The sequence below is a fragment of the Cryptomeria japonica genome, chromosome 6 (assembly GCF_030272615.1).
Source record: "Cryptomeria japonica chromosome 6, Sugi_1.0, whole genome shotgun sequence".
Taxonomy (NCBI): Eukaryota; Viridiplantae; Streptophyta; class Pinopsida; order Cupressales; family Cupressaceae; genus Cryptomeria; species Cryptomeria japonica.
The window spans coordinates 377,784,820-377,928,998 of NC_081410.1; the positions used below are offsets into that span (position 1 = coordinate 377,784,820).

Below are 144,179 nucleotides of genomic sequence, written 5' to 3' on the forward strand. Positions count from 1 at the left end.
AACCCAACTCAAAATGTGGCTTAATTGATATATTTGGAATAAATCATTATGAATTAAGGTCATTGCACAAGTGAGTTGGATATCAATTAATATTTCCTTTCCCCTAGATGTACTTCATTAGAACTTACCATTATTACACAACATGCAAAAAAGAAAGAAACCATCTTGGCAAAGACTATCCTCCTGTTATGTATGCAACGTGACAAATAAACAAATGACAAAGAGACATTCAATCAAAGCAGACACCCATTAAATAACATTCTTATAATTCAAAACCATGGCCAACATAATAGGAATTAAAGGGGAGTATCATTATCAAAAAAATTTAGAAGTTTTTTTATGCAAATACTCTATTAGGATATTTTGAACTAGTACTTTTTGGAATCAATGAAAACTGAGATGGGGGGGGGAGGGGTGAATTAGTGTTCTGCAATTCACAAACTTATTAAGTTGATTCTTAAATTACCAGATGCATAAGAATGAAAGTAAAATGTAGAAACATAAAGCAATCAACCACACAACCATAACACCAATATTTTTACATGGAAATCCGGAAAGGGAAAAACCAGAGTGGGATTTGAACCCATAATATTATTATGCTATGGATAGAAGTATGATAATATTACATAAGGGGAATTCACTTACATTCAAGCACACTGCTTAGTTCTCGGTGCTCAAATACAAAAGGGATACAACTCGGAGGAAGGCTCACTGCCTTACAATCTATTACAATTGATTATAATAATGAATGAACTGAAGTATAGCATCTACATATGCCAAATATCAGTTCCTATTAGGCTCAGTTTGACTTCTACACCTGTTTTGTCTTTCTGCTTTGTTTTCCTACTCCGTCATACACAGGACCACCAAAACCTTCAATCATATTCATGAAAATTCGTATATTTGCTCATATAGACTTCTCACACTCATCTAATATATCAAAATATTCACCCAAATTGATCTTTTATATCTGCACCAACAAAATAGATCAATAACCATGTTGGCTTCCAAAAACCTCATAACACACAACATGAAACGTGTAACCTAAAGTCGGCTCATTTTGTCAACGAATCCATATGCAGACCTAAACAAAATGATAAAAAGCTTCATTTAAGTCTAGCCAATCACTCAAACATGAAACCAATCACTGAAATCAACCCAACAATTCTGCAACATATGTTATACAAATATATCTCTATTCTAACTGAATTACCGGATACCGGACCTTTAATCTTGCTCAGGAATCAACATCAAATACTAAGATTCAGAATAATCTGCCTCAAACCTCAAATCATCTGCCTTTATCACCGCAACCAAAATTGTACAATCAAAATTAAGATATGCATACTACACTCATATTCTACTGGCTACTGTGTTCCCCTTTCCAGACTTATGCCTCATGAACAATATGACTTCTAGTAAATCAAATCTATGTACACCAAATATGATTTCTGAACTGAGTTGCCATCAATGACAACCCCTAAGGATCACTCATGCATCAATCTTCACCGGAACATTATCTCTTGCCAACAATCTCCCCCTTTGGCATTGATGGCAACACTATGAAAAATGAACTTGTAGCATCATAAAATTGCGACCCTTATAATTTTTTACCACATTTGGGTCTTTGCATTAGCGGAGGAATCCCTAAGCCTGATTAGAGACCCGAAACATGCTCATGACATCAAAAACCTACATTTTTTATCATTCTGTGCTGCCTTCTTGCTGCTTCCTATCCTAAATTAGGGCAGAACAGGGGTGTGGAGCCCTTGTCCTAGCGGGCCCCCCTTTGGTCCCCCTTTGCATTGGCCTTATCAATTTGTGAGCAGGAAAATTTTCCTATGTCGGCCTAAGACGAGAAATTACCTAAACACCCCTAATTGGCAAGTATATAAGGAGCACTTCCCCTCCTATTTGCATAAGAGAAAATAAGTTGATCATAAGAGAAATCAAGTGCAAGCAAGAGGTCTCCATTATTGTCAGCAAACATTCAAGCATTGAGCATTTCAAGTCTCCTTTCAAGGCTAGGTGTTGCATTCAAGATAAGGATTCAACCATTCAAGAGGAGATTTCTATCAGCATTCAAGACATCCTATTTCACATACCCATTCAAGAAAATTCATCTACAAAGGTATCAACATTTCAATTACATCCCCTTCTTGAGGTGGATTCTACTTCAGACATTTCCTTTCATTTACCTATAGCATTTCACAACCACTTGGTTAATTCCAAAATGGGGTTTTACCTGAAGGTAAACCTCCAATCCCAACAACATTTCCCTCTCTTTTCTATGTGTAGGTTGCAGGTGCGCAGCTGTAATTGCAAGTTTAGGCTTAATTGTTCAGAGACAGAAAAACCTTTTTTGGCATGTGGATTTTTGGGAGGACCGTGCATAACTTATGCATGGTCCCTACAAATTTTACTCATATTTGCAGGGAAGATTCGTCTCGACATTCTACTGCTAATTCCAGGTGCACTGCTTCATCCCGCATCTCTATCTCAAGATATAATCATTTCTTTGTCATTTCTGCACTTAGTCTCAATTTGTTTAATTCAACTAGTCTATTACAAAAGAGGGTTAATTTACTTTCCTAATACTTTCTAAATTTATTGCAATTCACTTAGTATTCAATCTCTTACAATTGGGGATTGGATCTAGTGAATTCAACTCCTCTTTTGAATGTAATGTGTGAAAAATTGAATTTGAAGGGAATCCTTTGTGAAACTTTCATTTCTCTTTTGAGGGGAGTAAAGATTTCCACTTGATCCCCCCTCATCATTTTTCACCATATTACAAAACTACAAAACTTCAAAATTTCAAACTCTCCCAAAACTCTATGAGATTCTACAAACTCCCCCTGAAGAATTTGCACCACTTTTTTCTTTTCTCTCTCCCCCTTTGATAACAATTCCAAAGATAGGAATCTGCCAAAACTTATATACAAGGATATCTACAATTGCTTACAAAAAATTGAAAATATCTACAAAAATTGTCCTTATGAACATCAAGTGATTATCCCATCCCTTCTTCACACTCTCCAAAATACTGATCATCCCACTGAAAATATAGATGAGCATCTCTGCTCCTCTCTTATCAATCGGAACAGTCGAGTTTAGAGCATCCTTTGCATCTTGTATACTGGTGCAGGAGCACCTAGGACTTAGATTGTTTAGTTTTTTCAATTTTGGCTTGTACTAACCCTAGCCAAGTTAGTGGTGAATAAGGACTCCAGGAGGGTCCAAGAGTTATATTTTTGAGTCAATGTAGGCCTAGGTTGTTTTCATACTTCTTAGCTTTGCATTTTTATGTAAATAGTGAGTTTGAGTAGGTAATTGACCTTTTTGGTGGTCAAAAGTGTCAAAACTTGGTACAAGCATTAGGGAGGGTTAAATTAGTATTATGAAAGTTTTAAAATTAATTTGTGATGACTTGGAATAGGTATTATAGGTTCGAAAGACCAAAAGTGCAAAAATTGCAAAGTTGCAAAAAGTTGTCATGACAACTTTTGTCCTGAAATGGTTAGCGATGGAGTTAGGGATTGTTCAATGCCCTAGGATGACTCCAAACATTGGAAAGATATAAGAACCCTCTCTTTCATGGTTACCAAGGTTGGTGAATGTGTTTTGCAAGCTTAACAATCTGAAACTACTCATTTTCAGACTAGTTGGCAGCGTTTTGGCTTGATTTTACTCATTTTGTAATTAAAGATGAATTGAATCCATTGATCTAGCAATGGATTGAGTTTTTGTTGTGTGTTATTATGTTTTTGGTTCAATTTAGAGCTTTGTAGATACTGTTCATTAGTTTTTTCTTGCTTTAGTTTGCAAGCAGCCAGTTTTGGCTTGTATATAGCAATTTTCTTGTAAATATGGTTGCCCCATGAGGTCCACACATGCTGCCATCATGGCTTGTTGGTACATGGAGGGAAAAAATTTGTATAGTGTACATATGTAGGTGTAAGTGCTGGAGAAGAGCTTTGATATGACTGTCACCTTATTCTAGGCGAGTCCAGGATCAACCCGGCTAGAGGAAATAAGGTGAAAATGGAGTGCCAAGTGCAGGGGTCACTAATACATTTGGACTAGATTTTTGAATAAGGTTTCCGATGGAGAAGGTATATTGTGGCCAAATTTGATTTTTTTTTTTTAAATCCCCGCATTAGTCGTAATTCCGATGGAAATTTCCCATTTGGTTTCAATGAAGAAGGCATTAGCAATGAGAATTTTCTTTTTTTCAAAAAAGTGCTTGAGTTCGTCATAATTCCGATGACAGTGGCCATTACAAAATTAAAAAAAGAGGCAGGGAATTCATTTGTGAATTGCAATTCCCCGTAGGCATTTGTGGTGACTTCAAACCCCAAGAACATCAAACCCACGTCGAAGGCAATCCCGCGCAGGAGGTAGATTCAAATTGCCCTACTTTTTAATTTCATGTTGCAAAAAATATACATGTGGTGGTTAATTGTCCTAGTTTAATCTCGTCAAACCATAGAACTGTGATTGAGGAGTGAGCGTTCAATTTTGTAGAAGCAATCCCTTCCTCCCATATACGCGCGTGTTGATTGTTCACATGAGATCACATCTCTTTGCGGCATTGTATCAAACAATTCATGAGCCTTGTCCATGTTTCCACATTTTGCATTCATGTCAATTAGGGCATTTGCAAGTACAACACCTAACAAAATTCCTATATCCGTTATGCTTTGATGGATGTCCATACCCTATTCCAAAGCTCCCATTTTTGCACAGGCAGGGAGGATACTGGCAAAAGTTGTGGAATTTGCCTTTATGCCTTCCAATTTCATTTGCTTGAAAGTGTCTAAAGCCTTTTCGACAAATCCATTTTGTGCATATCCAGCAATCATTGCAGTCCATGAGACAACATTTCTTTCAGGCATTCTATCAAACAGTTCACGTGCCTTGTCTATGCTTCCACATTTTGCATACATGTCTACCAGGGCAGTTACAACTACAACATCTGACAAAATTTTTCTATCCTTTATGCTTCGATGAATGTCCATACCCTATTCCAAATCTCCCATTTTGGCACAGGCAGGGAGGATAGTAGCAATGGTCATAGAATTTGGCTTTACACCTGATGATTGCATTTGCTTGAAAGTTTCTAAAGCCTTCTCAACAAATCCATTTTGTGCAGTTGCAACTACATCTGATAAAATTCCTCTATCTTTTATGCTTTGATGGATGTCCATACCCTGTTCCAAAGCTCCCATTTTGGCACAGGCTGGGGGTACGTTGGCAAATGTAACTAAAGAAATGCAATGATCAGCTCCAAAGACATCAAACCACTACTAATAAAATCGAGAGTCTAAAATATGATAGGGAATAGTGTGAGTTGTCCTAAAATAAAATATTTTATTTTCAATTTCAACTAAAACATAATTACTCAGCCATTTAATGTTATTAATAAGTATTTAATTTATGAAAGAGAAAAATTTTGGCCACAAGTACATGAGTTAGTAAATGCACACAAATAAGTGAATTTGATATTCAAAACTATCTACAATGAATTCAATTCTTGTCCATTAGTCATTTATGTTTGCAATAAGCATCTTTCTTTGTTTTTCTTAATCTTTATTCATAGTTATGTGCATATTTCGCATTCTATAATTAGGATATCAATTGCTATGGCTGAACACTAGCATGATGTTTGTGTTGTGGTATAGATGCGTGGAAACATAATTATGGGATTGTTATATTATAGAGATCATAAATCTAGATATCGCATATTAGTTCTAGCTCTTCTTGGATTGAGTCTAAAGTTGACATACAGTCATAAAGCCATTATCAGCAGATCTATCCATTTCTAGTAAAGACAATTGAGAAAGTCATTTTGATATTGAGAGTTTCTTATCTGTTTACCTATTGATCATTATTATGTCATAATATGTAGGTCTATTTATCTCTCTTGCAAAACCTCTGTAAGTGTCCTAGATTGTCCCTACTACTCACTCTTCAATGAAATAGTGGAGTTCTAAAGATTTGTTGCACAAAATGGTGTTGAACGTATCAACAAGGCTAGCATGGAAGGCATGTTCAAGCTTCCACTTGTACAACTTACAACAAATGATTTGTTGATAGAAGAAATTCTTGAAATAGGAATACAATCGAAAGACGAGTAAGTACATACAAACCTCCTCAGTTGAAAGTAAAATCTATGTATAAAAAGAGTACATTGAATCTCAATCCATAAACACAATAGAGATACAAATAGAGACTTAATTGGATGTAGCATGTCGCACCAAAGTTGTTAGAGTATGCTAAGCTAGTACGTAATGTTTCCTAAAGCCACATTAGTATTTTACCTAGATCATTATCTACCAAAACTAACTATAGTAATCCTTTTGAGGATTCATTTCATGGTGCTAGATCTTCATTTAGTTCCACTTCTTGTTGGAGAAAAGAACAGTTATTTCTTGAGGTAGATGAATATCACATCAACAAAGGACAAGACCCTTTCTAGAATATAACAAATTCTACTCCAACAAAAGATCATGGGGGTTTCACTAGAGATATTGAATAAGAGATAGACTTCTACTGCTGCATTAAAAGCATTGGCATGTTCTTCATTTATTGATGTAAACTCTCTGTGACGCCACCACAACCAACAAAGGTGTAAAAAGTTGTTTGCAATGCAAGGATTTTTAGGATTGTCCTTTGAGAAAACAGAATTAAAGTATGGAAGCAGGATCTTCCAGCTCCTGAGGGAATCTTGATGAAAAATAACTATAAAATATTTGGGCAAGCTTATATGCAAAAACTCATGCTTCCTGATGGGTTTATGTATAGAAATAAGCACAAATTAAGTGGTAAAGGGGCTTCTGGAAACAAGAGGGACAGAGAGGCAGTGGAAGTGAAAACTTCTGGTGTTGTATCTGCTCCATCTCAGAATGGGAATGGTGAAGGTGTTGTAAGAGGAGCTGAGAAGGGTGTTGGAAGAAGTGGGGGTGTTTACATTCCCCCATTTAAGCTGGCTCAAATGATGAAAGATGTGGAAGACAAGAGCAGTGTGGAATACCAGCGCATGACATGGGATGCCCTTCGGAAGAGTATCAATGGGTCAGTAAACAAGGTAAATGCATCTAACATCAAGAACATCATTCCAAAGTAGAAAAAGTCTATTCCTGTGTCAGATGAATCTACCTCTAATGATGATTCTTCTAGCTCATCAGGTTCGTCCGATTCTGATACATCAGACTAAGATTTTGAGAGTGAAACTGACTGTGAGAGCAATAAGGAGTCACCAAGAAAGAAAAATAATTCAAAGCATGACTATGAGTATGAAAAAACAAGAAGAAAGAAAAGGTCGAGGGCATCTGACTCGGAGGATGGAAGTGACAGTGAAAAAATCAGAAGGAAAAAGAAAAGGAATTAAAAATCTTTCTAGTCAGTTATTCAAGGCTCCAGTAGACATTGTTTTCCTGGACTGTGACAAACAAAAGAATTACTCCCAAGTGCTTTGGTTTTATAACAGATGATTATAAGATGCTATAATGTTGTCTTATGTATTTTAATAGCCATGGGTTTTAGAGTTTTGTACTTGACAGGTAATGGATAAACAATGTTAGGAGGAGAAAATATTGAAGGCCAAGTGCAGATTGTGATAATACTAGATCAATGAATCCTGTTATTTATTGAGTATTTCTTGTTTTCCATGTTGTGTGATGTACCATAAGCAAACTAGAAATCTAAATTCAATAAGATTCTCTGTTCAATGATGATAATTTCTATTTTCTTGCCTCTAAAGAAAGACCATGTCAAACAATATCAACGAACAACAAAATAAGGAGACAGTTGCTAGATTGTGGTCTAACTTGAAAAGAAAAGGTGATGGAAAATGTTATTGTCCATGCAAAATTTGTAAGGGGTTAAAGACTAGAAGACTTCTAATCAAAACAACGAAGAAACATTGTAGGCTGCATGGTCACATTGAAGGTGGACATGATTATCATCCATTGGTAAGTTTCTCATTATATCGTTTTGACAATTTATATACATAATAAATCACGTGATGATGAGATCATGGTCACGGTTTATTTATGTTTATCAATTTTATATATCTCAAGCACCTCAGAGCACATGGTATGGATCAACACAACCCTAAGAATATGGTTTTTGAAGTGGATGAACATGGAGGTGTGAATATCGAAGCTGAAGATAATGATCCCATGGAAGATGACGATCATGAGCCAGAAAACACAATTGAAGATGATGGTACAAATACATTGATCCATGACTTATTTAGTACTCGCACAGCTGACCATGATGATGAAGATGACCTTGATGTTGTTCATGATGTCCCTCTACTTGAGAAGGCATCTGAGGCCCTTTACGAAGGCTCGCAGGCAACTCTTCTCTCTGTTGTATTGTTGTTGGTGAACTTGAAGGTTATGAATGGTTTATCCAACATAACAATGTCACGTATGTTAAGGTATGTCATATATGTCATAATAAACTGTGAATCATGTTGTACCATTAATATTCTTTATTATAGCAAATTATATTTTTTCGTTGTAGATTGATAGGTGAGTTTTTGTTACCACCATCAAATATTCTACCTTGCTCATACCGAGAATTATCTGTCGTTATGAAAGATATTGGAATGGAGTATCAAACAATAGATGCTTGTCCCAATGATCATATTATATATCACAAACTACATGAATTTTGAACTGAATGCCCTGAATGTCATATCAGTAGATATCGAACATATCAAATAACAAAAAGGGTTCCTCGCAAGGTTCTTCGCTATATTCCCATTATTCCACGTATGCAACGATTATTCAAGTGCACTAGCTTGACACAATTTATGGATTACCATGCACGCAATAGAAGACGAGATGACATTATTCTAATTCCTACAGATGGTTCAGCATTTATGGACATAGCGGAAAAGTGGCCACACTTTAAAGAAGAACCTCGTAATCTTGGGCTTTCATTGGCAGCGGACGGTGTCAATCCATTTGGAGAGATGAGATCTGTTTACTCAGTGTGGCCTGGTTTTGTTATCAACAATAACATTCCTCCATGGATGTCAATAAAGAGGGAGCACATAATGTTGGCAATGATTGTTCCAAGTATTTTATCATTTAAATATAGTCGTCTAAATTTAATTATAAATATTGCAGTAAAATGGTCATAATAATTATGTAATGTTTTTGTTCATTCGATTAGGTAAGTACCAAGTTAAAGATATGAATGTATATATCGAGCGTTTCTGGAGTTATGGAATGGTGTCACTATGTATGACGTCTCTAGACCAATAGGACAAAGACAATTTCAATTCCATGCAATGCTTCTATGGACAATATGCGATGCCCCGAGGCTAACACATTTTTGTGGTATGTTATAGTGTTTAAGTTGTGCATGAACATTATAATTCAAAAATTATCATATTTAATCCAATTATACATTATCTTGTAGGTCTTCAAACAAAGGGAAAATTTGCATGTCATGTTTGTGGTCCAAAGATGAAATCTCGTCATTCAAAAAGTTTAGGAAAGCAGGTGTTTGATGAGTATAGGCACTTTCTCCACAAAAATCATAAGTATCGAAATATTGAAAAACATCTTTTCAATGGGAAAGAAGAGAATACATCAAAGCCACGAAGAATGACACCTCACCTGTGGAAGTTGGAATATAATAGAATTAATTGTCAAGGTAATGCCATTCCATCTATTGGTTTGTCATAAAACATCTTTTCTATTTTGTTTTGTTTACTGATGATGTGATTGATGATCATGAAGGTCGTGAAGGCATAAATGACCACCTTCCTAAGGGAATAAAAATTTATCCCCGACAATTTAGTAGGTTGCCCTACTACGAGCAGTTACAAATTGTTCATTTGTTTGATAGTATGCATATTGGAAAGAATATAACAGAGACAGTATGGAAAATATTGGATGGAAGGCGTGACAAAGAAAAAATTGTCAAAATATGTAGTGACATTCAAGATTCCAATCATGCAATGATAAATGTCATTCAATCAAATAGCCATGGAGACCAGACTAATATAAGTGAGATTCCTTGGTTATTAACGGACCAGCAAAGCAATGCTATCAAAGAAGTCATATGAAAAATTCGATTTCCCACAGGATTTTCTGTGAACATAAACAATCTCATACAAAGAAAAGTGAATTTGGGCCAGGGATGAAAATGCATGATTGGCATACCTTCATTAAGTTAATTCATGTTCTTGTGTTTTTAGTATGTATTTAAGTACTATGCGTATGTGTACTTTTCATTATGTTACAAAAAAATGAAAAGATAATTTTAGAATTGTTGTAGTACGTTCTACCTCTATCTCTCCCAGATGACTTCAACAATAATGTCAAGCAAGTCATATAGGATCTTGGAAAATACATGAGGTAAGTAGTGATATTTGTTTAGTTCGTTGTATAGATATTATATTTGCGATTTGTTTTACTTCTTATGTAATATATTTTTTTTGCGTCTTGAATACCTTGTAGGTGGTTGTCATGTAAATAAATCCATAAAGACGATACAAAATATTGGAAGAGAAAATTTCCTCATTTAATGTGTGAAATGCAAAAGTGTCTACCTCTAGCTTTTTTCAATGCACAAGAACACTACCTCATACACCAAGTTGAGGAGATTGAATTGTGTGGACCTGTACACACTAGGTCAATGTGGATGGTTGAGAGGCACTTGAAATTTTTGAAGGCTTTGGTTCAATAAAGAGCACATCTTGAGGGTTCTATGGTGGAGGGATATATGGTATACAAGACTATGGTGTACATTTCTGAATATCTTCCTAAGTTTGCAGCAAAGATCCATGTGGATCGCATTTGGGATCCCAACACCATAAAAAAATTTGAAGGGGAGTACTTGACGGGGAAAGGTACATTGAGGAAAGTGAGAGGTAATTATAAGATGTTATTATAGTTAATTAATTCTTAATCTTCAAAATAAATCGATTGTAAGACATCTATTTATTTTTTGTACAGTTGGTCGAGAGTGGGATGCACTACATTTGTATATTGCAAACAATCTTGATTGGATGATGGTATGGATTGAACATTGTCAACATTCTGGATGCACGTTAACATGGGAAGGTGTGGCTTCATTGGTTAAAGAAGCACATCGTAATGGAGATTCTAATGTTACACAAAGGGAAATTGATTTAGCATATGGTTTAAGAGATAAACAGGTACGTATAAATTTATTAATCACCCATATGTTTATCAACTCACAATACAATGAATTTTACATGTTGGACATATCGCAGGTCAAACACCATAACGCTATGTGCTGCAATGGTCATAAATTTCGCATAAAAAAGTTGGATGACATGAAGAAAACTTGTGATTCTGGCATCACTGCAGTCTTTGAGGTGACAAATATTTCATCGAGAAATGACATTCATCCTCAACAGTCTCAAAATAGATACTGTGGCATTTTGGATGATATACTTGAGTGTGACTTTAATTCCTTCAAATTAGTTTTGTTCGTCGTCAAATGGTACAGGCTACGATTGAATAAAAATGATCCTGATAGAACTGTTATTGAACATGATAATGGTTTTATAATGCTAAATACAAGGTCATTTGAACTAGTTGGGGATTATTCGTATGTTCTTCCAAGCCAATGTGAGCAAGTATTTTACTCAGAGGTTCCACATAAATCAGGTTGGTCATTTGTTGTTAGACATGATCCAAGAGGAAGGCCGATAAAGTATAATGTGATGGAAGAAGAAGATACCGAAGAAGTAGAAGATGAAGTGGATGATGATCACGATCGACAGTTTCTCAATGACGATGAAGAAGAACAAGAAGAAGAAGAAGAAGATGATGATGATGATGATGATGATGATGATGATGATGATGATGATGATGATGATGATGATGATGATGATGATGATGATGACGGTGATGGTGGTGATGTTGATGGTGATGGTGATGGTGATGGTGATGGTGATGGTGATGGTGATGGTGATGGTGATGGTGATGGTGATGGTGATGGTGATGGTGATGGTGATGGTGATGGTGATGGTGATGGTGATGGTGATGGTGATGGTGATGGTGACGAGGATGATGATGATGATGATGATGATGGGATGATGATGATGATGATGATGCTAGTGGTGGTGGTGGTGGTGATGATGACCTTGATGTTCATGATGATGAAGAATGAAATGTATGAGGTATGCGATTAGTATATTATCTATTTAATATTGACTTCTTCATAGAATTTTTTTTACATAATTAATTCATTATGTTTTGAATTCTAATGCCATTACATAATTAATTCATGATGCACCTTTTAATATGGAGATGGAGATAGGGAGAGTGACTATTTATCTGACAATTTTTAAACTGTGTTTATTTATGGAAATTGGATTTTTATTAGCTATGTGATGGATGTTGATTTAAAATACATATGTGATGGATCACATGTTTATGATGATGCATGTGACATTTTTTGAACTTTGTGTTTATTTATAGAACGTGGATTGTTTATTACCTATGTGATGGATGGTGATTTATGATACATATGTGATGGATTACATGTTTATGATGATACATGATATGTGATGGTAATTGTGATGCTCAATTACATATATCACTAGTACATTTGGGTCAAAATTTTGACAGCAAATCGTCAGCATTCCGATGCAATTTCACTGCACTACCGACAAAAAAAGCCGTCACAAACTTTTTGTCAGAAGTTCCGACTATCCTTGTGGTCGTCACAATTCCGACATCAACTCCAACCATTTTGACGGCCGCCATGGATGCTCATACCCAGAAAGAATACAGTTGCGATCTCGGCCTACCATCAGAATTCTGACATCAAAGGGTAAAAATTCTGACAAAGGAGTGTCGTCGGATGCACAGCAACCTCGTTGGAACTCTCTTGGAGGTTGTTGTAATTTTAACCCTTTTGTGTCAGAATTATGACGACCTCCAGGAGAGTTCTGACGAGGATGTTGTGCATCCGACGACACTCCTCTGTCGGAATTTTTACCCTTTGATGTCGGAATTCTGACAATAGGCCGATTTTTCGAAAAAAAAAAAATTTATAGAAAAAGATTGACATTGGTATCTCTCTTCTATCTCTCTTCTCTATCCCTCCCTACTATCTCTCTTCTCTCTCCCCTCTCTAGGTCTCTTTCTCCATTCCTCTCTTCTTCTCTCCCTCTCTACTTCTCTTTCTCTACCCTCTCCAGGTCATTATCTCTTCCTCTCACCCTCTCTCTCTCTCACTCTATAGGTCTCACCTTTCATTCCTCCATCATTACCCATGTTGTCAAGTTGCAAGACATTTCCCAAAGTACTTGGTTGCTAGGGTTGATTTGCTTAAGTGTTGGAGTCGGAGTTAGATGAGACCTGCATGATTAAGCTATATTAAGTGATCAAGTCACCAAGATCTAAATTGTAAACATGACTAGGTTGTAGGGTTTTATGGTAGCATAGGTCAAGATTGAGGTATGGTGGTCAAGAATTACCTTCCAATGTACAAAAGACATCAAAATGATGAAGAATGAAGGTGATGAACTCATAGAAGTTTGGAGGAGATAATTTGACTAAGTTAAAATTTTGTTTTAAGTCATGGTCATGATACTAGCTTGCTCATCAAGAGCAATTTGTGCGAATGAACCCTAGAAATGTGCCCATGCTAGAGAAGCAAGAATTCCAATAAAACCTAAGGCAATGCTAGTAAGGGGTCAAAATTAAATAATTAGGGTACAAAAAACAAAATTTGGCTAAGTCAAGATGTTGCTCAAGGACGACCTAAATCATGGTGTGTAAATCAGTCATGAAACATGAGAATGGATAGGTCTTGACCCAAGCAACATAAGTCCCCCTTGTGATTCCAGAAAATATCACATCACAATCATTGAGTCTACCTGCAATATAAAGTCAAAACCTGACTATTGGAATCTTGGAATCATCCCATTTGATCACGTAGTTTAGCACTTGGGAGGATTTTGTTCAAGAGGATAGAATACTTAGTATTTTATTTTATGTTGCATAGTGCATGAAAAGCACATCAACAGAAACCATTGAAAGGTTTGGTTAAAGCCTTCGAATCACAATCTCTATGAGAAGCTATCAAGAGTGCCCAGAATTTGGAAACTTTAGTATCCAAGAACATAATTCATAAGGCACCACTTTTAGAGCAACCAAAGAAGCCTATCAATGTAATATTTTATTTACCTTGGATATGTTTTATCCTAAGTGTGATATTCCACTATTAAAAAGCTTAATTAGGTAATATTTTTACTTAGGTAGAATAAGATAATGAGTTGCACATTCTCCTTCTTTGATTGAGATTCTACTTTTTCCTTGTCACAAATTTGGAAACTTGGATAAGCAATTTCTTTTTTTGGTTTTCTACCTCTTCATGATCCTCGTGGATTTGGAATCTTGGAAGCTATATATTTTAGGTTTTTCCTCGATTAACATATCAAATGAAACTATTGTGAGCTTTCATATCTTAACATACCAAGGGCTTAAGTTTGGGGATGACAGGGGGATGACGAAGGGGGCGGGGTGGGATGCAAATATATATACAACTTTAAAAAATTAATTATAAAAGGATGTGTATAGAATAAGTATAACAACTGTAAATAAAACTTTGCCACAATATGTAAATTTTACAATAAACATTAAAAATATGTCAATGATTGCAGAAAGAAGGTTTTGTAGAAAAGTGGCTAATAATTAAAGCCTGATGAGAGCATAAATCCATTATTGTACATTATGAAATGTCATCATGCAAACAAATTGTTATTTGATCTGAGACAACGAGTTAATTTTTCATATAGTGTATATGATAGAAAGAAAGCTAATACAAGTGCAATGCTTATGTTGTACAAAAACCAATTGAAGAAATTTGATATCAGCTTTCTCTCTGTAGCATCCTAAAATTGTGACACTTGCAATTTCGATCGCATTTGGGTCTTCACGATGGCGACGCAACATGCAACCTGAATGGAGACCCCGAAACCTGATTATGACACTGAAAACTGCATTTTTCAAGCACCCTGGCCTGAACCTCCTTGCACCCTGCTGTCCCGGGAGGTGGGACCAGAGCGCCCAGCGCCCTGGTCCCCCAGGACCATGGCGCCCAGCGCCCTGGTCCCTGGGTCCTATTTTGGGCCCGGTCTCCTTTGGACTTCGGGTCTTTTTGTTTGCAAATCGGAAAATAAACTTTCCTGGTCGGCCTAAGGTCGGGAAAATCAGTCTATCAGCCCTAATTGACAAGTATATAAACTACATTTTCCTCTTTCATTCGATATGATGGAAAAGGCGAGGAAACTATACTCAAGCATTCAAGAATTCAAGCATTCCTTCAAGCAATTGAACATTTCAAGTCTCCATTCAAGGCTAAGTGTTGCATTCAAGACAAGGATTCAACCATTGAAGAGGAGATCACATACTACATGCTACATACAACATACAAACATACAACAAACAACAACATCTAAACCTTCGCACATAACGATACAAACATCCTTAGAACAAGGTTGCAGGTACGCGGCTGAAATTGAAGATCTGGAATCCTTGTGCAGAGACGAACAGATCCCCCTTTGTTTCGCAGATTTTTCGGAGGACCGTGGTGCTCGGGCGCCATCGTCCTAGTAACTTTCGCTCAAATTTGCAGGACAGCGCCGTATCGACATTTTACTGCTAATTCCAGGTCCGCAGCTTCATACTGTATTCCTATCTCAGTTTATAAGTGAATCTTTCTCACTTTCTATGCATTCCTAGCTTAATTCTTCTATGCACATTCTTTACAAAAGAGGGTAGCCTTGCTGTCATAACCCTTGAAACTCATTTAGCATCCAATCTTGCATTGTGTGGGATTGGATCTTGTGGGTTTCAACCCCTCTTTTGAATGTAAAGTCTCTCCCCTAAGTGAAAACCATCAACCCTAGTGAATCTCCCTTCTCTCTCCTTGGAGTTGGAAGAGGGGAGAGCAACTAGGGTTCGATCACGATTTTCCGCTTTACATTTTGGTGAACCCGACGTGAACATCCTTTCTGATTTTTCATGATTAGATCTGAAATTTGATTCTTTGATTACATTTCCATGTTTGATCTTTTGCAAAATTTTAGAGGTGATTGCATAAAAACCCTAAAATTTCTTTTTAGTAATTAAACTTGTGAAATATTTAATTGTTAATGCTTGTTTCAGATCTGCCCTTCTATTACAAATTATCAATTCATATTTGTGCTTTAATTTTGAAAATTAAGTGGTTAAGTGTCAAAACCCTAATTTTTGAAACCCTCTTGATTCAACCTTTGTCCGACAATTTCACTGATCAAAACATCTCCAAATCAGCTGTAACTTTGGATTCCGCAATAAAATCACAATATCTTTCATCCCTGAAAATTTGGAAAAAAGTTGCGAGGACCGTGTGCACTGCGAGCACCATCGTCCCCGACATTTTTTCCAAAATTTTGGGAGCAAGATCTTACTGTATTTTCCTGCTAAAATCCAGAATTTTGGCTGATTTTATCAATTTTAACACCTTCAAAATTAAAGTCAAAGTTGGTCTTGTGATTGCTTGGATTAAGGCTTTTAAACATTCAAAAATCATTGAAACTGAAATTTTGTGTCAAAATTGTGTTCTTACTGTCCTAAATCTGAAAAGTGTGTTTGCATTCATTCGAAATTTCAGTGCTTTATTCAAATTCTTACAATTTGTGACTTTTGAAATTAAGTGCTTAATTACAACAACTTTAATTTCCGCTTTCAAAATTGAATTTTGCGTGAAATTGAGTCAATTTTTAAATTTCAAAACTTGCATTGCTTTTGACATTCCCTCTAAAATCATAAAATTCAAAATTTCAGTTTCCCTCTCTTTTTCAAAATTCAAATTTTGCATTTTTCGACAATCTTGGTAGGGTTCAATTTTGAGATTGCAACTTTAATTTGGCCTACCTACAGATCGTAAAATCACTCAATTTTTTCAGATTAGCTTTAAAATCATCATACCTTCCATCCCTGCAAATTTCGAAAAAAGTTGCAAGGACCGTGTTGCACTCCGAGCGCCACAGTCCCGGACATTTTTTTCGAAATTTCGGGAGATTGTCGTGATTGCATTTAACAGCTTAAATCCAGAAGATTGGCTGATTTTACTGAAAATTGCTACCTCTAAAAATCAAAATTTTCTCTCCCTCTCTAGTGCATGAGTTTTACAACAATAAGCCCTACTTACACTATTCCCGTTAGACGAAGCCGTAGAATTAAGTCTTTCCGAAGTTTAATTACCGAGGAGATGGAACCTAATTTGAATGGTCTTTTTAACGAGGACATGGGTAATTCCTCTAATCCTTTTAATGATGAAGAAGCTCTCCATGAGGTTTCTGTAGAACAACTTTCGAAATTGGATAACCAATTTGACGATTTTCGACAATGGATGTCTCAAAAATACCCTGACAGTCAAGCTCTTCCTTTACTTGAGGGTCTAAAACGTATGCTTCAAAGTGATAAGAATGGAATTGATATTTTGCGTGGTATTGCACACATTGTGGATTCAAATGTGATGCCTATGAAAAGTTGTGCCGAAACCTTAGGTTATACACAACCTCCTACTCAAGTCAATCATTCTATTCCTTTGATGACTTCTATTGCTAGCATACCTACCTTTACATCAAACATAATGGCTACTTCTACACAAGACATTCCTCCTGTGATCACCAGTCATGGGGGCAATCCTTCTTCTTCAATTAACCCTCTTCCTTCATTCAATCCAACTTCTTCATTCACTCCTTCAATGAGTGTCCCTATTACATCTTCACAAATGAACATGACGCAAGGGGGCAATTCATTCAATCATTCCATTCCTCCTTGTAGTGTTCCTCCTGTCCAATCATCTCCTATGACTAATTATCATAGAGTCCCACCACCTTACTCTCTACCTTCTTTCAATAACATAACACCTCCATCTCAATCTAACACATCTAATATGAACTCTTCGATTGAAGCGACCATTAACAATCTTGCACAAACTGTCTCTTCTTTACAGCAACAAATTGCCTCTATGAATCAATCTAAGTTTAGTGTGCCCACATTTGATGTTGCGAGCCCACTTTCTCTTGACATTGTTCGAGCTATCCCTCCTAAACATGTTGAAATCCCGCATTTGGAACTTTATAATGGTAAAGGAGATCCTCTAACACATGTTAAGACTTTTCAAACAATTTGTACTGATTTTGCTTATGACCCAAGGTTGCTTGCAAAACTATTCACTAGAACATTAAGAGACAAAGCCCTACAATGGTATTGCTCGTTGCCTTCTTATTCTATTACTTCTTTCGAACAACTTGCAAATGCTTTCATTCAACAATTTCAAAACAATATAAGTCCTAAAGTTACTTTGATTGATTTAATGCATTGTAAACAAGGTGTTAAAGAAAAAGTGACTGATTTAATTGGTAGATATAAGCATTTGTATGCTCAAATTTCTTTTCCAGTGCCTGACAATGATATTCAAAGAATCTTTATTTCTAATTTACAAAAAGATATTCGAGACAAACTTCTGTTTTCTGAGTTTACTTCTTTCCAACAGTTGTGTGCAACTCTTCACAATTATCGACTGACTGTGAGTCAAATGGAACAATCACATCCTATGGCTCCGAGTGATAAGGGTGATAGCAGTCAAAAACCATTTGGGAAGTTTAAACCGAACAGAGATTCCATCAAATTCAATGAAAACATCATCAACAACAATGTGAATGCAGCATCAGGTGTGCCTCCTATTTCTAAATTTTTCAAGAAAGAAAGAAAGTATACTCCTTTGAATGAATCATTGCATAGTATTATGAATAAGTTATTGGAACAAAATGTGCTTACTCTTCCTCCTATAAGACAAATTGATCCTGCAAAGATTACTTCACCTTATTTTGATAACAAAGCCTTTTGTCAATTTCATCGTCAGCCTGGGCATGATACTGAAAAATGTTTTTCTTTAAAGGGTAAAATTCAAGATTTGATTGATAATAATACTATTTCTATTTCTCGAGTGAATGATAAAGGCAATACATCTGTAGCTCCTCCTAATCAAAATCTTCAGATTTTCACTGATCCATTACCTTCTCATACCTCTAATGCGATTGAGACTAATGATTCCTCTTTGTCATCTGATGGTCTTGTGTCTATGACTCCAAATGTGATTAACTTTGTACAGCAGCAAGAAAACCCTAAAGAACCTTCCATCACATTTGATTCCAGTGAAACCATCAGGGCACCTGATGGTCCTTTATACATAGTTGCAAAAGTCAAGAATACACCTTGCCGTGGAGTGCTTATTGATCCTTCGTGCATGGTTAATGTTATTACTGAAGAATTTGTTTTTACTTTGCAATTGAATCAAGTGATATATGACAAAACAGATGTGATTGTGAAACTATTTGATGCATTTTCTTCTCCTGCAATTGGTTCTATTACATTTCCTATTGAGGTCCATAACAAATCCCTTGATGTGAACTTTGCTATTATTCCATCTTCCGAACAATTTCGTGTGAAGCTTGGCTATCCTTGGCTATCTTCCATGAAAGCTATTGCTTCTCCTATTCATAAGTGTTTGAAATTTCCCCATAATGGTGAAGTTGTTACTGTCAATCATAGTCTCTTTAAACCAGCTGAAAGAACTTCTAGCGTTCCTATTGATTACTTTTGGCCTAAACAATTCCAATCTCTTCCTCCGCGAAGCGATCATCTTTTCAAATCTTATCAAAAATGGAAAACAGATATGATCCTATCTTTAAGTGAACCTAGAACACCTAAACTTGATATTCCTATCATTCTTGAGAAGGAAGTTCTTCCTTTGAAAGATAAAACTAATGTCTTTCCTCAAGAAGATTCCCAACCCATCCCTATGGATGTGACTATGTCTATATCTAATAAACTTCCTAAAAGTAGACCTATCCCTCCTCGTCATGATGGACTTGGTCTCCTTCCTAAACCAAATATTCCTCCTTTATATGGAGCAGTTCCTCCTCCTTCCTCTTATGGAGAGAAGAGACCTTCCTCTTCTCCTATTGTTCAGCCTAAGAGACCACAACCTAAATACCCAAGTGATAAAGATGAGAACATTCCTCCTCCTCAATCTTCTTCACTTCCTACTAAGACTAGACGAAATCGTTCTGCACGTGAACGCCGATGAAAGCATCGTCTTAGAGCTCAAGCAGCCGCTTCTCAAACTTCACAATCTCCAAAAACACCTTCAACAAGCATTATTCCATTTTCTCCAAAATCTCCTAAACATAAGATGCATGATGGTCTTGATCCTGTGCGAATTAAAGATCCTATTTTTATAAATCTTGATGATGCTATAGATGAAAATGTTATTCATGATGAAAATGTTATTCCTCTTGCTTCTGATAGTGAATATGAACTTGTTGATATTGATAACCATTTATCTAATGAATTTTCTAAAGCACTTATCCTAGCTCCTAGACAAGAACAATGTGGCTTGGAACATGAACATAGCCCTTGTTTGGATCTTGTGATAGCTCCATCTGCTGTGTTGAATGTTCCTCCTCTAGCATGTTCCCTGCCTTCCCGAAACATTGATCAGCAAGATCGGGGGGTAGATGACGTGCTAGACTAGTTTCATTAGCATAGCAGATTCTCTCCTCCTCTCTTGTGTTACTTCTTCTATATGTTATTCTCATTCTTCTATTTGTCGTCCTTAGTGTTGTCTACTTGAGGACGATGCAAAGCATTGAGATCTCTTTTGGTCTCTCTCATGTTGACTCAAAAGACACATGTGTTCCCTTCTTCTAGGTGACCTTCCTTGATTGGGGAATGAAGAACAATTATGCATACATACATATGATATATATACATGACTTATCATACAGCATACTGACCCCGAGGAAAGCGAAGTCACCTTGTGCTTTGTGTTTTGTGTCTATTATCCTTGGGTTTATCTCACACTTGGGGGCTAAATCTTTGCGATAACGTGCTCCTTTTCCTTTCTCATTTCTTATATGTATCACTACCTTAAAGAAATCACCCCCGGTGAGGCGTGTGCGATCGCTTTAACGTAGGGGGGCATACATCCCGTTCATATCTTTTCAAGATACTTGAAAATTTCTTGGCGAACTTAGCTTTGCCTTGAAAATTTTCGGTATTCCTTTTGCATGACTCATAGTGAGGGAACCTTACTACTGACAGTCATGGTTCTCCCTCGTGATCTTCCCTTTTACTTTGTCAATCGAAGTCGTAAGATCCTTAGTCCACTGGGGGCTTGGTGTGTCTTGCCTCCTTGACATGGTGAAAGTCTTTCAATATTGTTTCCTTGTACTTTACCGGAAGTATGAGCATACATACTCCCGCTAAAGTGGGGGCTAAATGTAGCGTCCTAAAATTGCGACACTTGCAATTTCAACCGCATTTGGGTCTTCATGATGGCGACGCAACACGCAACCTGAATGGAGACCCCGAAACCTGATTATGACACTAAAAACTGCATTTTTCAAGCACCCTGGCCTGAACCTCCTTGCACCCTGTTGTCCCAGGAGGTGGGACCAGAGCGCCCAGCACCCTGGTCCTTCAGGACCAGGGCGCCCAGCGCCCTGGTCCCTGGGTCCTATTTTGGGCCCGGTCTCCTTTGGACTTCGGGTCTTTTTGTTTGCAAATCGGAAAATAAACTTTCCTGGTCGGCCTAAGGTCGGGAAAATCAGTCTATCAGCCCTAATTGACAAGTATATAAACTACATTTTCCTCTTTCATTCAATATGATGGAAAAGGCGAGGAAACTATACTCAAGCATTCAAGCATTCAAGCATTCCTTCAAGCAATTGATCATTTCAAGTCTCCATTCAAGGCTAAGTGTTGCATTCAAGACAAGGATTCAACCATTGAAGAGGAGATCACATACTACATGCTACATACAACATACAAACATACAACAAACAACAACATCTAAACCTTCGCACATAAGGATACAAACATCCTTAGAACAAGGTTGCAGGTACGCGGCTGAAATTGAAGATTTGGAATCCTTGTGCAGAGACGAACAGATCCCCCTTCGTTTCGTGGATTTTTCGGAGGACCGTGGCGCTCAGGCGCCATCGTCCCGGCAACTTTCACTCAAATTTGCAGGACAGCGCCGTATCGACATTTTACTGCTAATTCCAGGTCCGCAGCTTCATACTGTATTCCTATCTCAGTTTATAAGCGAATCTTTCTCACTTTCTATGCATTCCTAGCTTAATTCTTCTATGCACATTCTTTACAAAAGAGGGTAGCCTTGCTGTCATAACCCTTGAAACTCATTTAGCATCCAATCTTGCATTGTGTGGGATTGGATCTTGTGGGTTTCAACCCCTCTTTTGAATGTAAAGTCTCTCCCCTAAGTGAAAACCATCAACCCTAGTGAATCTCCCTTCTCTCTCCTTGGAGTTGGAAGAGGGGAGAGCAACTAGGGTTCGATCGCGATTTTCCGCTTTACACTCTCTTTTCCATCATTCTCATTGAATTGTTCTACCCCATGAATAGGCAAAGAGCCCTTAATGCCTCCAACACCAAGAGCCATGACATACAGACCAGTGTAGAGTATTATAGTTTGTCCACCTTCCACCTGCTTGCAAATCCTAGCTTTTTATGCACTTCCCATGTCACATGTCAAAGGCTTTAGTGAAGGAAAATGTGCTTGTACTGTTAATAACACCCAACCCTGCATATTTCATGAACATCAGAATCTAAACAAGTCAGGAAGAATTTTTGTAAACTCTAGAAATAACGGTATGGCAAGTTGAATTCCACTGTCATTTCTGAGCATAAAACAATAGGTTCTATGTTATCACATTATTTTATTTGTTCAGGGCTGATTAATTAGAACAAAAACATAGGTTCTATATGATCCTAGTTTTCTATTGTACAGAACAAATTGCTTATAGTTATTTATTTTCCTGGTCCTTAGAGCTTAGTTTACATATTTGCATGCTAGCGGGAAAGGTTTAAACATGGGATGTCAGACGGTTGTTCACTCAAATTATTGAAATTATTCATCTTATAAGTGAAATCCAGTGTTTGCTTTTGGATAGTTCTATAATGACGTTAGTAAATTATTTGATTGCTTTGAAGGGTTCCTCTGGAGACAAGGAGTTCCGCTGGTTTGTTTGCCAACTTTGCCTATTCATAACAATGTGCAAAAGTTATGTTTGTGCTTAGCACTGATACTGTTCTAATATTATATAACCTCCTGCTGGTCACTCCCTTCTTTTGCATTCCTTTGATCACAAGGAGTGAGCGTTCTTCTATCTCTAGTCCCCTAATGCCAAAGTGGAGGGCTAAAGCTTAATAATGTGAAGGGCTTTACATTCACTATCCATAATGAGTCCTCCACTTCCTGCAATACCTGGTTTGTCCTTTGGAGCAATGTCAAAATTGAATTTGAATCTGCCTTTCTGTTGTGGAACACATTTTCTATAGGCTTCTACCATGGATCCATTTATTAGGGGAATTAATGATCTCAGGATTTGAATGTCTATCCTATGATTTGGACAGGATTTAAGACTTGTAAATATCGAATGCTTGGCAAGAGGTCAAGGCATTTTAGTTACAGTGTTTCTCAGGCTTCTCTGGAGAGAGTTTTACCTTACATGTTTGTGTGCTTTTGTTAAGCTATCAGTGGTAGTAAGTAGCGTAGTATAAGAATTTGTAGGTCAATGAGGTTTCTTGAGATAAGAAAGAATTGACCTCGTAAGAACACACTTACATAGAAGGACAAGCAAATGTCTACATCTAATCTTTGTTATTAAAAAGGCATAATAGAAACTATCATTAAACTTGACTAAAAGATTGAATCAAACTAAAATGAATTAAAATGGAAAAGGTGGGGTAAGATAATAATCTGAAGAGAACAGTATGCATAGTTAAGGCTTTGACCATGTCAATGTTAAAAAAAAAATTCATAAAATTCATAATAATGGTTTCAACTAAAAAAACAACCACGAACCATAATCGTCTTCAGTATGTCTTTGTATTTTGTTGACAATCAGACATAACAGACAAAGTCACAAAAGCAAAACCGAGCTTCTTCTATTTGCAAGGAACTTCATTGTCTGCAACCATTCTTGTTTTCAAGAACATTAAAAGATAATTATAATAACACACAGTACTAAAAATAAGTTTTTGAGTCTATTTTGAAGATGTCAACCAAATTGAGAAACATGTAAATTATAAATCACAAATTCAACATTTTTTCTGAATGCTTATAGAGAACAAAAATTGCAGCAAGGATTCCGCCATGTTTGGATTTATCCACAGGTTTGTTTCTTCAGTCCACATATTCCTCTAGCTGGTGTGCTTCACCTCGTTTGGATTTTTATCAATAAAACGTTTTCATCAAGATAAAACTTGTAATCATGTTAGACAAGTATTGAAAGTATAATTCATAGAGCAACCATTTCAACTAGGTTTAGATAGCATATATTCATAACTATTTCAATTTTATGTGAACTACACAATATCTATAATGCATAATTGGAGTTAAACCATAATAGGGCTTGGATGAGAAACATGATAGGGCACTCGAAGCTATCCACATGCTAAGCCCAAGAGCGGATATACCATCCCTCTTGGCCCCATGTGGCAATCCGCCATCCATGTGAGGTGGTGTGCTTAGTGGGTAAACTTGTACCTACCCTCCCTATCCATGTTACCTTATCCACCCTTCTATTATTGAGACCCCTTTAATCACAATGGTAGAGGTTGATGGGGAAACCACAATAGGGTGTCCTGAGCATCCCTCCCTTCTAAGCCCAAGGGCAGGATACACCTTTGCCCCCCTTGGCCCACATGTGGCAGACACATCAGTCATTCACCATGGGGTAGTGTACTTAGAAGAGGACCTCGTCACAGTTTCCCCTCCTTGTATTCCCCTACTAACCCCCTCATGATTGATTGCAGCAATTTAAGAATTAGATATTCAATATTATTTCTCATATCCAATGTAGGGGAGGTTATGTATCAAGTATAATATTGCATTGCATATTATTATCTATGTCTATATGAGAATAATTAATCATAAGAGTACTATTATGTTGCATACCACAAATGGAGTAAGATTACTATTGCCTGCAGTAAACAATAATTTCATATCTGATATGTTTGCCTGATTGCTGATATATATATTAGGAGTTGATCTGCTCTTATGAGTGTTGATGTTGATTGAACTACTTTCCTTGATGCAGATGTAATTTTCAGGTCTAAAGAACCTACCATTGTGTCAAAAAGGCCCATAAGACTCCATTTTCATCTAAAACTTGTCTCTTTTGGTCGTAGAAGCATTTAAGGAAAAAAAAAATCACACAACCAATGATATGCCTATACCATACATATTTGAGTTAAAAATAAAAATAAAAATTCACAAGGTTTGGAGACCATTGAACAATTTGGGAGATTGCTAATACATACACTCAATTTATAAAGTCTCAATTTGATGTACTTAATCTTCGAGAGGCCTATACAAAAGTATTTTGTAATTATGAACTAAGATAAATTTCCATTTTTGGCAGTTTTCATCATGGATTATGGTATTAAATTCCGACATTCTATTGTCAAGATAAATTCAGAGAACCATTTGTACTCGAAACAAGGGATAGTGAAAAATTACATTATGTAGGATTTCCTACCCTATCTCGTTGAATTCATTCCTACACCAAGTGACTATGAACAAAAGCGTAGGTATTTAACAACAATGACATGGTCCATGGACTAGTGATCCTCCTCTTGATACTCCATCTACAAATGAGAACATCTCTTGTACACGTTGCTACTTCAGAATTAAAAGTTGCTTCTTCTAGAACTTTCCATGATTCTTTGCAATAGGATTATATATCTTCTAGATTCACCCCACTAGGACACATTCATATCGAGCATCTTTACTTTTTTGAAAATTAGACCACATTTCAGATCTAGATGACACCATAATGACTTTGATTTCCTCTTGCAAGATATTCCTCCATCATGTATTGCTTCATCGAAGTTCAAATTTGCTTCTTCAAGGGCTCTCAATGATTCTCTATATAGGATTCTTCGTGTCTATGAGATCCACTTCATTGGGAGGCCTACTTAAACATTTCACATCTGTTTGTGGACTCTCACCTTTCAAACATTTCACATCTTATTGAGCTTCGCTTTGTTTCGAGAATAGTTTAATATTCTCTACTTAATAGGGACAACCACATGAAGGTGGAAGCTCATTTGGCCCCTCCCCCCACCCCCTAACATCACTCTAAATTCCTCGTTAACATCTAACATTCATTCATTCTTTCATCCATTATTAAAATATATCATTCATTCATTATCACATAACATTCATTAACACATAAAATTCATTAACTTTCATTAAAACGCAACATTCATCAATAATCATCAACACATATCATTCATGAACATTCATTAGCACATAATTACATTCATTAACACATAAAAATTAGTCATTATCAAATAAGGTAGATTACAATCATTTCTTTCTTTGTTTTTTCTTTGAAGCTATGAAAAGACTAAGTGGAACATCGGTTTCTTCATCATTTACCCCATCTTTGGATGTTCTGCCATCTTCTTGTGCTCTTGATGTATGCCTAGTCCTATAAAAAGGATGAGGATGCTGAACCAAAGGGGGGTCCTTTGCAATAACAAAGAATTGGGTTAAATTCAAAACATTTTTTTATTATTGTTACAAGTATTTCATTAATTTAAAGAACACAACCATTACACTCTTTACCTGATGGGGCCACATCATCTTCCACATCATTTTGTCTAGCCTCAACCTCGACATGCTGAGCACCCTCTAGATCCTCTGGAGTTGAAATACGAAACGTTACATTAATCAATACACCAATTGCAATTAAATTTGTTTAAAGGAATAATAGTGGTCCTCTTTACCTGATTGGGGAACATCACGTTCCTGATGTTGTCTACCCAGATCATGCTCCACTTGGTCACCACCGACTACATGCTCTAAAATATTAACAATAAAGGTTACATTAATTACTACACTAATTTTCAATTTAAGATGTTTAATTGTATTAATAATTACATAAAAAAATTTGAATAGCAAATGAATACCTCCACTACTAGGATGCACATCCGGACCTTCATGTACAGGTTTTGTTCCATGATTATCATGCTGCATTCCATTGTCACGCACAGTGTTATCATTGCTTGCTTATTTAAAAAAAATATAGTCACTTTATGTTGAAACTTAACATCAAATAGATTATTGGTTAAGTATTCAATTTGAAATAATTTTCATTTAGCTTAATTACCGTTGTGACAGATGCATTAGAATCTCGTGTTTGCCCACTCAATTCTCATAGCCATTCAGCCACGGCTATATAGCCTTGCTGGTAGCCAATTCTCTTGTCATCTTCCATGGGCGCTCTATTGAATTCAGAGCCCTGCATTTTTGCTTAGTAATGTGAATTTTGCTTGTATTGTTTGATTAAAAAAAAATTGTTTACAATTTACAAATATTTTGATGTGATACTTAATTTACTGATTCTTACAATTCGTGCGGCAAGTTTCATATAACCACCAGAGCCGAGTTTGTGTTGCCCATGCTTTTCTTGTCTTGCCTTGGTTGCCTTTGACATGTCACTCAATCTATGAAAATTTTGAAATATGTTAGATTATATAAATATAATGAATAATTAGTACATATTCACATTCTTAATAGTATCACATACCTTCTTCTGGCATCTGGTGGTGTATTTCCTTTTTTCCTTTCAATTCTCTCCTTTGCATCCAAAATCAGGTCCTTCCACTCCCTCTCTAGAATCATGGGGGGATGCTCATACTTTACGTTCTTCTCTAAATGTGTCCTATATTGGTCCCTCACATACTTTAGATATGTGCCAGCTTTTTCTAGGAGCTTAGTCTTGTCGAATGTGTCATTTCCAAACAACCCTACCATACGGTTTGTGAGTTCATCTTTTAACTTTTTTTCTTGGTCATTCCACCTTTAAAGCAAAAACAAACCTATTAGATTTAGAAAGAAACTAAAGCTACCTTTGATATAGTTCAAGAAATGGATAAAAGGAAAACTATTCTAACAATGATATGAAATCAAAATAGTGGATAAGGGTTAGTTCACGTATGATGTTCCACCTTTTACATATGGTGGGCCCAAATATCTGCAATGTAATGTCATTAAGATTTTTATAAAAAATATCATTTCCTGCAAAAAAAACATGGGATCATTAGTCCAAAATGAGTGATCAGTAAGTAAATTACAATTAGACTATATATAATAATATTTTTAAAGTACCTGGAACCTTCTGTATCTTCAAGGGAATCAATTCTTCGTCACTCACCACCAATGTGGCCTGCAACGTTCCCATACTAGCAATACGGGAAGATCCAGGAAACGATGGTATGTTATCAGCAGTACTCGCCTCTGGCGCATCCTCATGTGCATCTCCTGCCACAATAAATGAATCCACTATGAAATGCCTCCAAGAAAGAACACTTCAAGGGTAATAAACACATAATGAAAGAGAGAGAAAAAGAGGGATCTACCACCAGTGGGCAGGTCAACACGAGTCGGTGCAACAGATGATGTCTGCATGCTACGTGTTGCCGACATTGCAGTCGGCAATACAGTTGGGCTCGACCTCGGACCCATGTCAGCACCTGAAGAGTAATACATTAAATATGTAAAACATTAAAAAAGCAAGTTCACAAGTCCAAAGGAGTGGTTTTAATATATAGAACATGGTCATCACCTGAACTACTCGCAATACCCTGATCATCGCCACCAGGATGATGAGGCCCTATAAATTTCTGTAAAAACAACACATACATATTTTAGTTAATGACATAAAAGAGAAAAAAATATAAACCATTATTGAACTTTTGTTATGATTAAAGCTTTCATTACTACTTACTTGCAAGTTTTCCATTGTCGTCAACAATAGTTGCACCCTCTTTGTTATCTCATCAGTCTGAGGGCTTATGGTTGCCAAATCAACAATCTCTTGCCTAATTTTTCTAATATTCTTTTGTACAGATTGCATAGAGTTTGCGCTAAGTGCAATGTCATCAACGCATAACACTGTCGAGTGCCCCACATCCCTATGGAGGTGCTGAGGTACTGCAGGTTCCTTTCCCTTATCCCGAACATCCATCTGTGACAAGAATATAATTAACACTATCAAAATTACTTCAAAACACTCAAGAAAAGATCATAATGTAACAGTTTGCTTCTATCTAATTTGCACAATTACAATGAGGTTTACCTACTCCGTAGAAGTGTCGGGACCTACACCCCTATCTATGCTATGTGGTGGATCCATGTGGTCCCGTGACAAAGAAAAAATATAAAAACGTTAGCGAAATGAAACCAATAGACTTAGCAAAAAAACTTAATAATATAATGGTTTATTGGATTCATTAATTGGAAGTTGGCTTAAATGGTATATATATAGTACGTACCACCCCCATGATAGTAACTTTGTTTGTATCTATACGATTCAAATTGTAATCGATTAGCAGCTCTTCCCCTGCACTTATTGATTTTATTGCACATACAAACACACAATTTCCCTCACGTGCCTCAAATATGCAATTGGGTTGCTTATTAGTTGACCCAGGTCGTGTACTATTTATAAAACCTGCAATATTCCCTGTTGCTTTTGGCCTTCCATCAATGTATACAGCCACTCGTTTACTTTGATCATTATCTTTTTGTTGTATATAATTGGCTGACAATGCATACCTACGCATACTTTTTTTATATCGAACAATCTACATCCAATCATTATAATTGTAACAAGGTCCAACAAACTCCATCAATTCAGCAACTTTGTTGTAACAGACCTTTATGATGTCCATGGAAAATAGGCCCAAACCATGTAACGACAAAGGTGCTATGTGATATATCCTCTCATTAACACAAAAATCAATGTTTATTGGAAGAAGTTCCTTGGGTACACATTGTTTCAGTAGATGTTTGTACCTCAAGGGCACCTTAATGTCGCCTTTGGTCTCATCATCATAAGAACATGACCCCCCTTGAGCAAGAAAAAATTCCATGCGTTTATTGAATTTTCTTCTAATCTTTTGACCTCTAGTTGATCTCCCTATTTGAGATCTACTACATGTCTCACTTTCCTCTTCTATTCCTACATTTCCCTCGCTCGAGGAAGACACATCCGACAAATACCTATTTGGTGATACCTGTGCACCATCAAATGAGAGAGTTAGTTGGTAATGAGAGAGATATTTTACAAATGAGGGTAATATTGATGAAGAAGTCGGCCATAAAGTTGATGTTGAGATTAAAATTTGAGTAAGTCCAACTGGGGCCTCAAGTGTTGATAACTGTATTAGATTTGCTGCTAATGTTGAGGTTTGAAAAACTGAGGAATTTTGTTTTTCTTTTAACTTTTAAAAAATATATTATTTCTATAAGGTGTATTGACTTATACCTGTCGATCCATGAGACTGTGCAGGATCCTCGTCAAACGGGTTCAGGTTCCTGCACCAACAATTGAGCATCATAAGCATTACATTTGTAATTTGATAAACAATAAATACTGCAGTATCATAAGCATCACATATGTATCATCATATATGTAATTGAGCATCATAAGAATCACATATGTATCATCATAAACATGTAATCCATCACATACGTATCATAAATCACCATCCATCACATAGCTAATAAGTAGTTAGCATTCCATAAATAAACACAAAGTTCAAAAAATGTCACATGTATCATCATAAGCATGTAATCCATCACATATGTATTTTAAATCACCATCTATCACATAGCTAGAGGTGCATCATGAATTAATTAAGTAATGGCATTAGAATTCAAAACATATGAATTATTTATGTAACCATATAAGTCAAATCAATTTCTATCAAGATATCAATATTAAATAGATAATATAATAATCGCATCTCATACATTTCATTCATGTCATTGATCTTCTTCTTCATCCAACTCATCATCATCATCATCATCATCATCATCATCGTCGTCGTCGTCGTCATCGTCGTCGTCGTCGTCGTCGTCGTCGTCGTCATCGTCGTCGTCGTCGTCGTCGTCATCGTTGGCGTCATCGTCGGCGTCGTCGTCGTCGTCGTCATCATCATTGTGTTCGTCATCATCATCGTCATCACCATCATCGACACCATCACCATCACCATCACCATCATCATCAGCAGTAGCACCATCATCATCATCAGCTTCTTCTTCGTGTACATTTCCGTCAGGAACATCATCGAGTAACTGTCGATCGTGATCATCATCTATATCATCTTCTACTTCTTCGGTATCTTCTTCTTCCATCACATTATACATTATCGGCCTTCCTCTTGGATCATGTCTACCAACAAATGACCAACCCGGTTTATGTGGAACCTCCGAGTAAAATACCTGCTCACATTGACTTGGAAGAACATAGGGCTCATCCCCAACTCGTTCAAATGACCTTGTATTAACCATTGTAAATCCATTATCATGTTCGATAATAGTTCTATCAGGATCATTTTTATTCAGTCGTAGCCTATACCATTTGATGACGAACATAACTAATTTAAAGGAATTAAAGGCACACTCAAGTATATCATCCAAAATGCCATAGTATCGATTTTGAGACACTTGAGGATGTATGTTGTTTCTAGATGAAATATTGGTCACCTCAAAGACTGTAGTTATCCTAGAATCACAAGTTTTCTTCGTGTCATCCAACTGTTTGATGCGAAATTTATGACCATTGCAGCACATAGCCTTGTGGTGTTTGACCTGCAATATGTCTAACATATTAAAATTATTGCATCATGAGTTGATAAACATATGGGTGATTAATAAATTATACGTACTTGTTGATCTCTTAAACCATATGCTAAATCAATTTCCCTTTGTGTAACATTGGAATCTCCATTACGATGAGCTTCTTTAACCAATGAAGCGATACCATCCCATGTTAATGTGCGACTAGAATGTTGACATCGTTCAATCCACACCGTCATCCAATCAAGATTGTTTGCAATATACAAATTTAGCGCATCCCACTCCCGACCAACTGTACAAATAATTAATAGACCACTTACAACTGATTTATTTAGAAGATGAAGAATTAATTTACTACAATAACATCTTATAATTACCTCTCACTTTCTTCAATCTACCTTTCCCCATCAAGTGCTCCCCTTCAAATTTATTAATGGGGTTGGGATCCCAAATGCGATCTACGTGGATTTTTGCTGCAAACTTAGGAAGATATTTAGTAATGTACACCATAGTTTGGTATACCATATATCCCTCCACCATAGAACCCTCAGGATGTGCTCTTTGTTGAACCAAAGCCTTCAAAAATTTCAAGTGCCTCTCAACCATCCACATTGACCTAGTGTGTACAGGTCCACACAATTCGATCTCCTCAACTTGGTGTATGAGGTAGTGTTCTTGTGCATTGAAAAAAGTTGAAGGTAGACACTTTTGCATTTCACACATTAGATGAGGGATTTTTCTCTTCCAATATTTTATATCTTCCTTGTGGATTTCTTTAGATGACAACCACCTAAAAGAGATTGAAGATGCAAAAATATATAAACGAGACTTTACAAAATAATATACAATAGATTGCATAACAAGTAAAACAAATGGCAAATATAATATCTATACAACAAATTGAACAAACATCACTACTTACCTCATGTATTTTCCAAGATCATATATGACTTGCTTGATATTATTGTCGAAGTGGTCTAGGAGAGATAGAGGTAGAATGTACTGCAACAATTATAAAATGATTTTTTCATTGTTTTCTAACATAATACAATGAAAAGTACATGCGCAGTATACAAATATATATTAAATACACAAGAACGTGAATTACCTTAATGAAGGTATGCCAATCATGCGTTTTCATCCCTGGCCCAAATTCACTCTTCTTTGATATGAGATTGTTTATGTTCGCAGCAAATCCTATGGGAAATCGAATTTTTCGTATGACTTCTTTTATAGAATTGCTTTGCTGCTCCATTAATAACCAAGAAAGGGCACTTATATTAATCTGATCTCCATTGCTATTTGATTGAATGACATTTTTCATTGCATGATTGGATTCCACAATGTCACTACAAATTTTGACAATTTTTTCTTTGTCACACCTTCCATCCAATATTTTCCATAATGTCTCTGTTATATTCTTTCCAATATGCATTGTATCAAACAAATGCACAATTTATAGCTGCTCGTAGTAAGGCAACCTACTGAATTGTCTGGGATAACTTTTTAGTCCCTTTGGAAGGTGGCCATCCATGCCTCGATGACCTTCAGTATCATCAATTACATCATCAGTAAACAAAACACGATAGAAAAAATCAAATTCCAAACATAAACCATTCGATGGAATGACATTACCTTGACAATTAATTCTATTATATTCCAACTTCCATAAGTGAGGAGTCATTCCTCATGGCTTTGATGTAGTCTCTTCTTTCCCATTGAAAAGATGTTTTTCAGTATTCCGGTACTTATGATTTTTGTGAAGGAAGTGCCTATATTCATCAAACACCTGCTTTCCTAAACTTTTTGAATGACGAGATTTCATCTTTGGACCACAAACTGGACATGCAAATTTTCCCTTTGTTCAAAGACCTACAAGATAATGTATAATTCTATTAAATTTGTTAATTTTTATTATCATGTGCAACTTGAACACTATAACGTACCACAAAAATGGGTTAGCCCTGGGGCATCATGTATTGTCCATATAAGCATTGCATGGAATTGAAATTGTCTTTGTCCTATTGGTCTAGAGATGTCATGCATGGTCACAACATTCCATAACTCCAACAACTCGACGATAAGAGGCTCAATATATACATTCATATCTTTAACTTGGTACTTGCCTAGTGGAATGAACAAAAACATTACATAATTATTATGACCATTTTACTGCAATATTTATAATTAAATGTAGATGACTATTAAATGACAAAATACCTGGAACAATCATTGCCAACATTATGTGCTCCCTCTTTATTGACATCCATGGAGGAATATTATTGTTGATAACAAAAATAGGCCACACTGAGTAAACATATCTCAACTCTCCAAATGGATTGACACCGTCCACTGCCAATGAAAGCCTGAGATTATGAGGTTCTTCTTTAAAGTGTGGCCACTTTTCCTCTATCTCCATAAATGTTGAACCATCCGCAGGCATTCAAATAATATCATCTCGACTTCTATTGCATGCATGGTAATCCATAAATTGTGCCAAGCTAGTGCACCTGAATAATTGTTGCATACGTGGAATAATGGGAATATAACGAAGAACCTTGCGAGTCACCTTTTTTGTTATTTGATCTGTTTGATATCTACTGATATGACATTCAGGGCATTCTGTTCCAAATTCATGTTGTTTATGATATATAATATGATCATTGGGACAAGCAGCTATTGTTTGATACTCCATTCCAATATCTTTCATAATGGCAGATAATTCTCGGTATGAGCGAGGTAGAATATTTGATGGTGGTAAGAAAAACTCACCTATCAATCTACATCAAAAAAAAAAGTTTGAGGTGTTAATATAAAGAATATTAATGGTACATGATTCACCATTTATTAACTGTAATGACATGTATGATACACCTTAACATATGTGAGATTGTTATGTTGGATAAACCATTCATAACCTTCAAGTTCACCAACAACAATACATCAGAGAGAAGAGTTGTTTGGGAGCCTTTGTAAAGGGGCTCATATGCCTTCTCAAGAAGAGGTAAATCATGAACATCAAGGTCATCCTGATCATCATGATCAGTTGTGCCAGTACTAAATGTGTCATGGATCAATGTATTTGTACCATCATCTTCAATTGTGTTTTCTGGTGCATGATCGTCATCTTCCATGGGATCATTATCTTCAGCTTCGATATTCACACCTCCATGTTCCTCCACTTTGAAAACCATATTCTTAGGGTTTTGTTGATCCATACCATGTGCTCTAGGGTGCTCCACCTATATAAAATTGATATACATAAATAAACCATGATCATGATCTCATTATCAAGTGATTTCTTATGTATATAAATTGTTAAAACGATATAATGAACAACTTACCAGTGGATGATAATCATGTCCCCCTTCAATGTGACCATGCTGCCTACAATGTTTCTTAGTTGTTTTGATTAGAAGTCTTCTAGTCTTTAATCCCTTACAAATTTGGCAAGGACAATAACATTTCCCATCACCTTTTCTTTTCAAGTTAGACCATAATCTAGCAATTGTCTCCTTATTTTGTTCTTCGCTGATATTATTTGACATGGTCTTTCTTCACAAGCAAAAAAATCAGGCTATGGAAACTTCAGTGCAAAAGCTTCACAAAAATTGCAAATCAAACCAAAACCATTTAACTCTTCTTGTTCATCTTAAAACATTGAACTTAATAGAGAACGTATTTAATGTAGCTGATTGTGTGAATTTCTGAGCATTGTGTCTGCAAATTCTTACTAAAAGTTTGCCTGTTGCAGACTTTCTGAGAGACATTTTTGAGTATTCTAAGCAAAGCATTTATTTTAACATACACTTATTCATCCACATTGCAGGGATAACAATACAAGGCTCACATATTGGTCTAAGAGGATGCCATGGTCTCACAAAGTAACCAAGAACCATATGAAATGATGGTCTTGAATCCACACACAACTAGGGAGGATCCATACGATTATGTATGACTTCCCCCTTGTTTGTTTAATGGGATTAGCCAGCTCCAAGACATAGCCGTCAATAATCACTAAGAATGTAAAAGTGGATCGTAGCTACCCATACAACAAACACTTACCCCTATCCTCAAATTTTCCCAATGTTTAGTTCCTTATATACACTCATCCAAGGTTATCTACGTCGATCTTGGTGAGGAATCACATCACAACAAAGAAGGCAACATTTAAAAATAGCAAGAGTTTCACTAAACTACCAAAGATCATAAATATTGAAAGAAAGAAAAAATAGTACCAATAATAAGTCAAATAAATGTGTTCAATTCCAATAGCAAATCAAACATAGCCACAATAACTACACAATAGAGAAAACTCACAATAGTGATTAAACTAATTCAAACAAGATAAAATAAAATTGTTGGCCCATGCAACAAAGATGAGAGATCATCAATAATTGATGGAAACTTCACAATCCTTAAAAGTGCACATTACATAACTATACGACTAGAAATTGTGGCTAAATAGAGTGAAGATTCATCATGACTCCAATAATAGTCCCTCATATGTGCATTTGTGGCATGAACACAAAAACTCCCACATGGCATGGCCATGTACCTAATGGAGAAGACATGCCTAGGCTACATGCCCAAAAAACATGACTATAATAATAGTCCCTCATGCATGCATTTGTGGCTTGCACACTACAAATCCTAACATATCATGGCAAGACACCTCATAGAGAAGACACGCCTAAGGCCACATTGCACATAGCAATGTGCCTCACAAAGAAGACATGCATAGGGCACATGCCACATAGCAATGTGTATTATGGAAAAATGTGCATGCATGTCACACACCAAAGCTATATGTATACATCATGAGGCACATTCATATGTTATCAAACACAACCTATCGTATCTAACATGAGTTCCTCTCTACATGTGTGCAAATCTTCCAACCCTAATCGCCACTAAGAAGGAATAATATAAAATGCATCTTCAAATATTTGTGTGTGTGTGTGGAATTGTGTCTTTGAACCCAAATCGCTACCATCAGCAACATGTAACCATCACCTACACTATATCAAAACATAAGTATGGTGTGACATCATATCTATTTGCATAATGTCAAAACACATGCAAACATGAAAATCATCATAGCATGACAAAATCAATCTCCACATGTTGGAACAAAGATATAAATAAAATAATAGGGTAAGAGGAAACCCATACCAAGAACCACACACCAACTATCGGCAATGCCATCAAGATAAATGTAGGATAGGATACCACTATGAGCCATCCAATGGTCCATTCTATGAGGAGAACTAGGGGATACTATCTTTGAAAGGTGTAGTCAATAGAGATAATCCCTACTAATGCCACAATATGTCACCATAGCTTCTTGAGTTTTCCATTCTTCTACTTAACACCACATTTATTGAGTTCCTCAACAGTGAGGTTGGTTCTCAATAGGATGCACAAACATGTAAACACACGAGCATGGTTTCATCATACTTGTATTGTATCATACTTGTACAACAATACAAATTCATTTTTCTAGTTAATTACTTAGTGTAAAAATAACTCCATTACATAACATAGGGTAATAATCACCATAAGTTTTCAAATAAATTGCCCAAACATCAATTGGAGTTACCCTTTCTAAGGTACAAACATAATTTATTTATAACTTCAAAATTAAAATAATCACAATAGATCCAAATTAGTTCAATAGTGCATGGAAATAGACAACATGATCCATAATTAAACCCATAAATTACCCTAATTGGATATGCTAATAAAATGGTGTCTCAAATAATAGAGATTATGTTGGACCTATAATAGAGATCTGGACTTTGTTTCATCATACACAAGCATGGTTTCATCATACTTGTATCCAAATACACCATCCATAGATAGGTACTCAGTACCACAATCTCATGGGTACCCTTTTAGCTGAATTTACCCTATATTTAGGTGAATCTACCCTTGTATCATTCCTTGATCTAGTATGTCATTCCACCAATCAATAATTTTTCCATATTCTTGGGAGAATACACTATCCCTTAGGTGAATATGCCATATCCTTAAATGAATCCTCCTTGTCATCATCCTAAGTCCTCTTTTTGTTAAGTCTTATCCCTTCATCTTTAGGAAAATCCACCTATCCTTATGTGAATCCACTTTCTCTAAGTCCTCTTTTTGTTCAAGAAGACACACTCAAGCCTTCATCACATTCCATAAAAAGAAAATCATTATTCCATATAATTGGAAGGAAATGATATATTGCAAAGATTACTATGAAGGTCTAAAATAGTAAAAGAGATGAGACTAATCTTTTATTTCTACTTACAATAGTGAATTGGTTGAGATATACTCATAGACAAAGTGAATGACATGTATGAGAACAACCTCAATAAAGGTAAAAAGGACAATAAATAGCAGTGATAGATGACAATGCATTGAATGTGCCAAGAAAAAGACAGTGGAAGCCATGGAGAAATCACTATCAAAACAAAGCCATTAAATAAAACTATGTTGGTGCAGCTTGAGAAGCACAGTAGAACAATGAAAAAAGAACACTACGGGATTCACATTACAATGACATCAATGAACAATCATCTCTTAGCATGTATCTTCATTGACTTTGGTTGCTATAGAAAAATATAGTGATCATATGCAAATACAATTACATGGTTTGAAAAAGGATACATTACCATATGATATAGGCTGACAAAGATAAAATTTAATATGTACTTGGAAAAGGGTCTTATTAGTAAGACTCATCATTCATATGTTTACTCCAGTCTATGTTTATATTGCATAGAATATCAAATTTGGTGATACTATTTGAATATGTGAGCATATGTTATATGGTTTTGATCATTGGCGAAGAGAATTGTTGCCTAGTAGTTTTCTAACGGCATTGAATATAGTGTCTAAAAGACTTTGGGCTTGAAACACTTTCTAAAGGCATTAAAAGAATGGGTCACTTTATGTCACTAGAAAATGGGAATATATTATACTTAACTTTTTTGTATCATCCCATCGAAATTCATTTACAATATCTCGAGCTCTAGCTATGACACATGATAGTTAGGGTTCTTGCTTCTTGGATGAGGAAGAAATTTGGACATTCCATGATAGTTTGGTAAGGAAGTCAATGACTCGTTGAATAGTGAATGAAAGGCATTGGTTTTTGTTACAATGGATATTTATGTGTATCTTTTCATTATTCTCATTTTGTTTCAAGGTTTGAAAAGTAAAAGTTTGTTACCCTGTTTCCCATTGATTGTTATATTTTCAACTATGTAACTGGTAGCCCGTGTCTGATAAATATACAAACTGGTATGTATATTTATTGTATGATTAAGGGTTGTTTTTGTAAAAATCCTCATTACTATCGTGTCTAAATATTGTTAAGCATTTAGTTCAAAAACATTTTATTAACTCATTTCGAGCTTTGCATGTGTAGTGTCTATTGGGTCAAGGGTTTCATGATCCATAACTGTTGTATTTTGTTAAAAAAGTTTCTCTGCAACGTTTTCCAGCGTCCTCCTTGTGTGTGCCAAAATAGGAGCTTTGGAACAAGGTATGGACATCCATCAAAGCATAATCGAAGGGGGTTTTTTGTCAGAAATTAGTTGCAAATGCTCCAATAACAAAAATCGCAAAATGGGGTAGCATACACACGACATGTGATTAATTCGCAAAAAAAAACCAGTCTCAATATGATTGCAGAAAAAAATTAGTTGCCCTTACCTTGCTTGTGCAAAGATCGCTCCAGCGAGGGGGGGGGGGGAGCAGGGAGGCAAGACGGTCGCCGCTTGCTTCGAATTGCTTCGATCAAAATGAAAATGCATTGTGTTTTTTTTTTTTGTCGTTGGAATTCTGACGAACACGGGCATATTTAAAAAAAAAAAATCAAATTTTCACACAATGCTCCTTGTCCGTCGGAAACCTCCATCGGAATTTGACCCCAAATGTATTAGTGTATGATGACACATCATGTGATGCTTCTGATGCTTATGATACATATGTATTTATTGTTTATCAACTTACAAATGTAGTAATGCTTATGATGCTCAATTGATGGTGTTGATTTCAGGTATAGTCCCTGTGTGATGCTGTCACCCTTGGTGGGAACAGGTCATTGACTACAGACATCGTCAACCATTTAGTTGAGGACCTGCATAGTCTACATAAAGTAAAGGTAAGGAATTAAAAAAATTACAATGATTTTGATGACAACATCTTTTTATTATTTAATACTCGTTTTGTCTACAAAGTTCATGTTGTTCATGTTGTTCATGTTGTGTACTATGTAATTTCGCTAATGTTTTTTATATTTTTTCTTTGTCATAGGCCGACATGGATCCATCACATATTGTAGACAGAGATGTAGCTTGCGACACTTCTACCGAGCAGGTAAACCTCATTGTAATTGTACAAATTAGATAGAAGCAAATTGTTACATTATTATGCTCTTTTTTTAGTGATTTATACTAATTTTGTAATTGTTAATGATATTCTTGACACAGACGGATGTTCGGGGAAAGGGAAAGGGAGTTGCAATACCTGAGCACCTTTATATGGATGTGGAATCATTAGGGTTAAGCAATGATGACCCTGAAGATCCCACAGACCTTGCGAAATTATTTAAAATGCCTCTTATAAAAATTAGAAAAGAGATTGTTTCTTTGGCAGCCGTGCATCCTACCACTGATGAGATACGACAAAGGGTGGAATTATTGTATAAGACAACAGAAAACTTGCAAATAAGCAGTAATGAAAGCTTTAATTATAACAAAAGTTCAATAATGGTTTATATTTTATTCTCTTTTATGTCATTAACTAAAATATGTACGTATTGTTTTTACAACAATTTATCCGCCCTCATGAAAGTCGTTCCCACGATTAGGGTGTTGCAAGATCTTCAGGTGATGACGATTTTCTTGTATTATCACTTGCTTGGCTTATCACTCTGAGTACCCAAAACACATCATACTTGATACTGTCAATTTTCAAAATAAAGGTTCATCCTTGTTTACAATTCTTGCACTTTTCATATATTTAATGTATTATTCTTTGGGTGTTGTCAATGTTACTGTGCAAATGCCACCACCGCCTCATCAGAGGTCACCCTCACCTGTATTGCCGACTGCGATGTTAGCAACACGTAGCATGCACACATCCTCTAGTGCACGTCATATTGGCCTGCCCACTGTTGGTAGATCCCTCTTTTGCTCTATCTTATGTCATGTGTTTATTTCCCTTCACGCATTCTTTCTTGAATTCTAATGCCATTTCATAGTGGATTCATTTTTTGCAGGAGGAGATGCACATGAGGATGTGCCAGAGGCAACTACTGCTGATAACATACCATCATTTCCTGGATCTTCTCGTATTGCTAGTACGGGAATGTTGCAGGCCACATTGGTGGTGAGGGACGAAGAAATGCTTCCCTTAAAGATACAAAAGGTTCCAGGTACTTTAAAATTATTATTATATATACTCTAATTGTAATTTACTTTATGATCACTCATTTTGGACTAATGATCCCATGAATTTTTTGCAGGCAATGATATTTTCTATAAACATCTTAGTGACATTGCATTGTAGATATTTGGGCCCACCATATTTAAAAGGTGGTACATCATATGTGAACTAACCCTTATCTAATTTTGATTTCATATCATTGCTGAAATAGTTTACCTTTGATCCATTTCTTGAAGTGTAATAAATGTAGCTTCAGTTCATTTCTGAATCTAACAGGTTTGTTTTTGCTTTAAAAGGTGGAATGACCAAGAAAAAAGGTTAAAAGATGAATTGACAAACCAAATGGTTGAGTGGTTTGGAAATGACACCTTTGACAAAACCAAGCTCCTTGAAAAAGCTGGCACATATCTAAAGTATGTGAGGGACCAATACAGGACCCATTTGGAGAGGAACCTAAAGTACGAGCGTCCCCCCATGATTCCAGAGAGGGAGTGGAAGGACCTGATTTTGGATGCCAAGGAGAGAATTGAAAGGAAAAAAGGAAATACACCACTAGACGCTAGAAGAAGGTATGGGATACTATTTAGAATGTAATTATGTACTAATTAATTACTCTTTATATTTATATAATTTAACATATTTCAAACTTTTTATAGACTGAGTGACGCGTCAAAGGCAACCAAGGCAAGGCAAGAAAAGCACGGGCAACACAAACTCGGCTCTGGTGGTTACATGAAACTTGCTACATGAATTGTAAGTATCTCATGTAAACGAAATATTGCATCAAAATATTAATAAATTGCAAACGTTTTTTTTAAATCAAACAATGCAAGCAAAATTCACGGTACCAAGCAAAAATGCAGGGCTCTGAATTCAATAGAGCGCCCACAGAAGATGACAAGAGAATTGCTTGCCAGCAAGGGTATTCAGCCGTGGCTGATTGGCTACGAGAATTGAATGGGAATACACAACATTCGAGTGCATCCATCACATAGGTAAATATGGTAAATGGAAGTTGTTTGAAATTGAATACTTTACCAATAATCTAATTGATGCCGAGTTCCAACATAAAGGGACTATATTTGTTTTAAATAAGCAAGCAATGATAATAGTGTGCATGTCATTGGAATGTAGCCTGCTAATTGTGAAACACCACCTACACATGAAGGTCTAGATGTGCATCCCAGTAGTGGAGGTATTCATTTGCTATTCAAATTTATTTATTTAGCTATTAATACAATTAAACATCTTAATTTGTAATTGGAGTGGTAATTAATGTAACCTTTTTTGTTAATATTTTAGAGCATGTAGTCGGTGGTGAGCAAGTGGAGCATGATCTGGGTACACAACCTCAAGAACATGATGTTCCCCACTCAGGTAAAGAGGACCACTATTATTGCTTTAAACAAATATAATTGCAAATGGTGTTCAACATTAATGTAACCTTTAGTATTTCAACTCCAACAGATCTAGAGGGTGTTCAACATGTTGAGGTTGAGGCTACACAAAATGATGTGGCCCCATTAGGTAAAGAGCACAACAATTATGTTCTCTAAATTAATGAAATACTTGTAACGATAATTTTTTTTTTTTTGAATTTAACCCATTTCTTTGTTATTGCAGAGGACCCCCCTTTGCTTCAGTGTCCTTGTCCTCAGTATAGGACTAGGCATACATTGAGATCACAAGCAGTTGGCAGAACATCTGCAGAGGGGGGAAATGATGAAGAAACCGATATTCCACTTAATCTTTTCATAGCTTCAAAGAAAAAACAAAGAAAGAAATTATTGTAATCTAACTTATTTGATAATGACTAATTTTTATGTGTTAGTGAATGTAACTATGTGCTAATTAATGGTTATGGATGATATGTGTTAATTAATATTGATGAATGTTGCGTGTTAATTAATGTTAATCAATGTTATGTGTTAATGAACGTTATGTGATATTAATGAATGAATGCTGTATTTTATTGATGGTAGAAAGAATTAATGAATGAATGTTATAAGATGTTAATGGGGAATTTACCGTGATGTTAGGGGGGGGGGGGAGGGTCCAAATGAGCTTCCACCTTCACGTGGTTGGCCCTGTTAAGTAGAGAATATTAAACTATTCTCGAAATCAAGCGAAGATCAACAAGGTAACACACTTTTCAATATTTCATTATGTTGCATAGTTAATCTTATTGAATAATGTATATTGAATCTTAATTGTAGGGTCCAACAGAGCCAACACGAACAACAACACCACAAGTTGTTGGGTATAATGAAATCCCATATTGTCTTGTCTGTACACGAACAATATGAGTTGCTTCTAGTGTTGATATCCAAGGTAGGACTGCAAAATTTATAAATATGCCTCATCCTTGTAAGTTTTTTTATTACCAAGAGAATGGTAAAAAGTGTGTTTGAGATTGTATCATGGATGCTTTTAAGGATTGTATCATGGATGCAAAAAATCTCTTCATTAATCCTTGACTCATGATTGCTATAATACTTCTTTAGACTTCTCATGTCATTTGTTACACTTCTTCACTATTTTGGACTGAGTTTCAACTATGAATTTGCCTTGACTTATGACTGTACCTAGCTTTGTCCTATCTTTGTAAGCTTCCTCTTTGAATTGTGGTTGTAGCTTTGATAATACCTTTTTAATGTTGCACTTTTTGTAAGGAGGACAACTCCTAGTGCATGTTGCAAATTGTGTTCTAGTGACTGAGACTAACCTAATGCATCTCAGAATAGTACCTAGCTTCCTCTTTGAATTGTGGTTGTAGTGACTGAGACTAACCTAATGCATCTCAGAATAGTACCTAGCTTCCTCTTTGAATTGTTGCAAATTGTGTTCTTTGTAAGCTTCCTCTTTGAATTATGGTTGTAGCTTTGATAATACCTTTTTAATGTTGCACTATTTGTAAGGAGGACAACTCCTAATGCATGTTGCAAATTGTGTTCTAGTGACTGAGACTAACCTAATGCATCTCAGAATGGCATAAATTGCCAGGATGGAGATATAGCAGATGAGTTCAAGATTGTTGTTGTAGAAATCATTCGATTTCTGTGCTTGAAATTTATGTATATACACTATTTATAGTCTACTCTATATTTCCTACTCAGCTACTTCTATTGCTTTAAAATGAAATGTGAACTGATGAATTATATTCTATAGATGACCAGTGCCTTTCTTCGCTATTTGGGCTACAGAGTCTTTATATTTCTTTAGGACTTATTGTGTAAACTTATGAGACAATTTTTAAACCCACCACCTCTCGATGAGTCTGTCAGTTACATTATTACCAAGTGCTGTGGCTTTTCGGCATATAACCGGTAACCAACATTTTTTGTTTAACAAACTGGAAGATAAACAAATTGAATATTGCCATCTCCTCACCGATACCTATCTGGTATCCATCGGTCCCTTTTTATGTCGAAGAAACCTTGGGCTTCGGTGACTTCCTTTAGTTTTCCATCGAAATGCTTTTTCCATTGATATCACTATGCTCCTTCGATGAATGGGTCTGTCATCTCATCGAAGCCCCTTTTATCCTCTCTTTGTCGTCTTCCACCAATAAAGTTGTATTGATGAAACCATGTGTATCGGAGACATGCCTTTTAGTCTCCTCGAAACTCATCTTCTCATCAAAATCTTTTTGTTGTCTGTCGGGTTTTATGTCGAAGAGACTTTGGACTTCGGTGACTTCTTTTGTCCTCCCATCGAAACTCATATCCTTATCGATATCATTCATCGATGTAGTTTTCTTTTGTTTTATCGATATCACTTTTTTGATGAGAATGCTTGTTTCGGTGAATCTTCTTTATATTGCATCGATGATATTGTTTCTTCGAAAGCCTTTTCTCATCGGTGGGGGCCACCTCTGCTTTCTTTGATACCTTTTGTTGGTGGGACCATCTCTTTTGGTGAGTCTTTTTGCACCGATAGTGTTATATCCTCGAAGACCTTTTCTTGTCGATGAGAACCATATCCACTTTCCTCGATATCTTTTATCGATGGAGTTACTGTCTTGGATGACTTCCTTTAGTTTTCCATCGATATCACTATGCTCCTTCGATGAATGGGTCTGTTGTCTCACTGAAGCCCCTTTTATCCTCTCTTTGTCGTCTTCCACCAATAAAGTTGTATCGATGAAACCATGTGTATCAGAGACATGCCTTTTAGTCTCCTCGAAACTCATATTCTCATCGAAATCTTTTTGTTGTCCGCCAGGTTTCATGTCGAAGAGACTTTGGACTTCGGTGACTTCTTTTGTCCTCCCATCGAAACTCATATCCTTATCGATATCATTCATCGATGTAGTTTTCTTCTGTTTTATCGATATCACTTTTTCGATGAGAATGCTTCTTTCGATGAATCTTCTTTATATTGCATCGATGATATTGTTTCTTCGAAAGCCTTTTCTCATCGGTGGGGGCCACCTCTGCTTTCTTTGATACCTTTTGTTGGTGGGACCATCTCTTTCGGCGAGTCTTTTTGCACCGATAGTGTTATATCCTCGAAGACCTTTTCTTGTCGATGAGAACCATATCCACTTTCCTCGATATCTTTTATCGATGGAGTTACTGTCTTGGTTGACTTCCTTTAGTTTTCCATCGATATCACTATGCTCCTTCGATGAATGGGTTTGTTGTCTCACTGAAGCCCCTTTTATCCTCTCTTTGTCGTCTTCCACCAATAAAGTTGTATCGATGAAACCATGTGTATCAGAGACATGCCTTTTAGTCTCCTCGAAACTCATATTCTCATCAAAATCTTTTTGTTGTCGACCAGGTTTCATGTCGAAGAGACTTTGGACTTCGGTGACTTCTTTTGTCCTCCCATCGAAACTCATATCCTTATCGATATCATTCATCAATGTAGTTTTCTTTTGTTTTATCGATATCACTTTTTCGATGAGAATGCTTCTTTCGGTGAATCTTCTTTATATTGCATCTATGATATTGTTTCTTCGAAAGCCTTTTCTCATCGGTGGGGGCCACCTCTACTTTCTTCAATACCTTTTGTTGGTGGGACCATCTCTTTCGGTGAGTCTTTTTGCACCGATAGTGTTATATCCTCGAAGACCTTTTCTTGTCGATGAGAACCATCTCCACTTTCATCGATATCTTTTATTGATGGAGTTACTGTCTTTGATGAGTCCTTTATGAAGTTGATTGGTGTTTGCTTTCTTCGATGCCCCTTTTATATCGATGAGACATCGTTGGGTCTCATCGATACTGTTTGAATCTTAGATACTTCGATAGAATGCTTTTAGACTTGTTCGATAACTTATGGGTTATTACGGTATCAATGAAAATGATGATTTCTTCCAAAGAGAGATGGCTTCTATGATTTAATTTCTCAAATCAAGATATTTTACTTAATTCAGATTTGATGCTCAACAAAATGACTGCACTATCACCAATCTATCTTGAAGATTTGACTACTCTTTAGATTATGATTATGACTGTCATGATATTTCATGAGACTACTCTATCCCCATATGAAACCCTTTGTTCCCACAAATCAATGCTTTGAACTTGACTGCAACTTTATAGTGATCATTGTCTTTGTACAGTAAGCTTGCTACTTTCTCAACTTTTGATATATTGGAGGCTCCTAGGATGGTTTCTATCTTATAGTCACAATACCTTGCTATAATTTGTAGCTATTCTATGTTTATTTGTTTTCCACTCTTAACTCGTAGTTCAACCGAATATGGTTCATCTTAGAATCAATGCACATCGGTTATAATCAGATTATAACCAATCTCCATGGTTGCAAGACCTGAAGAAGGATTCTTATCATCAATTAGATGCATACTTTTGGGAAGATAGAAAGACAAAAAAATATATTAGAACCGTATTTTTTGTTGAGTCATAATATGATGTGTTAATTTAGCTAAATAAGGGAACCAATGTTGTATTAGGTTTAATTCCATGATGACAGTTGAAGCTTGTTAGAGATAGGGGATTTGTAGCAGTTGGCTTGTTAGGTTATGTCACAATCCCATGAAGGTCCTGTAGACACCTAAAAATGTCTCATTGATCATGTACTAATTATTCGTCTAATTGATTAAATAATTATTTAATTATTTAATTAAGTTAATTAATCTAATTTCATATTTCCTCATTATCTTACTAATTATTCTATTTCCTATTTTATCATCATTTTAATTGTTTTAATCATTTTCTAAATATTAATTAAATATTTATTATTTAATTAATTATGGTTAATTCCCCAAAATCTTTATTATTTAAATAAATTAATTCTCAATTTCTATCTCTAATCAACTAATCATTCAATTCTCTTCTAAATATTAATTAAATATTTATTATTTAATTAATTATAATTTAATCCTTTAAATTAAATAATCTTTATTATTTAATTAAATTCCATTTCTAAATAATTAAATAGTTTCTTTAAATTATTTAATTAGCTAATTAATTCTTCCATTTCCAAATCCCCAAATTCTAATTTCATTTAATTTCGTATTCTTCTAATTTCTTCCAAATTTAAATACATGTGCATGATTTAAAAAACCAAATTGAAAATCAAAGTCAAGTTCTAAACATATTCAAATACTAAATTGAATTAATAAATTCAATTATTTGAATAATATCTCATGCAAAGATTAAATTGATAATCTAAATCTAAATGCAAGCACATGCTAAATTAATTAATTAAATCATTTATCTCTTCAAACTTCTATTTCCATCTTTAAGTTAGCTTTTTCTAAATTAAGCTCTCTTTGTCATCCTCTTTATTTCCTCCAATCATTCTATTTCTTCCTTTAGTCAGCTTTTTCTCAATCAGTTGACTCAATTAATCTATTCAATCCATTGAGTTTCACTCCTACAATCAGCAGTTCAACTATCAACTTGCATTTGAGCTCACCTGAGTTCACACCTCTTGATCATTTTGTTCCACCTTTCAATCAATCTCATCCAAATTTCTATAAATTGAGCATCCAATCTCCATTTTCAATCCTCCTCGATCTTTACTCTGATTCACGAACTTTGAATCTTTGTGTCACTTGTAGGTTACCAACGCAATATCTGAGAGCCATCATACGATGAAGAGGAGAAGAGCAATGGAAGCAATATGCAGTCACGGAATAGGGAGTTTTTATAGATTGAAATCATAATTCCTATTTTGGCTTGATTGTATCTTTTCATTGTCTAGTTTGTTAGATTTATTGATTAGATAGGGATTCGTGATTTCCCTTGTGCTTCTTATTGATAGCTTTGTTTATTTGAAGAATGAATTCTAGCATGCGCTACATTTTGGTGAACCCGATGTGAACTAACAACAATTTAACCTTTTTCTGTGTCCTGTGTGATTTTTGCAGATTGTGCGGATTTTTTTATTTTTTTGCAGGTTGCACAAATTTTGAGAAAATATTTTCCGTCATGCAATCGCATAGATAGAATCATGCATTCGACCCTTCGGGGTCACGCATTCGTCCAGACAGGGTCACGCAATCTCTCTGTTCGAAACACGCAATCGCCCTTTCTAGGTCACGCATTCGTAGGGTTAATTGTTGTTTTATTTTTCTTTTGTCTATTATTAATTCTGTATAATTCTATCTTAAATTTGGTTAATCAGGGATCAAAATTACTTTTTTATTTCAGGATTTGATTAACAAAGTTTATGGCAAGAAAAGTTCAGTTCAAAATTTTAGGTGCGAGAAGGACGAAACAACAAAGGAGGGAAGCTAAACGATATAAAAAATTTCTCCAAGTAGAAAAATTGATACAGGATTCAGAAGAACAACTAGCCTTAGATAGATATAATAGCCTAGTTCTTTCCTATATAGTTAAATATGATCTAATCAACATTGAATGGATGATGAGGGATTTGGCTAGGGCTTCACAATTGGTTTCGTAGGTTCCTGATCGGGTTTAGTTTTCTTATTTTTTTCTAATTTTTGTTGTTGTCTATATTCTGTCACGCAATCGACCTGTTATTGTTATGCAATCGAGTAGATAAAGTCACACATTCATTGCGTCAGATTTACGCATTCGTTCTGTCAGATTCACGCATTCACTTAGTAAGTATCATGCAATCGCTCAGGTAGTATTACGCAATCGCCTTTGTCAAGTTATCAGTTTCTGTTTTCTGTTGGTTTATTTTGCTACTAATCTTCTATTTACAACCTATGGCGGATTCGCATAGAGGATTAGATTAGTAATTTTGCATGCACATCTTACAACAGTTAAAATTGACATGCATGGATAAATCTCACACTTCAATTTTTAGTGCTTAAAATCAACAACAGTTAAAAAGGACATACATGGATAATCTCACACTTCAATTTTCAGTGCTTAAAATCAACAACGGCTAAAATTGACATGCATGGATAATCTCACACTTCGTTGTTGGTGCTTAAAATGAACATGGGCTAAAATTGACATGCGTGTATCTCACACTTGGTTTTTAGTGCTTAAAAATCAAACAAATGGTTAAAATTGACATGCATGCCTTCATTCTTGGATTTGGTGTTTAAAATTGACATGCACATGCGGATCTAACACCTAAATTTGGGCTATAAAAAAAACGTGAATCGGGCTGCATTAGATTAAATCATTTTTCATTTTCTTAAGGGAAAAGAACTTTTCATTGTGTTTGGGGTGGACCTACTGTTGCACTAACTGACTTTCTACCCGCCATCGAGCCTATGGGAGAAAGAAGGAAGGTGACAACGACATCCAAATTTTCTTTTATTCTACGTAGTGAGGGGTATCTTTGACTGGGGATTTCATCACCCCATAGAGATACTTCGAATTGGGATGTGTTGGGGATATCATCTCTCCCAGCGTACTCTCGAGCAGGTTTTTCGAGCCGCTATATAAATATACTGGTCAAGCAGCTAGAGTGTTGAGTGAATTCAATGTATGTGGGGGCCTTCCCTACACCAATAAGCTTAACTAAAGCCTTAATTTGCTTGCTTTGAGAATCCATCGTTGGATCAGGACCCCTCGAAACCTAATACTAAGAACCAATTTAGTTGCCAAAAATCCTACATTCAATGGTTCCGGGAGTGCAGATCGTACCCCATAGATACCCTTCATGTACCTTACACTATGATACAAGAATCCCTCGGCTAAAAGATATTCGGATCTTCAAGGTAAGAGAGACTGGCATGCCTGAGAAGTGTGTGGCGTGGAGTGGAGTCAGTGTTGCCAGACACTCTATCTGTTCATTTTGTTTTGGTATTTTATTGTAAGGGCCTCATTGAATGGTGTCCACTATCCAGCCTAAGATTGTATTCCGTGCTTTTTTATGTATCGTTGTGATAGACCAGTATTGAGTCAGTCCCTTGGGCTATTTCAGGCCCTATCCCATGTATCTCCAAATTTTTTGAGATTGTATGAAATTTGAGTCAGTCAGCTATACATACTGTAAAGCGGAAAATCGCGATCGAACCCTAGTTGCTCTCCCCTCTTCCAACTCCGAGGAGAGAGAAGGGAGGTTCACTAGGGTTGATGGTTTTCACTTAGGGGAGAGACTTTACATTCAAAAGAGGGGTTGAAGCCCACAAGATCCAATCCCACACAATGCAAGATTGGATGCTAAATGAGTTTCAAGGGTTAAGACAGTAAGGCTACCCTCTTTTGTAAAGAATGTGCATAGAGGAATTGAGCTAGAAATGCATAGAAAGTGATAAAGATTCGCTTATAAACTGAGTTAGGGATATAGTATGAAGCTGCGGACCTGGAATTAGCAGTAAAATGTCGATACGGCGCTGTCCCGCAAATTTGAGCAAAAGTTGTCGGGACGATGGCGCCCGGCGCCACGGTCCTCCGAAAAATCCGCGAAACGAAGGGGGATCTGTTCGTCTCTGCACAAGGATTCCAGATCTTCAATTTCAGCCGCGTACCTGCAACCTACACACAGAAAAGCGAAGACGATTGGGGGGTTAGGGATTAGGGGTTTGCCTTTAGGTCAAACCCCGGTTTTGGAATTAACCAAGAAATGAGCAAGTGCTGTAAATGTAAATGACTATAAAACAAGTACTAATACCTTGTTCTAAGGATGTTTGTATCCTTATGTGTGAAGGTTTAGATGTTGTATGTTGTATGTTGTAGTAGTATGTGATCTCCTCTTCAATGGTTGAATCCTTGTCTTGAATGCAACACTTAGCCTTGAATGGAGACTTGAAATGATCAATTGCTTGAAGGAATGCTTGAATGCTTGAATGCTTGAGTATAGTTTTTACGCCTTTTCCATCATATCGAATGTAAGAGGAAAATGTAGTTTATATACTTGTCAATTAGGGTTGATAGACTGATTTTCCCGACCTTAGGCCGACCAAGAAAGATAATTTCCAAATTGCAAACAAAAAGACCCGAGACCCCTTAGGAGACCGGGCCCAAAATAGGACCCAGGGACCAAGGCGCTGGGCACCCTGGTCCTGAAGGACCAGGGCGCTGGGCGCTCTGGTCCCACCTCCCGGGACAGCAAAGTGCAAGGAGGTTCAGGCCAGGGTGCTTGAAAAATGCAGTTTTTAGTGTCATAATCAGGTTTCAGGGTCTCCATTCAGGTTGCATGTTGCGTCGCCATCGTGAAGACCGAAATGCAGTCAAAATTGCAAGTGTCACAATTTTAGGATGCTACACATACCTACCAACCATTGTTCTCAGATTTGGAAAACTGCAAAACATTATCCTACACACAAAGTTACCAAAAACAAAGTCTATTTTGAAACCGATTCTCTTACATAGTCTCTTGCATGGTCCCACTTACATCCTCATTATCGTCCTACATAGTCACATTTACGTCCTCATTATCCTCCTACATCTTTTGCATAGTCACACTTACGTCCTCATTATCGCCCTACGTCTTTTGCATGGTCCCACTTATGTGCTCATTATCGTTCCAAGTCTTTTTGCATTGTCATCTATATTAGTTATATAGTCCTCATTATCACCCTCATATACATTCTTGTCTAGACCTCATATACGTCTGTCTTAGTTCATCATCATTTGCATAATCATCCTAGAAAGTCATACCCCAAACGTCCAAAACACAATCAAAGGATCAGTCAAACTCAACCTCAACTCAAACAAGTTTGTCAAGTTCGACAAATCAAACATTATCGCATCCAGAGAAATGGAGAAAACATCTTACATGTTGTGATCCTAGGTCCAAACCAAACAAGCAAACATCATGGATTGGCATTATACATTTCGTAGGGAAGGTGGACGATTCATCCCTTCCGTTCCTATTCCATCGCCATCCATAGAAACCTTAGCTCAACAGATCAAGACTTTGCAACAACAAGTGACAGACATGGCTAGTCCTGACAACCATAGGGGCTGGTTAGAAAACATGATGAGAGAAGTGATAGCCACAAGGGGATTAGTATCAAACCAACCTTCTTCTTCTTGTGAGACCATTCAAACAATCCAACCTTCATTCTTCAACAAAATTGTTCCTACCCCAGTTCAACCAACATTAGAGTCGTGTAAACCTTCTTTTTCTTTAAACCCACTATATCAATCATACCAATCATATCAGCCCAACAATCAAACCCTTTTCAACCAAAATCAAACCCCATTCAACCAAATTCCAAATCAAAATTCATATCAACCCAACATTCAAACCTCGTTCAACCAAAATCAAACCCCATTCAACCAAATTCCAAATCAAAATTCATATCAACCCAAAAACATTCAAACCTCGTTCAACCAAAATCAAACCCCATTCAACCAAATTCCAAATCAAAATTCATATCAACCCAAAAACATTCAAACCTCGTTCAACCAAAATCAAATCCCTTTCAATCAATCTTCTCCAATTTTCTATAAATTGAGCATCCAATCTCCATTTTCAATCCTCCTCAATCTTTACTCTGAATCACGAACTTCGAATCTTTGTGTCACTTGCAGGTTACCAGCACAATATTTGAGAGCCATCATACCATGAAGAGGAGAAGAGAAATGGAAGCGATATGCCATCTTGGGATAGGGAGTTTTATTGAATGATTTTAATTCCTATTTCTTAATTGCATTATTTCATTAGTTTTATGTTTGAATTACTTAGATAGTTAAGGATTTTGTGATTGTCCTTGTTTCCTATTTAAACCAATCTAATCCAAGTCACGATTCAGAGAATCTCATTCGAAATCCTTCTTCATCAGGTCAAAAGGTTGAAACATTCCAAGAATCTCCCATGAATATCCAAACTCCTTCCCCGTGTCGAGATGATGATCCAAAATCAGAAGGAATGGACCCTGAAACAAATCAAGATCAAGAACAACCACTTCCATCTAACCCAAGTTTTGATCAAGATCCCACCGACCAATAATCTTATGATGATCCCCTTGCTCTTTTCTATTCCATTCATAATGATACCCTTTCATCTCAAGAACAAAGTGCCCTTTCAAGTCCCATCCAACATCCACCTCCTAAACAAGATCAAGACATCTCTTCCATCCTCCCTAATAATCCCTTTACAAACCAAGATCAAATCATACCTTTACCTTCATGTCCTAAACATGATCCTATTATTTCTCCAAATCTTGATCAAGGTCCCTCGATCCCTTCATCTCCATGTCATAATCCTCCATGTTCCTCACAAGATTCTCTCTCAAACGAATTTACCATTTCTCCTCGTGATCCCAATCCCTCTACAAAAGTTGTTCATGAACCCCTTATCAATGAAATCACCAATCCAGATCATACTACACAGAACAACTTATCAACAATTGTTTCATCATCTTCTTCATGCACAAGCATAACACCAGCTAATAAGATCAACACCTGGTTGGTTTCATCATCCTCTTCAAGTGCATCAATAAAAATAGGCATAACACCCGCTCATGTCATAACTTCAAAACCAATTTGTCTCATACACCCACACTTGATAGATTGGGGGCAAGAGAATCTACCACAGTTGGATTTCATTGAAAATCATAAGGCTATAGCTGAATTCATGGGTTCCAGAGCTAGATTTCCTTATGATGATCCACAAAATCAAAAAACTAATAAAATTGACATTGGAGATTTTGAACATATACACCCAGCCGAGTCCTTATATCCTATTGGAAAACACATCTTTATCCAACTTTTCAAACAAAGACCAATGAACTACCTACACAAATAGTATACCTAAAGGTTGGGTTAGTTTAGGTTTTACTTTCCGCATTGCATATCATCGTATTCATAGATTTCATGGCATATAGTTTACATATTTCAATATAGTCGCACCCATAAAACAAGGCAACTGTTCAAGTTTATCATCCGTTTACATTCAAGAAAAGCAAGGGTCATCGCCTTTCTTAGATATTTGGACATGAAGTCTTTGAGGTTCTAAAGTCATTCATTTTCAACATTACCCTGTGACGACACTTTACTTGTGGTTGGGTAGTGGTTTCACTATTTGAGACTTTTATTAACCTACAATCTATCAATTGCTATACCTCAAACACAATAAATCTCTAATTCATTCTAGACACCTAGTTGATCGTATGACTAGTGAAAAATCTAAAATTCTACTTCAACGTCGCTGTAATTGTCACACCCAAGTAGGTTTCATTACTTACAAAGTCAAGGCAAGAAGATAAAAAGAAAAAGAGCTATGTCAAATATCCATCTAAAGGAAAAAAGAGCAATGATATATAACTGAAATATCATGTATACAAATGTGATAAAAAGCTTGACTATGGGAACATGCGAGTAACTCTATCAGGCCTATGAACGCCTACCGGCAATGGAGCAATATTTGAGAAATTACAGTCTATAACCTCGTCGAAGCTCTCAAGGCTTGCTGGCAGCGAGGCTCTATTCAGGATGCTTTTGAAGTTAGAATAATCCATGTAGCTAGTCGTATAGGATGCTAAGGATCTTTAGTGAACACAAGAGCGGGAATTAACTCATCTGCACACACATGGGGAAAAGAAGATCAAAGTTTCAAGAACCAATGGGGAAGTTTTCCGCGTCTCCATTTGTAAATCCTAGTCACTAAGTGTGTTGAGATGAATGTTCTGAAGGGCCTTAGAGATCGATTGACCGCTTATCTATGAAATGTTTTGCACCTCCATTTCAATTGGTGTATTCAAATGCAAAAACAAACACAGTCAACCTTGTTCGAATAGGAAATGCATCTTCATCCTGCACGTTGCATTCACATAGGTCATGTCAAAAATTTATTTGTCTCCATATGCATTCTACAGATCATCATGTCATACAGGTCTGCACACTGGGGGCATAACTGAAAAAAATTAAAAAAATCCAAAAAATAATATAAAGTCCTGAAAAAATCCTAAAAATCGTATAAAGTCCTGAACAAATCCAAAAACATTGAAAAACTCAAAATCCAAAAAAACATTGAAAAACTCAAAATTCAAAAACAATTGAAAAACTTAAAATCCAAAAACATTGGAAAACTCAAAACCCAAAAACATTGAAAATCATGAAATACCAAAAACATCCAAATACGATCCTGAAAAAATGATCCAAAAATATTCAAATACGATCCTTAAAAAATCAATAAAAAACATTCAAATATCGATCTACATAATCCAAAAACATCGAAAAAGCTCTTGGAAAAGAACTAAAAATCGAAAAATCAATCAATCAGAAAAACTTGCAATAAAATGTCTTATGAGAAACAAATACCCTAGCAGATATCCAGCAAATGCTTCACACGAAGTTAACAAAGGATACAACTATCTAGTCAAACATTTGCAATCAACTGATCAAACTGTCTTATCAATCGTATCATATCCATATCAACGTGATCATTATCTTGTCTTAAACAGAAGAGGATACACTCGAAATTAGACAGGTCAGTCTTAAACGGGGTTCGCAACTTTCTGAGATCAGACATTATCAACCATCACATCAAACAACTGAGAATGAAGGCACAAGGTCAATATAACTGCTGAATTTTGTTCGGGTCAGTCTTTATCTTTTTATCATTTGGTGACAGATATTGTTTCTATGCTACTCAAGGATGTCCACAAGTGACTAGAGGAGTTGTGATGAGCATTATCTTTTTCTTTGTATGTTGTTTGTGGTGTGAACCGATGAAATTCTAGGGAAATTGCTCTAGTGGGTGTCTGTGATAAGAGCCTTCACATTAAGGTGAAATCACCACACATACCTCGACCCCTAACGCAATTCCCAGAATGGAGGGTTCACTCCGTGTTTGCTACGTGGTTGTTTCTTCAATGAGATATCTTTACGTCTTGGTTCCTTATACCCTGATGTGCTAAGCTTCATTGTACAATAATAAGGCTCGGTGATGAATATGTATTGATGCAATAAAATATGTGACATAGGTTCGTGATTCATTCAATTTCATTCTCATCTCATCCGTTTCTTGATAGTCTTTGATTTCCCATCTTCTCTCTAAATCGTATATTCTTTCTAAACATTATTTTCTCACCATCTCTTTCTAAATTATTTTATCTCATCTAACATCATTCTATTTCAATATCATCTTCACATCACCTAACTCTATCTCTATCTCTAATCAACTAACTATTCTTATATCTTTCATCTCACATTCTTCTTTTTTTCGAGAGATCATTCATGTCTTTAATGCACAAACAATCTCTTGAGGGGGCATTACACCCTAAGTATCACCGGGGCATACTGGGGCAGAAATTTTCGTTTTCTTTGAAACAACATCATCCTGACATTGTCTCAAAGAGGGGCAAATGTAGACACCTAAAAATGTCTCATTGATCATGTACTAATTATTCGTCTAATTGATTAAATAATTATTTAATTATTTAATTAAGTTAATTAATCTAAATTCTTCTAATTTCATATTTCCTCATTATCTTACTAATTATTCTATTTCCTATTCTATCATCATTTAAATCATTTAAATCATTTTCTAAATATTAATTAAATATTAATTATTTAATTAATTATGGTTAATTCCCCAATTTAAATAATCTTTATTATTTAAATAAATTAATTCTCAATTTCTATCTCTAATCAACTAATCATTCAATTCTCTTCTAAATATTAATTAAATATTTATTATTTAATTAATTATAATTTAATCCTTTAAATTAAATAATCTTTATTATTTAATTAAATTCTATTTCTAAATAATTAAATAGTTTCTTTAAATTATTTAATTAGCTAATTAATTCTTCCATTTCCAAATCCCCAAATTCTAATTTCATTTAATTTCGTATGCTTCTAATTTCTTCCAAATTTAAATACATGTGCATGATTTCAAAAACCAAATTGAAAATCAAAGTCAAGTTTTAAATATATTCAAATACTAAATTGAATTAATAAATTCAATTATTTGAATAATATCTCATGTAAAGATTAAATTGATAATCTAAATCTAAATGCAAGCACATGCTAAATTAATTAATTAAATCATTTATCTCTTCAAACTTCTATTTCCATCTTTAAGTTAGCTTTTTCTAAATTAAGCTCTCTTTGTCATCCTCTTTATTTCCTCCAATCATTCTTTTTCTTCCTTTAGTCAGCTTTTTCTCAATTAGCTGACTCAATTAATCTATTCAATCCATTGAGTTTTACTCCTACAATCAGCAGTTCAACTATCAACCTGCATTTGAGCTCACCTGAGTTCACACCTCTTGATCATTTTGTTCCACCTTTCAATCAATCTCATCCAATTTTCTATAAATTGAGCATCCAATCTCCATTTTCAATCCTCCTCAATCTTTACTCTGAATCATGAACTTTGAATCTTTGTGTCACTTGCAGGTTACCAGCACAATCTCTGAGAGCCATCATACCACAAAGAGGAGAAGAGCAATGGAAGCAATATGTAGTCATGAAATAGGGAGTTTTTATAGATTGAAATCATAATTCCTATTTTGGCTTGATTGTATCTTTTCATTGTCTAGTTTGTTAGATTTATTGATTAAATAGGGATTCGTGATTTCCCTTGTGCTTCTAATTGATAGCTTTGTTTATTTGAAGAATGAATTCTAGCATGCATTACAGGTCCTTGTAAACCGTTAATGTCAGTAGACATGAGACTGTTATGTAACGAATTGGATTAGCTAAACCGAGAAGTTCTGTAACCAATGAATCAACTGACTCAAGTGTATGTTAATTATCTTATGATGGTCATTTATGACCGTTATTCTTAGTAGACATTTGCTCATACAAACTTCTCACACTCATCTCATATATCAAAATATTCACCCAAATCAATCTTTTATATTCGCACCAACAAAATAGATCAATAACCATGTCAGCTTCCAAAAATTGCATAACACACAACATGAAACATGTGACCTAAATTTGGCTCAATCCATCCACAAATCCATATGCGAACCTAAAAAGAATGATAAAAAACTTCATACAAGTCGGCTTAATCACCTCGAACATGAAACCAATCACCAAAATCAACCCAACAATTCCTTAACACACGTTACACAAAAATATCTCTGTTCAAACTGAATTACCGGATACCAGACCTTTAATCTTGCTCAAGAATCAACACTGGATATCAAGATTTTGGAATAATCTGCCTTGAACCTCGAATCATCTGCCTTTATCACTGCAACCAAAATTACACAATCAAAATTAAGATATGCATACTGCACTCATATTCTACTGGTTACCGTGTTCCACTTTCCAAACTTATGCCTCATGAACAATATGACTTCCGATAAATCAAATCTATGTACATTAGATACGATTTCTAAACTGAGTTGCCATCAATGACAACTCCTAAGCATCTCTCATGCATCAATCTTCTCTGGAACAGTATCTCTTGCCAACAATATTGAGTGTTGAAAGAATAAACCCAAATACAATTTTATGCATTCTTGAAGACTTAAAATATTATGGTTTATGAGAAAGAAGTGCCCACATAAGAATATAATTGTTTCATATATCCACTATGTATTTGTTCTATTACTTTATCTAAATTCATCTATTAAACTAATTTAAGTAATTATAAAAATTTCATCCCTGCCATGTGTCAAGTGTTATTCTTTATTTCTAGTGCTTAAACAAGTTAAATTTATTTTTAGATATCATGTTCTTTTGTCAAACAAATTTCTTTGAAACATCCTCTTTTCTCCCAAACACTTTCTTTTTCTTAAAAAAGACATTTAAATGTTTGTTGAGTTGAAAAAATCCTCCACATGAACACATTTTTTAGTGCCAATACTTAATTTTATCACAAGTTTCGCCCTTTGATTGTTACATTTTTTTTTTCAATAGTTAAATTGAAAACTTAAAATCTTGATGTATATCAAAAATAAATACTCATATAAGAATATGGACATATCACATATCTGTTGGCATTCTACACTCTAGTGAGAAATGATGGTGTTGTCATTGATGACAACCTACCGACAACCTACTGGATACCTTCAAGCACCGGCACTGACAGGCATCGACACCGACATACACTTCACCCACAGCGTCAAGAATGTACACCGACACCCCAACCTACAGGAATAAACTTTTGTTTATTGTATTTAATTGTAAATATCTTTTGTAAAGCCGACATGGCATATTGTAATTAATTGTAAATATCTTTTGTAAAGCCGACATGGCATATTGTAATAGACTCATATGTATGAGATCTTGTAAATCATTTTACAATGATGGACATATGACGGATATGGTAGAAGTGATGAGCGAATATTAAGGCAGATTTTGTATAAAGTTTATGGTTATAGTATGAGCTTAAACCGGTACTGAACCTGACATAGTAGATGCTGAATTGTAGCAGTACATTATATTGGATTTTAATAATCCATTTGTAAGTCAGTGAGACTTCCATTTTATAGATTGAGCAGTGAGCTCTGGGCAGTTGGCCTTCCTGCATGTGCAAGCCCCTCATTGTAAGTAATATCCATTCATTGGCCAGTGAGTGAATATTGTGGGTCACAAATCCCACCAAGGTTTTTCCCACACCAGGTTTCCTCGTTAAACATCTTGTGTTACGGTGTGTTTTCTATGCTGTCTTTACTGTTCCTGTTTATTGCATTAATTCTTGTTTACCAGTACACTGTTTCGGAATGCGAAATACTTAATAAGGTCAAATATTCTGTTAACCCATCTTTAGGACTATCATTAATCCTAACAATATCCACTATGTGTTCTATTATTAGTTTGTGCTCTTTTCATCCATTACACTGATCTTAATGATTATATTAAGTTCATCCTTGCCACGTGTCAAGTGTTATTCTTTATTTCTTATTACACAAACAAGTGTAAGTATATTTTCAGATATTACATTCTTTTGTCAAACAAATTTCTTCAACACATTCTCTTTTCTCCCCAATACTCATTTTTCTATACACAATTTTCACTTACGCTCAATTTTATCACAAGTTTCACCCTTTTATTGTTATATATCCTTTGATTTTTATACATTTTTCTAAATAACCAAATGAATACATTTTTCTAAATAGCTAAATAAAAAAATATATTGGTCCACCTAGATTAAACAAGTAAACCTATAGAAAGATGTTATCAAATAGTTAAATATAAATAATTCCATTAACTAAACACTACACAAAATTACTTCAAAAGTAATACTTGATCAATAAAACTATTTATATATGCCTATACACAATTTAATAATATTTTAAAATACTTTACAAATAATATAATAAAATAATATTTTTATATTGTTAATTTAATGTCTACGAATGATTTAAAATACTTTACGAATAATATAATAAAATAATAATTTTTACATTGCTAATTTAATACCTAGGAATTAGCAAAAGAAAGCTATTACTACAAAATCCACTTTTAGCAATAATACAAAAAAAAAAAAATCGAAACGAGTAAACAAAGAAAAGAACAATTTAAAGAGAAACATCATCAATCATCTCCCCCTCAAACCCACTTTTAGCAATAATACAAAAAAATAAAATTCGAAACGAGTAAACAAAGAAAAGAATAATTTAAAGAGAAACATCATCAATCATCTCCCCCTCCTGCTTCTAGATCCTTCGCCTTCCATCGCGCACTTTCTATGCAGCCATAAATCTTTCTTTACTAATATTCTCACTATTCTTTGCTTACCACTCTTCCTTGTCTGTAGTTTTGATCTGTCTCCCGCACTATATTTATTTCACAGTCGCAGGTATTTTGAAGCAATCTCTCTCTTTATTGCTGTCAAAGGAATTCGGGCGTTATTTCGTCTGTAGCAAGATGAGGTTAGCTTTTTAGCGCTCTTTTTCTTCTTTTAATATTTCATTTAAATCATCAACAGAATTCAGATTCTCTTTTTCTTTACTGTCTACGCCACAATTTCAGTAATTACACAGAAGCCATCGTTGTGAGAGGGTTGATTCTTTTTAAATATGAACAAAGTCATTTTCAGTGTTTGGAGAGTTTATCAAACAGTTGGCATAATTTTTTTTTTTTTTTTTTGAGTGTTTCTAGGAAGGTTTCATTTTTAGCTTTTCATTACCATGCATAGTTTACAACTCTCTTTTCGAAAAGGAAGATCTTTGAGTTATCTGCATTGTTTAGAGCACGTTTGTTTGTAATTTTATCACGATGATCTTTGTGTTGTCTGTTGTTTGGGAATCACAAATCTTCCGGTGAAGAATTTTATACTCCAGGAGTTTCAATTTTGTTTCATTTTATAAAATAGCGGAATCAAGTACTGTGTGGGATTGCCTCGTTACCACCAACTGCTTATTGTTATGGAGGCCGTATTCATTAATTTTCAGTGGAGTACAATTTATAATTAATCATATTGGATCGGGTTAAAATTTAAATTTATGAGAGGAAATAGATTAGCCTTTCACTTTAATACTCGAATGGGGGTATTTAACTCCCGAAAGGTCTCCCGCTTCTCCCATTTCGTTTCTTGTTAATCCCGGCCATTCCATCTAGGATCATTGCAGCTTCTCTCCTGAACTAAACCTCCTTTCCGATCATTTTGTACCGTGCTCTGCAATTCTGGGAAGCAGAAATTGGATGTTGATGCCTGCGCACTGGTCTCTAGGACATTGTCTTCTTTCTCCTTTGATCTTCATCAGCTTGATTTTGGCCTAGGTTAGAATAAAGCTAGGATGTTCAATTGACTTGGAACAAATATGCTGGATTCGTCCTTTGGTGATGATGCGGCTCTTTCTCCTCATTTTATTTTGGTATCGCTTGTTGTTAGTTTGGGGTTTTATGGAGCATAAACCGATTCTACATGCGAATAACCTGTATCTTCCTCAAAAGTTTCAGTTAAATTCTATTAATCTTAATTTGGTTCAGTGTAAAGCGAGGCTTCACTTGTATGATTTTTTCGTCGTAGAATATGAGGATAAAGCCTTTTAGAGGTTGAAAAGGAATGTCTTGAACATATCCCAATCCATTGGCTCAACAATTTTTGGCCTAGACTGGTCCATGCGCAAAAGGATTTTTCATGGTTATCTGCGATGTATTTGAGGACTTAAATATGTCGGGGGAGAGGCCATGGTCCTGGAACAGAGCATACCTAAGCATTAAACCATGGTATCTTGAGTTTTTCTTACAACCATTCTTAACCATGCTAATCTGGACACGATTACATAATCTTTCTTTACAATTTTGGTGTTCATCCTGCTTGTCCACCCTTGGAAATTCCATTAGAAAACGTATTTCAATTCCAGAAAATCTCAGCCTCATTCCAATATCATGTATGCGTAATTACCAGTTGAAACGAACCTTGTCAAGCAAGTGTTGGGGGAAATTTGTTCTCAAGGTTGGCTACAGATTTTGGAACCAACAATTGGATCATGATCCCGATTCAACAGATGCTTCAGATCTTACTAACTCTTCCAGGATCTCAGTTTATTTCTCTTTGTCATTGGTCGAGGAGCTTCTCCCAGAAGTCTATTCAGATCTGGTCATTCTCTGTCTCCCACAAAGACAGCCGAATCTCTTCCTTTGAAGGTTCTCTGGAGAAAAGCAAGGATGATAATGAAGCTTCCATGGATGAAAAGTCACATAAATGGATAATATTCAAGAAGTCGCCCTTTTCCTTAAAGAAGGATAAGATACAGCACAATCTGACATGACATAAAAGGTCAATCTTTGGGGAGACATTTCTAGCAATTTAGAGGAAATGGTGGCGATTTTGGTGGGATTAAAAAGGCTTCATACTTTGCTTGTGTTTAGCTGGCCTTTTCTCCTTGGGTTTATCCAATGTCCTAGGATTTACCCTTTCTTGTGCATGAAGCCTAAAATTCAGAGAACTCCTATAAATATGAAAAAATTGTTATAATTTGACCTAGGTTTTGCACGGAAGAAGTTTCAAGCATTTATAATTAAAATGTATGATAAAATAATGCTTTTTGTCAGGGTTTTATATTTGTTTTATAAAATGATCACCTGCAACATGTTGTGAGCTTCATTATGTTGCTTGATTCATGATCGTTCAAAACTGTAACCAACATGTCATATCGTTTCAGTACAATTATAATTATAAACTAAGTCACCAGGTTCGGCCGAATTTCAACCTTGAAGTTCGAAATTCGCCGAACTTGAAATATTCTACAAAAACCTTAAAAAATTCGATTAAATTCAAATAAAAAATTAGGGTAACAGAAAACCATTTTTTTATCTTGCGTTTTAGGGTTTCGTCGAACGGGTTTCCATTGCTATTGTAGTCACGGGAGTTGCCAGTCGCGAGAATTGCCAATCGCAGGAGTTGGCAGTCGCGGCCCACGGGAGTCGCCATTGCTACCCGACATTGCCGACCACCATGGAAGTTGCAGTCACGACCCACGGTAGTCGCCCGACCTGCACGGGTAGGCTTTTGCTTATCCTCTTTTTAAAAAAAAATAATTTAGTTTTAATAATTAAATACTATTAAACAATAGTATAATTAATATTTTTTAGGTTTATTATTATATTATATAATATTATAAAATACACATAATTGATGATACACATTCATATATTTATAATGTTTGTATTGTTATTGAATATTATTATTATAAAATTTATAATTTTATATTATATATTTTTAGTTTTTTTAGGTTTAATAATATATTAATATTATTATTATTTTATACAATATGATTTTACAAAATACACATAATACACATTTATTTATTTATAATATTTATTTATAATGTTTTTTTATAAATTTATTACATATGGCGAATTTAATTCGAATTTTATACATTTCGAATTTTTTTCACATCGAACTTCATTCGAATTTCAAAGCTGTCGAACTTCGAATTCGAATTCGAACCTGGTGACTTAGATTATAAATATGTGACTCATAATGGTACCAATGCCAAATGTAGCTTGTGTCAACAAACCTTTTACTAGAAGCTTAATAATAGCGATGGACCAATTGGCATTTTAGGCGGGCACGAGGAGGTGTTATTGCATGTGAGAACATGACTCCAAAGTTTAGAGCTGCTATATAGAAAGACCAATCCTATTTGATTGTAGAAAGATGAAAATGACAAAAGAAATAGAAAATTGAAGAGAACATTTCCAAATTCATGGCATCTATTGTGTTTTCCTCTTCCAGTCTGCTCAAATTCATGTGAGGCAGATCAAAAGAGAGTGGAACATTGAATAGCTTTTGGACACCGACCAAAAAAAACAGAACAAGTTGGTGACGTGCTAGCTGATTTGTTTTATTCAAGTGCCACTTCATTCAATGTAGCTAGGAATCCACATCTTTGCAATACAATTCATAAAGTTGTAATGTTTGGCAAAGGGTACCCTCTCTCGTTAGAGGCTTTTAGAACAACTCTTTGGCAAAGGTCAAAAGATGGTTGCGTTATATTGAGTGATGGATGGTCAAATACAACACAATTCATAAAGTTGTATTGTTTGGCAAAGGGTACACCCTCTCTCGTTAGAGGCTTTTAGAACAACTCTTTGGCAAATGTCAAAAGATGGTTGCGTTATATTGAGTGATGGATGGTCAAATATATGTTAGAGGTCATTGATTAATTTTTATTACTTGTCATCAAGGTTTTCTGCTCTTGAAGGTGATTAACACCATGGATCGAAAGAAATTGGGTATATTTTTAAAATAGTAGAGGAAGTAATTCTTAAAATAGTGGTGGAAAATGTGGTTCAAGTGATAATTGATAGTGCAGCCAATTGTGTGGGAGCTAGGAAGTTGATATTAGAGAGGCACCCACAAACTTATTAAAGTTAATGTGCAACACACAATGATTTGCCTAAATTCCCATGGGTACATGAAGCGATTCATAAAGGGAGAGCAGTTGTAAATTTATAAGAAATTATTGTCTCAAATTGAATCTTTGTAGTAACATGCATCTAGGGAGTTGTTTAGGCTATGTGAAACAAGAGTTGTTTCATTTTATATTGTCTGAAAGAGGCGGTTGAAGAGAAAGTAGCTCTAAAGTTTGTTATTTGTTCTAGTGGGTGGCAAAATTTAAAGCTCTTTTAAAAGGTTTTAAGGGAAGATCATAAAGAAAATCATTTTAAGCAATAATTTTTTGAAAAGTGCAACAAAGGTTTCAAATCAATATGGTGCAATTATTGATCCGCTTCATATGGTTGATGGTGATAACCCTTGTCATAGCATTTTTTTATGAGAGCATTGGTTGTTTCAAGAAAGCTAGTCAAAAAGCACTCGATAATGTAGAAGCAGACATGTCAATACGAGAAATGATTGATTTCAAGTAGAAAATGATGTATTCACCTTTAGATGCAATAGTTTGTTATTTGGAGCCTAAGTTATTTCAAATTAATTGACAAAGTGATTGTAAAAGTTATGGAAAGGCTTCTTGAAGCCATTAAGAGGTTTGAACAGGATCCAACAGTTGCAAATCTAATTAAAGAGCAATGCTGGAAATACAAGTTAATAGTAGGCATTTGGAATGTCAACAACCAAATATGACATGGCAGACGTTTACATGCATGGGTATAGATGGTAGATGACCTATGGAGCACACGTTATTGAACTATAATGCTTTGCTATTTAAATATTGGGCTGGGCAGCAAGTTTGTGAGCTTGTGAGAGGAATTGGAGTTGTTTTTATCACATTCATTCCTAAAAGAGGAGCAAGTTGGTGTCTAGAAAGTAGGAAGATCTTGTCTACATTTGTAATTGTTTAAGAACACGTCAGCAAAAAAGTCCATGGCTTCTTCACAGCTACAACAAATTTCACAAGCTTTATATAAATTTCAGTATAACAACAAACTTTTACTTTTTCAACTTAATATCATAAGCATATAACTTAATCTCATAAGCATATCTATTGCATATTATCATTCATATAGAATCTAACTATCTTGCATCACAAATAGAACACAAGATATACCTAGAAAAACCTTATGGGAGAAAACCACAACAAATTAATGCTCTTATATAAATTCTTTCTTTACAAAGTTCATAGGCACCAACCTACTAGATGCACCAACCCCTCATTCAATTTGTGTGAACTTTCCCACTAGAGGAACCGACCCCTCATTCTATTCGTGAGCACCAACTCACTAGAGACACCAACCCCTCATTCTCTTAGAGGCACCAAACCCTCATTGAAATTGTCTTCACAAGAGCTATAATCTCTCCTTCAAATCTACTACTATGGTGACAATAAATCTTCCACAAAACTGATTACCATCTCCTTATAAATCTCCCATAAATACTTCTCACAATACCCTCTTCAAAATGCTTCATAAATCTGCTTCAAAGTCTTCTTTATCTTTGCATGAAATCTTTTTCACAACATATCTCTTATATTCTTGATCTGCTCTTATATCTATTCTTTAAATAATATATGCTGCCTTCTCACATATTTTCTTCTTTAGAAATCTGCTCATAAATTCTCTGCTCCAATATGGCTTATATGTCTGTTCTAATTGTGCTCTATTTTTTCTTTAGATCTGCTTGCGAACATCCCTTCATTCTTCTTTTCACAAATTAATACTCATCAACTCTTCCATAGCTCTGCTCATATATCTTTATCTTTCTTCAGATATGCTTGTGTATTTCATTTTATCTCTTCTACTCAGTGCTTGCACGCTTACACAAGTACACTTCACGTCAACCTTCACCACATTTTACAATCTCTATGTATGCCTTCATATTTCTTTCCATGGAATGTGACTTTCCTTGAAAGACAATGGTTCTCAAGAGGTATGCCTTCTCCAAGAGAGGTGACTTCTACAAAGACAAATCAACCTTTTAAATTATCTTCATTTGTTAACATTTACTCCTTCAATAAGAAGTGCACCACATCTTAAGGCCCACCATAAATATGTATGAGGCACTTTAAGAGATCACACCTTTTGAAGAATAGTCTTCTAATCAAAATCGTACCTCTTTATTCATCATGACTTTTCATTATATGAATTGCTGTCTTCCTTTCTTGAAAAAGACAAGGTGAATAAGACAAATTTCTCTTATGTGATTTTTCTGTTGTATGAGACTTTATCTTATAATGATTATTGGCTGCGTGGCTGTATCTTTCTACCATAATAAATTATCTTTGGTGGAGATTGACTTCATTAGATGCTTTGCCTATTATTTCTGAACCTGCTCATTGTTTATAATAAACAATATTAATTCTGAACCTGCTCATTGTGTATAATGAACAATTTTTATTTGCTGATTGCTGATTGTATGTTTAGCTTGCTGCTTCTATTCAAATGCTGATTGCTGTCATATATAAATCACTGCAATTACAATCAGTGTCTTTGTTTTCTTCAATAACATTACTACTTTTGCTGACGTTGGATCTTATAGATAAACTGCTAGCCATACTTAAATTGCTGCTCATTTTCTTCTTAGTTGAAAGCTCCTCATGTCTTGTGAACCAATTCACACATTCTATAATGGTTGAACCTGTTTAACATGCTTTTTTACTATTGCAAACCACAGTACCCTCAAAGATCATGTCGCATGGATTTACATATCATGGCACATTTTTTTTATCATAAACTTCACCATTCTATAGACTATTTCTTATAGTCATTTCATGTCACCTTTTTGTCATCACAACTTTGTCCTAAAACTCTGAATGTCTTCTTGACATCAATGACAAACTTTCCAACAACTGTTGACAAAAAAAGCATCTTTGCAATTGTGACTTCATATGCTTTTATGGTTAAACTTTTGATAAGTTTATCACAGTTTATAAATGTGGCTTTTTTTATAAAGCTTTCAAATCTTCTTAGCAATGTCAAACCTTTGACAATTTTATGCATTTTTGATGTATTTAAAAAAGACTCAATTTAATATTATGCATTAATTATTTTTTGGAATATTTTCCGTGCCAAACTTAATTCAGATTTTATTGTTGCTAAATACAAACATGAACACAAACCTTGTATCTGTTAATTTTTTTTCCCAAATAGTGCTTAGTAATTTTTTAACATAATCAGTGACACTCGCATGACACGTCCTCTAGCCCCACGTGAAACGCTTTTGACCTGAATCTATGGATTGATGAGGTCACAAACGTGGGATCTCATCCCCATTTATCAAAGTGGAGGCTCAAATCCGGTGAGCACATTGGAACAGCAAAGGCACAAGACTGTGATCACAATGGCCCAGTGGGGGTTGAACCTTGGTGGCCACTACAACAACATCACCACTTAATAAACACACTATGGGAAGAATTTCAAAAGTGCATAGAAGTGAAAAATTTCCTAAATTACAAGGAAATTGGAATCTTTGGTTTTTTGTTTTGTTGTTATTGGTCTAAAGGTATTAGTTTAATTTAAGCTTTATAATAGAAAGCATCAAATTAATCTACCAAAACAAAATGTGAATGGAAGTTCAATTTAAACCTTCTTCCCTAATAAAAAAATGACGTAGATACAATTTGTTATTTTTTTAAAAATATTAATTGCATTTGGCTATTGATAATAATCATGAGGAAATTCCACTGAGCTTGACATTGACAACAATTACTAAATTGCTAGTTAGTTGTGTCTCTAAATGATCTATTGCAAATACTTTATGTAGTATAAAACACATGCTAATATTCAAATGTTTAACGTAAAATTCTATTAACATAAAAGACGGTAAGAATGACAAAAAATAGTAAAAAATCCCACTTGAATGTTTAGGCCAAAGCTTGAATAAATACTTAGGCTAGTACATAGGCCCTCAATTCTAGGGGCATTGACATTCTAGGGCGGGTTGCTTTAGATCATTTGTTGGGATGTTCAATGACATTTTTTCTAGTCCTTTAATTGATACCTCTTTGAGGAACTAAGGTAAAAATGGCAATGTTCCTAGAGAGTGTGGCCTTGAATTTTAACCTGGACGTTCCCTAGTAGGGATGTACTTAAAAGGATAGGAATGATGGTTGGCCTAGTCAAGATGTATGCATGTATTATGGAGTGATAAATGATGGACACTCTTGAAACTTTGCCATAAGAGAGGGAATGTGAGTAAGAGACATGTAGTGGAAAATCTCAAGGGGCAACTGGTGGAGCAAAGGTGGTGGAGAGGCAAGAGGCTAATGGTAGGGGGGAAGGGGCATTTAAAGAGCTTGCTAAGATGGTGGAAATGGTCCTATATGCAGTGATGCAAATCAAGCTAGAATCCTTAGTGTAATAAATTTCAAGTTGTAAGTAAAACAAACTAAAATGATTGTGCAAATGGTTCTAAATGCAATAAAATGAAAACTGCTCCTTAGGTTGGTTCTTTGTAGACTAATGTTGTATTTGTGTGTCTTGAATGGCTATAAGGGAGTTGGTTAGTACTAATTTTGGAGTGTTAAGGTTTGAAGGATGGGTGGGAATCATAAATGCCCCCAAGTCTAGAGCTAGATAAGTTGTTTGGGTAAGGATTTGTCCTATATTCTCTAAGGGAGGATTATCATTACTAGTGTCAAAAGTGTGATTATCCTTTTCATGGGAGATTTGGACCATGTTTACTTTGCAGGAAATTTGTTGTTAACAATGGAGTACATTTAAGTTTTAGGCTCAAACATGGGAAATGAGTCTTCATAATTAAGGGTTGATTGGTACATGAATGGCTATGTAAGTGTTTGACATGTGGCAAATTCTTGTTAACAATGCCAATTTGGCTAAATGGTCGAGGAGAGAGTAAGAGTGACTTGTGGAAGAGATCAATAGTTCTATTTTCATTGCATTGAAGATGCCATTTCAAATAAGCTTCACTAGCATTGCATGGGGGATCATGCTTTAATGGAGGTAGGTATCTATCTCTTTCTCGTAGGGAAAGGAGGTGGCAAATCAGTTATGACATGTGGTATGAGAAGTGTAACATTTATTTTGGATGTTAGTAGGTCCATTATCATACATGTAGGCGATGTGTTGTCACAAAAGTTTGCACCCTTGTTGAGCTATCAACCCAACAATTTTGTGAAACATGGAAACAACCTTGAAGTGTGAGATCTTGCGCAAGGGGTTGAATCTCCAAAGAAGGCCGACTTCTTTCTCATCAAGGTGCAAGTGTTGAACCAACCCAACACTTTTAATTCTACTTGTAGACCTATTCTAACAGCTTGCAGAGGAAAAAGGGAAGAAGGAAATGCTAAAATGAAAGGAGTTGATGCACCAAGTTAAGAGATGTTCCTCTTGCCACCCCGAAATGACACAAAGAACCAATCAAAATACCTCAGAGATGCACAAACTTCGGTTGCATGAATGACCCCAAACGTATGTATGGAGGCTAGAATTTGGTAAATTTTAAAAAGGCAATCCCACAAGTCACGCAAAAAACACGTTAACACAACATGTGAGAGAAAGCTACAAAAACACACTTATCATGAAGGTAAGAAAACATACACCACATGCATAAGTTGAAGAGAGGCAAGAATGATGATTTCAATTGGTTCTTAGGCCAATGGCCAAACTTACAATAGCAAAAGTGCAAGAAATATGCAATCCTTCAAGAGAAGTGAAAGAGCAGAAGATAGCTCGAATCAGCAAAGAGAGGACCCTTTACAATGAGGCTTATCAGCCTATATATAGCAAACTAGTCTTAGAGAAGAGATCGACAGTCAAAGAGGGGAAACCTTGACCTTGGTGTATGTAGAGGAATGCCAATTTGAGTAGATAGGGAAGTGGTCGGACTTGACATAGTTGTGTGTGCAATCAACCTAACCATACCTAGACAAGGCAATCCTAAGAAGAAAAGTACTTCTAGAAGGTATAGATTGCGTTATATTCCTAAGTCAGAGCATGTAGAGCTGACACGAAGGCCATCAAGTAACCATAAATAGGCATGGCCTTGGACTCCACTGGATGGAAATCTTGCAAAATAACATTAAATGCACCCTTGTAGCGTTATGAATGAAACTGGACAAGTGGTAAGAGTTGGTGGAGGATTAAGAGCCTTGAGTGTTGACACGCCATCTAGCAGTGTTGTAGTCACTAGAGGTCGAGCCCTCAAAAAAATTTTGCAAAGGGAGAGGAGACGAGAGCCCTGGAGTCCAAAGGGATGAGAGGGAGGAGATAGGACTTCGGATTTCGGGGTTTGGGGAGACAAGATACCTCTTTTAAAAAAGGGAAGGGGTAGACTAGTTTCCTAAAATCGAAAATCTAGAAAGGAAGGGAAGTTCAGGTTTTGGGGTTTGGGGAGACATGATACCTCTTCCCAAAAAGGGAAGGGGTAGACTGGTTCCTTGAAATCTAAAATTGAGAAAGGAAGGGAAGTCCAGGTTTCAGGGTTTGGGGAGATAGGAGACCTCTTCCCAAAAAGGGTAGGGGTAGATTGGTTCCTCAAAATGTGAAATTCGGAAAGTAAGGGAAATCTAGGTTTCAGGGTTCGGGGAGACAGTATACCTCTTCCCAAAAAGGGTAGGGGTAGATTGGTTCCCCGAAATGTGAAATTCGGAAAGTAAGGGAAGTCTAGGTTTTGAGGGTTCGGGGAGACAGTATACCTCTTCCTAAAAAGGGAAAGGGTAGATTGGTTCTTCAAATCTCGAAATCGAAAATTCCTAAGAAGGAAGACAGAAGGAGATTGGACCAATGGACTCCAAGATGCGAAGGCGAGATGCAAGGGTGAAGGGAGAGGGCTTGAAGTATGCCTCATGACAAGAGAACACTTAAACATTACCTTGATTTCTTGACTTGGCACTTGACCAATTGGGGCAGCATTGGTCCATGGAACATATCTCTTGATGGACCAAGGTTGTCATAAAATGACAACATTTTAGCGACCTTTGCGGGATGCTTGCTTGCTAAGCATGATATCCGGAAGCTTTGAGCATCCATTGGGCATTGAGTTGCTAGAAGGACCCAAAACATTGTGTGCTAACACTTGGAGGGAAGTAGGAAACTAGAGAACACACCCTCCTAAGGAGAATGTAGCAGGTGCAAAAGCACTTGTGAAAGCAAAACAACCTCTGATCTAATATTAACATTGTCATCAAGATCCTCTTTAGAAGAAAGGCTCGTGATGAATCCCATTCACTGGGATTGGAAGAACTTCACCATCAAGTTTAGAGAGATGAAATGCATTGGCCTCCTTGCAACTGGTGATGACATATGGGCTACTCTAGATAGTATCAAATTTGGAGGGTCATCCGGCTTTGGCTCTGTCTGCATCCCACTTGAGAACTAGATCTCCATCTTTGAAGACTTTATTAGTAGCCTTTTTGTCAAAAACTTCTTTTGACCTGCTCTTGATGAACATTAAGTGTATGTATGACCCGTTTTCTAACTTCCTCTAGCTCCGTTAGCTCAGCTAACCTCACTGTCATGGCATCATTCTCTGTCAATTCCAATTGATGTGCTAATTCAAGAGAAGGTAACTCCAAGGAAGATGGGAGTATTGCTTCCTTCCCATATACCAGAATGAAAGGGGATTTACCAATTGTCCTCTTGGGTGTGATTCTGTTAGCCCATAAGGCTGTTCTCAACTTAGTATTCCAAGACCTTTGATTGTCTTCAATTGTTCTTTTGATTATCTTGATGAGGTTTTTGTTGGAAGATTCAGCTAAGCCATTACCTTGGGGGTAATAATTTGATGATGTCTTTAAGTATATAACATGCTTAACTACTTGTTGATGTGTTTTTCATGCACATGCGAACACAAAATAAAATACCAAGGTATCTTATCCTCTCTTGAACAAAGTTTCCCCGAATGCTGAAGATCTCGCCGAAGGATCAATCGAAGCAACTCCAAGGTTCTTGTATGTAGGGTCTCTACGTGTGGATATGCTCTTGCAGTATGATGTGATTTTGCCGGGATCACAAGGGTCACAAGGGGACTTACATTTGAATGCCCTGAGCGTCTGATTTACTTTGGATATCACTGGAGCGTGAGACTTTATTGGTCCTATTTTGAAAAAAGGAAAAAAGGATAAGGGTTGGAGAGGGATCTAATTCTAACACTAAGAATGTAGGAGCAATGGATAACCTTTGATGAAACTCTAACTAAGTCTTGCTTTGACATGCTATGATCATCTCCACAAGGTTAGTGCGATCTTCTAAGGATAGCTTTATGATGTTCAAATCACTGCTACAAGCATAGACACTGTCAAGTTGATGCATATCGATGAAGAAGCGATAATTGAAGTTAAGATTAAGTTGAATGATTCCAGTTGCCTACTGTTGTGACCATTTCACACATCGCCCCATCGCAAATGGGGACCCCCTCTTTTTGCTTGTTTTTCGCTCGTTTTCGCTTTCGTTTTTTAGGGTTTTGTTAGTCAGTTAGTTGTCTGGATTTAGGGCCAAGCCTTAGGGTTTTAATTTCCGTCTTTTCAGGCCAGAATCCAGTCTTTTTGAGAGCTTTTGAGCTTCTTTTCTAGAATGCAAATTTTGATTGCAATGATTTCGCCAAAATAGTCTAATTTTCAATTGGAATGTTCATGCAGAGCTTAAATTTGTCTAAAGTGTTGACCGTCAATGTGAATTTTTGTCCGATTGAATATTTTGACCAAATTTTGACTTTTTTGAATTTTGATCCTGGGCATTGGAATTGATTTGTTTTCACCTCGTGAAGTGTTAAAATGTGAAAAATCTTGTTATTTTGGCCTGTAGGAGCAAAATCGCTCCTGTCCCTCAGTGAAGGACGGGAGCTCATTTTCAAATACCTCATCATCCTTGCAGAGTCCAAACAAATTTTACGTTTGAAGTGATGGAGAACGACGAGATCTTTCTATTGAATATAAATTGAAGATTTTTGTGAGCACAGAAATGCCTCCAGGAGGAAAATCGCTCCTGTCCCTCAATGAAGGACCGGAGCTACAATTCAAATTTCGCCTTGTCCTTGCAAGATTTCGACAACTTAATGATTTGAGGACGTCCAAGGGAAGATGCTTTGCCAAATGAATATAATTTGAGATGCAAAAATGAAGGAGAATGACCTATATTGACCAAATCGCTCCTGTCCCTCTCCAAGGGACCAGGGCGAGGTACCTTGTAGCTCTCGTCCCTCTCCCAGGGACCAGAGCGATTTCCTTCATTTTGCAAAATCCAGACAAGGGTCAAAACAAGTTTACGTTCAAAAACAAGGGAGGACATGAGATGAACGCATTGAATATAAATTGAAGATTTTTGGGACGTCCATACCAGTGTTAAATGCCTAGTTCGCTCCTGTCCCTCAGGAAGGGACCAGAGCGATTTTTGATATAATTGCTTTTCTTGCAAAGTTACAAATGATGTCAAGGCATGGACGAATGGAGTAGAGCATGACAAATCCATTGAATATAAATTTGGAAGGTGACAAAGTGAAATGAAGGCCACAAGAGCAAGTTCGCTCCTGTCCCTCTCCAAGGGACCAGGGCGATACAATGGTTGTATTGCTTCTTGTTCATATTTAAACCAATCCAAGTCAAGACGAAGGGTGGCGAAGACATTTTAGGGCATTTCCATCAAGCGCAAGGTTGTAAAGGTCACATGGAAGGAATGTGCACTCTAAGACCCATATCGCTCCTGTCCCTCTCCAAGGGACCAGAGCGATATTTCCATTAAGGCATCGATTTCAAAGGACAAGCAAATATTAAGTTACCAAGAGGACTTAAAGGACGTCATTTCACGCAATGAAGATAATTGCAAGTTGGTAAAAACAAGAACAAGCTTGCAATGATGAACTTCGCTCCTGTCCCTCAGGAAGGGACCAGGGCGATGTTAGATGTATTGATCATTTTGAGCAAGATTTACATAAGGACAAGATTTCGCAAGGTCTTAGAGGGTCCACGGAAAGGTAGAAAGGTGATACATGATGATTTCAAACGTTAAATAATCACCAAAATGGACCTAGGGACCATATCGCTCCTGTCCCTCTCCAAGGGACCAGGGCGATTTGCTTTGGATTCCTTGTTTTGCTTTAAGATCAAGCTAAGTCAAGACGCCCTAAGATAGCATATGCTCCAAGACATCGTTTGAAGATAATTTGCGAGGGTTTGAACGTCCAAACATCGCCAAATAATGTAAAGGCATCACATCGCTCCTGTCCTTTGGACAAGGACCAAGGCGATATCATCAAAAGCACGCATAGGTCAAAGCCAGGCGAGGATAAGCAAGGTAAGGGACATCGTTTGGAAGGACATTGCAAAGGAGATCGAAGTTTAAAAGTCGCCAAGATCAAGGAGAAATGATGGATCGCTCCTGTCCCTCTCCAAGGGACAAGGGCGATGGTCCCTTTAATACGTCCAAACACATAATGAAGACAAATGGAATAAGCGCGAAAGGAATGAGCATAGATGTTGTTCGCCCTACAATGGAAGTTCGAAGGTCAAAGATACAAGATGAACGTGAAGACATGGAGATCGCTCCTGTCCCTCTCCAAGGGACAAGGGCGATGTTAGGCAAAACACATGATATTCTTTGAAAATCACGTTAAGACAAGGACGCACAAGGTTTTAAAAGGCATTTGGAAGATGATACAAGGAAAGGATCGTACCAAAATGGAGAATTTCGAGCAAAAACCTTAGGATCGCTCCTATCCCTCTCCAAGGGACCAGGGCGATAATGGTCATAAGATGCACTTGCTCGCACAAGAAAGAAATTCAAATTCGAAGGACCACCAGATGATCGATTTGGAACGTGGAAATGAAGAATCAAGACCAAGATCATGGATCGCTCCTGTCCCTCTCCAAGGGACCAGAGCGATGAGGTACGTCCCTTTATTTTCATATTTTTGGCGCCAAATTAAACAATTCAAATATCCTTAAATGCTAAATCGATTTAAAAATTGAAAATCCTATTTAAATTGGCATTTAATTGGCGTTAAACATTTATTAATTATTTTGCCTTTATTAAAATCGAAATTTGCAAATAAAAAACGCAAGGCATTAATAATTAATTATTTAATTAATGAAAAATCGATTTGAGCGCTCAATTAGGCAAGTCGGCCTTGTCATTTCATTGCAAATCATTTAAAAAATGGTTTTATTTTTATCAAGTCGGCCTAAGGGGGGAAGGATGAACGCGCTATATAGGGGGAGTGGAATTATCATTTTCTACATCATTATTTTACCTTCCTTCATGCGAATTGAGAAGAGGCGAATATAGTGCGAGTTTCATTCATCCAAGGGTGGCGCGCTTAGTTATCAAAAGGTGGTGCGATTTCAAACCAAAGGTGGCGCTAATATCATCAAGTATAGAGTGCGAATTACGTTGAAGACCAAGGGTGGTGCGAATTTGAAGACCACACCCAGGCGAATTTGAAGATCCATTTGAGACCACGTCCAAGGCGATAATTGAAGATCACATTCTCTCCAGAGGTGGCGAAGTCAATTTTGAGGAGATCATATTGAAGATTATCTTATACCTCAAATTTTGCCTAGGCGAATTTTGTTTTTGCATTCTAGAGTTAGCTCTCTATCGAGGTATGGCGATTTAATTGTTATTGCTTTATTCATTCATCGTCATATTTCAAATTTTGATATTTTGATTCTTGAATTTCTCTTGGCTCAATCGTTGTATTTTAGGAAATGATGGCTCTAGAGACTTATCATGAGGTTTCCTAAAATTTATCTCTCTTATTTACGTTATTTATTGCAAAATCTATTTCTTATAATGGAATGTTGTGTAGGTATGGCAACCCCAAAGGCGGGAGCATCCACCAGTCGCTCAGCTCTCATGAAAGAAGATCAGAAGACCGAAGAAGTGGAGACCAAGATCGTGTCGAAGTGGAGCAACATTGGAGATACCAACTTGGGGAACTTTAACACGAAGAAGTTCCGAGAGGTCCCTTACATCGGCAAGCCATCGCCTGTTGCCCGGAGAATAATAGAGAGTGGCATCATCAAGGCGGCCGGTTTTCCTCCAGCCATTCAGTGCCACGAGTTGATGATCGAGTGTGCCCGTCATTACAATCCACAGTCCAGGACAATTGTGTCCAACGAAGGAAACACTTTGGCGTACCTTTCAGAGGAAGCCATAAGTGAAGCCTTCCATCTTCCAGAGCACAGGGACATGATATACAAGAGCATTGAAGGAGCCAGATCAGTGTACGATGATGATCCAGATGCTTGCCTAAGCATAATCAACAAGAACTGGCTACTTAAGAGTCGTCCCCGTCTGAGCAAAGTACCGAACACACCACACAGGATTGATTTCCAGGAGGAGTACAGAGATTTGATTACCATGCTCAACAGAGTTACAGGAGCACCTCATGCCTTCTATTTTGAGAAATGGATGTTTTACTTCATCCAGGTGATTGTTCAAGGAAAGGGTACGATACATTGGGCTAGGATAATTAGCCATTGCTTAGACGTACAATTGAGAAGACTCAGGGCTACTAAGTCCTTCCACATGAGTTCATACGTCATCTATGCCTTAATCAGGAGCGTTGAGTACGCAGGACTACCTCACAGAGGAGTGATTGGTAGAGGACCCGGCGAGGTCAGAGTTTGTGAATCCTATACCTACTTGCATCATCCGCCAGGGAAGAACTACAAGTTAATCAATGATACTTTCACGATGAACATCACAAGGACGTTGCAAGGAGGGATTCACAACAGATTATCTCAGGATGCCCAGGAATTCATCAAGAGGTACGGTGCTTGGTTCATTCAGTTTCCCAAGTTCACTTACATTAGAGTGTATGGATGTCCTTTACCTCCATACATGTTGCCGAGGTACCCGACAGACAGAATTGTGTTACTTGAAGTAACAAGGCAGTTGGCAGCATATATGAAGGCATTCAGACACAGACATCAGAATGGAGTTCAGGTACCTATTATTTTGGGTAATTCAGTTGAGGTATGTCCTAATGTCTTAGCCATGGATGACGCAGAGAAGGAATTAGCCTTGTATCCTTTTTCATCTTTTGCTTGGAGGAATAGTTTTGATCCACATGGACACTTAGAGGAGACGGTCGGTAGAAGATTTAGACATGAGTACCAAATTGAAGATTTTATGATGAATCTCCTAGATGATCTTGAAGTGAAACGTAAGATACATTCTAGATTGCCTTTAGATTTCATCAAGAAATGTAAGATTTACAGAGTAGCCGACCAAGCTCAGGACAACGGCAGGCACATCCAATCTTCATATGATAGAGAAAGCAAAACAATAAGTTTGAATTGGAATGAGCCCGAGGCCGTGGATTTAGATGATTTGATGGCACCAGTCTTGTCTTGTACTCGCAGATGGGTAGACGTTCAGCATCAGAAGTTGAGAGAACAGGGCATAGCCATGTCTTTTACTTTGGAAGAGAAACCAGCCGAAGGTGGAGCCAGTGTTAGTGAAGGCAATCCTAATCCTAGGAATTCAGGTGAAGGTAACCTTCGATGTGCCAGTGAGGGCAATCTCCATTCGAGAGGTTCGAAGAGAAAGGAAAGATCAGAAAAGAAAGAGTCTTCCAAGAAAAAGCAAGGTGCCAACAAAGATCAAGCACCTAGTACTTCTTCCAGACCAGAAGATAGAACAGTTCGAGTGGAAGAGTCCATGGAATCGATGGTATAGAATGATAGACAGGAGGAAGGACAGGCACAACATGTTTTATCCGATGGATCTCTCCAAGACTATGATTTAGAAGATGATAATGAAGTAACATCTCCTCCCAGACAAGAAGAAATGGTACATAAAGAAATTCAAGTTCAAGAGACAAGATCAAATATCCCAGATTGGTTGAAGGAAAGATTGACTAAGGTGATCGTAATAGAGGACGAGGACAGTGCAATTGATTTAGAGAGCCTCGTGGGACGTTCACATATGACAACAGAGAAAAAGAAGGCTACAAAGATGTCCAAGATGATTCGAGATGAGACTGGATCTAGAAAACTGTAGATAGCTACACCGGCAGCAGACAAATATGAGGGTGAGATCCTAGCAGAAGACTATCATATACAGACTATTGAGTTAGGCCCATCTACAGCAGAGCAGACTTTAGATGATGCCACCGACACATTTGAGGCATTGAAGGACAAGCTTAGAGAAGAAGTAGAAAAGAATAGAAAGCTTGAGAGAGAGGTCGGTGCATGGAGGACATATTTCAGTCACATCAATGAACCTTTGGGACGTCAGGATCCAGTTAGATCACCATTGCAGGCATTGCCCCTTCAATCAATCAATGAAGCAGAAAGATTCAGGAACCTGGTCCAGCGTACATGTAGTTGGATGGATAGGTCTCACACGGTGGCCATAGAGTTTGTTACAAGGATGTCGAAGATCACCCACCAGGCTATCCAAGTTCTTGAGATTATTCACAGATTGATGGCAACAGTAGCTGCATTTGCCCATACCAAGGACGTTGTCATCCCTGTCTTGAAAGTTATAAGACACACATCCAGAAGAATTTTAGCACAAGAGAGGATCTTAGAAGGTGATTCTCACAGTTTGTTTCAGTGGTCAACCTTGCTCCATATAAAGAGTGTTCTCTTCGAGGACATCAGTGTTAGATGTGGTCAAGTTGAGGAGGTGATCAATCCGATCCAGGACAGAGTATTTGAGGTACTTCGTACCATTCTTGGCAGAAGGATCGAGGTCGAGACAGATGTGGATTTACAAGAATTTGAGGATAGAATCAAGATCATCTTTCGCAAGGACGCAGATGTTACAGATGAGCAGTATGATCGGATGTATGCCACCATGCTCTTGATTGATAAAACAAAGGAACTTGAACCTACTTGGGACACAGCTCTTCTAGATGCATTTGATCAGGTTATCCACTTAGAAGAGAGTATCAAGAATCTTCCCGAGATTCCAAGCACAGAAATCGAAGGAATCGTGACAAAATTCATTGCATATGCTAAGAAAGGGAATTGGAAAGGGAATAAGATTCTAGATGAAAGGTTGTTACAGATGACATGACATCTTGTTTCTCATTGGCTGATACCTCCTAGATTTTTGTGCCAAATTTAATATTTGGCTATGTATTTAATATTGTTCAGTAAAAAGGAGGTCATTTGTAACAAACCCTAATTAGGGTTTAGGTGTCATGATCTTGTCCATTGATTTACTTTCAATCTGGACCTTTCATTGTAACTGGGGATGCTATTTATACCCCCATTTTTCATTTCATTTGGTAATAGAAAAATAGTGAATAAGTGTGAGAGATAATAGTGGATGTAATAGAGAGATTAGAGTTAGAAGCAATTTTTATTTTGTAGCAAGATTGAGTCTTGAAGAGAGAAATTCAAGCAATTGTTGTACATGATGACTTGGAAATCAATAAAATATTGAAGTTATGGTGTTTTGTTGCAAATTTCATAAGTTATCTTCATGGTTGTTGGATGTACTTGAATCACGCTCAATCGAAGTAGTTGTTAATTTGAAAGACTAAGTGTGAGATTTGATATTTGGTAGGATTCGCTATCCAAACCACTAGCTTCTTGCTGATTGTAGGAACGCCTTGCGTGGTCGACTGGAAAACATTTTGAGTCCTTAACCTTCAAGCATTTTCGCATCTAGGATATGTACCTTCGTAGTAGTGTCCTTGGTCTTTGATGCATTGAACACCATTATTACCTTAGAAGATCGCACTAATTTCAATTGAGTTGTTATCTTATGGCAAAATTGAAGTTGGTTGAGTCTTGCTAAATCTCATTCATGCTAAGTCGTTCATAGGGTTAGGCTAGATTAGATTTACTTAAACCCTGTCCTTTTGCCTTTTTTTTTGAAAATTCCTTTTAGTTTAGTAAAATCTTCGAACCTTTGAATCCATAAGACGCCTTGGAGGAAACAGCAAATCACATCATACCACTAAAAAAGCTTGTCCACACATGGAGATCCCACTAAAAGAACCTTGGAGTCCATCTAACTGATCCTTTTTGCAGATCTTCAGCAGTTAGAGACTATTTTCTCAAGAGAGGATAAGATGCCTGTCGGTATTTTATTCTGTGTATGATTGTGTACAAAATACACGTCAACACCTACGCAAGGCAAGTTTGCAATCAACAAACCGCTAGTAGTATGGATATACAAATTTCACCATTGATCATACAAATTTCTTCCATTCATCTAATAACATGAAATTAAATTTGAGAAGTATAGAGACCATGCAAATTGTAGAATCGACACATATACTTCACCATTCCTTCAATGAAGTTTACATGTCTTTTGCAACAATGTCTTGACAACAATCTTTGCCTTCTCTTTCTACTCTACTCTAAAATGTTATCTACTATTGAGCTACTAATTATTGACTATCTCTCTTTCACTATCTCCTAACTATTAACCTTTACAAATGAAGGGCCAGGGCTTTATATATAGAGCCCTTTACAAATTGATGACTCTGATTGACTTCGAATCAATGGCTAGGATTACAGGATAGAAACCCTAATTAGGGTTTGTTATAACAAACTTCCTTAGCCAATGAGAAGATTACATTCAAGGAATGAGGACCAATAGGAAGCAGGGGTAGGTACACCGAAGTTTGTGCCGTTCTTGATAAATTAGGTACATTGAATCTGAACATGCTGAGGTGGACCAATCCGACTGGAGGAAAAATGACTGGGATGCCACCTTGTCTGACGTTTGTATCTTGGTTGATCCTCCTCTATCCTTGATGCGAAGAAAGATGCACTCCTTGATCTTCTATGTGCTTGATGAGGCTTCCTTACTGTCAAGTTTTCTTTCTCCAGTAGCATACCTTGCCCTGTAAGTTTATTCTTCTCTACCATCATGTGGTTTCTTTGTGTGGCCAAGTGAAGGTTTTGGAGATGGCTTGCAACTCCTTGAACACTTGGAGTCTTCCAATGCTTCAAAACACCTTGAGTCCTCTATGCATTTGGAATGTCCTTGATGATGATGGGACTGGAATACGTCATCCTTGTCCTGGCTTGATCCTCTTCCGTCTGCAAAAACAACCAAAAGATCATTAAGTCCACATGATAAATTTATCCAATATAGCATTCCTTACCTCCAATCATTAGCAAGAAGGCCTCAAAATGGAATTCGCTTTAGAATCCTCCCTAGGGACAGGCCCTATAAGAATTTCGCTTTGGACCCTTTGGAAGGGTCGGGAGCGAAATTCGCAAAGTTGCTCAATTAGACCTCATTTTCAACATTACCTTACCAAGATCAAGTCATTCACCTCCAAAATTGCCAAGGAATAGGTTTTGCTCAAGGACCTAGGCAAAATATTAGACCTCCTAGGAATTTCGCTCTGGACCCTTTGGAAGGGTCAGGAGCGATTTTTATGATTAAGTCCAAAGGGTCTAGAGCGATTTTTATGATTAAGTCCAAATTCCATCATTTCTCTACTACGAAATGCCTCCCAAGTCAAGCATACACTAGTCTTCTCTCCACCAAGGCCTAGGAATCCATCTCTTGATCTTAATCATGAGCAAACTAGGTGATTTTGAGAATTTCGCTCTGGACCCTTTGGAAGGGTCAAGAGCGAAATTCATGATTTGCTTGATTTCTCTCACTTAGCTCTATCCTTCTCACTTTCTTCTACCCGGACTCTCATCTTTGGATCCCTCTCTCATGAAGGCAACACTTGTTTGACCCCTAAGAAGACCTGAAAGTAGGAATTTGCCCAAAAACATGGCTAGGGATAGGACCTATTTAGGATTTCACTCTGGACGCTTTGGAAGGGTCAGGAGCGAAATTCATGATTTAGCTCAAAACCTTCACTTTTGGTGATCACAAGCCATTCAAAGGCATGCCTAGGGGTATCTCCAAGCTCATTTCACCTTGGTCAATGTTTATCTTGTCACAAAATTGGAAGAAAAAAGAGATTTGGGAATTTCGCTTTGGACCCTTTGGAAGGGTTAGGAGCGAAATTCACATTCTAGGCTTGACTCTTCATCTCTTGAACTCCAATCTCCATTGCAAAGTCAATATAAACCAATCCACCTTCAACCACGCCATAGAAACTAAGGATTTGACCTTATCAAAGGGAAAAGTAGGTGTTTTCAAGAATTTTGCTCTGGACCCTTTGGAAGGGTCAGGAGCGAAATTCATGATTTAGGACAAAATCCTTCACTCCTTCACTTCTAATCACTTCCTAAGGCAAAACATGTCAATCCACTTCCAAATATGCCCAAGGAACTAAGATGTTGGTCTAAACAAGGAAGAAAATGAGGTTTATGGAGAATTTCGCTTTGGACCCTTTGGAAGGGTTAGGAGCGAAATTTCCATTCTAGGTTGATTTCTCACTTCTTCCATTCAATTTACCTTCAAATTTGATCAAACTCACCTCTCCTCACCACAATCAAGTCCATTTGCCATCCACTTAGCTCAAAACAAGGTCTTTTCAACGTTTTAGGCAAAATAGAGGGTCAAATTGAGGATTTTGCTCTGGACCCTTTGGAAGGGTCAGGAGCGATATTCACATTCTAGGTTGATTTTCACCATTTCATCGGCTCAAACCTCCTTTCAAAGGCAAACATGCATCAAAGCCTTCCCAACACACCTTAGAAGTCAACAAATTTGGTCATAATAAGGAAGAAAATGAGGTTTATGGAGAATTTAGCTCTGGACCCTTTGGAAGGGTCAGGAGTGAAATTCCCAATCTTGGACAAAATCCTCACTTTTCAATGCTTTCATTCACTTCCTAAGGCAAGAACATGTCCATCTACCCCCACCATGTCCAAGGAACAAGGATGTTTGCCCAAACAAGGAAGAGCGAAAGTCTCTATAAACACTATTTTCTTCCTTGTTTGGGCCAACATCCTTGTTCCTTGGACATGGTGGGGGTAGATGGACATGTTCTTGCATTAGGAAGTGAAATTCACACTTTGGGTTGATTTCACACCTCTTCTCTCCTCTCCTTGGCTTGGATACAACTTGTTAGGCCTCCTTCCATCATCATCCAGTTCAAATTGGCATTCTCTTCAAGATTTTGTGAAAAAATAGGGTCTTATATGAATTTCGCTCTAGACCCTTTGGAAGGGTCAAGAGCGAAATTCACCCTTTGGCTCAAATCTTGACTTCATTTTCACATTTCTTCATCCAAACAAGTGAATTGCCTTCAATAATACCTGGGACATGGATTAGTTCATAGTTTTGGTCAATGTAGAGTGTCCTATAGAGGAATTCGCTCTGGACCCTTTGGAAGGGTCAGGAGCGAAATTCCTATTCTAGACTCAATTTACCTTGAATTTGACTTGATTTTGCCCTAGACTCAACCCTTTGATTCATTTCCTTTCATATCTTTGCAAATTTGCTCAACCACTCACTGACTTAGGTCAAATCTTAGGTCCCTTGTGAAATTTCGCTTTGGACCCTTTGGAAGGATCAGGAGCGAATTTCAAGATTAGCTCAAGTTTCTTGACCTTTTCCGCTTATCTCACCAAGTCTGGCCTTGCACAAGGCGTTCCCAGAGGATAAATAAGTCATCTTCACACCAAATCATGCCTTGGGCTTCATCTTTCACCTATTGGACCAATCTTGAACTCTCAAAGATGACACTCACAAAACAAAACTTCACTGACCTCTTCAAACTTAGGCTAGTCACACCTAGAAATAAGAGCAAAAACTTGACCTGGGGAAGGCTTTCAAAGAAACCTTGACCTGGACCATCTACGACTCACCCTAGCTCAAGCAGAGCCTACTATCTTAATGATCCCTCTCACAACTCTCATAGTGCAAAGGCTAATAGACAAGAACCTAAAAGACCTAAAAAAACAAACCCTAGAAAGCAAAAAGTAGGGGCCCCCATTTGCAATGGGGCGATGTGTGAATACGTCACAACACTACCCAAGAATTGATTTGAGTTCCAACAAATGCCTTGGCATTGCCTGATATGATGGTAGAAGGGATATCGACTCTGGTTACAATTCCATCAAGGAATTCCAACATTGAGGCCTCTGTGGCATCCTTCAATGCTAGTGCCTTTGTCCACCTGGTGAAGTAGTCTGTAGTGGACAAGATTTACTTGTGACCAACATTAGAAGGTGGATTTATTATGCCAGTGAAGTCTAAACCGCATTGTGCGAATGGTTGGTTTGCTTGAATAGGGTGGAGAGGAAGGGCAACTAGCCTTTGCTTTCCACAAAAGAAAGCACATCTCGTACACTTCTTCATCCATTTGTGTGAGTCACTAAATAAGGTTGGCCAGTAATAACCAGCCCTCATTATTTTGATAGCTGTAGTCCTTGCAAAGAAACAACCTCTTGAGGAGCCATCATGAAATTCTTCTAATAATTCGTTGGCCCAAATGTGCTCAACACATCTTAACAAGACTCCATTAGAGTTTCCCTTGAAAAGGGTGCCATCCACTAAGACATAGGGAATGGACTCCAACCTGAAATGTTTTATTTTTGGCCCTATCTAGACCCTGGGGATATCTACATTCCATTAAGAAGGTGGTCATGTCGCTCACTCAATTGATTTGTGTGTTGTTGTGTTGATGCGTATTTTGTACACGACCAAACACAGAATAAAATACCTAAAGGTACCTTATCCTCTCTTGAGCAAAGTTTCCCGACTGCTGAAGATCTCGCCGAAGGATCAGTCAGAGTAACTCCAAGGTTCCGTTATGTAGGATCTCTACGTGTGGATAAGCTCTTTGTGGTATGATGTGATTTTGTTGGAATCACAAGGGGACCTACACTTGATGACTAAACATCTGATTTGCTTTGAATATTGCTGGAACACAGGATTTCACTAGCCTAGATTTTTTGAAAAAAAGGAAAAAAGGATGAGGGCGAGGGAAGGATCTAATTCTGACACTAAGAATGTAGGAGCAATGATTGATCTTTGATGAAATTCTAACTAAGTCTTGTTTTGACATCCCAGGACCATCTCCACAAGATTAGTGTGATCTTCGGAGGAAAGCTTTATGATGTTCAGATCATCGCTACAGGCATAGACACCATCAGGTTGATGCATATCAGTGAAGAAGCGACAATTGAAGTTAAGCTTAAGTTGAATGATTCCAGTTGACTACACAAGGCAAGTCTGCAATCAACAAACTGCTAGTAGTATGGATATACAAATTTCACCATCAATCAAACACATTTCTTCCACTCATCTAATAACATGAAATCAAATTTGAGAAGTATAGAGACCATGCAAATTGTTGAATCGACCCATAGACTTCACCATTTCTTCAATGAAGTTTTACAAGCCTTTTACAACAACATCTTGGCAACAATCTTTGCCTTATCTTTCTATTCTACTCTAATTGCTATTCTATCAACTGACTATTCACTATTTCTAACTATTCACCTTCTAACTACTGACTCACTATTATTAGCCTTTACAAAATGAGGAGCCAGGGCTTATATAGCGCCCTTAATACAATTCGATGGCTCAGATCAACTTGAGATCAATGGCCGAGATTTTACAATGAAAACCCTAATTAGGGTTTGTTACAACAAACTCAATTCTGGCCAATGAAATAATTGCATTATTTGGACACATGTCTTCTCTGAAATATTCGACCAATGGATAACCGGGGTAGGTACATTGAAGTTTGTGTCATCTTTGATGAGTTAGGTACATTGAATCTGGACACGCTGAGGTGGACCAATCCGACTGGAGGAGTGATGACTGGGACGCCACCTTGTTTGACACTTGCAACTTGGTTGATGTTCAATTTGATGATGCTGAGAAGCTAACTTTAATTAACTCTTCTGAGACTATCTGCTTCTCCAATGGACCCTTGCTTTAACCTCCTTTGTCTTTGATGTGCAGGATGGATGGTGTACCTTTCCTTCAAATGTTGGATTGGAAGAGGTCATCCTTGATGATGCTGGACTGGAGGAGGTCGTCCTTGCTGATGTTGGACTGGAGGAGGCCGTCCTTGCCGTGGCCTGGTCTTCTTTCACCTGCAAGACAAACCATAAAATGATTAAGGACACATAATATATTTATTCTAACATAGCATTTTATACCTTAAATCATCAACAAAAGATATTAAAATGAAGCTCGCTCAAGATTCTCCCCAGGGATAGGCTCCATAAGAATTTCGCCTTGGATCCTCTGGAAGGGCCAAGAGCGAATTTTGCATTCTTGGCCAATTTAGACCTCTTTTCAACATTACCTCACAATTAGCTCCTTGCGTGACCACAAACAAGGTGAAAAATAGTAGTTTCGAAGGATTTCGCCCTGGACCCTCTGGAAGGGTTAGGAGCGAATTTTGCATCTTTGGACAAATTCCATCATGTCTCTACTCCAAAATGCCTTCCAAGGCAAGCATATGCTATCTTTCTCCTCACCAAAGGCTGGGAATCCACAACTTGACCTTCCTCATGGGCAAACTAGGTGATTTTGGGAATTTTGCTCTGGACCCTCTGGAAGGGTCAGGAGCGAAATTCCTTCTTGAGGCTTCATTTTACACTTCCTTCACTTCAATTCATCTTGCAATGCTTAAATAACCTCTCTCCAGCCTTTTCATGCCTTAGGAATCAAAATCTTGTCTTGACACGAAGAGGAAATAGTGACTTTGATGAATTTCACTCTGGACTCTTTGGAAGGGTCAGGAGCGAAATTCACCTCTTGCTTGCCTATTCACACTAAATTTCACTTTCTTCACTTCACTTCATCTGGACTCCCCCATATTGAATCCACTTCCCAACTTGGCAACATTGGTTTGATCTTCACAAGGCCTAAAAAGTCAAATTCGCTCAAAAACCTAGCCAGGGACAGGACCTATCCAGAATTTCGCTCTGGACCCTTTGGAAGGGTTAGGAGTGAAATTCCAATTTTAGCTCAAAATTCACACTTTTGATGGTCAAACATCTTTCCAAGGCATTCCAAATAGTTTTTCTCACCCTAGTCTAGGCCTAACTTAGCACAAAATTTGGAGAAAAGGATGGTTTTAGTGTTTTTCGCTCTGGACCGTTTGGAAGGGTCAGGAGCGAATTTCTTGTTTTGAGCTCATTTCTTCATATTTGGAGACCAAAATTCATTCAAGGGCAATCTCAAGGGCTTCTATCATCTTTGTCCAGGCCTGGCTTGGTCTAAATGTGAAAGGAATAGGTGGATTTTAGAATTTCGCTCTGGACCCTTTGGAAGGGTCAGGAGCGAAATTCTTGATTTGGCTCAATTCCTTCAATTTCAATGTTTCCTAGCAACTTGAAGTTACTCCTAAAGACTTCTTCCATCCCAATTCACTTTAGTTTGCAATTGTCTTGTCACAAATTTGGAAAAAAGGTGGTTTTGGTGAAATTTCGCCCTGGACCCTTTGGAAGGGTCATGAGCGAATTTCTTAATATAGGCTTATTCCTCCATCATTTCAAGTTGAATTCACCTCAAAAGGCTAGAAAACACTTCTCTCACATCCAACCCAAGTTTGACTTGATTTTGCAAGGGAAAATAGGTGCGATTTTCATCATTTGGCTCAATTCCTTCAATCTTGATAATCATTGGCAATTTGGAGTCATTCTTAAGGCCTTCTTTAATCATGATCCACACTAGATTTGGCATGAAACTAAGGGAAAAGATAGGTTTTGCACAATTTCGCCTTGGACCCTCTGGAAGGGTTAGGAGCGAATTTCCCTTTCTAGCCTAAAATCATAATTTTTTGAGACAACAATCAATTCAAGGACAATCTCAAGGGCATCCCTCACCTGGGTCTAGGCATGGCTTGGTACAAATTTTGGAGAAAATGATGGGTTTTAGGATTTTCGCTTTGGACCCTTTGGAAGGGTCAGGATCGAAAATCTTGTTTTAGGCTTATTCCTCCATCATTTCAACTTGAATCCACCTTAAAAGGCAAGAAAACACTTCTCCTCACCCATCCAAGCTACAAAAACCCAAGTTTGACTTGACTTTGCTAGGAAAATAAGGGATTTTAGGAATTTCGCTTTGGACCCTTTGGAAGGGTCAGGAGCGAATTTCCTATTTTGAGCTTGTTTCGACTACTCCATTACCTCAATCCAATATTCAAAGGCAAGAACACATCAAAGTCCTTCTAACCACGCCATAAAACTCAAGAACACATCAAAGTCCTTCTAACCACGCCATAAAACTCAAGAATTTGACCATCTCCGAGAAGAAAATATGAGTTTCCAAGAATTTTGCTCTAGACCCTTGGAAGGGTCAGGAGTGAAATTCACCCTCTTGGCTAAAATCCTTCATTTTTCAATGCTTTCAAACATTTCCAAAGGCCAAACATGTCCATTCTTCCTTTCAAGATACCTTGCAAATCAAAATTTGGTCAAACAAGGAAGGGAATGAGGTCTAAGAAGATTTTCGCTCTGGACCCTTTGGAAGGGTCAGGAGCGAAATTCTCTTTTAGGCTAAAATCTTGATCTTCCAAAGCATCCCACTCCCTCTCAGGGCCAAAACATACTAATTCCTTCTCCATCATGCCAAAGCTTAGCCAAAATAAGGAGGAAAATAAGAGCTACAAAGATTTTCGCTCTGGACCCTTTGGAAGGGTCAGGAGCGAAAATCATGTTTTGGGTTTGATCCTTGACTTTTCCAACTCCAATCCTCTTTGAGAGGCAAACATAGATCCTTTCTCTTGCATCTCCACCAAGATCCTGACTTTGGCTAGAGGGAAAATGAGTGCTTTCAAGAATTTTGCTCTGGACCCTTTGGAAGGGTCAGGGGCGAAATTCACTTTTTAGGCTAGAATCCTTCATTTCTCCACCTCCAATTCTCTCTAGAAGGTAGCTAAACATCATTCTCCACCCAAGGGACAAGGTTTGTGGTCTAAGCAAGGTAAAAAAAAAGGTGTAAGGAATTTCGCTTTGGACCCTTTGGAAGGGCCAGGAGCAAAATTCACCCTCCTGGACAAAATCCTCACTCTTCAACGCTTCAAACATTCTCAAAGGCAAAAATCATGTCCAATCTCCCTTTCATCATGTCTTGAATGTCAAAATTTGGTCAAACAAGGAAGGGAATGAGGTCTAGGAAGATTTTCGCTCTGGACCCTTTGGAAGGGTCAGGAGCGAAAATCTTAGTTTAGGCTTGATCACTCACTTTTCCAACTTCAAACTACCTCAAAAAGCAAACTTAGATCCTTTTCCACCTAAGGAACAAGGATTGGATACTAAACAAGGTAGCAAAAGAGGTTTATAGTGAATTTCGCTCTGGACCCTCTGGAAGGGTCGAAATTCGCTTTGGACCCTTTGGAAGGGTCAGGAGTGAAATTTGACATTTTGGTCTCTCCGTCAGGACCATTTTATGGAATATAACATTTAAGTATAAGACTTATACTTTAAGTTATATTCCATATATATTGTCAGGATGTTTGAGAGTGGTTTCAGACCTCTAGGAGCTATATTGCAAAATCTAGTTTTTGGAGGAATCTTTAGTTTTCCAGACAGTCAAATTTCAGGATCAGGACATTCCAGACAACCAAATTTCAGGATCGGGACATTCCAGACTTAGCCAAATTTCAAGGCATTTGAAGATCAGGATGACATTACAGACTTCATCACTCACCAACTTGACCTAGCTCGGACCTTCAAGAATGATACTTACTCACCAAGCAAGACACAATTAGCAACAAGAGCAAAACCAGGCCCTAAGGAAGACTTTCAAAGAAACCCTAACTTGGAGCATCTATTGACTCAACCTAGCTCAAGCAGAGCTTGCTATCCAGCGATCCCCCTGACAACACTCATCATGCAAAGGCTAATAGACAAAACCCTAAAAGACCTAGAAAACAAACCCTAGAAAGCAAAAAATAGGGGTCCCCATTTGCAATGGGGCAATGTGTGAATACATCACAACACGTTGCAAGCTGGTTGATCTTCTTGTTACACAAGGGCGACCTCTGAAGGGGTCTCAAAAGATGAGACAAGCTGTTCACATAGGCCCTTGCCTCTTTCAAGCTTGGTGATCTTGATTTGGATGTCATATTCCATGATCCTGGTTATCCACCCAACCCTCTTCTCACCGATATCCTTATTTAGAAGGAAATCCTTGACACTTGCATGTGGAACTAGGAGCTGGATCCTGTTGTTAGACAACATATGTCTAAATTTCTTCAATGCTCTAACAACAGTGAGGACTTGCTTCTCTACATAGCTATACCTAAGCTCATAATCCTTTAGTCCCTCACTGAAGAAAGCAATGGGCTGCTCCAAATCATCATTGTTCAGTTATGTTAGGACAATTGAGATGCTTGATTGTCCTTCAAAGGTATAGAGGATAAATTCTTTTCATAGTTAGGGTTGACAAGGGTGGGGGCATGAGCAATCACTTGCTTGATCTCTTTGAAGCTGGCCTTCCTTTCCTTGGTCCAACAGAAAGCTAAATTTTTTTTCAGTATGGAGCTGAGAGGTTTAACCATTGTGGCAAGGTTGGGAGTGAACCTCATAACGTTGATCCTACCAAGGAAACCCTTCAAACCTTTTTTATCACCAGGAAGTGGAAGAGAAAGAATGGCCTCCACTCGCTCTGGATCAATGGCCAAGCCTTCCTTAGATATAATGTGTCCTAACAATCTTCCTTGAATAGTAGCAAATACACATTTGCTTGGGTTCAAGGACACACCATATTCCTTGCATTTCATGAGTAGGTGCTCAAGATGATCAAAATGATCAGCTGTGTACTTTGAATAAATAGTTATATCGTCAAGGTATATAAGCACAAACTCTGCTAATACACCCTTGAAAGCCATGTCCATTGCTCTTTGAAAGGTGGCATTGCATTGGTTAGCCCAAAAGGCATCTTACAATAAGCATAGGTACCCCACTTAGTAGTAAATGCAGTCTTATATTGGTCTGAGTCTTGCATCAAAATCTGATTATAGCTTGAATACCCATCCAAGAATGAAAATCTTTTTGAGCCATTGACTTTCTATAGAATTTGTTCCATGGAGGGAAGGGGATAATGATCCTCAAGGGATGTTTTATTAAGGTCCCAAAAGTCTACACAGTTTGATTTCTCCATTCTTCTTTCTTACACGGATAAGGTTAGCCACCCAAGAGGAGTGTTTGATAGGGAAGATGATATTGGCTTCTATGAGTTTGGTTAACTCCTTCCTCGTTTGGCTCAATTTTGGGGTTTATTGGCCTTTGCCTTTATCTAACTGGTTTTGCATCCGGGTTTGGTTACATAATATGTTGGGCTAAGCTAGGATTAAAACCCTTCGAATCTTCATAGGCCCAAGCAACTATGTCATCATATCTTTGACAAAGCTTAACAAAGGCTTCTTGTTCTGTTGAGGAACATACCTTTCCCAAATTTAGTGACTTGCCCTTGGTAACAACAATTGGCTTATAATCACCTTTCTTTGCAGCCAGGTTCATCTTCTTCTTTAGTTGATCATCTAAGTTGAAAATGCCCTCCAAGGTAACTACACCTTTAGGCAACTTGTTGGAGTTGAGCTGCATGATCTAATATCCATATTGGTATTGTAGCATAAGACTGTTTTTTAGCAGAAAATTCTGTTTCATTTTGCAAGAAATTGACTATTTACTGATCACTTTCGAATACCTGCCAATTTGTTTGATTGTCTGGGCTGGTAGGCCTCACAACAAGCCTGATGTGTTCTTTCTTGTTTGCAACATGTGTTGGTATGTCAAACTAAGAACCAATTGCTGCAAGCCTATCAACATGTTTATTTTGGCTCCTAGGAACGCTTTGGATGTTGAAAGCATCAAATCCTTCAATCAAGTCCCAAACCATGTGTTTGTATGATTTGAGTGAGTTGTTCTTTGCTATGCTTTGAGCTTTGACATGATTAACAACCAACTCACTATCCCCAAATACATGCAAATATTTGATCTTTGTTTTTTGTGCAAGTTGGAGGCCTTGGATCAAGGCTTCATACTCAGCCACGTTGTTGGTGCAGCCAAAATGAAACCTAAAAGAGAAGAAATATTTCTCCTGCTTAGGAGAAACAAGCATCACACCAACACCCACACCATTCCTGTTTCTTGAACCATCAAAAAACATGCTCCATAACCCCTCTGAATCTTCTTATGTCTTGATGAGGTTAGGGATAGGGGTATCCTCATGAATGCAATAGGTGCCAAGCCCAATCTCTTCAGCTTCGCTTAATGGATCAAACTGAAAAGCATTGGCCCAAATTAGGAACCTCTTCTATAAGAGTAGCAAGTTCATGGACAATATACTCCTCCCCCTCTTCACGCAAAGTGCAATTTATGTTTATAGGACTAGGGGTGTAGGGCTCAATGTGGTTTTGTGCAATGGGTTCCGCTTTTATGGTAACCTTGGTACCATACCTTGTTCAAAATAGCATGTGGGACCAATCAGATGACAAGTTTCCACCTATCTTGGCTGTGAAGTCTCTAGACAAACAGATGGCAAAGAAGGCAAGGAGGTCAATGACTGATATGTCTTGTAAGACAGTGCAACTAGGGCATTCGTGCAAGGTTAACTTCAAATTTTAAACAACCCCTACTGTCTTAATAGAAGTGACATCCAGTTGGACAACCCCTTTAGTCATAGATTCATATTCTATACAAAGAAGATCATCTACCTTCTTAGGCATGACTGAGCTACTAGCTCTTGAATCTATCATGCAGTTGTGAACTAAGTTATCTCCTATGATTAAAGAGAGAAGGGGGGAGGCTTACTGATTTTGCTTGAATCTTCTTCCTCCTTGGGTTGTATCAAATTGGTTGGAACTGTCTTCTTGTTGAGCGCTGCCTCATCACTTGATTGGTTGATGTCCTTCAATGCCTCGATAAGCAAATACCTTTGAGATGGGATGGAAAGGGCTTCCCACATAGCGACATTGAGGTTAACCTTCTTCATTTGGTCAACTATGTTGAAAGGAACACTAGATGATTTTGAAGGCCCCTTTGTAACAATAGGGTCAGACCTTGTTATTGGGGTGACTTGAGGTTCCTCTTCCCTCTTGCTGCCCTGAACGATATTGACTTGTAATTTGGACTGTTGCTTTGGGCGTTGGAGCTTGGGCTTCCGTTGAAGGTGGGGCACCTTCCACCGCTCTCCTCTTTGTCCTTGTGTATTGTGCCATAACATCACCACTTGTTTGGTTTATACCACATAATTCTACCTCTGGCAATTGACAAAAGTAGAATCTCCTTGTATGTGAGCCTGATTACCAACACATGGCTGATTTGGATCATATTGCTTGTCGAAGGTGGTTGGCTCATTTTGCACTACTAGAGCTTGGGCAAACTCTCCATTTTGGCATGCACCTTGATTGTGTGGTTGATTGCATGGTTGACATCAATCCTTCTCTTGGGCGAGATTGTTTTGCATTGGAACTAGCGCCTTTAAGTTACCTACAGCTGTGGGGTTCACACTATTCAAGGGCCTTGCATAATTACTTTGGTTTTGCCCTTGAAAAGGTAGGCCTATTCAGTTGGTAATTTTGATTTTATGCTTGATAAGGCCTGCTATGCTGAGCCTGTTGCCTCTTTAGTGTCACCAACTCATTGCCAAAGTTTTGCAATAGAGTCTTACCTCATGGAGCTCGTTTGAGGATGAAGTGGATACAGATGGCTGACTTGTAGATGCGATGGGAATAGGAGCTAAAGTGGGCTGTTGGGTAGGAGCTTTTGGGAATAGAGGCATTGGCGGCCATGGAGCTATCTTCCCAACTTGTATTAAACAATTTTCTGCCCTTATGGCTATATCGTATGCATTTGGTAGAGTCATCTCCCCCATTGATTGTATCATGGCAACTATATCACTATTGAGAGCTCTTAGATTATACAAAAAGGCATGATTGGGAGATGGCTTTACTAGGGAGGGAATTTTTTCCCATACCTTTTGGAATATAAAAGTCTCCCATGAATTCATGAGGTGCCTTTTTGATTGTAGTTAGCTGCTCTACAAGTGATAGGTGATCACTTTTGTCTTCGAATTGTTCACACAACTTCTCCCCTAACTCGTACCAATTGTGAATGGAGTTAGGTTGCAACCCCATATACCACTACAAGGCTTTTCCTTTCAAGGACGCGGCCAAGAGTCTAACAGCAACATCATCCTCGGTTACATTATGGATGGAACATATGTTTGCAATATAGTTGTTTCACCAATGAAATACGGTATACTCTTTAATGCAACCACTGGTATATCATTTATTTGGATTTTTGAGAGGACTTCCCCCATTGAAGGTAACAAAAACTTGATTTTGGCCATGTGAAACAATGGTCTATTGATATGAGTGGTGGGAGCCCTAGATTGCAATGGTCTTGTTAATGGAGGCGTAGAACAATACCTGGATGATGGAGTGCTTACAACCTTAACACCCTGTCTGGTGACAATGAAGGTCTACCTCTCCATCTTCTAGAAGTTGAAAATGAGAGTTCTGAAAATTGGAAATTACCTCTAGAAGATGCCCTTGTATGCATTTTGGGCATGAAATCAGCAACAGGTCATGAACATGAACGAGATCCGTGAGCAGAGTCGCCAAGTGCTTGAATGATGAATGCCTCTTAAGGCTAAGATGCTAAGAGCAGCACCAAATCCTTAGCATGAATGTTTAAAGTCAATCCCACTGGGCCTGGTAGAAACTGTTGTCACAAAAGTTTGCAACCTTGCCGAGCTATCTGTTGTGACGTTTTCACACATCGCCCCATTGCAAATGGGGACCCCCACTTTTTCGCTTTAGGCTTAGGGTTTTAGTGTTGTTGTCTTGGCTTAGTGTCAGTCTCTTAGTTGTTAGCCTTTGCTTGTGAGTAGGTTGGTTCTGTCGGATTGAGACTTGCATGATTAAGTTGTATGAGGTGAACAAGTCATCGAGATCTCATTTGCAAACATGAATAGGTCTTAGGGTTTTTGGATGTCGAAGGCTAGTTTTGATGGATGGTCAAGAATTGCTTTCCATGATGAAAGAATATCCAAATGATGAAGTGTGAAAACATTAGGCTTATCAAAATTTCAGAGGTGAAAAATCATTTAAGGCAAAATTTTGCTCAAGGTATGGTCTTGGCATGGGCTTGCTCATAAGGAGGTCTTTGTGCAAAAGAGAGGTGAAATTGCGCCTAGGCTAGAGATGCTTTGAGGCAAAGATGCATCAAAAGGATCACCTTGATCAACAATCTGTCTAAGGCAAAGATGAAATGCAAGTCTTGTTTTGTGCAAATGAAGAGGAAAATGCAGCCCAAGTTTCTGCAAATGCAAGGACAAAAGCTGCCATGTTTGTGCGAATGAACCTCAATTTTCCACCCTACTTTGTGGAATTGGAGCAAGGAAATCCACCTAAGCAAAGGGCAATTTGACTAAGGCAAAGTATTCAAATTCAACATTTTGACATGAAGAGAGGAGAATGTCGCAAGCCTTGTGCAATTGAAGGGTGTGAAATGCCACCTTCTTTGTGCATATAGATATCAAATACTCTCCTTAGCTTGTGCAAACCAACCATGGGATGCTGACCAAGGGAATCCATCTTGTGCAAATGCAAGGGCAAAAGCCACCAAGGTTGTGCAAATGACACCTAAAAAGCTGCTCAGTTTTGTGCAAACAAACACCAAATTTCTGCCAAAGTTGTGCAATTGAAGGCCTAAAAGCCACCTAAGCAAGAATAAGCTATGCAAATGGAAGAGTAAAAGCTGCCTGATTTGTGAAATTGCATGGTAAAATGCCGCCAAACCCTGTGCAAATGAAAGCTTAAATGCCGCCCAAGCTAGAGATTGTAGATATGAAGGTAAAAAGTCTGCCCTAATTTGTGCAAACAAGCACACAAAATGCGCTCAGCCTCGGAAGTGATCATACCAGACCTTAATTTAAGACCTAGGTCAATTAATCAGAACTCAAAGACCTAAAATCAGACCTGAAAATCTAAACTCAGGCCTAAATTTGTAAGGCAGAGCAGAATAAGGCTTGTGATGAGTGAATTGTGTTTGAATGGAGATTTATTTGCGTTCAAAGGAGGTTGTATCCAGCCGACCTAGGATCAAGGCAATATAAAACTCTTCAAAACATGTGAAAAGGTTGCAAAACGTAAGAGAACAAGGGTTTGCCGACCTAAATAAATGCAAGGTGGGTAAAAATCCCCCCAAGACTTGTGCATGTCTATGTGTAAAATGTGCTCCCTTTGTGCATTAAAGCTTCATAAACCCACCAATGATAGCTTCAAGCCCCAGGTTGGCCTACGTTAAGAGGGAAATAAAATTAATTTTTTAGGCTGGCCAACCTGAAGGGGTAATTGTGATCTAAAGCATGGAGGAGCATATAAGATAGAGATCAAGTTCTTCATTCAACATCAAAATTGAAGGGAGATTTGGAGAAGCAGAAAGCAGATCAGAGCTGTGAATTAGGGGAGCAGAGGTTTAAATTAGACGTTGAGGCAGATCCTTTCCACAATAGGGCCCATTTGCAGGTCAGATTTAGGAGTGGGGTTGTTAAAGGGGACTTAGTACAAATTCAGGGCAAGTGTGATGAAAATTAGAGGTCCAATAAAGGAAATCAGATTTGAAATTCATTTCCAGATTTGAGAAAACATTGTTCTCTTTTTAGTATCTTGATCAAAATGTGTTTGTTTTTCAGGTTTAAGGGCAGCAGTGGTATGCATGGAGCATGGAACAAAGGAGACCAATCAAGGATTCAAGTTACATTCAATATAAGGAGAATGAAGAACTCAGCTATGACAATGATTTTTTTTTTTTCTTTTCTTTTCTTTCCATGGCGAGTCAGTATCATCACGACCAAGGGATCTATATTCAAGGCATTAAGGAGGAAGTCTACCAAGGAGGGTGTATTTGCAAGCAACCCTTGCAATCTCACCTAGAAAATTTCTATTAAGGGCGGGCGCAATCACAAGACCCTATTGCAATCCCGCCCAAGGCCATGTAACCCTTGCAATCCCACCTGCAGCATTTGCAATTAAGCATTCCAATAATGTAATAAAAAACTCACTCATAGCAGAGAGAGGAGAAGTGAAAATCAAAAGCAGAAATGCAAATTTTACCAAGGAGTGGTGGATATCCATGCAAATCAATCACAGATTCAACGCGGTTCAGATCTAAGTAAAGACGATGTGTGAATTCATATCATATAGGCTGAATCTATACAATGAGATCATTTTTCAAAGAAGAATAAGGATCAGATCAGAAGTGCGTAAAATAAATATCAGTAACCTATTCAGGGAAGAAGTCAAAAGCAAGGTGTGATGTGTCAAGATAACAGCATATAAGGAAGCATTAAGCAGATCAAAGAATAATTCATGCAATTAACAGACTAGTTTTCAATCCAAGTGTGATTATGGATCAAGGAAAAGATGTAATATTGAAAGGAATAGTGACAATGTTGGAATCTCCACACTCTGATTTGGGTGATTTCCTCACTTCACTGAGCTATTTCCAGAATTGAAAACATTATTCACAGAAGTGATTTCAAGGTGTTCAAAATGCACAAGCACAAGACAATGTTGCATCAAGAAGGAACTTTACGACATGGAAAGGTTCTGCAATGGCAACAGTGATCGAGACTAAGGTTCATGAAGGAAAGAGACATCATGACATCAAAGCATCCAAGGAGATAACAAAGATACTACAAGGAGGAGAGTCGACATAAGGAAAGGACCTTATTACAATCTTGAATTTCCTCTAGAAATCCAAGAATCGTTCCCAGTATAACAAGCAAGTAACCCAAGTCAAAAGTTTCAAGATGAAAAAACTCAAGATCAATACAAGTATGAAGGGTGAAATGCAATACATGAAGAAGGAATTCCCAAGTTAGAGAGCAAAATTGTGTAAGGAGACAGGATACGTCTTCCCAAAAAGGGAAAGGGTAGACTGGTTCCTGAATCCTGAAATCCGAAAAGCAAGGGACATCCGGGTTTTAGGGTTTGGGGAGTCAAGACACCTCTTCCCAAAAAGGGAAAGGATAGATTGGCTCCCCAAATCTCTAAATCTGGAATTCCTAAGAAGGGAGAGGGAAGGAGAATGGACCAATGGACTCCAAGGTGCGAAGGCAAGATGCACGGGTGAAGGGAGAAGGTCCGAAGCCTGCCTCATGCCAAGAGAACACTTAAACATTTCCTTGATTTTTTGAGTTGGTGCTTGATCAAGTGGGGCAGCATTGTTCCATGGAATATATCTTTGATTGGTTCCTACTAATGGACCAAGGGTGTCATAAAATGACAGCAGTAACTTAAAGGTTGAGGTGCGTATTGATGTATTTGGGCAAGTGGGCATTGATTATGTCTTTAGTTGTAGGAATTCATAATTCCATCATGTGGTAGCTGATGGGGATATCCCATTAGTTTGCATCATCTTCATGTTTATAACAATTGTTATCACGATTGAATCTTATATATTCGCTTCTAAGAGAAGTGATTGCTCACATGCAAAGTGTTGAAGATTTTCATAAGAGGAGATTTTGAGAAAGGGAGAGAAGAACCATGACTTAAATCCATATTAGCTTTTGAGTTCTACTTTGATAGGAAGCCAAAAACAAATGATTTTTTTTTATTGTATTTGTCAAATTCGTGACAATTAAGTCTTGTTTTCTTAGGTTATTTGTTGAATATTTAAGTATTTTCATCACCCATATGTTGGTGACATTGATTCTCGAGCTTTTATTGTTTAGGACTCTCCAAACTTAGTAATCCATGATCATGACAATAATGAAGAGGGGGGATCATCCTACCGTATAAAGGATCTTCTCATTGGTCATGTCATCCATGAGGAAGTCTATGGGGATTTCCCTTTTAGGTTGTGATTGGAATGCTGTTTCAATTGTGTGCATTTTTTGGTGGTTGGAACTTGGGATGTTTGACTACTTTGGTTGGATGTGGTATTTTGAGAGATTTTTCGATGTCTTGTAATTTTTGTACAAAGAATCTCCGATGATATGGCTAGCTACACGAGTCCCATCAAGGGAATTTTGCAAGGCATTTTGTTGAGCTTCTAGGAAGTTAATGTGGTAGCTTTTATGATAGTAGGAGGTTGTTCATTAGTTTTTTGTGGTGAATTTTCTATCTTGTTGAGTGATGGGGGTGAAGTGGTTTTCTTGATTGTTCCATCTTTGATTTGTTTTCTCTAAGGAGAGTTTGTTGTATCTCTCTTGTGTGATGGATTCATGACCAAAGTAGTGGGAACGTAACGATAAATCATAAGTGACTCTTAAGATCGTGACAATTGTTTGTGCTCAGATCTAGCATTTCATAATCACAATTTGTCAATATTATACCAGTGGGGTAGTGGTTTGGTAGGTTCAATGGTGGAAATGTGAAGCTTCAGCAAAGCATTCCTTGAGTTCTTTGAGATTTGAGGTGGGGTTTGTTTTGTATCATTTGGCAAATGGAGTTTCTCTTGGCATTGGTGTGTGGTAATGGCATTGGTTGTTGTCTTGAAAGGGGCTTTGCTAGCTTTTTATGGCTTTACAAACTGTTTCATGAAATGGATATCTTTTGGCTTGTTCAAATGTGTCCTCTAGGTTTTGGAGAAAAGGATGACACATAGTATTGTAGTTTTGGTTCTAGGGCTTTGACAAGAAGTTTTAAAAGGCTTTTCTAACTCATGTTGTAGTCAGTCTTGTGTGCAAAGGATTTCCTAAGTTTGAGAATATCAGGTGCAGATTTGGGAGGTAATTATCTTGTGTTAATGAAGGTGCCTAGATTGTTTTCAGGTAACTTATGATATTGACATTCTTTTGAGTAGAGCATTAACTATATCCTAGGTTGCCGGTTTGGGTTCGGGTACCGGTACGACAAAATTTTGAAAAGGGGTTAGGGTTCGTTTGTACAAAAACATGTAAATTATATATATATATATATATATATATATATATATATATATGCAGCCTATAAGCATGAATTAAGATTAGCATGTCACATAGCATCATATAAACAACAAAACCAACATAAACTTGTAATCATAGCATCATGATCATACCGTAACAGCATCATATACATCAAGTTTAATATCAAAATGATAAAATATTCAAGTATCATTGTTTCAACTTTTTAACAATTTAAAGTTTGATCATCAAATGGATTCTCTAATTCATCATCCTCATTCTCCTCCTCCTCATCATTGACATTGACATTAGATGAATCAATGCCAATGCTAATGCCACTTACACTTGCACTTGCACTTTAAGTTTGCTCGCTATCCAAGTCATGAAATGCAACAAGCTGAGAAGTGAAAGCATTCAAATCAGTATGCTTTGGCTGTATACCCCACATCTTCGTTTCCCCTTGCTTGTAGTCATGTTGCTTGTGTGAAATGAGCCAAGTTAATGTTTTAAAACTCACTTTTAGGGTTATATTTTAATTTTTTATGTGGTGGAGTTCAAAAAAAATTAAATTTTGCAAAAAAAAAAAACAAAACATTTTTGGGCTGTCAGACCCTTGGGTTCGACTTGGTCCGAACTAGGCCTGTGAATCACGGACCCTGTCCGGACCATAGGCGGACCAGACCAGAACCCCGGACCAGGACCGAACCGGATCAATACTAGGGGTCTAGGGGGTCGAACCCGGTAACCTAGACTATATCTTCTAGGTTAAATTGAATAGGTTTTAGTTGATTGTAGCACTCTAAAGAATCTCTAATTAGGCTTTTTTCAAAAAAGCTTGGTGATGGCATAGGTGTTTGTCTTAAGCCAATCATGTATGGATTGTTAGAGGCTTTGAGATGTAGAGTGGGGTTAGTGGATGGTTGCAGTGATTGTACTAATGTTCATTGGCTGAAATGTAGAGGTTCTAGAGGATTAGGGGCTTATTTTGTAAGGTGTGGAGCATAGAAGAAGCAAATATCATGAAAATTTTGCAATATCTTGAAAAATATTGGATCTTGGACTGCAGACCGATACTTTCATGGAAAGACTGCATTGATTGCAAAATAAATGTTGGCCACTATTTTTTCAGCCGATTTTTTATTTCTAATATTATCATATTTTGTACTCTCTAAAGTTTACCCCCCACCCCTCGATATAGGTGGGGGGCAACCTATGTTCCACGGAGTTTCATGGACGGTGGAGTGTGTTTTTGGTATGGGGGTACTTTTGGGCCAATTTTTAGGGGATGATTGTTGAAAATAGGGAAATTTTCAAAAATATAGAAAAAATTCAAATATTCATATCATAACATTGATAAAGCATTCATCACAAACATTATAGAACCTTTGTGAGCATGGGTAATTGAAAAGGAATCATGGGTATTACTATTTTACTATTTCTGCATTATGAAAATGCCATTTCTTGCCAACTATGACTTAAGTTGTATTCAACAGTATAATGAACATTGAATATAGCATGCTAACTTTTTCTATGGCAGTCCTGGTATACTAAACAAGTTGTCCATTGTATGAAAATAGATAATTCATGAATCATTATCCTTGATTGTGGCTTTGATTGTTAAGATGTAGAGATTTGCAATAGGGGATATGTATTTTGCAAATTTGTGATCATGATTCATCATTGGTCTAATAATTGGTTAGACTTATATTTTGATGGAGGTTTGGGGAAAATGCCCTTGATGGGGTCGAGGGACAACACCCCTCGCGGGGTCCGGGGGTAGCATGAACACCATTTTTTACATTTTTTTCTAATTCCCAATGGGAATGTCATGAACCAAACAAGCATTTAAAGGTTGTAAGTTTTTTTCTTAAAGAACATAAAATTGTGCCAATGTATGTTAGGGGACGGCTAGCCGTCCTCAGGACAGATGGGGGGCGTTTGGATGTCCCAGCGGTCCCCTACGTCCCCTGACAATTTTTTCAAGTATCGGGGATGTTTCTGATTTTTGCAGGCAAAAGGGATGGGGAGGGGACATTTCTTGGGCATCCCCGTGTCCCTATACCGCCCTTGGTACGGGACTAGGGGTACCAAGCCACAAGACACGTCCTTGTGGAGTATAGAGGGTAACCCATCCAATCTCAGAACTTGCTGGTTCGATATGGTTCATGAGGACAATTAAAATCCCTTCATGAATACCCAGAACAATAGTTTTGTTTCCCACCCACCTTGTGAGAAATCTCAGGGTGACCTTGCTGCATAATCACAAAGTGAAATGATTAGGGGAAATTTTTGTAGTATTATCATATTTTTTACTCTTTAAAGGCTGTAGCTCATTTTGACTTTATTCTGCTGTGATTTTGTCTGCAACCTTACAGACTGGTTTTTAAGGTTTCTCAAACACTGAATGATTTCTATATCTTAAGGATGTCTCAGGTATTAGAGGAAGAGCAGCTGAATTAAATTAGGCTCGAGCAGAATGCTGCTGCTTCAACATGAGAAATTGTATTGTATTCCTTTATGAGATTTATTCACTCTCTTCATAAATTTTGAATCTTGTGTTATGGTGATATTAAGGGCACCTCTGCTTGTTCAGTGCTTTATTAGAACTCATGATTGAGAGTAGGAAGATATTCTCGAAGCAGTGTTTGAACTATAACCTGTCATACTCAACATATCTTTGAAGCTTCTAACGAGATATACAGCTGGAGTTAACGGCAAGAATGATAAGCGAACATTCCTTGCAACTTCTAGGACATTCATGTCTAAGGCAGTATTCGGCCATGGCTCAGGGCTATTACACCAACCTTGCAGTTTGATGTGTGAAGAAAGGCTTGTTATGACGGGAATAGGGAAACTTTTCATTTGAAGTGCTGGTGAATATTGTTGTAACCCTTGTGAATGGGCAATACATCTTATGTTGCCTTGAGAGAGGACAGCAATTCAAATTACAAATGGAATGTTCTTTTAGGATTATAGTTAGACTATACATATATGATAAGTCATATAAAAACTTAAATGAAAATATTTGGACTGGTTAGTATCCCTATCTCTCTGCATAGTTCTGCTCTTATCGGTTCTGCTGTAATATGATGGATTTTAGTGAAGTTCATTACCATGACTTTCCTGACTAGCATGGTTACTTAACTAGAGCTATTATTTTTCTGATTTGCAGTCGGCATCCTGAAGTCAAGTGGGCACAGAGGTCTGATAAGATATATATTACTATTGAACTGCCTGATGCAAACAATCCAAAAGTGAAGGTTGAACCTGAGGGAAAGTTGTCTTTCTCTGCAAGAGTTGGGAAAGATCAAGTATTGTATGAGTTTGGTCTTGACTTGTTAGACAGGGTAAATGTGAAGGTAGGTGGAATATATGATGAATCTTGTTTGTCCCATTCTTTTTTTCTTTTATTTGCCAGGTAAAAGGTTCTTAACATGCGTGTTTAGCATATTTGAAATTGACAGGAGGGTTTGATTGTTTACTGTGATGGTTGTGGTGCAGGAAAGTAAAACTAATGTTGGCTTGAGGAACATAGTCTGTATTATTGAAAAGGAGGAAAAGAAATGGTGGAAGCAGTTGGTGAAGACTGAAGGAAAGCGATTATCATTCCTAAAAGTTGATTGGAACAAATGGGTTGACGAGGATGAAGATGGAGGTAAATATTAGAATAATATAGGAGATGATTCTGGTTTGTTTTTTTAATTGGAATCTTAGACTATATTTTGTGTATACTAAGTTTGTGCTTTGAATCTGTGGCTATATTGCACTCGGAAGGCAAGGACATGGATCTTAGTCAGATGGATTTCTCGGTGCGTTGAATTGTGTGCTTGCAAATGGTATGTTCTTTGGAAGTTTAAAATCCATTGCCTCTTACAGTTATTTTGTATGCATATGCAGAAACTAGGAATGGATGATGATGATCTTGATTATAATGAGCTTGAAGATGAGGAGGAGATTGGTAGTGAAAATCAGTCTGCTGATGAAAAAGAAGGTGTGAGTCATTTAGGTTACGTGTGGGAGTGGTGAGATTTTATTAGGCATCACAAATCTGACAGATTTTTCTTTGTGTTATTGTTAACCAGGTCAAGAACCTCATATAGAAGATTCAGGCAAGGGAAAGGCCATAGAGACTTGATCAATCTGTCAGGACATCTAAAAACAGGAAAAGATGTCAATGATGATGGGTGCAAAAATATAAATATGCAATAATTTGACATTTTTATTTTCCTTCTCATTATATGTTTATATATTCTATAATTTATTGCGTGCGCAAGGCAAGTCTTCGTGACCTTTTGTCTTAAGGCCAAGACAGCGTGTTACAGCCACATGCAATTCTCAGTAGGATTTTTAGATATAAAATATGACCAAATCTTTCCTCAGTCTCTTGTTAATTTGAAATTTTTTTGTTTCATCTTTTTTAATACAATCGATGGTGACTTGGATTTATAAGCTCAACAGATTATCATTCTTTCTTGATTTATTATTTTACGGCAAAAGTCTGCTTTGGCAGAATACTATGTGCTTGAGAGGAGATCAATTCAAGAATGCATTTTGTGGTATGGGACATGGCATGGATCTTGCTTATGTAGTTTTACGGTTTACCTTTGTTAATGTGTATGTTCGGTAGGAAATTGGTGAGTTAAAACAGATCTTGCTTAACTAATTTCCTCACTTTCATAGTGGAAGCTTTTGAAAGTGGAGGAATTATATGAACAAATTTTATATTATAAAATATGTTGCTTGAACCTCTGAGTTTGTGTTTGTGGACAGGCCTGCCCTGTTATGCATATTGCTTAGGTCATCACAGCCGGATAATCTATTGGAGTCTCTCAATTTTATGATGCTTCTGAAATGGAATGGACTGATTCAGAGCATTGTGGGGAGAATGGCAATGAACCTGTATATTCTATGTGTGTCTCAAATTTCATTAGTGTGGTTATTGGATTCAAGAAATGTTTGACAAGGGTTTTTTGCCCAAACAGTCTTTGGAGCAGTGTTGTTTCTGCAAGGGCACAATGGTTGGGTCTAGTTTTATTTCCTTGTTTAATTTGAATCCTCTGTTTTCATACGCTGTTTGGCAAGGACATGTCTCAGTTGAATGAATTAAGGGTTGTGTTATACTTTGCTCATGAGTGGATAGTAGAAAAGCGGTCTGCTGATTTGTTATGTGAGTTACATGTGTTGGTTATGTGGTTTAACCTTTGTTAATGTCTATGTAGGGTAGGAATGTGGTAGGACTTTGGCATGGATCTTGCTTATGTAGTTTTACCTTTGTTAATATGTATGTAGGTTAGGAATGTGGTGATTGTGGTATATGTAGTTTTACCTTTTTTAATGTCTATGTAGCCTTGTAGGGTAGGAACGTGGTGAGTTAAAACAGATCTTGCTTATCTGATTTGGCCTCTGTCGATGTGGCTGTGGTAGGAGTGCACTAGGTCTTATAATTAATTAGTAATGACAGCGAGTCACATTGTGTCAACTGGTCTGTGAGGGATAATGAGGTGCACTTGTTGATGTTATCCATCTTTACTTACATGGATATACTCTGGCAGACCTCATCTGTGTTATTTCCTCTCTGGTGAGGGTTCATTAGGTATGCATTTTACAAGGATGAGTTTTGAGTATATGGGAAGGAGGCAAAAGAATCTTCTTTTAAAGATCATGCTACGTGTGGGTAATGGCAATGCTGTGAAGTCAACAGACTAATTTTGTCGCTTTCATAGTGGAAGCTTTTGAAAGTGGAGGAATCATTAGAAGAAATTTTATATTAGAAAATATGTTGCTTGAACTTCTGAGTTTGTGTTTGTGGATAGGCCAGGCCTGTTACGCATATTGCTTAGATCATCACGGCAGGATAATCTATTGTACTCTCTCACTTAAATGGAATGGACTTGATTCAGATTTCAGAGCATTGTGGGTAGAACGACAATGAACCTGTATATTCTGTCTGTGTCTCAAATTTCATTAGTTTGGTTGTTGGATCCAAGAAATGTTTGACAAGGGGTTCTTGCCCAAACAGTCTTTGGAGCAGTGGTGTTTCTGCAAGGGCACAACAGTTGGGCCTATTTTTATTTCCTTGTTTGATTTGAATCTTCGGTCATCATATGCTGTTTGGCAGGGTCATGTCTCTCGGTTGAATGAATTAGGGGTCGTTATACTTTGCTCATAGTGGATAGTAAAAAATTGGTCCGCTGATTTGTTATGTTACATGTGTTGTCTTGGTGATTAGTTTTTATGATGACTTTTTGAGTACAGTTTCCTTAAAAACATCAGATTCTCACAGTCCATACAAATGATCACATGTCATTTCTGGATTCAACTGTGAAAGATTTGTTTTGCATCAACATTTGGATGGGAACACTGACTCGTTTCTGATAAGTTCAGATTCTCTACGTAACATGCCTACAACTATTGGACCATCCCGCCCTTCCTTTAGAGTTGCCCAACTTAGATTAGAAGCCGCCCAACAATTATATGCGCCCTACGGGGTTGGGGGGCCCCCGAACATTTCGAGATATCGCTTGGCCTGAGTTCCATCCTGAACTGCTGGAGCTAAGGTTAACCCACATCTGAATGTAAGTGAAGATGTGGGCGGAGCTAAGGAAAATGAAGAGGGTAGGCAAGGTTAACCCACATCTGAATGTAAGTGAAGATGTGGGCGGAGCTAAGGAAAATGAAGAGGGTAGGCAAACTCCATCTGTAAGGGATTATAGTTGAATCTGCCGTTCGTTAAATTTAATTTGAAGGACATCTAAAACCAAGAAGATTTTGCCCGTCATGATGATTTGAAACATATGCAATTGGCACTTTATTTTTGGTTTCGGATCGGGTTGGAGCTGTTAATACGAGATGAGTGATAAAAAATTGCTACCAGATTCGTAGAGTTAAACCAGCAACCTAAGAACAAGCCATATCAAATAGTTTGAACAAATTCCTAAGGAAATGTTTCTTCAGTAAACACAACAATTTGAACAGAATAGACATCGTAGAAATCATTGGTCGTATGCTCATAAGCCTTGAAGAAGTAACTAGACTTAATCAACTGCAATCCACTATCGCAATCGAGGAAAGAGTTTTATTATTCGGTCTATATGGGGGAGGACGACCATGGTCTTCATTGGCAATCTTAAAAAGCCTAGGCTCTTTATTTAATCTTCTTCGTTTCTGTCATTAGTGAGTATTAGCATTTGAACTTTCAGAAAATATATTAGTATAAATTTATTTTTCATGACGCCTCTCTTTGTTGAACAATCTCATCTGAAGTAGGACATTTGAAATTCTTGTTTCCTTCTTTAGGATCAAAATCATTAGGTTTGGAGTTCTTTGCCATAATTCCAAACTATCTCTTCAAATGAACCTCTCATACATACTTTACGCTGTTACAATACTTATGCACATCCCTTTTGTTCCCTTGATGCCTATTCGACAAAGACATGGAGATGGACAACAACGTGAACACAAAGTAAAATATCAAGATTGTACCATTTTTGACCACTCTCGTTGGGGCCAACATCAAGGAACAATTCTTTGGTCTTCATTTGATTACTAAAGGGCTCAACGAGTCTTGGTTTGGCATATGATCCAAAACCTATATCCTAGTATGATCCAAAGCCTAGATCCTAGTCTTGGTATGTTGTAGGGTAGGAATCGTTATTGTGACAGTAGATTGGTATGTTGTATATCTTCCATAAATTTAATGTTTATTAAATTTTATGGCCTATAAAATACTGTTTCATTAAATGTTATATATACTTATAACAATGATAATGTCAATAAGATTATATTTGTTAACACTAGGAGAATCAGATTTATGTGAAAATTATGCTTAATTTCATTTATTTACATATATATTCATAATGCATGAGAGATTAGCATATAAAGACCTAATCTTTAATAATTCTTATTTATCCCTCTTTGGGATAGGTTGGTTTTGTTAGGAGGGTAGTAATTCCATTCCAAAATAGGTGAGTCCAAGAGGTAGTATGGATTGGTGTTCCCGAAACCTTTGGGCCTATTTGTAGAGAATGGTTTACTGGTTCCCTAACAAGTAATTCCACATCCTCCATTAGGGTTGATAATTAGGAAAGGATTGGAAGCTTAAATAGGGTAATTATTGTTTGTACTATGAATACTAATTGTTCCCTAGTTTTAGTAATTTGATTTAAGGCATAATATTGCATAATAATGTATGATTAATTATTGGGAAACAAGCAAACCCTAACAAGAAACATCACAATTAGTATCGGAGTGTAATCTTGCTACCTTGCAGGACAAAACTATGTAACAACCATATAATTAAGATTAATTATAAATAAGCCAACATTGCTCTTCAATATGTGGGTACCCTTAAAATGAATACTTCATGCCTTACAAGTGTATGCTTCCTAGCTTGCGAATATTTGTGATTTCTAAATGTATGCTTCATGTATGTTCCCTACCTTGTGTGTATTCAGATCTTACATGTATTTATGCTTCAGTGGTTTCATGACATACCTTTATGTATATATTTAATGCCTTATGTGCATTTATAATTCATGCCTTGCATCTATTCAATGAGTATTCATTTCAGATTTGTAATTTCATATGCTTTGAATATATTTAAGTGTATGGTCATATATGATTCATGCCCTATGTGTATTCATATGTATAATTTATGCCATAAGCGTATGACTCATGTCGTACGTGTATTCATGCCTTACAAATTTCATGCCTTGCAATGTATATGTTTCATGTTCTACGTGTATTTATGCACATGCTTCCTACCTTAAAGTCTATGTGAATGCTTACTTATATGCTTAATGCCTTGTTTGTATTTATGTGCCTTACATGTATAATTCATACTTCATGTCTATTCATGTGAATGCTTCTTGCCTTGCATGTATATTCGTGTGTATGCTCTATGCCCTATGTGTATACTTCATGTTTTACATGTTTGCTACTTGCTTTAAGTGTATACTTCATGCTTTAAATGTATTCATGTGCCTTACATATATTTCTCTTAAATACATGTTTCATGTATGTGTTGGCAGCAACAATGCAAGAAAACTGAAAGTGGGTGGGCAGGGGGAGGGGGAGGGGGAGGGGGAAGGCGAGGGGGTGAATAAGTTTTCACCAAAATTAAACCAAATTAACCTCAACTTTAGATTTGATCAAGAACAACAATAGCAAAGATAAACACCACATCAACAACACACCACAAATTTTTGATGTGAAAAACCACGGTGGGAGGATACTCTGCAGTAGTATGTGAAAATATTACAATGGGGAATGCACATGCATTTAGGTACACTGCTTAGAGCTCATTGCTCAAAACAACAAAGGGCTACAACCTTGGGAAAGACTCACCCCCTTACAAAGTTCGGACAACAATCCGGATTACATGAACTGAAAGAATAACATCTCCAAATGCCTGATCACAATTTTGGTTAAGCACACTGTTTGCACAACAACACTTCTTTACTCTTCTCCACTATCGAAAGATAAATTCGCTTGTCCACGAATACAATACTCTCACAAATCGTACACACAACTGTAGACACAGATCTTACATGATTACAACACTTATTTATACAAATCATCAACCTTAACCTTAAGTTCAACTCCACATAAGACTTTAATTACAAAATTACATCACACGATATATAAATCCATATGCAGACCAATACAATGTCGGCAAGGACATAGCATGGACCCAAATCAAATCCTCGAACACGCAACATCACTTAAATATCTCGCCAAGATCATCTGCAACACTCAACAACTATCGGGTCAGCCAGAAAGTCGTATAACACGAGAAGCGAAAACAAAACCAATAAAATCTTCAATAACGTGCACCACAATTAATGCAGACCACCAAAATACATAGAACATGATCAGAGAACATCAACAAGCAACCTGAATTTCTCTGTAATAAATGCAATAACTTGGATAACAAGAATTATTATTATTTCATCATCTGGGCAAAAAAACACCAACAACAAACTAAAAGATACGCTTGTGAAGTTCCAATCATGAACCTATTAGAATCAAAGATCACTAAGAGGGGGGGGGGGGTGAATCGATGATCTGTCGAAAATCAAATCCACAAACTTATTCTTTATCCACTAGTTATCAATGCATAACAGAAAAGAACATGAACGAGCAACAAATAAACCACAGATCCACAACATCGAAATTTTTACGTGGAAACCCCAGAAAGGGAAAAACCACGGTGGGGATGGAACCCACAATATTCATATGCTATGGCCAGGAGTACATAAATATTACATAGATGGGAAATGCACTTGCATTCAGGCTCACTGCCTAGAACTCACTAGTCAATTACAATGACTCGAAAGGTTACAACCTTCGGGAAGTCTCACTGATTTACAATTTGATTACAATGAGAAAATACATTAAAATGAACTCTGAGATAGCATCTGACAATGCAAGAATGAGTTTCGGTTAACCACTAGATCTTTGACTATGATTCTCTGATTCTCCTCGCTATGCAAATACTCTGTTTCTGTCTTAGTCAGCTACCAGATTATCTGTAAACCAAATGCGCATGTGAAACTATACTCAATCACACCAAAACGGATCACACAATAGCATTACATCAAAAACCAATCGCCAAATCAATCTTATATATTCAGTCTTAACATAAAAATAATCTCCTTCAAGTCGACTTCAAGAAATGTAACGTGTAGTCACATGTCGGCTTCAATCTCGAACAAAACATAGCACTGGACCAAAATATTATAATCACACGCTTCCTAAGGATCTTCCCATTCACCAAAAACATGAGATCAACCACCAAAATCACCGCAATCATTGAAAGTCTTTCCGGACCAAAACATTACAGAGATGGCCCTGTTTTACCAGTTAACTGCCTACTGGTTAATTCCTGCTTTCGGATAGGATGAATCATGATCATCAGATCGAATCACCTAGAAGAGTTGCCATCAATGATAACCCTAGACCAATAAGAAACTACTGGAAGCCATCAGATGAGTGTCAATTGCCAACAATCTCCCCCTTTGACATTGATGGCAACACTCATGAAAAATGGCTAAGTGTTGAAACCTATGAAACCTATACACCAGATCAAGAATAAAGAATTCTAAGGCTCCCCCTTAGATCAACAATACAAAAATCTGCATCACCGAACTGTACACTCCATAGACAATCAACCTGTATATTTTTCACCTCATTTCTCCCCCTTTGACAACAATGCCAAAGATAGGGTGTGAAACAAAATATTTTGTCACACACACTAGATGATCAAATCTATACATGCTTAAGGACATCTGCATATGCCATCTTAAGGAACCCAAGATAGGTGTTCCGACCTGCCCACAACTTCTCCAAAATTGAAACAAAACCATTCAAAACATAAGCATAAAATTATATAGCTACAATCTTAGTTGGAGTCTCCTGAGACATGTTTTGAATGCAGTCCATCTTATGATACACTAAGGTGTCTAACCGGGGATCAGTTAGGTTTCGAAGTTCACCTGATCGCCTAACCATTCTCTCCATCTCCTTCTCAAAATTCCTAATCTACTCCATAATAATCAAAATTTGGCCTTCAATATTGTTGGTTAAGTTAGCCATAGGATCATAAGCCTAAGAAATCTGAGCTAACTGTCCTCTGCAATTATCTATTTGCTTGTCTATGTCAGTAGTAAAATTTGTCAAAGTTAGACAAGACTTATAAATTTTACCACCTTCCGCTAAGGACTCATCAATTAGTTTTAATTCTTTTTCAAGTTGGGCCTTATCATTGCTGATCATTTGCAAAAATGTTTGAACTTTGACATCTTTAAATTTTCCATAGCCTGCCTAGTTGATGCCTTGGTCAAAGAATCAAACTGAGTGGATATATAATCTATCAAGTTTTGAAGCTTATCGGATGAACTAGCATTAGCATCAAGTTGTAGTTCCGGTACCACATGTTCCAAAACTGAAACTGGTTTATGAATGAGTCTCTTCTCTTCTGATTTAGATTGCGCCAACCCCTGACTAGCTTGTGCTTGGAGATTAACAACAACAATCATCCTTTTTGTCGAAGACATCTGATTGAAAGATTTGTCAAAACTGATATTAAACTGTGGAAAGCTCCCTTGTCTTTGAATTTTTTATGTGTCAGTTGCCATAAGGATCAGAGTTTTCGTTACCTTACCCTTCCCTTTATCCGGTTCCTCCTATTTTTCTTCTTCCTTTTTCTCAGCCTCAACCTGTCTAGTTTTGTCTTCTTTGGGTGCCTCCTGTGCACCGGTGTCACCACTTGGTGCACCATCCTCTTCTTCGACTGATTTATCATTCTCCTTAACAGGCTTAACCTCTACAGAATCCAAAATTTGTTGCTCTGCAACATCCTGAGTGTCCTCCTCCTTATTTACATCATTTACCAAAGAATTCTTTGACTGAGTGGCTTCATCTCGTGAAACAGTTTCTACTAGCCGGTTCTTAGTGAGAAACTTATTCCAGATTGCACTGGTTTCTCTCCTTATTTCTTCGACTCTTCCAACCATCAGGCTGTTGACTCCGTGCGTGCTCCCGAATTCTTTTTTATTTGCTAACAAAATTAATCTATCAATTTCCTCAATAGTGATACTGGTGCACTGATTAACCAGTTGACTCTCCTTTATTTCTCTATGCATTTGACTAGCAGATTTTCTCCTAGCATCAATTAAACTGTACAAATATTTTGGAAGATACTTTTCTAATTCAATCAATGCTTTACTAAATACATCCATATATAAAATTACAACTTCTTCAATTTGCGTCTTATACTTATCATCCATATTTTTATAATATACAAAAATGTTCTTCAAATTTCCATCTTTAATAATTTCATCTATTAACTCTTGAGTAGACAAAGGAGGAATAATATGATACTCTGTTTGGGTGGTCTTCATCTTACCAGATTCTATTGCCTCATCCAAGTCATATTTTATCTTCTTTCCTCGCTTAGGCTTACTTGTTGATACAAGATCGGACTTTGCTTTCTTCTCCTTCTGCTCTTTCTTCTCAGCACTGCATTGAGGTTTCCGGATAACCCTAGCAAACTCTCCTTTCTTCGATGCATTTGGAATGTCTGCATCTGACTCAGTTTTAGATGCCACCAGAGAAACTGCCACATACTCCCTTTGGGGTTTCTGATTCTTCCTCAGAACACCTTTCCCTTTTGTAGATGAACTAGAGGGTTCTGATTCAGTAGGAGGTGTCTTCACTGGAGCGGGAGAAGACCCTGTCACCTTCACTTTGATTGGAGCAGGTGCAGTCTTTTGTTTCTTCGCCTTTTCAACTGCATCCCTTGCAGCTCTTGCATCTCTAACCTTTTCACGTGGGTGACCTTCCTCAACAAGGATGTCCTCTACTATCTTAGCAACTTTTCTTTTCCTTGCCGGTTCAGTGAACTTGGTGTGCAGCTCCATTGATTTTTATTTGCAAGTTTCGTATCTTTCTTCTTTAGTATCCACCAGAGCATTAAGCAAGTGTTGTGCGTAAGCATCCAAAGTCCCTGCATCAACCTCATAGCCCATAGGCATTATCCACACCGTCCGGGGCTGAATCGCTTCCATGAGACATTCATCTTGGTTTACCATGAAGCAGATTGTCCCCTCTTATTTCTTCACAATTTCCTTGGGGATTCAGACCCTCTGTTTCATCTTGTCCTGAAAAGTTTTTAATAATGCCCACAATGCAACATTTTGATTGTCTTTATTGCCAAGTTTGTCAAGACCCTGCTTTCTCTATTGGGCCATCGGTCTATCAAAAGCTCACTGCATTCTATTGGTTTCGGGGATCCGATTCATGAAATAAAGCGCCAGACAGATAACCAAGGAACCAAATTTGAAGACATGCTTTTTATCTTGCTTAATTTTCTTCAAATTTATCTTCAATTCCTCCAACAGAACACTACACAGATCATAATGAGCATCTTCCTTAACCATCTGGTAGGCTGCATGGATGGCAGTGCCAGATACAGAATTTAGTCGGTTAGATTGATACACTTTGTAACCTATGACCATCGCAACAAACTTAACATTATCTTCCTTGATTGTGCTGATCTTCATTGAGCGTCCATCAAACTCTGCATCGGTTAACTTGTTGACGGTAGGGTTTGTGACTTTGTGTAGCCTTGGCTTGTCACCGGTTTGATTTAAACAAGTTACCACCCTAATGGCCTCTGAAGTAATCTTGTAGTGTTTGTCTAGCCATATAAATTCTGCATGAATTCTGCTCAACACATACCTCACCCATTCATTTTTATTGAACGACGGAAAGTTCACAAACTGAGTGAAACCCTTTCTCTGCAACTGCACAAATTCTGGCTTGGGGTTGCCGATTTCATCCATGATGTTGTTGGTATAAAGATCTAAGATATCTTCATTGTCGGTTTCCTCGATCTCACAGTGAATATAGGCCCGTACATCATCTATATGCAAAACTCTATGTAGAATGGAAGAGAATGCTCCAATCGAGTCAATCTCCATGGATTTGTAAGGGTGCTTCTTAAACACGGGACGAGGTCTATCCTTGACCTCAACAACTAGTGGAGTAGCAATGGAAGACGAGGATGCCATTTCAAATTTTCAAAAAACCAAACTTAGAAATGCTTTTCGAAAAATACCTTGACTAACTGTCAAATGCCCTAGATCAAGATCACTCGTCGGATCACTTTTAGCTCTCTGATTTCCTGGAAGCCTCGCCTTGTTTTGTAGCTCGAAAACACTATTTGCAAAGTGAATAATAACTCCCGTATTCGCCCTTTTATCTTTCCAAACACTTATTTCACTTTGAAATAAATGCACCTCAGATATCCAACCAAATGCCCTGTTTAACTACCAGATGCCGAAATCAACCATCTAAATCTCGGATATCAACTAAAATTCAATTCCTACCATCTGCAATCCATCGACTATAGATCTCATCAAGGGGTACTGCAAGATTTGTATGAGTTTTCCTCCCCCTGAGGCTAAAAGCCCTAGTTACTAGATGAAGGTTTTGCACCAGATTCAGGTACAGATCCATTATCTACCTTAGATTCATCCTTCTTTACCCACATCTTCTTATGTTGATCTTTGATCTCATCTACCTTTTCCTTTCCCTTTTCATCTGATTTGTTCTTGTCTACTGGAGCACTGTTTTTTCTTCTGCAGTACTTTGTAATGTGACCGGTTTTGTTGCATGCTCTACAAACAACATTATTCTACATAGATCTGAAGTTCATCTGATTTGGTCTTGTCCAACATTGATTAAAGATATTTCCAAACATTCCACAAGCATAACATCTTTTGTTCTGAAAGTTATTCATTATTGCTCTACATATATTTCACTTGTGTCCAAAGTTATTGCATATGAAACACTGACCGGTAAAGGTAGGAAAATTATTCATATTATTGTTCATTATTCCATTATTCATCCTACTTCTGCATTGACTTGCCATATGACCAAACTTATTGCAAGTAAAACATCTACCATTGAATTTATGAGCATGAGGTTGTCTCACCGGAGGATTCTTGCTCTTCTTTTGATCAGGTTTTGCATTTCCTTTTCCAGATCCGAAGGATTCACCTTTCTCAAATCCTAGGCCTCACATATCCTTTCCATGCCTTTGACTTTGCAGTATCACATCAAGCCTTGCTAAACTAGTTTTGAATTTGTCTTTGTACTCATTAGCAGTAGCAAGTTCATCTCTCAAGTAGCAATCTGTCTTTCAAGCTCTTGACCATTATTCCTTAATTGTGTCAACTCAAGATTCAACTGATCATTCTCATAGGTAAACCTGAAACATTCATCAGCTCTTTCCTTTAATGATTGTGCCAAATTCTTTTCATTCTTCTTTCGGTCCTCAATCTCCTTACTTAGCATCATCACTATGGATTGCATCTCATTCTTCAAAGCAACATTTTCTCTCTCAAGCTTGTTAACTTCATCAGTTTCGTCTTGGTATTCCATGATCTGATATTCTTTCTCCTTTGACTTGTCCATCAATTTCTTCCTCTTCTCCCTACAAACACTTGCTTAATCCTTCAACTCACTAATGAATTCATCAGCAGCATTCAGGTTCTTCGTTAGGGTATAGATCTCATTTCTATCTGCATCAAGATCCTCAAGTGCCACATTGAGTTGTCTTTGAAAACCGGAATCCATAGAATCAATCTCCCAAATCTTCCTCAAGTGGTTAAGTTTCCTTAGAGGAACTAGGCTCTGATACCAATTGTTAAAAGCAGAGATCACTGAGAGGGGGGGGGGGGGGAGGTGAATCAGTGATCTGTCGGAAATCAAATCCACAAACTTATTCTTTATCCACCAGTTAGCAATGCATAACAGAAAAAACATAAACAAGCAACAAATAAACCACATATCCACAACACCAAAAATTTTACATGGAAACCCAGAAAAGGAAAAACCACAGTGGGGTTGGAACCCACAATATTCATATACTATGGCCAGGAATACATAAATATTACATAGATGGGGAATGCACTTGCATTCAGACTCACTGCCTAGAGCTTGCTGCTCAATTACAATGACTCGAAAGGCTAAAACCTTTGGAAAGTTTCATTGACTTACAATTTGATTACAGTGAGAAAATACATTAAAATGAACTCTGAGATAGCATCTGACAATGCAAGAATGAGTTTCGGTTAACCACTAGATCTTTGACTATCTTCGCTATGCAAATACTCTTTGTTTTTTTGTCTTAGTCAGCTACCAGATTATCTATAAACTAAATGCGTGCGTGAAACTGCACTCAATCGCACCAAAATGGATCACACAATAGCATTACATCGAAAACCAATCGCCATATCAATCTTATATATCCGGTCTTAACATAAAAATAATCTCCTTCAAGTCGGTTTCAAGAAATGTAACGTGTAGTCACATGTCGACTTCAATCTCGAACAAAACATAGTACCTGCCAAAAATTTATTAATCACACGCTTCCTAAGGATCTTCCCATTCACCAAAAATATGAGATCAACCACCAAAATCATCGCAATCATCAGAAGTCTTTCCGGATCAAAACATTACGGAGATAGCTTTGTTTTATTGATTAACTCCTGCTTCCGGATAGGATGAATCATGATCGCCAGATCAAATCACCAAGAAGGGTTGCCATCAATGACAACCCTAGACCAATAAGATACTATCGGAAGCCACCAGATGAGTGTGAATTGCTAACAAAACCACCCGAATTGAGGACACACATGAATGTCCCAAACACTCTCCAAAATCTACACAACATAAAGAATCAATTCCAGAGCAATACAATCCATAAATCACAACTCTACAATACCAAACCAACAGAAAACCATCACACTGAATCACACAACTCGATCAAATCACCTTCTGGAACACTAAAACTCATATTGAATCAACTAGATATAAGTATCTCAAAACCTATTAATCTGCATCAACACATCTGCAACCAAACCAACTCAACTCTTTGCAACAAACCAATTCTCTGCAATACAGGAATATGTTGACATCAATGACAACAACATATTCCAACAACTTTAATATCCAAAAATCTCCCCCTTTGGCATTGATGGCAACATATGAATGTGAAAAGCATTCAATGCAAAGAAAGAAAACAACTCCAACAATCTCCCCCTGAGATCATTCACACATAGCTCATCTGCAACAGATAGATAAGAGCTTTTCACATGCATCTCTTCCCCTTTGACAACAATGCCAAAGACACATATAAATCACAATTCTCTCATTCTGATAATCTCTTCCCCTTAGACACATACTCAAACAATTTTGAACAACCGAATCACACACTGACTACTCCCCCAGAGAAACAACACCCACTCATCAATCTGGATATCAAGAAGACTATGAAGTCCACCGGATCGATGCAACTCAATGCATTTAGTTCACACTAGAAGGGGCAATCACCCCTAATTTTTCTCTTAGATATACAAATATTTTTGCAGGCAAAGGCTTCATGAAAATATCTGCAATCTGTTCCTTTGCAGATACATACTCCAATCTGACTTTTTTTTCATTCACTTTCTACCCCAAGAAATGAAGTGATATATGTTTTGTCTTAGAATACAACACTAGATTCTTAGAAATATTGATAGCACTAGAATTGTCACAATATATAACAACAGGCTCATTATAAATAACTCTAATATCTGTCAGCATCTGCTTCATCCAAATTACCTAAGTACAGTTGCTAGCAGCAACAATATATCTAGCTTCTGCAATAGATAAATAAATAGAATCTTGCTTCTTACTTGCCCAAGAAATCAACTTCTTTCCCAAAAAGAATGCTCCACTTGTAGTGCTCTTCTGATCATCAACATCACCTACCCAATCAACATCAGTATAAGCACTCAAAATGAAATCATCATTTTTCGGATACCACAAACCATAATCAATTGTTCCCTTCAAATATCTAAATATCCTCTTCATAGCAGTAACATGACTTTCTTTATGATCAACCTGGAATCTTGCAACAAGACATACAACATTCATAATGTCAGGTCTAGTCTAAGTCAAATATAGCAGTCCACTAATCATAGATCTGTACAAGGTCAGATTAGCCTTCAGAGATTCATAATCTTTTGTCATCTTGCATCCAATCACCATAGGAGTTCCAATAGGTTTGGAATCATCTAACCCAAACTTCTTCACCAATTCCTTCACATACTTTGATTGAGATATGGAAATGCCTTTATCAATCTGTGTTATTTGCAATCTCAAAAAGAATTTCATCTCACCTATAATAGACATTTCAAATTATTTTTGCATATCATTAGCAAACCTATTACTCAAATCATCATCTCCTCTAAAAATAATGTCATCAACAAAGATTTCAACAATCAAAATATTATCATTACCAATCTTGAGGTATAAGTTACTATTAGTAGTACCTTTACAGAATCCCAACTTCATCAAATACTTGTCCAATTTGGCGTACCAAGCTCTAGGGGCTTGTTTAAGTCCATACAATGCTTTCTTCAATCTTCATACCATGTCTTCTTCATCTGTCAATGAAAATCCATCTAGTTTCTCAATGTAGACTTCCTCTTCCAATTCACCATTCAAAAAGGCCGACTTCACATCCATTTGATATACCTTGAATTTCTTATGAACAACATATGCAAGAAATAATCTAATAGCTTCAATTATAGCTACTAGAGCAAAAGTCTCCTCAAAATCAATACCTTTCATTTGTGAATATCCCTTAGATACCAATCTTGCTTTGTTTCTAACAACTTGTCCATCTTCATTCAACTTATTCTGGAACACCCATTTAGTACCAATCACATTCTTGTCCTTAGGTCTCAGAACAAGTTCTTATGTATTGTTCTTCTCAATTTAATCTAACTCTTTTTCCATAGTTTTACCCAGTTTTCATCTTTACAAGCTTCAACAACATCTTTAGGCTCAATCTTGGAAATCAAACATGTCTCTTCAACAACAATTCTTCTCCTAGTCATCACACCTTTATTTTTATCACCAATAATCTAATTCTCTGAATGATTTAATCTTACATACCTGGGGGTCTTCTGATTGTTTTGATTCTCAATCTATTGAACTTATTCACCGCCAACAACATCTTGATTTATTGTCTCTACCAGACCACTCCACTTCATGCTCGGAGTCTGCACTTGCTTTGCAGTAACATCTTGATCATCAGACTCATATCCACATGCTCTGATTTGTTTCTCATAATTCTCATCAACCTTCACATCCGTACTTTCCACTATTTTTTCTCAATCTTTTGTTGTAACACTGGTAGGCTTTTCTCTTAGTAGAATATCCCAAAAAGATTCCTTCATTACATCTTGCATCAAATTTTTCTATATCCTCATCTTTTTTGATATAACATTTTCTTCCAAAGATTATGAAATATCTAACTATAGGAACATGGCCAAACCATAACTCATAAGGAGTCTTATCAGAATCACCTTTTATATACACCCAGTTGAATGTGTATACAACAATACTAACAACTTTTCTCCAATAGATATGCAGAATATTCTCTTGAATCATCATAGTTTTAACAATATCCAAAACAATTTTGTTCTTCCTTTCAACAACTCCATTTTGTTGAGGGGTTCACGGAGCAGATAACTATCTCGAGATTCCATGCTCTTCACAAAAGGAATTAAACTCACTGGAAGTGAATTTTCCTCCTCTGTTAGATCTTAAACGCTTCAGCTTCAATCCTGTCTATGTCTCTACTCTAGCTTTGAATATTTTGAATTTCACTAGCGCTTCATATTTATCCCTTAGAAAAGTGACCCACATCATTTTGGAATAGTCATCAATCAGTAACATAAAGTATCTGTCACCTTACAAGCTTCTCACCCTAGACGGTCCACATAAATTAGTATGCACAAAGATCTAATAATTCATTAGATGAATACAATTTTCTCTTGAATGAAATTCTTGTTTGTTTTCCCAATTGACTTTTTTTACACATCAGATTAGTAGGCTTCACTATCTTAGGCAGATATCTAACAGCTTGAGTAGAACTTATCTCAATCATGGAGTCAATGCTAATATGACACATTCTCCTATGCCATAACCAACTCTCATAAATCTGAGCAATTAAACATCTTTTCTCACCAGCATTCAGATGAAAGATATTACCTTTAGTTTTAGTCCCTGATGCCATTTCTATACCAGAGCTATTCAAGATCTTACACTTCTCATTCTTGAATTGTAAATCATATCCCTTATCAACCATTTGTCCAACACTCAAAAGATTATGCTTCAAACCTTCAACATATAAAACATCATCAATATTATGCTTAGTATCAAGAGAAATAGAACCTCTACCATAGATTACACAAGCTTTGTTGTCTCCAAATCTCACTACACCATCATACTTCTCCATTTGGACAAATTTATCTTTATCACCTGTCATATGATGCAAACAACCACTGTCAATCACCCATTCATCTTTCTCTTCAATCTTAGCAGCCAAGACTCTCTCTTCAACAATGAAACTTGTAGAATCAATAGGTACCAGATCATCTTCCTTGATAGAAATGAAAACAAATTCATCATTTGAATTCCCTTTTCTAGACTCATCATCTATCACACATTCATCAACAACATAATAACACTTCTTCTGATATCTATACTTGAGATTAGGCTTGTAAGGCTTTTCATACTTTGACACTCTTTATGCTCTTTCAGGACATCTAGAAGCAAAATGACCAATCTTATTGCATGAAGAACATTTCAAAGGTAACTTCCCTTCATACTTATCTAATCCCTTAGTCAATCTTCTGGCAATAAGTGCTTCAAGATCTTCCAACTCTCTTTCATGTTCTTCCATCTCTCTCATTTCTCTTTCATCTCGGGAAACCCTAGTTGAACTTTCTCCCAGATCATACTTCTACTTCTCGGATATAGTAGCTTTAAATGTAGTCTCAATTTCGCGATGTGATTAACCAAGTTCACTCAACTCAAAAGCAACAAGCTTACCAACCAACATATCTCTTGTTACAATTGTTACAATCCGGATCTCATCAATAGCATTTGTTGAATTTATCAAGGATACTAAATTAGATAATGTAGACACCCAAATTTGTCCACTTAATTAAATGAATACTTAGTATTTATTTGATTATTTAACCATCAATCAACAATTAATTAATTTAATATTTAATTAATTCATCTTAAACCTCTTCTCCTGTTAATTAAATAAATTATTTAATTTATTTAAATTAATTCATTTAACCATGTTCTAACAATTAATTAAATAAATAAATAATATTTGTTTAATTAATCTCTCTCACATTTAAATAAATAAATATTTATTTAAATCTCTAAAACCATCCCACTTGTATTCTCCTACAAATATGCAAGTTGCACAATTTTAATTGAAATAAATGAATTTTATTTTAATTAAAATCCCCTTTTATTCTCACCCACTTGCTTATTAACTTCCTTCTAGACTCTTGTAACCCCCTTCTAGACTCTTTTAACCCCTTCTAATTAGCCTAATCTCTCTCTCTAATCATTTGCACATTCCCAAACAAAGGTCACTTCTCAAAAATGCCTCAAAGTCTTTGAAATGCATTAAAGGCTTTATTTTTCAATAAGTTAACCCCCAAAGTCTTTCAAAGCCTTTATGGCTCTTACATAACCATTAATGGTTAACTTAACCTCCCCACATGGTTAGAGACATTCTCTCTAACTCAACCCTCATTTAACTCATGGGTCTCTTCAAACATTCATTGCTTTGACCATGGTTATCTCCATTAACTCTTGCACAAGAGTTTATCCATTGGATAAAAGCATTATCCATTGGATAAAAGCTTTATCCACTAACTCAAGCCTAACCAAACCCTCCTTGGGTAACCCTCATGTCTCCTCAGGCATTAAATGCTCCTTCTGTCTCCTCTCAAGCCATCTCATGTTGACACTTGTCATCATGGGATTGGGTTGAAAGTCATCACATGGATTCCAAACCCATCAATCTTGACCCTTCACAAGCCCACTCAATCTTAGCCATTCAATCAACATTTTCACTATAAAAGAACCTCATTCCCCAAGAAAAAGAAAGAGAGCATTAGAGCATTGTTATTATAGTGAAATTCACATAGACATTAATTAGGAGCTTTCTCATAGCAAACCCTTTACACTTGCATAAGCATTTGTTTTTCATTTACAACCATCTTGAATCTTCATATGGCATCCATGGATAGTGCTAAAAGCCGAGAGCTACACTCATTTGGGACTTGGAGAGGAGATGAATAACAAAGAGCCAACATCATCAAGCATAGGGGGAGAGTATTAGAGTTGTCTAGTTCTTTATTTTCCTATTTGCTTTGTTACTAATCTTTCTTGATATACTTTTGAAATGGATTCATTTTCATGTTATGCTTATGGTTGAAAGTTTACTAACATGGTTTCTTTATTTGTCCACTAATCCCTCTTTCATTGCATCATTTGGTGAACCCGATGTGAATTGAACATGCAACCTTCTGATTTTTGTTTCTAAACTTTTTTAAATTGCAGAATTTTCACGCACAGGATAGCGTTTTAGTGCTTTCGTTGCGCACAGTAGCGCTTTCGTCCCGAATTGATGCCTCTGGTTTCTCTAAGTTGTTGTGTTTTTGTTTTATAGTAGCGCTTTCGATGTTTATTATAGCACTTTTGAGTATATTAGCGCTTATGTTCTTTGTTATAGCGCTTATGTTGCTAGTTATAGCGCTTTTAGTTTATTTTGGCGCTTATGTTGTTAGTTATAGCGCTTTTAAGTTCTATTAGCATTTTTGTCTTCTAGCATATTAGCGCTTTTGTATCAGGTAGAGAACTGATAATTGTAAGAAAAATGAAATTTTAGGCTTGTCAAGCCCACCATCTTGCCTAACCTTTTGAGTGATTTTTGTAGGTCTAACAATTTGTTGCACTTTTTGGAGGAGTTAAATTAGAAACACTTTTTAGTTTTTGAGTTCAAAGTTAATCTTTTGTGTTTTTTTTTCAAACAAAAGGATTAAAATGAACCTCACGGTCTTTTGGTGCAACTAAAATAAATTTCACTTTTACTTTGGTTCTTAAGACAAACTTAATCTTTCTTGTTTGTCAAACAAAAAGATTAAAATGAAATTCATGGTCTTTTGGTGCGACTAAAATAAATTTCACTTTCACTTTGGTGCTTAAAACAAACTTAATCTTTCTTGTTTTCAGGCAAATAGATGAAAATAAACTTCATTTTTTTTTTGGTGCACTTAAAATCCACTTCATTTTTCAGTTTGGTTCATAAAAAGAACCTCACATCTACGTTTTTTTTACAAAGGCTACACGATTTTATTTTTGTTGACCAGGTTTTTGCTTTCCAAAAGTTTGTCAAGTGTCAAAATAGTTTTTAGCTTGGCTAAAAAGAACACCATATCTGTTGGAGCAACATCTCCAAATAGCAAATAGATCACATTGTAATAAAAAGGTTAAAAAGAACAAGTGTCTTTTGTGTTTGGCACGCTTGTGCAAATTTGTAGAGTGGTCCCAGTTCTAACACACACTATCCTCTCCCTTGGCTCTTGTGGTCCTAGGTGCAAGAGAAAAGTGTTAGTAACGCTCTAAATTTTTTATTTTTAAGAGAGGCCTGCCAAGAGACACATCACTCTTGGGACGACCTTGCGCGGTAAATCCTTCAAGCCGCTATAGAAATCAGGTGAGAGCGAAAGTTGTAGCCTTGGGTGTAGTTGTTCTTACAGTGTAACTTGGCGAAAGGACATATGGGCCCCATCGTGAGTTACAAGGCTCTTAAGTGATTCACTGCAGAATGCACTTACATCCAAAGACATTGAACATTACTAGACACCTCTTATTTTAGAAGCCCACCTGTTTTATTGATTGAGGATATTTGTGAAAAGTTCAGTGCAAGAGCATAGATGGTTTTGCTCTCAAGATACTCACCATACATATTTCCTTGAGTAGAAACAGGGCTTTTTGAAAGGCTACTTGTAGCTTGATGAAAGTGGTGACTCCCCCATCATAGGGATCACCTATCTGTTATGCTCACACAAGGCTTAGTATATCACATCCTTACCTGCTACGGCGAGATACATAAGGTATGTAGTACCAAAGTCAAAGAAATATCAAGTTGTGGGCTGAAAATATCGCAAGTGACCATTACCTTAGGGATAAAAAGTGTTTGAGTTGTCTTCGTCTTGTTTCGTACCAGTGAAAATTTGGGTCGACTTTAGGCTTATGAACATACATATATCTATGAGGGTCAAAAAGTTCATGATTGGGTTGATTTAGACCCACACCTTTTGTGCCATTATTGAAAAGGGCAAGAATATGTGCTTGTGTGCTTGATGTATTTTCTTGTCAAAATATTCAAACCATTAAAACAAGTTACACCCCAACAACAATCTCAACAAAACAACTTCACACATTTTTGTAAAAAGCTACCCATGCTTCATGTTTGGAAATCTCTCTTAAACATCAAAAAGTCAATTTATAGAAAAACCAAAAAGAATCTAAGTGAAAAGAAAACCCAAAAAAGGATAAGTTTCTTATACAAAAATCGTAAGTTGTTGTTGAAACATCGCACTTTCATCTATCGATATCATGATTTTAGTCACGGTTTTACCGATGAATTTGAATTAGAACCACTTGCATCACAAGCTTTCTTTCAAAGAAGGGCTCTATCATATCATCACAATCACGGTCAATGCATTCCTCCATCATACATTCCGCAACCCACAATCACTTACTAGAGATTCCTAAATTCACATAATCCTCCTACATTTTCTTCCATCTTTCTCACTTCAAAATAATTTCCAAAAAAATTCATAGTCCCTTAGTAGAAAATTCCAAAGTTCACCTCATTCCAAAACACATCACAAATTCACTCCTCTTAACACAAAGAGGTCTTGTCCTTAGTCCTTTCATATATTGCTTATCATACCAACAAAATTACTTCCTAGTGTGTCTCTACATCTAGGATCAAACATCCTCAAAGGGCCATTACTAAACATCTAGATAGGTTAAAACTAGTCCATGAGTGCATCTTCTCATTACTAGGTAGCTTACATTTGTAACAACACAAATCTTTCTATACCTCATCTCACAAATATTAAGACATCAAAACAAGCAATTCTAAAGAGGACTTTGTTGATACCCAACATTTAGTGTATGAGATCAAACATCCACAAACACTTCAACTCATCATCATCATCATAAAAATCTTGGAACTATAAGAGGGGATCACACATCCTCTTTTCCATTCATCCCGTTCTCAACCACACACTTTTCACCCACAAAAGCGTGCTTCAAACATGGCTCAGACTAGGTCTCAGAGTCGTCAACAAAATCAAAATTAAATATGGGAATAAGAAGAGGTGACCGTTAACCCCTTTACTAGAAGAGGAGACCCAGAGACCCCTACACAAGCACAAATATAAGACGCACTTAGCAATCTCAGATTTAACAGGCTTTTTGAAGAAATTCTCAAAGGAAGTGTTGATGCCCATTTTCTGAAACTTGCTCAAGAAGAAGAAAAACTTCCCACTGACTTTGACGTATCACAACTTAAAGATATAATTGAACAAGATCAACATAGCCATCGACAAGATCCAAATCACGGTGAAAGGGAGGCAAGGAATACACGTAACTATGATGATAACTACCAACACGACAACATCCCCCCTCCTCTTACAGAAATGGATATGTTATGACAACAGATACAAGATCTCGCCCAACAAGTGCATTCAGGAAAGACACACAAGCAATATGCTCTCAAAGATATCTTCCCATATCCGTTTGATAGAAACATATGCATGCCTCCTTTCCCACGCACCTTCGAAACTCCAAAGTTTGATAAATACAAGGGAAAGGGAGACCCTAGAGATAATGTGCGAGAATTTTTCTCCACCTTCTTAGAGGTTGCATATGAGGACACATATTTAATGCGCCTCTTTCCCCAAAGTTTGGGAGGCTCAACCATGCAATGGTTCTCACGCCTACCCGGTGGGATCAGGACCTTTGAGGACCTCGTACAAAAATTTATCACCCATCATGCGCATAACATAGAACGAGATGTCTCCATGGCTGATCTATGTAATACGAAACAAAAGAATGGTGAGTTATTCTCAACATTCTTACAAAGATGGAAACACCTTTCTAGTAGACGTTCCTTTCCCATTCTTGAAAAATTATTTGAAATTTTTATTTCAAACTTAAATGAGGAAATGGAATTTTACTTAGACATAAAAGTTTCTGACAATTTCAAAGATGTCATACCTCAAGGACTTAAAATAGAGAGATCCCTTATCAAAAAGGGACTTGTCAAAATATACAATGACAACAAGGAGGGTCCAAGACCAACCTACAACAGTGACAAACCAAAGTTTTGGGCTAAAAACAAAAACATTGTTAACGATGGTTTTGTAGGCACACGAATTGTCAAAATCACTCAACCCATAGTCAAAATTACGGGGGTTGCAGATAATCACAACAACCCCACTACCAATCAAGGTAATCCTCAAACCAATCCAAGAAATCAACCTTCAAACACACAGCAAGAGGAACTTAAAAACAAATACCCAACTTACAAATCCAATCGCACCTACACACCCTTGGGGGAATCTCTGGAAAAGATTTTACGCCAGCTCATCTCTTATGATCTTATCACATTACCTAAACCATCACACTATGAACCAGAAGTCAAACATTCTTGGTGGAGAGAGAATGATTATTGTGAATTTCATAAAGGAAGAGGGCACAAAACAAACAATTGTCACCGATTAAAGGATACCGTTCAAGACCTCATTGATTGAGGTGACATAGAAGTGGATGATCACAATGCAAAAACTTCCAATACTGATCATACTATGTTACAAAATCCATTCCTATCATATGAGAAAGGAGATCCCTCCCATCAAGGTAAGAATCAAGATAAAACGACAGATTATACACACGCAACCTATACCTCTACCGTCAATAATCTTTATGATGCCAATGAACAAGTTGCTACCCTTACCATCCAAGGCAAGGATCCTGCATGCAATGTTGTTACCCGCTATATCAAGCTTGTCTTACCAGGTGCACCATCAAAAGCGGCATATGTGCCCAAATGTTATAACCTTATGGACCAATTAGATAAGACGTCAACACTTATCTCCATACTAGAGCTTTTGCGTATATCCCTCACATATAAAACCATCTTAGATCAAGCTCTCCAAGAAGCGTCAGTTCCACCCAACCTCAATACAAATCAATTTCAAGCCATGGTTGGGAGTCTCAAATCATCACCATGTCTCACTTTTGTGGAGAATGATGATGCATCCTTTCAACAACCGCATAATGCCCCTCTCCATATTGAGGGATTCATACATAAACACAAAATCAAGCGAGTCTTGATTGACATTGGAGCTGGCCTTAACATTTGCACATTGCAATTGATCACCACCATGGGATATGCAGAAGATGCAGTAGATTCTAGAAAGAGGATCACCATCAAGGCCTATGATGATGCGGAACACTCCTCTAAAGGGTGTGTCACTCTACCAGTCAGGGTAGGACCCATGGTGAAGAATGTGGTTTGTCAAGTCCTAGATCTCCCTCTTCCATACAATCTACTATTAGGTAGACCATGGATTCACGCCATGCAAGAAGTACCCTCTACTTACCATCAATGCATCAAAGTTCCCATATAAAGGAGTAGAGATGAGTATCCTTGGTGATGCCAACCCATTCGCTTTTTGCAACCATATAAGGAATCAACCCGATATCACAGTTCCTAGCAATAGAGAAGCCACCGCCTCATCATCTTACATTCACCTAACAAACCTCACCAATCCACCGATCCCTACACCCAAACAAGAAAGCTGAAAATGGAAGTACAAGATGAAGGCCCAGGAGAGTATAATATTAGCTAGCTTTTCTATGTTGGCCAACTACCCCTCTCACCTAGGACTTATGGAAAAACACAATAGACACTTAAACCACTTGTTGCATCCCATACTACTACACTTGATGGCTTTATCCTAGGTAGATCATAGGAACGAGAAACTCTTGATGAAGATTTTGCGGAGTGGATCTACAAAGACCCTTCCGACACAACTAGACAACAGGTCAGGATCCTGACAGAAAGGTATGGTAAAGGTTTTACCCTAATTCAAAAGATGGGCTATGATGGCCATAGTGCATTGGGATTCCACAAGTAAGGTGTATAAGAGTCATTGCAACCATTGTTACAACCACGTAATATGTCTGGACTTGGATTCAACCCTGGTTCAGGCAACTCTTCTAAGCTCAGGATTCCAAGCAAACATAAGAGGACCACTTCAAAGTTCACCCCTTTTAGAAGGAGGATAATATATATTGCCAATCAACCTCCCAGGTCTAAATTTTCAAGTTACGAAGATACTCCTCAATTTGCTGCAAGTAAGCAAAGGAGTTATATTGCCCGCCAAACTTTTAGTCCTGGAATATGACTCTTGTCTACCTCAGACACCTAGGAAAAATCAACAACCCTGTCTGATAAAACTACTACAACAACTATCAACAAACCTTTAACATCAGAAAACATCCCTATAACACATAGTGATAGGGTTCTACAGAGTGATTCTGAGATGGATTCACATGAATACGAGTGGGATTCTTCATTTTCACAATCGTCTGATGGGGACACTTTTGAGGTTAAGAAAGTTGAAGGAGATGCATTTATTAAGGCCTTTTGGGGCCCAGTTAATGAGGACACTACGAATAGGTCACCTCTCGAGCTTGGTTACGAAGAGGATAGTACTGACAATGACCTTGGTTCCTCTGTATTTACCATAACTGACGCATCCTATGAACTTAGCCTAATCGATGAAGCAATGCTAATTATGCACCCCAAACTCATTGAGTGGAACCCACAAGACCCTCCACACCTTGACAGCTTCCAAAACGATGATGCGATCATAGACTTTCTGGAATTGCAGGATGACATACCAAGAAGGGATCACAAAGCTGGGTATGCTATCGAACTTAACAACCGACTTAATTTGGAGAGAATGCCACACCATTTAGTCGCAAAAAAAATTACAATCAAAACATGATCATCAAGTGAAAACCACACTATGGCACTTGTGGAAACAAAAAGAGTAAAAACAAAGGACGTATCCAATGGTGAAAACCTTTCTGAGGTGCCTGAGGATGGAAGGTGTGACATTCTCCCCTTTAACACTAGTCATGAGAGATCATCTATTCTCATCGAAGAAACAAATGAGGTTAATCTGGGGACACCTAAAAATTCACACATACTACATCTAGCAGAATCACTAACTCCAGCAAAAGATCGTGTGATTTCGCAGAGTTCTTTCGCAAGAAACAAATCAATTTTGTGTGGTCCTATGTAGACATGCTAGGACTTGATCTAGAGCTAGTGATGCATCACTTAACAATAGTAGAAGGAGCCAATCTATTAAAACAAAAGCTTAGAAAGATGCATCCTTAGATTGCACTATTAGTAAAAGCTGAACTCAGAAAGCTATTAGATGTGGGTTTCATAAGACCCATTGACTATGCAGAATGGATCTCCAACCTGGTACCAGTGGCAAAACTGACTGGGGGCATTCGTATCTGTACAGATTTTAGAGATCTAAATAAAGCATGTCCTAAGGACAACTTCCCTCTTCCAAACATTGATATGATCATGGACCTCACAACAGGACATGCAATGCTCTCACTCATGGATGGATTTTCAGGATACAACCAGATAAAAATTGCTCTAGAGGATCAACACAAAACAACTTTTACATGCCCATGGGGTACATACTGTTGGAATGTAATGCCATTCAGTCTCAATAATGCTAGCGCCACATATCAAAGGGCAATGACTACTATCTTCCATGATATAATGCATACACTAATGAAAGACTATGTGGATGATTTCCTAGCTAAATCATTAACCAAAGAGGGTCACCTTGTTGTACTGGACAAAATCTTCAATAGACTGGAGCAGTATAATGTATGCTTAAATCCAAAGAAGTGTGTCTTTGGGGTAACCTCTAGGAAGCTCCTAGGATATATTGTTTCAAACAAAGGAATTGAGGTTGATCCCGCAAAGGTCAAAGTAATCATGGAAATGCCACCTCCTATGACCATCAGTCAACTAAGAACATTAAAAGGAAGGCTACAATCAATTCGGTAGTTCATTGCACAATTGGCCGACAAATGTCATCCCTTCACACATTTGCTTCACAAGAATTTGTGTTTCGAATGGGAAGAGAATTGCCAGCAAGCATTCCAGCAGTTAAAGGACTACCTAATGACGACACCATTACCGATGCCACCATCTCCAGATAGGCCCTTATTGTTATACATATCAGCTATAGCTACGACCTTAGGCATCTTACTCACACAACATAATGCATAAGGCAAAGAATGTGTAGTATACTCTATTTCTCGAACATTGGTAGGGTATGAACTCAATTATACCCCTATTGAACGAACTTGTTTAGCGGTAATTTTAGCAGCCGTGAAATTAAAGCACTACATGTTGACACACAAGATACAACTCATTGCCAAGATAGATCCACTCAAGTATCTACTCAGTAAAGTAGCACTAACAAGCTGTTTGGAAAAGTGGGTTATGGTCCTCAGTGAATTTGATATAGAATATGTGGAACACAAAGCCATCAAAGGACAAGTTATTGCAGATCAGCTAACTGAAGCACCGCTCATAGGCGACCATCCTCTCATTTCCAATTTTATGGATGAGGAGATTTTCACAGTTACATCAGCACGATAGTGGAAGTTATATTTTGATGGCTCATACACCATACATGGTTCAGGTGTTGGCTTTCTCTTCATCACACCTCAAGGTGATAGCATTCCAAATCATATTGGCTTACATTCCCATGCACCAATAATATAGCAGAATATGAAGCCTTGATCATAGGACTATGCATGGCCGTGCAGTGGAACTTAAAAGAGCTATAGGTCTACGACGATTCACAGCTGGTAATCCGACAAGTCACTAATGAATACCAAACCAAGGATGATAAGCTCATGCCTTGCAATAAAATGGTTGATAGCTTTAAAGAACTATTCACAACTATCACTTTTGAGCAGATTCCTCAAGACCAAAACAAAGTTGCATATGCAATGGCTACAATAGCCTCTCTCCTTGATCTTACATAGAACTCCACACACTACGAGTTCTTAGTTGAACAACTTTGGATCCTCGCTTATGATATCCCAGAATCCGAGATGGTTTGTCAACTCATCTATCCCGATTCCCTATGGTATGGTGAATTTTGTGCCTATTTACGTGATCAAATCCTTCCTCCTAACCAATCCAACAATCAACGAAAAACCTTCATACACCAATCCTCTCAATACACCATCATTGCTGAAACCCTATTCCGACGAGGTATCGATGGTACTCTCCTCCAATGTCTAGAGCAAGGTGATGTGACTATAGTGTTAGAAGAAGTACATGAAGGTATCTGTGGAGCTCATTCAAGTGGCCCTTCATTGGCTAAAAAGATCATGCGGGCAGGATACTATTGGCCCTCCATGGAAAAACAATCCTACTACTTTGTTAGAAAGTGCAAGAAGGCCAAGTTCACGAAGATCTGATACATGCCCTAGTGCAAGAATTACAAACTATCACAACACCATGGCCCTTTTGTCAGTGGGGACTTGACCTTGTGGGTAAAATCCATCCATCTTCATCCAACGGTCACAAATTTATCATTACCACCATAGAGTACTTCACCAAGTGGATCAAAGTCACTCCACTCACCCAAGTCACCAACAAGCAGATCTCCTCATTCATCCTCAATTACATCATCTGTTAGTATGGTGTAGCATGTCCATCACAAATAACGAGCTCCCTTTTAAAAATCAAGATGTTCGTGAACTCTGTGAGAAGTTTCATATCCAACACCATTTTTCCACCCCATATTACCCACAAGGCAATGGTCAAGCAGAAGCATCAAATAAGAATATATTGAGGATCCTCAAAAAGACAGTCAATGATGCTGGTTGTGATTAGCACATTCGTTTGAATCCAACACTATGGGCATTTCGAACTAGCATTCGAACCCCTACAGGAACAACCCCCTACTCACTGGTTTATGGAGCATAAGCCATCTTTCCTATTGAGGTTGAATTACCATCTCTACGGGTCTCCTTGCGCAATCTAATAAATGATAAAGAATATCGAGTCTCACATCTTCAAGAGTTGGAACCGCTTGATGAAAAGAGACAAGCTGCCTACAATCACCTAAAAACCTATTAGCAACGCATTAGTAGAAGCTACAATCATAGGGTCAAACCTCACACATTTGAAGTAGGAGATCTTGTTCTCAGAGAGAATCATTGCAATCAACCGAATAGGGAACACCATGGCAAATTTGAATCCAATTGGCTGGGTCCATATGTCATCACTATCATCTTTGGGTTTGGGGCATATCAGTTAGCAACTTCAGAAGGAGAACCACTAGTAGATCTAGTCAACAACATGTATCTCAAAAGGTTTCATACATAAACTATGCAGAGCATCAGACTCATCCAATATCACCAAATACAAAAAAATCAAAAAAATTATGAAAATAGTAAAGAAAAAATCATTCATCCAAACGGTGAAAACCACTTTGGTGGCGCCTTGGATAAGTACGGTGGTGAAAACCTAGCAAATAGGTGCCATTTGTAAAGGCTATAGCTCCATTGTCTCTCAGACTTGTTGCGATCACATCCATTGCATCCACTCATACATCATTTGTATCATGGCTTGTTATTGATATGCAATCGGGGTTATTACTTCATGTATCCCGTGTCCTGCTTTCACACCGACACTTAACTGGAGGCAATGTTCTTAACCTAATAATGGGAGGGGATTCAACATTCTTATGATTCATTGAGTTGTTCATTCAAAAATGTCCTTAAATAATACCAAAAAAATTCATAAAATCTCAAAATAAATACCAAAAACATTTGCAAAATGTACTGAAGAATACAGTAAAACATTCACAACATTCAAGAAATCCAAAAACATGACAAAAACATCAAAATCAATCGAAAACATTGCAAAGTATATTGTTCTTTGTACATACACATCACAACAGACGTAAAAACAACATTTTGAAACTCCTTAAACAATGACCACCTATCAAATCAACCAACAAATCACACATCTGTGCACAACCGTCTTCACAAGGATGCATCCTTCCTTACAAACAAGACATGATAACATTTTATTTGACAAGAAAATTGTGTTTGGATGATAAGCACTTGGTCAAATTCTTTATATTTATATCAGGTTCCTACCCTACTCCAGGATATCCACAAGTGATTAGAGTAGCCGGAATGGTTCCTGATATCTTTTTCTTTGTTTGTTGTCTGCAAATTGTTCCAATGAAGTTCTAGGGCATATACTCATGGTCTCTACGTGGGAAGCTCACTAAGCTATGCGATCCTATGCAAAAATATAGTCCTGGATCACTATGGCTTACTGACTACAACATATACCTCGACCATTTGTACATGAACTAGAATGGAGGGGAACTTTCCTTGTCTGCGATGTTTGCTTACAGGTGAAACACTCAACCTTGGTTTTTGATACCTCGGCCAAGATCGATACTACCATGCTCGATGATGAAAATTAAGCACTGTGAATAAGCCATGGATCACCATTTCATCTCATTTGTTTATATTGCATTTCGTTGCATATCACCCATTCATTTGTTCATTCATTGTTCATATCTGTTGTCTGCATTCAATTAATTTAGGTTTCTATGAGAAAGATAGGCATATAAGACTTTTCTTGGGTACAATCATGATAGAGTTCTCTGATACATCATCTCACATCTCCATTCCATATCCGCATTTTCCAACCAACTTGACATTTATATATCATGTAGGAATGACATTATCATTTAGTTTCATTTCAATCATTAAGTGTATTCATTCCTTCATTTAGTTGCATTTCAATCATTTAAGTGCATTCATTCCTTCATTTAGTTGCATTTCAATCATTTAAGTGAATTCATTTAAAATCATACATGGTATTTTAAATATCATTTCATTCATCTAAGATTCATTACGTACATTTTAAAAATGCATAGTTTACTCATGTCATCCATATCATTATCTCATCATTTCAACATATACAATATTATCTATCAAATATCACTATTCATTATCTAATCTCATCATTTAGCACAAATCATCATCATTTCATCACATTGAAATCATCACAAAAACATCAACATCTATTAACCTACATCCACATGTTAGAAAATCATCCATATCATACATATAAAAATCATATCATCAACATGTACATCGAGAAAGCAAACACATCCATATCATATATCTAGACATAAATCATATCATCATCCTTCATAAAGAAATCATGTCATCACATAGATGCATATCATATCATCGCCACAAAACTGAGATCTCATCATATATCGCATCAAAAAGAACACATGTATCAGAATACAATGATGTCCAAAATATCGGCTACCAAGAGCCATCCAAGTATCAGTATAATAACAATGTAACAATGCACATAAGCACCTCAAATGACACTCTGGCCAGATGTTGCTCCCCCACCACCCTCACCATCTCCCTGAGGAGGACCCATCACACCACCACTGCTCTGACCCCTCTGATACCACTCTGATCTCGCCCACCACATCTAGGAATAGCTCATCGCTTGCTGACTACTCGGTACCACCTGCTCATATAATCCCCGCCAATAGTCAATCTATGCCCCTACTCCCCACATCTCCCTCATCATCTCTGTAGTCAGACCCTATCCCTGCACTCCTTCCAAAACTCGCACTCTCTCATATAGCTCCCTCACTCTATCTACTACATCATCTCTCTCTCGTACAACTGCAGTCAACTCAGCCCCCATGCAAAAAACTGGACATCCTTGGTTGCAATCTCTGCATCTCTGTCCTCCAGTTGTACCTCTAACTCTTGGATGTGCACATCGACCGTCGTCAGGCGAGTTTGCAACCATAATATCACCACATCTTGTAGGTCTCCCTCTCTCTGACCTACGGCTCCCTGTCCCATCTCCATCATCTCATCACCACCCTCTCCCCTACCTACATCTCCCTGTCCCATCTCCATCGCCCCATCACCACCCTCTCCACCACCGACATCTCTCCCTCCTGCTCTCATTGCTCCTTGTATTAGCGGACCCTATGATAGTCATAAGAGCTTCCCACCTCTGCCTCTCCTCTATAACCGTCCTCCTCCACCTGCTCCACCTCCAAATCCACCTCCCCCACCTCCCCCACCTCCACCTCCTCCTCCAAAATCTCCCCCAAAACCACCTCCATCTCCACCTCCTCTACCATCTCTGCCACCCCTGCCTAATCTCCTCCTCCTCCCCTATCGCGGTGCTCTGTCATCCTCAAATGGTGGCATGGGCTTTGCGGGATCTGAGATCCGTGGAATCAGATGAGCGGCTCAATACCGTTTATACTCCTCTATCACCCTCGCATCTACAACCTCTGCTTAGTATGGCCATGGCCTAGCTTGTAATGTCCTAAAATTTTCTACTGCCTGCTCGTGGGATAATACTGGCCCCCATTGGAACCTCTCTCATACTACTCTGTCATACTCACCTGAACCTCGGGGCAAACCCTATATACGCCCAAATTATCTCATCACCCACCCTGTAAAATGCCTCTCTACCACGTACATCGTCTGTCCAATGAGGAACCACCCCATGAACACATATGGCATCGCCTCTACATCATCCTCCCACTGCTCACACTCTCGGTAGGGGTGCCATATCATTGTATCTGACTCATCCAATGCACGCCGCTAGTACTCCAACTTCCCCTGCTGGGGTTGTGTCATCATACCTCCATACATATATACATAGGGTTGGTCAATTGCCCTAAACCTCAGACACACTGGTCTCGATATCGGCAAGTGCTCCCATGCCCAGATATGAAGCAAGGTAATCCCTACTCCTAGTAATGAAATCTCATGGTACACAACATCATGCAAATCCTTGTATAAATGTGCCAGCACACATGGTCCCCATGCATATCAGGTGCCCTCACTAATCATTCGCTCAATCACCTGCCCCCAGCCCACTGCAAGCTCATGCGACCTCTGATTTAGACATAGTAGCCCTCCCACAAATCTTGATACCACTACTAGTAATGCCTCATATGAATCCGCTATGTCCTCCCATGGAACCGATCCATCAAACACCTCTAAATCCGGATATGGGAATACTCATCTAGTTCCACCTCACCTAGCGCCCTATCATACATCACCAGCTCCCTAATAATTGGGATATGCAGTATCCTCCAGACGTCCTCTAGGGCCATAGTCATCTCTCCCATCGCCAAATGAAAGGAGCATGTCTCATTGTGCCATCGCTCGACCAACGGTGTCAGTAATCCGCAATTCGTCTGAATCATGGGTAGGTGCATCATATCATATAAACCTGTTGCACATATATAGTCTATCTCCAAATCTATCAACTAATCTCACAGGCACTGTGTGGCCGGAGGCCTCTCATGCATCTGCAAAACCCTTAGGTGATCCTCCTACAAAAACCACAAATCACACAAAAACTATCAATAATCTTTTCTATGCAACATTGACTCTTACCTAGACTTCATCAGATGCTTTTTCAAAGTATCTAAGTCTCATCGGGTAACTCGACTCACCACTAAACCTAGACTACCAACAGGCATTTACATCACTTGTTTAGTGTGAACATGTTCACTTAGTCTCACAGGTCACTATTACGCATGCAAAAGAAAATGTTGCTCTCAACTATCCACTTGACATTCAACTTGGGGCAACCAACACAACTCCTTCTACACTTACAGACAAAAGCGCTACAACATTGACAAACGTGCCTAACACAATCAACAGTTCTATTTCCAACATACAAAAGTGCTACCCTGATCAACCTCACTATTTTTTACCTACAAAAGCGCTCACCAAAATCAAAAGTGCTATATTGTGTGACACATGCACTATACTAACCTCATTCATTCAACCAAACCAAAGCACTAAAACTACAAAAACAATTGCACTATACCTACTATACCAAAGCGCTATATTGGCAATAGCACTACAACTACTATACAAAAGCACCATTGCGGCATAGATGCGCTAATTTAAACAACAAAAGCACTATAACAACATTTAGCGCCTTTTTCCTCCAACATTTAACCCTAACTATTAAATGCACTAAATGAACTCAAAAGGCAAAAGTCAGAACTAGACTTACTAGGGGACCATACTCCGTTGGCCGCTGGTACCTCTGCATGCACTCCAATCGATGATCAACAATGGGAAACACCATTTTCACTCTCCTAAATTGCTGCACAAGTCACTCTCAAAGGGTTTGGATTGCTATGGCTATGTATACAAATGAGGTCTGTTTTACCCCTTCTCCCCTATATATAGCCTACCCTTGCATCACCCTGTGATCATTGTGACCCCCGTGACCATTGTGAACCCCCGCGTACTTCCAAGGCTTTCCGTTTCTCCATTTTACCCCAATTTTCCTCCATTCTCTTGCCATTTCCTCTAAATTCATCTACTCTACTATCCCCTAATTTATTTCTATTTTTTGAGAGATCGCCCAATCTTTTGAAATTTTGTCCCATCTCTCGAGGGGGAATACCTAACCACCAAATTGATGCAAACTAGGGCACGTACTATGCTTACTTGTTTTTCTTTGAAACGATGTGATAAACCACACCGTCTCAAAGAGGGGCAAATGTAGACACCCAAATCTGTCCACTTAATTAAATGAATACTTAGTATTTATTTGATTATTTAACCATCGATCAATAATTAATTAATTTAATATTTAATTAATTCATCTTAAACCTCTTCTCCTATTAATTAAATAAATTATTCAATTTATTTAAATTAATTCATTTAACCATGTCTTGACAATTAATTAAATAAATAAATAATATTTGTTTAATTAATCTCTCTCTCACATTTAAATAAATAAATATTTATTTAAATCTCTAAAACCCTCCCACTTGTATTCTCCTACAAATGCAAGTTGCACAATTTTAGTTGAAATAAATGAATTTTATTTTAATTAAAATCCCCTTTTATCCTCACCCACTTGCTCACTAACTTCCTTCTAGACTCTTCTAACCCCCTTCTAGACTCTTCTAACCCCTTCTAATTAGCCTAATCTCCCTCTCTAATCATTTGCATATTCCCAAACAAAGGTCACTTCTCAAAAATGCCTCAAAGTCTTTGAAATGCATTAAAGTCTTTAATTTTTCAACAAGTTAACCCCCAAAGTCTTTCAAAGCCTTTATGGCTCTTACATAACCATTAATGGTTAAATAAACCTCCCCACATGGTTAGAGACTTTCTCTCTAACTCAACCCTCATTTAACTCATGGGTCTCTTCAAACATTCATTGCTTTGACCATGGTTATCTCCATTAACTCTTGCACAAGAGTTTATCCATTGGATAAAAGCATTATCCATTGGATAAAAGCTTTATCCACTAACTCAAGCCTAACCAAACCCTCCTTGGGTAACCCTCATGTCTCCTCAGGCATTAAATGCTCCTTCTGTCTCCTCTCAAGCCATCTCATGTTGACACTTGTCATCATGGGATTGGGTTGAAAGTCATCACATGGATCCCAAACCCATAAATCTTGACCCTTCACAAGCCCACTCAATCTTAGCCATTCAATCAACATTTTTCCCTATAAAAGGACCTCATTCCCCAAGCAAAAGAAAGAGAGCATTAGAGCATTGTTATTATAGTGAAATTCACATAGACATTAATTAGGAGCTTTCTCATAGAAAACCTTTTACACTTGCATAAGCTTTTGTTTTTCATTTACAACCATCTTGAATCTTCATATGGCATCCATGGATAGTGCTAAAAGTTGAGAGCTACACTCATTTGGGACTTGGAGAGGAGAGGAACAAGGAAGAGCCAACATCATCAACCATAGGGGGAGAGTATTAGAGTTGTCTAGTTCTTTATTTTCCTATTTTCTTTGTTACTAATCTTTCTTGATATGCTTTTGAAATGGATTCATTTTCATATTATGCTTATGGTTGAAAGTTTACTAACGTGATTTCTTTATTTGTCCACTAATCCCTTTTTCATTGCATCAGATAACACTAACATTTTGGTTAGCTTTGATGTTGTTTCTCTCTTTACTAAGGTCCCCATCCCTGATTCTATGAAGATTGTCAAGCATGAGGTAAGTGTGGAGATCGCCTCTTCGGTGGATTTTTGTTTTAGATCCACTTTCTTTTCATTCCAAGATGTCATCTATGAGCAGGTGGATGGTGTGGCCATGGGTTCCCCACTTTCCCTTGTTATCGCGAACTTGTATATGGATCAATTTGAAGAAATTGCCTTGTGTTATTTCCCTCTTGCTCTTAAATGGTAGAAACGTTATATGGATGACACCAATGTGTGTTGGCTCCATGGTCATGATAGCTTAGAAGAGTTTCATGCGCACCTCAACAACATAGCCCTATGCATTTCTTTCACCTAAGAGCTTGAATCTAACAACCACTTACCTTTCTTGGATGTCTTAATCCTTAAGAAACCTAATGGATCCCTTGGGTGCCAAGTGTTTTGCAAGGCCAGCCACATTGACCTCTATATTCATGCCTCTTCTCACCATCACCCTAGCCAAAAAGTTGGGATCCTTAAAAATTTGGCCTTAAGAGCCTATTATATGTGTGATGACGATTACTTAAATGAGGAGCTCTCTAATTTGTGAGAAGTCTTCAAATGGAATGGGTATTCGAACAAGCAAATCTCCAAATCCTTCCACCAAGCCAAATCTTTCTTTCACTCCATTTCCAATCCTCATCACTCTCAACCTGAGGTTCTCCCATTTGTTTTTCTTCCTTATGTTGAAGGCATCTCTCACAAGTTCTCAAAAATTTTACTCAAAAAAGGTGTGTGATGTGCCTTGAAACCCATGTCCACCTTAAAAATTCATATCCCTCCTGTCAAAGACTCCAGGGATGTCTTTTTGGAATCTGGGGTCTATAAGGTTGTTTGGTCCTGTGACACCCCCTATATAGGTGAAACAGGTCACTCCTTCAGCACTAGAATTAAAGAGCATGGTGTTGACATTAAACATGAGTGTGTTGAAAAATTGGCTTTAGCAGAGCACTCTTTAGCCACCAAGCACCACATTTATTTAGAAGACACTCAAATTGTGTTTAAGGAGGACAAGTTCTTTAAAAGGAAGCTTAAGGAGGCAATTGAAATCAATAATAACTCCACCAACCTCAATCAAGACGAAGGGTGGAGCTTTAGTCCTTCTTGGAAATCATTATTGTCGATCCTTAGCGACCTTCATCATTACCCTTCCTGACCTCACTCTTTTTGTTCCTTTTTATTGGTTGTCTTTCTCCCCCTCCCCGCCACGCTCCTTCCCCCTTTCCCTCCCCCCTATCTTTGTTGTCTTTCTTTGTCGTCCTTTGCCTTAGTATTTCTCCTTTTTTGTGTAGTCTTTTCTTATTTTTTGTGTCCCGATCTTTTCATATTTTATTTTTGGTTTTTTTTCATTTCTTTTATTGTTTATCTTATCCTTTATTTATAGCTGATTGCAGATTTAAGATTTATTAAGTATCTTTGTATTGTTTGCACTTTTGCGCTTCTTGTTATTTTTTTTCCTTCTCTTTCTTTTTTCTTGTGGCTCTTTGTATCTTTGTATATATATATATATATATATATATATGTTTATGTATATATGTGTACACACACACACACACATATATGTATATATATATATGTATCTATGTATGTATCTATCTATGTATGTATGTATGTATATGTGTATGTATATGTGTATATATATACATACATATACATATACATATATATACATACATATTGTACACACTTAAAAATAATTATTTTTAATTTCTCACATAATTAATTAATTAATTATGTTAATTCAAATTCTCCTCAATATTTATTAAATATAATTGATATTGTCACTATAGTATGTGACTGATTTATTTAATAAATCAATCCCTTTCTTTATTCTTCTAAAAGATTAAATCCTCACAAATTTTCCTCTTGGCTAATTAATTTCAATTAATTAGTTAACCCACATGATTCCTACAAACCATCTTCTTAATTCATCATTAACCTAATAAAGTCTTCTAGAAACTCTCTAAACTCACTTAACCTTATTCTTCTAATTTTTAAATTCTCACCACTCATTCTCTCTCCTAGTCAAATCCTCCTACAAATCCTAATCCCACCTAACATTTCCTCTAATCCCCCTCCTAATGAGTTGCTAATGGCTAATCATCATGATTAGCCACGAAGTCAACTCCTTGTCCCTTCCATCCAACCACTAGTTTTTAATGCTCTTTTCCTAGGTGAATGTGAGATCTTCAAAATCTCACAATCCTCTAGGCATCTCCTCTCCCAAAGAATTTTTAATTCCTTCTTATTCCTCCAATCCCTATGATTATCCCTTTTTGGAGAATTTTAAATTCCTCCTCCCCATCCTTCAAGGAATGTCACATCCCTTGCTCCTCTCAAGGCACATTGGGAAGTCTTCCCAATGCACTTTTCTCTTCTCAAGGTACCTTGGGAAGTCTTCCCAATGTACCTTGAGGAGTGTGGAGACAAGAAATGTCTTTAAAGCATATCTCTTGGTCTCCACACCCTCTCTTGGGCCTTGTGTGATCTCACAAGCAATCCTAGCCCTTCATCTTGAATTCATCTTAGCCATCCATTCTTCCTCTCCTCTTCCTATAAATTGAGGACTCCATCCCTCCATTCTTCATCTCCAAGTTTAATAATCTTATGTAGTCCTTTTGAGCCTAGGAAATCATCTTGGCAACCTTATCATGTTCAAATCATATCTCATCCACACTTGATCATCTCATCCTTATCATCTTCCAAATCCATTCCATTTGTGCACAACATTGGAGAGTCATCCACATCAAGCAAGCAAACAAGCAAGAGGAGCACATCAAGTGGAGCATCACCAAGGGGTGCCTTCACTTCATCAAGCGCAATCCGAGGGAGAGGTATAAGGTTTTGTGAGGTATATGCATCTTATTCATGTTTTCATGTATTTTGGAGTTATGTCTTTGATTTCATATGATTATATGTTTGACTTGCATGCTTATTAACTAATCCACCTCACAGGTCTTTTTCCCCTCTTCATTCTGGCACGCTCGGTGGGACCCACATCCCTAAGAACTAATGTTTTTTTTTTTTAGTTTTTGTGTTGCGAGACGCAGGTTCTGAAATAGCGTGACTGCAGAAAAACAAAAAAATCTTTGGCGGCTCTGTATTTCAGGGTGAGCACTCTGCGCATTCTCCCATCTCCTCCTCATTCTTCTTCTTCTATCTATCTTCTGTTTCTTTTCTATTTCTGTTTAATTTTAATAATTTGTCTGATCGCAGGAATTAATTAAAAATTCTGTTTCATTTCTGTTTATTTTCTATTTTCGTTTAATTTTAATAATCTGTCTGATCGCAAGAATTAATTAAAAATTTTGTTTCTTTTTTGTTCCTGTGTGATCCTCATTTTTCTTGTAAAAATTAAAATTTGAAATCTGTTCTGTTTAATTATAATATGTCTGGCCGTAGGAAAGTGTGAAAGTAGGAGAGTATGCTCTTGTCTATCTAGACAATCAGAAATCTAGACCTGACACTTTTCTATTCTGTTTTTTACCATATCTGCTTTATCTTCACTCCATTTTCCTCCAAACTTCACTAGATCCACTGCATTGCCATTTTCACTT

General features: G+C 37.3%; 2 protein-coding genes across 2 annotated transcripts; one reads left to right on the top strand and one right to left on the bottom strand.

Annotated features, from left to right (window-relative positions):
* Positions 1-61,094: 61,094 nt before the first annotated feature.
* On the top strand, positions 61,095-105,422 carry LOC131072209 (co-chaperone protein p23-1). The gene is made up of 6 exons (XM_058008294.2): positions 61,095-61,336; positions 104,140-104,326; positions 104,469-104,622; positions 104,742-104,776; positions 104,865-104,958; positions 105,050-105,422. The coding sequence occupies exons 1-6, from the start codon at positions 61,332-61,334 to the stop codon at positions 105,100-105,102; spliced, it is 528 nt and encodes a 175-aa protein (XP_057864277.1). The 5' UTR covers positions 61,095-61,331; the 3' UTR covers positions 105,103-105,422.
* A 7,730-nt stretch (positions 105,423-113,152) lies between these two features.
* Positions 113,153-114,388, bottom strand: LOC131072193 (uncharacterized). The gene is made up of 2 exons (XM_058008267.1): positions 113,745-114,388; positions 113,153-113,630 (listed from the first exon to the last, which is right to left on the bottom strand). Exons 1-2 carry the CDS (start codon positions 114,386-114,388, stop codon positions 113,153-113,155), a joined length of 1,122 nt encoding a protein of 373 aa, XP_057864250.1.
* Between the last annotated feature and the right edge of the window lie 29,791 nt (positions 114,389-144,179).

Coding starts and splice junctions, on each gene's coding strand:
- LOC131072193 (XM_058008267.1), bottom strand. CDS start 114,388: ATGGAGCTGCACACCAAGTTCACTGAACCGGCAAGGAAAAGAAAAGTT. Junction 113,631..113,744: donor TATAAAAATATGGATGATAA/GTATAAGACGCA, acceptor AATTGATGCTAG/GAGAAAATCTGCTAGTCAAA.
- LOC131072209 (XM_058008294.2), top strand. Junction 104,327..104,468: donor TAGACAGGGTAAATGTGAAG/GTAGGTGGAATA, acceptor GTTGTGGTGCAG/GAAAGTAAAACTAATGTTGG. Junction 104,777..104,864: donor TTAGTCAGATGGATTTCTCG/GTGCGTTGAATT, acceptor ATGCATATGCAG/AAACTAGGAATGGATGATGA.